The sequence below is a fragment of the Sceloporus undulatus genome, chromosome 1 (genome assembly GCF_019175285.1).
Source record: "Sceloporus undulatus isolate JIND9_A2432 ecotype Alabama chromosome 1, SceUnd_v1.1, whole genome shotgun sequence".
Lineage (NCBI taxonomy): Eukaryota > Metazoa > Chordata > Lepidosauria > Squamata > Phrynosomatidae > Sceloporus > Sceloporus undulatus.
The window spans coordinates 228959745-229084633 of NC_056522.1; the positions used below are offsets into that span (position 1 = coordinate 228959745).

The window sequence follows — 124889 nt, forward strand, 5'->3', positions numbered from 1 at the left end:
TTTTCAAACATCCCTTCCTCCAGCAATGTTTCTCACATTGGCTCTCAGCCTCATATGGCACAGTGAGCCACCCAGTTCACATGCAAGTCTCAGCAACAACAAAAAAATTGAGTTACAATCGTCTACATTGGCATTATAATACTGTGACTTACTAACTAGATATCATCCTATGCCTGCCCCACCCACGTATTTCCACTTTTTATAATCTGATAGATGTCCATGAGTGAGTTCAGAGCCTCACCCAAAAGTTGCACTTCTAGGCTGGAGAATATAACTATGTAGATTCAATCCACTGATCCTCAAAATTGTAAAATTTGCATTGATCATATGCACTTTTATCACATCCAGGACACTGTTAAAAACTGTCCAAAGGGGCAGTAGAACTCTCCTAACCTACCTCTGTTGATGTGTGTGTGTGTGTGTGTGTGTGTGTGTGTAGTATGCAGTGTTCTTTCTGGACTAATAGGCATGTTCTTTTTATGAAGAACACCTTACACATGTACAGTTCTGTATACAGTCAGCCCTTCTTATACACAGATATTTTATACATGGATTGAAGCATCCACAGTTTGAAAATGTTTTTAAAAAGGTATAAATTTCACATATCAAACCTTGATTTTCCATTTTTTTAAATAAGGGACACCATTTTGCTATGTAATTATATTTAATGGGACTTGAGCATACACGGAATTTGTTATACATGGGGGATGTTGGAACCAAACACCAGCGTATAACAAGGGTCTACTGTACATATGTCAACATAGAATTTAATTGAACAGACTGAATTGAGAAGAACAGTGAGTGGGTCCTATTACTTCTACTGCTCCAGAATATACACTGTAGTATCTAAACATGGTTACCATATATTATTAATAGTAGGGATGTGCTTTATACTGTTTTCTTCTTGAAGTAAGGAATGAGTAATTTTAATGTATACCTTTACAGCACTATAGAAATAAACAACAATAACAATAATAATAATATTGCCACTGTTTGTTTGTTTGTTTGTTTGTACGTAGAGAGATCGTGCAGCACCTTTGAGACTAACTGAAAGATAGAATTGGCAGTATGAGCTTTTGTAGACTTCAGTCTACTTCCTCAGATATTTTTGGTGACGTCCACTTCACCAAAGTGGGACAGACATATATAAGCCATTGGTATGTGAGGATTCAGTTCAAATTACAGATCCTTTGCACATGGAAATGAAGTTGCACATGGAAATGAAGACATAGGAAACTGGAAATGAACTGGCAGATCCAGTTTTGCAATGGGAGTAGACTGTGGTGAGGGGAATAGACCCCCATGAGGATGGGATCAGGTAGTGTTGAAGTGTGTGTAGTGTGTCAGGGAACCATTGTCTTTGTTCAATCCTTTCCTGAGGGACTGTAGTTTGTGGATGAATTCCAGTTCTGCTGTTTCTCTTTCTAATCTACATTTGTAGGTCTTTTGTTCAATGACCACTATTCTGAGATCTGAGATAGAATGCCCAGGGACACTGAAATGTTCTGCCACTGTTTTTTGTGTATTCCCATTCCTTGTTTGATTGTGTGTGTGTTTGTTTGTTTGTTTGTTTGTTTGGGGGATCTAAGGTGGTAATTTCTCTCTTTTATTCTGAGTTTATCCTGAATGGGGATGGGGAATTTTACTACTTTTCTTGCATCTTTGTGGAGACTAAGAGACTGTATTTCAACCTGGTTTCCCCTCACAGAAAAGCACGATCCTTTTGTCCCTCCAAGGACAGGGCAATGGCACTTGGAACAGAAGGGTCTTTCTTCTGCCTCCGGACTAGGTATAGTGGAGCTATGCCTTCCTCTTCTCACCCTCTGAGGCCAGGATGATAGGAGTTGGAATGGAGGGAGTGTTGGCATGTGGGGGACCCGAAGTACATGCATGTGGACTGGCTGCCAGGAACCAATGCCACAGGAACATCTGGAAGTGGTGCAGGGTGAAAAATTCCTCCTTCTCCCACAGAATTTCACTCATGACAGTTGAGTTCTCTTAAACAGGCTTTAATCTTGGTTGCAATATTTACAAGTAATTTACAGCAATGGATTACACAAACGGACATAATGCTCCACCACCATCCAATATTCATCAAGTTTTTTGTACAGTGGCAGATCCTCCCTTATATGCACACTTTCTGCCTGTGATTTTAGTCAAACCCCAACTTGTATGTCACACAGAACTTTATTGGACAGGCCCTGAAACGGGCCTGTCACATTCTAAAAGGGGACAGGATGAGGACAGGAGGCGGCATATAATACATCTTACAGCACAGGGAGAATGCTGCTGCTGCCACTGAACATTCCCATTGCTTTCCGAATGTGTTCTCCAGGAGGTGGTTTTCAGGAATGCTTCTCAAGCATTCCTGAAAATCACCCCCTCTGGGACACATTTGGAATGCAATGGGAATGTCTGGTGGCGGCGGCAGCAGCAGCTTTATCCCTGTGCAGTAAGATGTGTTCTATGCCGCCTCCCGTCCCTATCCCGTCCCTTTTTAGAATGCGACAGGCCCATTCCAGGGCCTGTCTGATAAAGTCCACAGTTTCCTGTCACATGTGTACCATGTCTTTGCAGTATTGAAGCTTCATGACACTGCTTCCTGCTGAGATGTCATCATCTTCCTGTAACTCAGCACCTCTCAATTTTGCACACTCATAATGGCAACTTTTGAACTCCAGTTACCTTTCACTTTTGTTCTTAATTGCATCATTTGAGACATTTTCTGCTCTGGGTGCAAATTTACCCTGACAGGGAGGGCCCTTCATTTTTCCCTGGGTTGTCTCAGGTTGTGGAGTGAGTGTCTGTTATAAAAACTGAATGCAACACTTAATCAAAGAACAACATGAAAGAGACTTCAGAAAATGGAACATGAGCTCTGCTCTTCCAACTTTTGTTAAAATATCAGTGCTATCTGTTTCCCTGCCCAAACTTTGTTTTTTGAAGGGGTCTGAACAGCAAGGACATGAGCCACACATGTAAAGTTTGTAAAGTGGAAAAAATTATCAGCGTGTAAGTATAATTTCCATTGAAACAGTAGAAAATCTAACATGGGCTCATTCTGCTACTCCACCTTTTTCCATAGTATGATCAGTATCTTTCAGTTTCTTTTTGTTCTCTTTGTCTCAACTCCTTCCTTTCCCTCTTGACTGAATTGTACTTATAGCTGGAGGAGGCAGTAAGCCATGCAAAAAGAGTTAATAGGGCTGCATTTGCACTGCAGTACTAATGCAGTTTGATACCACTATAACCATCCTGGCTCTATCCTATGGAATTCCAGGATTTGTAGCTTGTTGTGACATTGGAGCTCTCTGATAGAAAAAAAACCCTAAATATCTCATAAAACTACAAATTGCTTATATTTCAAATTTTATTGTATGATTTTATGTAAAAAATAAAGTAAACAACAACCTCTACAAATCCCAGAATTTCGTAGCACTGAGCCATGGCAGTTAAAGGGTTGTCAAACTGCATTATCAGATTCCAAGCCCCTTTACCAGGATTCCCTTCATGCTCATTTCTATAATCAGCCAACTCCAAAAAGAGTTCCATCCCCTTTTCCCACCTTTGCCAGCCTCACCTCTTCAATATAGCAAGGATTCATCTCTATCATATCACAAGGGTCTTAGGTTTTAGCCTTGAAATCTTAGGGTATTTGATATTCCTGACCAAGCAACCTTATATGAAATTGACAAATAACTTCACCTGTGTGAGTCTGTGTGGCATGATTACAGCACTTTGAAATTAGATTAAATGTCATGGCTCTAACCTATGGGAACCTGGGATTTATAGCTTGCCAGTGGATATACAATTCTCTAGTCTTCTCCCTTGAACTCCAGCATTAGATTTCTCTGCAAGAGAATTCTACATACTACATGAAACTAAAAATGCCATGATTCCATAGAAATGGAACAACGGCAGGTAAAGTGGTATCAAAATGCTGTAAGTGCATAGTGTGTTTACACCCCATGGTGTGGAAACTATGGCCTGTTACAGACTGCCAAAATAAAGCTGCTTCGGGTCTCTTTGGAGATATGCTATTTCAATGACACATGGGTCCTAAGAGTCCGGAGGTCGCGCCAAAGCCACACTCCATTCCTAAGCATTGGAGTGCAGCTTTGGCGCAGCTTCCGGATTCTTAGGGTGCATGCATCATTTAAACAGCATACCTCCAAAGAGACCCAAAGCAGCTTTATTTTGGCAGTCTGTAAGAGGCCTATGTGACAGTTTTACCACACAATCTGAAGACTAAAACCGAGACTATAATATGTGAGAAAACTCTCCCAGCACAGTAGCTTCTTCTGTCCTACTGTGTCTTCCTAACACCCTCCTTCCTGTTTGCACAGAATACGCACAGGGATTGTAGAACAGGGGATATCTTCAGGACTTATTCTAGACAAAATTTGCACATAATTCTTTTGCACAGGAAAAAAAAACATTTTCTTCACAGTAAGTACCATTTTCTGCATAAAAACTATTATTTTCTACACAAAAATGTGGCAACAATACCACACAAGAGTTTTGAGCAAAGTAAATCATGATCTGTGAATTGTCAGTGGGGCTTTGCCCCAGGCTGTAAAAACAAACAAACAAACAAACAAACAAACAACTTGTCTCAGGTGCATGCAGTGTGTAAAAAGGGAAAATGCTGACTCAGAGGAAGCTGAAGAAATTTCAGCATGGAGTTGTGTCATAACAGTTCAAAACGGCATAATCACTGTAGACACATGACAGGAAGATGATGAAAAACTAGCAGGGGATTGGATCAGAATCCTAGCCTGTGCTTGTGTATATAAGAAAACAGAGAGATCAGTCTTTGTCAAAAACAAATCTATCCGGATATTTTTCTATCCCATTCTACTATTTTAGCAAAGTGTTAAAAGGTGTTCCCAACTTTTCCAGCATGTTTTTCATTCTCCTTTTCAAGATGCACATTGTGTCCTGTCTCAGCCCAATAATTTGTTCTTAATATTATAACCTAACATCCTTTCCCTCTTTAGCTGTTTGGTAACTTATACATTGCTAAGAGGCAGTGTACTGTTTAGTGAGTTAGACTGGGATGTGAGAAATTTGGGTTCAAGTCCCCACTGAACCATAATACTTACTGTTTAATCTTGGAAAAGTCTCTTTCTCTCAGCTTTGTGAGCATTAAAGGATGGGTATGAAGATAAGGAAGATGAGGGATGAGTCTATTAGAGGAAAAGTGGGATAATGCTACTTTTTAAAAAGGACAACAGAGAACTTTATTTTTTTAAAAGTGGCCTGTAAGAGGCTGTGGTGTGTTTGAAAAAGTGTGCACCTGTCTATGGGACTTCAGTGTTATGTTCAAATGATGAGAGGGGGCACACCACAATGGAACTCACTCTATTTCCTAGCCATGGGATCTTATATATGCCTTGTAACAAAAGGAAGCTACCAAAAGTGAAGGCTCCTTTTTATCTTCTTCCTGCACATACATTAATACCCCCAAATGAAACATTTTTTTCCTTATTTTCCAGGCTTACCAAATTACCTAAAGATGTGATGCTTATTACAAATGTAATTCTCTCTCTCTCTCTCTCTCTTTTGCATTGAAGGCAATTTCAGATGTGCTTAAATGTCCACACAAATGCCTAATCTTCTTTCTAAAATTGTACATGTGATAAATCCAGCATTGTGTGGTGCCATTAAGTATTAGAAGTCTGTTAAGATGAATTACTGAAGGAAATTACACTGTAACAATTTACTGGAAACAGACTCAAAATCATGACTCAGTGATAAATTGCTTCATTCCATAGTCTTAGATCAATTATTTAACAAAACATTTTTTACTTTTGACTTGAGGCCAAGTAGTGGCAGAATTTGACACAATCCAGCTTAGAGTAATACCCAAGCTGTAATGAATCGGAGAGTATACAACAAAAACCAGAACACTTTTTAAATGGGGTTACAAATCAGTTGTTATTACTGTAAACCTTTGTTGTTAAGAGGAAGACATGGGCTATATAACAAATTCAGGAAGGCCAACTGATGTAAGTACCATGCTTATATTGCAGACATTTTGTTTTCCAAAACATCTAGTCAATTTATTCTGTACAGGTCCTTTGGAAACAAAGTAGCATGGAAAGTATGTGCGAGTACATTTTATACAGTGATAGGTATTCTCACACAAGGCTGAAATGGACATTATTTCCTTCCCCAGGGAAGCAGGCCGTGCATTCATTCCCTATTCCCAACCTGTCCTTCCCTAATTCTTACTTTGTGCTGTATACTGCCATTTCAGGCTTGTGTGATGGTCCCAGAAAGTCTTAGGGCTCATTTTCACTTACATTTAAACCAGTTTGTGATTTGCCTTTGCTCAATTGGTTTCAAAAGGTTTATAGTTCCCAATATGAAAGTGGATCTTTTCATTACTCCCTTATAATCACTTCTTCTTTTTTGGCATAACTGTCATTCCCACTAGTTTGTGCCACTTCAAAATGCATGTCATCGGTGACAGAAGGACGGGGGGAAGGGGAAAGAGAGGGCTGGGAGAACCAGACATCCCACCCAAAATGGAGTACCATTCCCAAATCAAAGCCCAAAGCACTGCTTGGAATATCAATGCATGCCTCTTGGTCATGCTCAAAATTGAGGACCTTACAGAGGAATAGATGGATAGATAGATAGATAGATAGATAGATAGATAGATAGATAGAGGATGTCCCCAAATCAAAAAACCCAAATCACTCATAGGAATGTTGATGCAGAGCTTCTTTAAGTTATGCTCAGAATGGAAGACATTCAGGGGAGGACTTAACACATTGGAGGGGAGGGGACTGGTGGTGCCCTCCCAGCCTTGCAGGACTTGGAGGGCATGAGGGTTTGAGGTGATGCCCTAATGGGACCTGCAGTCTAACAATAATTAGAGGAGTGCACGTTCCCCAAACTCAGCCTAATTTACTGGGTTCTATATCATCTGGCCTAGAATAGGCCAAAATTAATATTATTCTACAAAAGAAATGTAATATTGTAATTCTGACACCCCACCGGTGGCATTACCTTTCCATAATGTTGGGATTGTGTGTTCATGTGAGGCAAGAGGCTATGCTGATGACAGTAAGATCTTCCATATCAGACAGGATTTTGCTGAGGAGCAGCCAGACTAAATTTCCAAGCAGCTACTGAGCAGTAGCAGTAGTGGCAGGCAACACTGGCAGAAGACCATGACAGTGGAATCACAGCTAACACTTGCTAGTACTGCACAGAAGGATGGATGCTAAACCCTTTTTGAATATCTTTTACCAGGAAAACCCTATGATAAGACAATCCAAAATGAAACAAGAAATAGCACTAGAAGATGACATTCCCAAGTTGGATGGCATTCAAAGAGCTACTGGGGTTTAGCAAAGAACAACTACAGTGGGCCCTCCCCTTACGTGTGGGATCCGTTCTGGACCCCCCTGCATAAGGGAAAATCCATGTATGCTTGTGCCCCATAGGAAACAATGGGGCACGTGCATGCGGCAGTGCAGTGGTGCATGTGCCACAGGTGCGGGCACACTGTACAAGTAGCTCTGTGGCTAGTGTCACTATTGACTCAACCTGAAAGAACTTTCAGCTGTTGATGTGCCCAGAGTTGTAAAGAAAGTCCAAAAATGCACAACACATATTATAGGAATATATAATGGCATAATCTTGAATCAAGAAAATCTAGATATAGTAAAACATGAAATGGAACATATAACGACTACAATACTTGGAGTGAGTGAGCTAAAGTGAACAGGGAATTACACAGTCTTTTAAGCAGGAAATGATAATCTAAAAAGAAATGGGGTGGCATTAATAGTGAGGAGAGATGTAGCAAAAGCAATCAAAGGATATAATACAAAGTATGTCTGAATATGTCTGAATAACATCAGACTTTAAGGAAAACCTATTAGTATAACCATATTTCAAGTTAATGCTCTATGTACAGAGGCAGAAGAAGAAACTGAAAGATTATATGCTAGAGTCCAGGAAAAAATTGATAACCAAAACAGGACTTGTGGTTAACCATAAGCAAATGAAATGAAAGATTGTAGGAAAATTTGTCCTCGGAACAGTTTGCTCATTGTAAACACATTCTTCAAGCAATCAAAGAGGCAAGTGTACATATGGAGATCACCTGATGGCCAACATAGTATCCAACTAGACTACAAAATCAGAAACATAATATGGAGAAGCTTCATTGTCTCTGTAAAAACACAAGCAGGAGCAGATTGTGGCACAGACCTTGCAATATCAAAAATTAGAGTAAAGCTAAAGAAGAACACTAAACCAAACATTGTGCCAAAGTATGACCTGAATTACACCCCCATAGAATTTAATGTTTAAAAAATAGATTAGCACTGTTAAGTCTAATTAATAGGAAAGCAGACAAACTCTGAACTAATTAATAGGAAGCTGGAAGAACTAATTAACAGGAAACCAGAAAAACTCTGGTCAGGGACATCGCCATAAATTAAAGTCAACTTGATGGCATTTATCAACCAGAATTATGGCAGGGAGCATGATATATGGAAAGAAAATGTGAAAAATATTTATTGGGAGAATTTTAAAAAATGTGAAAAGAGCTGGCCAGAATTTAAGACATATTGATGGGTCACATTTACTTGTTCATCTGGATAATCCAAATAAAGATGAGCATATTGCATGCATATCTCATTTGATGTAGTGGAAAAAATATACCATTGAAATCAGTGATATTCCACCCAATGGGATTTAGACACAAGAAGAGTTAGCATGGCATAATGGCTTGAGTGTTGGACTGTGACTCTGAAGACCAGAGTTTGATTCCCCACTTGGCCATGTAAACCCACTGGGTGACCTTGGGCATGTCACACTCTCTCAGCCTTAGAGAATGACAATGGCATACCTCCTCTGAAGAAACTTGACAAGAAAACCCATGATAGGGTCATCTTAGGGTCACCATTAAGTTGGAAAGGACTTGAAGGCACACAACAACAACAACAAAATTATCATTGGATTCCACCATTAAGCCATTGTTCCTTGGGCTATGCCAGAATAGAAAAATCCCATTGTTTTCATTGAAATTGGTTGTCTTATGTAAGAAATTTAAAACTCAAGGCAAAAGATATGTATTCATGAAAACAGCAGCATTTCCTGTGTATAGTTTTAGCTAAGTGTATCCCATTGTATTCAGCAAAGCTTATTTCTGAGTAAATATACTTGGTTCTGGGTTCTGTATTTTTAGAAGGCATTGTATAATTTGGATAAATGTGTAGGCTGAATATGTAGAACAGCTGAAAATCAATATTAATGAAGCATAAGCCTATGTTTTATTGTGTCTTAGTAAAAAAATGATTTAATGAAAACATAAAAATTAATCTCATTTATAATGCTGTATGATGCAATAAGATTAGTTATTTAGCTACTTATGTTTACTTTGTTATATGAATATGGTTTTGTTTCAAATAATATTTACAAAATCTATTTTAAAAATGCACGATTTTTATTTTTGTGTTATTGTTGCTGTAACAATCTACCTATACAGGGCTGGATTAAGATGCATGAGGCCCTGGGGCAGTTTAAAAGGCAGGGTCCTCTTCCTACATATGTGTGAGCTATTGTAGGAATGGTGGCTGAGGAACTGCAAAATTGGCTAAATAATAAATAGCACAAAACCTGAAAGTACAATGGATAGTCACACAATCATCTTTCTCTTCCTCTCTGCATATTCTCTGTGCCTATGGCTATGTTATAACACTCAGACTAGGGGCCCACTCACACTACAGAATTATAGTGCTGTTATATTATTTTAGCTATCATGATCCCATCCTATGAAATCCTGGGGTTTGTAGTTTTGTCAGAGGCACTAAAGCTCTCTGATGTTTTAAAATGCACTTCCCTCAACTCCAAATCACAGGATTGCGTGGAGTGTTATCATTCAAGTTAAAGTGGAATAAGAGCACTATAATTCTGTAGTGTGAATGAACAACACCAATGGTTCTCACTGAACCACTGAACTACACAATTGTAGTGGTATGATTCTGTTTTAACTACCATGGTAGCATTGTATGATATCCTGGAATCTGCAATTTAGGGAGGAGTATTTAAAATTCTGTTTTAACATCACATCTTATTTTTCTTCTTTTGATTAATAATCTAGGAAAGTGATGCAAGCAGTGAAATGTCAAGCAAATGAGTAGACGATGACAAACTTTTAAAGACAGCCAAGTCTGAAGCCAGTTGCTAAAAATGACAAAGTGCACTACACAGAACCTCGGGAGAATAGAATGTGTGTGGGCTGTGTATACAGGGCAGATGGCATGATGTTGATAAATGTATAATGATATAAATAAAGGGGGGAAACCAACTGCGGCACAAGTTGCCACATAAGAAACAGACCTTGGAATTATCCCTCCCTCCCACTGGCACTGTAAAAAACAGGCTTTCATAAAATGCATTGTTCCCTTGGATATACCATTTCTTTCTCCATATCCCTTCTCCATATTTTCATGCATTCATTTCTGTACTAGAAGCTCTTCTTCATGCCTCACTTAACATCTGAAGTGGTGGGAAAAGAAGTCAAGCCCTTTTCAGTGGCTGTGCTCAAGCTCTTGAACTTCCTGCCCAAGGACTGGAAACAGTATTCATGGTTTTTCATTTTTCCTGACACTTGGAAAACTCAGTTTTTACTTGGTATTTACAAATCTCAAAATCTGTTGGGAAATTATTCTGCAAACTAACGCTTGTAAATTTTTTGTGGGAAAATCATATTTTCCCCCTGCCATAAACATATTTTTCATGCTAAAAAACCAGATTCACACAAATTTTCGTGCCAAATTAGTGCTTTTGGGGCAAAACCTAGCAATATTAAACAAAATGGATTTCTTGTGAGTGCTATTGATGTAAAAATTATGGGAGGTTTATTTTTCTCCTGTGGAAGGACATTAACCAAAACAACACTATAGAAACCTGCATGTTTTCAGTGAAAAATGAGGATTTCACTCCCCCAACCAAAAAAAATCCCAATCCATTATTTTCTACAATTTTCTTGCAAGCCTACACACACACACACACACACACACACACACACACACACACAGACAATTTCCAGAAAACCATTTGGATTTTTCGCACCATATTTGCAAAATGTTGCATTTTGAACAAAAATTTGTCTATCTGGAAAGCTGACAGGTGGGGTTGTCCTGAGACATCGGTCAGGATATGGCATTGACCAATGTGACTGTTTATCAGTGAACCCTATTGCCCAGTCATGACTGGGCCTTGAGATGACAAAAGGGGGTAACTGGATATTTTCATGTTTGCATCTCTGCCCCTTGTCACCCAGGGATGCTGATCAGGAGTTGTCCCTGCAATGGCAACTCCTCCATGATCCTAGCACCCCAACTCCCCATCAGACTCCCGATACCAGTGCTTTGCAGCACAGGTTGCCATGCCCACCAGATCCACAACCCACGCTACCACCCCAGGAAGTTGTGACAGCAACCCCATGACCCTCTTGTGGGTGGGTGGGGAGATCCAAGCCTGAATGGCATTCTCATCCCAGCCATGGGCTGATGGGAAAGGGGGTAGGAAGTCCCTGCCCCTTTCAACCAACCCACCAATGCTGGAAGTCCCATCTTTTCCAGTGGCCAAACCAATCCGAGGACACATCCAGCTCCTAGTGCATGCTGGGAGTTGTAGTTTCAACCAAGCTGGAGCCACAGCAACCTCCAAGCACTCCCTCCGCCCCAGAAGCAAATTGGCTGGCCCAGTGTATCAGGCAGCCACACAAAAAAACTCTCCAGTTGGCCTTGTATTTTTTTGGTGCAAAATTGCACAAAATAATGAAATTTGCAACAAAATGGGTATCTGGAAGGAGTGGGTGTTTTTGTTAAAGAAAGCAAAGTTTATGATTTTCATCCAGAAAACAAAACAAAAAAAACTACACATGTGTTTCTCTTCAGAATTTCTTCCTGAATCAGTCAGTGATGTGAGAATATACTGGGTGAGAATAGTGGGTAAAGTTTGTTTCCTTTTGTAGCAGGAAGAGAACTGCATAAATGATTCATTCTCACATGCAAGAATGGAATATTGAAATGTCTACATCCAATCTACATCATTGTTCTCAACAAGTCCACCTGCACTGAACTTTAGAGCAGCAAGAATGGCAATCCTGTGACCCTCCAAAATTGATTGCAACTCCCAGCATCAATCACCATTGGCTATGCAGGCTAGGTCTGCTGGGAGCTGAAGTCCAAAATATGTGGAGGAGCAAATGATTTCCTGCTCTAGAATGGCCAGTTTATGATATTAGCGTTCATGTCTCATTCATTACAGATATGTAAATGAAGTCTACTTCATTTTCACTCAATGTTCAAATTAAATTAAACAAATTGAAGGTTGCTGAAGCAAATTGGATGATGCTGAAATAGCCAACACAAATGACTTGATGTGGAATCTCTCCAAGGATGCATATTTAAGTAATAGCTTAGGGAAACAACCATTTGAATTTGATTTGTGAATTTGCAAAGGTATATTTGATTCAGCATAAATAAATTCTTATAATTATCTGCTGAAGATAATCATATGACTTGGAAAACATGGTCAGTCTGATAGGTTATCATAGAGTTCCTTGAGAATTTTTATTTTTATGAATCCTGGTTGAACAGATCCTCACCTTGTAGACTAAATTGTACATTTAAGATATACATTTAAAATATAATTACTCACAGCTTCCCTAATGTTCTAACATGGATCTTGGCTTAAACAGTGTATCAAAGTATATTTTAAAATGTGAATCTTGAAAGAAAATATATACTAGAATATGTAGTCTGAGTGGAAATATATTTAAAAGCAGACATTCTGGGGAAATGGGAATTGGGAATTTGTGAATTTTGCAAGAGTATGTGTTGCACATTGGTCAAAATGTGTTCTGAAATATATGTGTAAATTCAGATTAAAGTGTGGACTTTAAAAATATTAATAATAGATTAATGTGGAGACAGAGGAGATGAATAGTTGAATATATGTGAAAAAGACATAAAGTAGAAACAGATTCATTCAAGCATTCCTAATTTGCACTCAAGATGGGGCAAACCTTTTTGGCTCAGCTTATCCTGTGAGGAGTCCATGGGAAGCTGGCTAAGGCAAAGAAGCCCACAAAAGTTTGATTTGAATTTGGGAAGGAGGTGCTTTTATGTCTCGCATAATATCTGTGTATGTGTGTCTATGTGGCCAAGCCACTATCGCCTCATCTGCACTTCAGAAATAATCTGGTTTGAGACCACTTTAACTGCCCTGGCTATATGCTATGGAATTCTGGATTATTTCTGCAGTGTGGATGCAGCCTATGAGCCAGCAACCTGGCACTGTATATCTTCTTATCAAAATGTAGATGTTTCCAGTGTTCTTACAAAGTGTTATTGATGCCATTAAAATCTCTAAATGCTCAGGATCCCAATATCTGAAGGAACACATCCCCAATATATATCTGCCTAATAATTGAGGAGTTGGAGGGGCCATCTCCAGTGTTCAGAACAGACTGTAGAAGAATATGTGAAAGGACCACCCTAGTTATGGAATAGCCACCTCTTAGGGCTCATCTACATTTACCAGAATAGTCGGTGCTGTCCCTGGAGTATTCTGACCCCGAATTCCCCTAAATCCCACTCTCCAAGTGCTGTGGGTTTTCAATGAACAGCGGATGGCTGCCTTCCCATGTGGTTCTTGCACGCTGACTGGTGCCACCACTGTCGGTGCAAGTTGCTTTGAGGTCAGGTGCCCAGCCTAGTTCTGGCCTCAGAGAAACTTCCACCTGCATTGCAATGTGACAGGGAGACTTGTGGGGACTGTGTGGGAAGGGAGCTGGCTGTCAGTTTGCTTTAGCTTTTCTGGAAAACCTGGAGCAAAAGGTAAGCCATTTTAAAGCATAAAACTCCAAATTGGGGTCTAGTCATTGTGAAAAACATCCCAGACCCAGTTCAGGGGTTTGGGCTGCATAATATAACCAGCATGCAGTGAGCCTGCAGGAAATTTGGGGTTTATAAGTAATGCAGACAAGCCCTTGGAGGCCTGATTGGCACCAGTGTAGATTATGGTACCAAATAAAAACCTAAGTGATTCACTCCAAATTTATTTATGGTTTTAAATTCTTTAAATGTATTTTAACTGGTTTATACTGTATTGTGTTTTTAAACTTGTATTTACTGCTATTAGTTTTTGTGATGAGAAGCGGAGTGGGTGGGGGAATGACCCTAAAACAAAACATGAGAGAAAAAATTGGAGAGCAAAATGAGTGTATATTCTTCACCATTTTTTTCTCTTTGAAATAACAGGTATGATAACCAAATAGCCAGGTGAGAATTTTTTTTGTAAGCCAAATGACACAGATTAAGTGAAAAGTATGAATAACAATCAAGGAACTCTTTTTGTGTGTGTATGTGTGTGTTGGGAAGGCTTGGTTTAACTGATATGGTGAACAATTGGTGTGGCTGAGGAGTGGGAGACATGCATTGTTCTTGTTCATGTCAGACTTTTGCAGAAGATAAATGTGTGGTTTAATGCACCAGTATTGTCAATCTGTTACTCTTCACAGACACTAAATTCACATTTTTAAAGTAAAGGCAAGAAAAGCAAATAACTTCTAAGGTTTGCTGTAATATATCATTTATGATTTACTGGGTATAAGCACTGGTAGCATAAACATTTAAAATCATCAGTAGAGCTATAAAATGAAGGAAGAAAAATCTTTTGAGATAAATCTGTGTCTATTGCTCAGGCAGCTACTATTTGTGATAAGATTACCAAACAAAGAGGAGGCTGCAATGTGTTTTCAAAAAGACCCAAAACACTAGCTTCTTTATTATCATAAACCATGTCTGGTAGACTCTTGCATTATCTTATTTAAACCCATGCTGATCATATATAATCACTGAATATTGGTGTAAACACACACACACACACACACACAATTAATAGACCTAACAGGAATTTCTTCACAACTGGCTGCAAATCTTCAGGCCATATTTTCTGGAGCTGACCATCCATTAAACACTGTATATTTTGATATCTGATGATACACATATTTACATTCTTCTCTCTGTGTGTATAATATGTGTCTCTATAACGTATGCACACACCTGACTATTGTTCTTTAAATACCTATGTTTGATCATCTTCAGTTTTCTTGGGATCATCAAGTGTTTGGTACCTGCTTGGAAATATTGACTTCTTGATTATTGCTGTATGAAAACTGATAGCCAAATGTGAGATATAGTGGAAGAAATGTTAATGTGGTACATAAATCTGAGTGGTGTCTCTGTCTCTGGGTAGACTCTGGCCAATGAACAGTGGGTACTAGGGACTTGATCCTAAATAAGGTTCTGTAAGGTACTTCATTTCCTTCTGGCACACCAGCCTCTTATTCCCTTAGCAATATCTTAGGAACTTGCCTTCCCTTCAAACCGACATATTCATGTACAACACCTTGCAATGATAATAAAGTATATGGGTAATGATATAGTGCATTACCTGTCTCGACTCAGTGCCTCTGCTCCAGATGCCAATAATACTGGAACTACTAATTAAATCCTGAGACTAGAAATAAAAAACAATCCAGCACAAAGGTCAGGCAGCTAATCAGGGAGAAGAGCGTGGCCAAGACAGCAATTGAATCAATGCAAGACTCGTAAAAAAAAAAGGTAATCTAGTCTTTGTGCAATATCATATGTATCAGATAGCATACATTAAAAAAAGAAAAGAAATGTATAAGGCACAGAGTAGAGGGCAGAAATGCCAAGGTAAGAGGGCAGAGGATTGACACAGACCTTCAGGTTGGCACAGCCCATCAGCTGGGAAACTTCTAAACTCTGAACAAATGCGCAGAACTCCAGTAGAGCACTGGCTACTCCCAGCAGCTTGCAATTTGACATTTCCTCTAGTGAGTCCCATTCAGTCTTCTCTCTTGTCCAGTGGTGTAGTAACACTCTATTTGTGCTTTCACACAACTAATAATGGAAAGAAAAATCCCTGTCTTAAAGCTAAATGGCCCATCCTCAGCAGGAAGGTGTGACATGTTTACGTCCTTTTATGAGAAGTATTTCATTTGGATGTTTAAAAACTAGCAATATATTTCTTTCTTTCTTATGGCTATTACATCTCCTGGTTTTAAATAATGGTTGTAGAGTTTTTAGTGGTGTCTCCATCAAGTGAGAAAGAAATAGCTTTAATAATCACATCATGTTTTGACTGATAATTGAATAGTATCACGTTTGCATTTAGTTATTCTGAATCATTTTGCTTGTTTATCTATGGATTTGCAATTGAGGATGATTTTAACACCATTCAGCACTTGCAAATATGATTGATTTCAGAATTCTCAGTCGAATTCTCCTACTGATACCAGTGTCTTAAAGTGCCTACTTTCAGTTGGATTGAGTTCTGCTATCTACACCAGTTAATTTAACCAGACTGACTTTTTGTGCTCTTCTTCATTCTGGAAATAATTAAACATTTTTCAAAATTATATCTCATCCTTAATCATCTTTAAAATTTAGAGTATTCTATATTTCTTGGCTGTGAGAAGAATTCAAAGTGCCAGTGTTATCATGGTGGGTACGTGGATTGAGTGAGTACTTCCAACATTCAGGGTAAGCGGTGGCAGTTGTGTGACTAACTAGCTGTACATAGACAACTTGATCCACATTTCCTTTGCTATGTGCTCATCTCATCTGTAATAGTTTTGCAATAACAAAGTAAATATATAAACACCAGAGCCTTGTGGCATCATAGAGACTCGTGGTTTTATGTGGCATAAACATTTAATGGAGTAGGCTGGAGTGCATAAAAACTTAGGCCAAATAAGATGTATTTTTAAAGTACAACAAGAGGCACATCTCACTGTTTTCTTGGTATGTGTGACACACTGGGTGGAGAGCTGAATATTGGCATGCTGATGGCATGAACTCTATACCAGTGTTCTCCTTTCATGCAATACGGCAGATCCAGGACTTATATTCAAAAGGAAAGTTTATTTAAAGCAAAGAAAAACCTAGCATACAGGCCCTGCAGCTTTGTGTCAATCTAAAGGTTACAATATAAGCATACACTTTTATAGTGTTTTTTTCATAATCTCTCCCCTTGAGTCCATCTAATTATATCATTGGCAAATTTAATCCCAAACTTTCCATGCTTAGCCTATTCTCAGGAAGTAACCCACAACCGTCTGTTTGCCTGATATTCTGCGATAGCTATGAAAGAGTATAGCCTTCTCACAACCACCAGACATAACAACCTTGAATTATTTATGTATGGTTTCATTTGCTCCCTTTTCTATTTTAACAAACCACATTAGCATTATATATTACATTTTTCACAAAATCAAAACCATACCTTATTCTAGCAGGTCACACCTCACTATCAAGGTGATTAATAGCTTAACATGTAAAACCATATCTGCGCTCTGAGTTTTATATCATCAAAAAGCTCAAAATTAACAAGAACAAAACATCATTATATCGCATCTATACATCATATTTTATATGTAACATTATTTAAATTTAAACACATTACCAATATCAAAACCTATTAGCAATGTATGCATATACATTTATACAGTTTAAATTCTGAGCCATCCAGCTTGATCTGTCCTCGCCTCCCACCCATCCCCCGCCATTCTTTTACAAGCCTCTGTCTGCCGTTGGTGTTAGAGCCTCCCACATATACCAAAGCTTCAATTGTAGCTCCCATGAAACAACCAGCACATTAGTAAGCACATTAATCCTTTCTGTATGTGCCCTGGTTTAACCAATACAATATAATCACATACTATACATCCTATCTATCACATTTATATCAATCCTATGGCAGAAGTCATCTTTCAGATTCATCTCCTGACAAATACTGAAAGTCCATACCTACAAAAACTCTAGACACACATTACAAGCTCAAAGCATAGTACCAAATATTTGCAGCTATGATAAGCCATGAAACAGCTCATGAATGTGTTATCTATGTTCTCTCTCTCTCTCTCTCTCTCTTTCTCTCACACACACACATATGTATGTATTTACTCCAGTTTGAGTAGTTAACCACTCTTAAACTCCTCAGTTCTATCACTGTCGTAGCATTTCTACTATTTTCTTCCACTATTATAGGCTGAGGAAAGAAAATGGGTTGGCAGCTGTGTACTGAGAGGGAAGTAACCAAGTTTGTTGACTAAAAGTACACGGTGCAATATTAAGAGGAGAAAAGTGGGCAGAAAATGGCAAATAAAATAAAATAAAATAAATAAAACTTTTATTTGTATACCGCCTTTCCTCCAGATCAAAGCGGTTCACATATCATAGCTATAACATATTACAATACAATGGAATACAATACATCAAAATTTCATACAGATTAAAAACCTTAAAAACAATATATCAAACAGTCATGCTATCAGTTTTGGCTAGGCATCCTGGTCTTATTGGGGTGTTATATCTCTAAATAGAGTTGGAAAGATATGCTAACTGAAAAGATGGGTTTTCAGTGCCTTTTTAAAGGCTTCCAATGTGGGACTGAGTCTGATCTCTTCCGGGAGTGCATTCCAATAGGATGGAGCTATTGCCGTGTAGGCTCTCTGGTGAGTTGATGTCAATCTCACTCTGGGGTTTTCGAGTAAATATTTCCCCATTGTTCTGAGAGTGCGGGGCAGATTATGTAGGGAGAGGCATTCCTTCAAGTAACTCGGGCCCAAGCCATATAGGGCTTTATAGGTAATGACCAACACTTTGTATTGCGCCCGGAAGCTAATTGGCAGCCAGTGGAGAGATCTTAGTACAGGTGTTATATGGTCAGATCTTGAAGTTCCCGCGACCAATCTGGCTGCAGCATTTTGAACCAATTGAAGCTTCCGAACCTGGTACAAAGGTAGCCCCATGTAGAGCGCATTACAGAGATCCAAGCGAGAGGTTACCAGTGCGTGTACTACTGTTTCAAGGTCCTTTCGGTCCAGACAGGGACGCAGTTGGCGTATCAGCCGAAGCTGGTACCAAGCACTCCTGGCCATCGCATCTACTTGAGATGATAACTGCAGGGATGAGTCCAGGAGTACTCCCAAACTGCGAACTTTATCCTTTAGGGGGAGTGTGACCCTGTCAAGGATAGGATGACAAATTTCCCTGTCTGGACTTGGGGAACCTATCACGAGTACCTCTGTTTTCTCTGGATTCAGCTTGAGTTTGTTTTACCTCATCCAGAGATATAAATAGTAATATAAATAGTAATTTATGCTAATACAGTTTCATATGTAAGAATGCAGATCTTTGCTATTTTTGTTCTTGAAAGAAACAATGAATAACTTTAGCAAATTGTGTTCAAAATAAATTAAAACAATTAATAGTGTCCAAAAACTGCATTTTTCTCTGATGTGAGAACGTTTTAGACCATGTAAAACTTTTGAACACTATTTACTATTCTGGACTTATTCTGAGCAAAATTTGCACGTGGGTTTTTTGTACCGAAAACTAATTTCTGTCCAGAAAATTATATCTCAGCAGAGAAATATTATATTTTCTCATAGAAAATGCTGTTCCCTTGGCAAAAAAATGTCTTCTGCACAAACACACACACACACAAAACCCACATGTGAATCTGGGGAAAACAAGTCCAAAGTGTGTATATGTAAAGTATATGTACACAGATCTTGTAGCACCTTTGAGACTAACTGAAAGATAGCTATTGGCAGCATGAGCTTTCTTAGCTGGTGTACAGACTACCCCTTTGGGGCAGCCTGCACCTGCCCCTTTCCCCGACGGATCAGGGCCTCAGCTGCCACAGCGGCAACCCTGAGGCCCCCATATGCCGCTTCCCTGCGGCCTGGAAAAGGGTGTCCTTGGAGCTTCAAGACCCAAGCACACCCCAAAGCAGCAGGGAAAGGAAGAAAGGGGCCACTCGGCCCCTTTCTCCTTTGTGTCGCTGGCGCACCCATGTAAAGTCTGCGCCAGCGACACAAACCCAGGAAGGAGCTCCAAAATGGAGCTCCTTCCAGCACCGTGGAAAGGGTGTCACAGGCGCCCTTCCGTGGCGCCAGGACGTCATGTCTGTGCTACTCCATTTGGAGGCCGCGCAGACATGACATCATAATGGCGGCGCCCATGTAGAATGGGAGTCGCCATTACAACGTACTAGGGTTGTGGGGCATCTGGAAAGGACACCCCGAGGCAACCCTAGTACGTGTGCAGGCTGGTGCAAAGCACCGGTCTGTACAGTGCCTTAGACTTCATTCTACTTCCTCAGATTCATTTGGATGCATATGAGTATGTATGTCAGATGCATATGTGTGTGTGTTATGCCTGTAATTTAAACAGAACTACAATATATTTTACTATTGTGGGGGGGGGGGGGGGAAATGGCTAATAATAATAATAATAATAATAATAATATTTATATTTAGCCCTTTCCTTACAGAATCAAGGCAAATTACAAAACAAAGGCATCAAAAATACATAGCACAATACATAGCATAATAATTTAAATGGCAATCCCCGGTACTTCCCTGGCAGCAGAACAACTACCAATATCAAATTACATATGTTAAAATAACATGACATGGCATAATAATCAAACATAACATAAGTAATATGACAATCCCCAACTCTCCCCCAACAACAAAATAACAAACAAATACAAATTACATGCTTAAAATAGTTATATTAACAGTAATCTCCCTCTGCCTGTTGCCATCTCTCTCCATAGTTAATATACTAATACTATATATTTTTTAAAAAGTCCAGCCTAATGTCCACTATAGGCTGATAATATTCTCTGGGCTGGTTCAGCCAGGTGGGCTCAGGTGTTTCTGTGCCAGTGGGTGATGGTCCTGGGCTTAGAGCCTACATTTCAAAGGTGCAGCTCTCCTGGCCTCTCTCATCCCAGCTGTCCCAGTGAGGGCCTATGTGTTTATTCAGGAGCTAGTGATTGATTGTCAACAGTCTGGCTCCTTCATTCCCTTCTTATGGTTCTTTACCTTTAAACCAGACATGGACTTGACATCTCTTTCAAGAGCAGATGCCTTATGATGGAAAGCTGGCCTGTACAGCCCTTCGGATCTAGAAGATGATCTCAGTCTGAGACACAAAGCAACAATATTCAATTCTAAAGTACATCAAACCAGTAGTGATCAGGAATATAGATCGTATATCTTAAGTACATCTATGATACTTTTGTTTCAGAACTCCAGAGCACCAGATTGTTTTGGTAGTATTACAAAAGTTGGAGAATGTCCAGAAGAGGATGACCAAAATGGTGAAACATCTGGAAACCATGTTCTATGAGGAGCTGCATATGCTTAGTCTGGAGAAGGTTAAGAGGAAACATGATAGCCATATTTAAATCTGAAGGGTAGTCATATAGAGGATGTAGCAAGCTTGTTTTCTGTTGCTCCAGAACTAGGACATGGAGCAATGGATTCAAACTACAGGAAAAAGAGATTCCATTTAAACATTAGGAAGAGCTGTTCAACAGTGGAATATGCTACCTCAGAGAGTGGTTCAACAGAGGCTGGATGGCCATCTGTCAGGAGTCTTTTGATCATGTGTTCTTGTATGGCAGGGCTTGGACTGGATGGTCCTTGGGGTCTCTTCCAATTCTATGATTCTATGAAAGAATTTATGGTGTAATTATAAACAGAACAATCCTATACACATTTACACAAAAATAATTCCCACTGTATTCTGTGGATCCAACACCTACACCATATACTTTGGATTTTAGCTGCACACATATTCATATAAAAGTGTTACTTACAAGGAAAGAGTTGCTTATTTTTAACCCTTTAAACCCACCAGTTCTTTAACAATGTGAAAAGTTAAAATGTGAAAAGCTTGCAAAAAAATTATGTGCCACAACATTGAAAAGCATTAACAGATACAATTAATCTGACACCCTAAAATAGCTTTCAGAGCACAGTTGTTGCTTTCAAGTCAGATATTTGAGAGATGGAGAAAATGTGTCATAAAATGCAATATCTTGTTACCACCTGAGGTTAGCGACAGGAGTGTCTATTATTTTATAACGCAAACACTTCAGCTTGTCAGGTAGAAGAGAGAGGGTTGTTTCATTTAGCTGTATCTGTAGCTGAAGACAAAAAATTGACATCTGCACCAGTGTGGTAGGCACCTGACACTGTTGCTATGCAGCATTGAGCAAATTGTTGGTTACAACTAAGGAGTTTACTGCATTGCTAAAAAAACCTGACTTACCCCTTCCACACTGAAGTCTCTTTTGAGATAAAGTTGGGTATTATCATATGCGATATGTCGCCGGTGCCATCAGCTGAGTGCAACCTGGCTAACCTCCAGCTATAAGCCGCGCTCAACAGGCTGATTTGCAAAGCTAGAAGCTTCCCCATTTTGAAAAGGGGCTGGCTGAACACAGCTTCTAACCAGAAGTTAGCCACGTTGCATTCAGCAGGCAGCATTTGTGGTATTTTGTATATGATAATACTCAACTTTATTCCAAAAGAGACTTCAACACGGCAGGAGTAAGTCACATTTTTCAGCAATGCGGTAAACGCCTAAGAATCTAGCAGCAACTAGAACAGTGGTTCCCAACCTGTGGGTCGGGACCCCTTTGGGGGGTCGAACAACCCTTTCACAGTGGTTGCCTAAGACCATTGGAAAACACATATTTGCATGTAGCAATGAAAATAATTGTATGGTTGGGGGTCACCACAACATGAGGAACTGTATTAAAGGGTCACAGCATTAGGAAGGTTGAGAACCACTGAACTAGAACCAGAAAAAACTATAATTGTGTCACCTTAAAATTTTATTTGGTATAAGCTTTCGCTCCAGCGGACTTCATCAAATGCACTGAATTTAGCCTGGCCCAACAGATAAGTATGCATTTGCTGGAGGAGAGATGCAGAATAGACAAGAAAATAGTAAAAAATGATTGATTTTCATAATAGTAATCAGTTAATATCCATTGAGAGATGAAACAGATATTCAGTACTATAAAGCTGTAAACACATGTGTTAATACAATCCTGAGGTATCTTCAGGGTGAATTGTAGTGATCTTAGGATAGAACCAGGAAAACTATCCCCCAAAATGCAGTCATGAGGATTCCTGGGCAGCTCTGGTGTCCGATCTAACTGTACTGGCTCTGCAAAAAACCCACCTTTTCCTATGTAAGCCTCGTTGTTGTGTGCCTTCAAGTCATTTCTAACTTATGATGACCCTATCACAGGGGACATGAATGTATGACTTGACCAAGTGGGTTTCGATGGCCAAATGAGAAACTGAATGTAAAGAGAAGGAGAGTAGTGGTTGGGTTGAGCGGGCGAGTGGGGCGCTTGAGGACGCAGAAGCGGTGAGGAGTGGGGAAAGGACCCAGCCAGAGAGGGGGAAGCAATTAGGGGTTACACCTGCAGAGAGGGGTGGAGCCCTGGGGAGTCTGAAAAAGAGCAAGGGAGAGGTGCTCTGGGGAAGGAGAGTGACCGGAAGACGGGGACTCAGCGAGGAGACGGAGCGAGGGAAAGAGGAGGTGCGTTCAGAGGCAAGAGGAGGATGCCAAGGTTGACGGGACTACTCTCTGGGAGGTAGAGTGCGTGTAGGCCCAGTCCTGACTACTCACCCCGCCTGCCCCTGGGAGGAGATTGGAGGTGGAGGACAGCCGTGGAACCATGAAGTAGGCTGGAGAAGAGAAGGGCTGAGAGAAGGAGAGGAGCCATGGTGGGTGTTAAGGGAAGGGCGCCAGGCAGTAGCAGCAGCCCCAAGACCCGCAGCGAGGGAAGGACAGGATAGTCCACCGTGGAATTATCATCCTCCCTGCTCACGAACCCTGTGAAGGAGGGCCCAATTAATTGGCAGCAAGCTCTGGGAGAGAGGAAGAAATCCTTGCTTGGCCAGTGAAGTAACTAGGTCAGCGGCACAGGAACTTCGGGCCTAAACCTAAGTTGTCAACTCCAGTGAAGTAACTAGGAAGTGGGCATATGCAACTGTGTGACTTGGAACAAGGAATAAACGTGCTTTGAGTTTTGTTGGTAAAGTTATATCAGCCTTGTTGTTTGTTTGTAGCGACTTTCTTGGCGCACATGGAGCCAATCCCAGGGGCGGCGACCCGGGGCGTGGCAGCCATGCCCACAATGAACCATGATCTCTACAGTTATAGTCCAATGCTCAAACCACTACACAGCTCTGGCTCTCATCTTAGATACTTGTTGTTGTGTGACTTCAAGTCATTTCTGTCTTATGGCAACCCTAAAGTGAAATTATTATGGAGTTTGCTGGAGCTGAGTGTTACCTGCCCAAGGTCACCCAGTGGGCTTCCATGGCTGAGTAAGGAGTCAAACCCTGGTCTCCAGAGTTGTAGCACAACATTCAAACCACTACACCACTCTGGCTGCCATCTTAAATTATACCTGCCTATAAATAAGATGTTGGGAAATGTCCTCTATACATGCTCACACATAGTCATAAATCAGAGCATGTGGGAGGCCTCATTTAGTGTTTAGTGGCCACCAAACATTATCTTCCCATCTGGCTTCAATGTCATAAATAATGCCTTGATTTCCTTATGCCCTCATTTTAATCTCCTAATTTTCTCCAGCTCTCACTTTCACACCCCTATACATTTTAGGATAAGGTCAGCCAGTTCCCATATTTAGGTCAAAGAATTGTTTAAAGAGAGATATAAGAACTGAGCAAAACTTGTTTTCTGTTTTCTCCAACTTTTAAAGCATAGTGTATTTAGCGGATTTAAGCCAATAAGCTTATCAGAACAAGAAAATGGTACAAGAATAACTATAAAATGAAACAGAACAAATTGATCAACATGGATGTGGCTCAATAACTTACCTGGTGCATGCTGTCAGTTGACGTATTATGCATAAGTCTCAAGGAGGTGCTGTGCAGAAGTCTTTAGGTGGATATTCTAAAGACATAGCATGCTGACTAAAAGACTTTTTCTGCTTATCCTTTCCTGTATTCTAATAACAAAAGGAACTTATTTTAAAAAGTTGTCTGTTGAAGCTCCGAATCTATGGACAGTGTCATACTGGAGAATGTTATCCTCTTAAAGAGTCCCTGGAAAGTCACAGGGATAGCATACTGAGACTCTAAACCAATCAGGATCAAAGAGTATCCATGACTTGCTCCAAATCTGTTGAAGTTTTTTATTTCAAACAAGATCGGATTTTTCATATTCAGTGTACAGCATAACCTTACATAAATATGGCATCACTGTCTCATTGCAACATGTGATTTAATAGCAACACCCTCATACCTTACCAGCTGAATGTTAAATAAATAAATAATAAATAATTTTTTTATTTATATCTCGCTTTTCTGTGACAAGACAATCATGTTCTGGACACATGGTACATGATACCATGGTATAGCACATGTTTTGTATGGGTAGGGTATAAGTTTCCATCCCTGATCCATTTACACTTATGTCAAGTAAACATAGGTGGACATAACCTTTGGTTGAATTCTTAAAGAGACCATGTCAGTCAGAACAGGCAGCACTGGGTTAAGTCTGTATAAAACATCTCTCTTTCTCTCTGGAGCTTATCCCATTGCATTTTAATTTGGCTTACTTCTATCTGATTTAAACCTTAATTTGAGTAGCATCCTAATATTATCAGACAGTTTTTGCTAACTAATTTGCTGCCCGAATACAGCCCAGGTCCATCTCTGCATTCCACCGGCCATTTTCTGAAGCCGAAAAACTGTTGGATTTGAAAAGAGCTGGGAGGAGTGGCTCTGGAAGTGAGGATGGACCCAGGGTGGATTTGGGCAGCAAATTAGGTGGCAAAAAAACATTTGATAAAATCAGGATGCCACCTGAATTAAGATTTAATCTGGATAGAGATAAACTGAATTTAAACGCCATGGAATAAGCTCCTCTGCCTCTCTCTGTAGTTACATTATCTCTGTAGTTACATTCAAACCATACAAATGCAACATGGTAAGAAAATAAGTAATGCAACTATCAATGAAAGGGTTGTACAGGTGGAAAGCATCACGAGAAATGAGTAGGATTGATTCTACAGGTTTCTATGGTGTGTTACAGACCGCCTAAAAGCGGCGGTCTGCCGCTGCCGGCGGTTGCTGTGTCTGGGAACCGCAGTGGCCAAACCACACAGTTCCCAGGTGCAGCAAAAAAGAAGCGCCAAATGGCGTTTCTTTTTGTGCCCTGGAAGTGGTGCCACAAGGCGCTAGTCGCACACTCGTGGTGTCACTTCCGCCGCACGACGTCCGGACGCTATGCATCCACAACGTCAAAATGGCAGCGCCTGTGTAGAACGGATGCCACCATTTTGTACGGACCCAGTCCGTACTAGGGTTAGGGGTGTCAGGAAGTGACGCCCCTTCCTAAACCTAGTACGTCCTGGGGACATACTATACACCCACCCGGAACGGGCCTATGACATTCAGAATTACATTCATCTTCCAGTTCATTCTCCAACCACTCCCTAAACTTAGCGTAGTCATGTGCTTTACTCTGTTTGAAGCATCTGGACCTTATTCAGACAGATGACATATCCAAGGACCTTTTTGCATTACACTCTTAAAATGGGGCTAGGTTGCTTTAACTGCTGTGTCTGCCTCCTGTTGCATTCTGAAACTTGTAGTTTAGGAAGGGGCATTTAGAATATTCAGCCAGAGAGCTCTTAAGTCTCACTGAACTGCAAACTCTAAAATGCAAGAGGAGGCAGTCAGAGCAGTTAAAGCAACCTAGCCCCATTTTAAGAATATAATGCAATAAGGTCCCAAATGTGGCTAATGAATAAATGAGCCATAGGAATGGGAGAGCAGCGGAGGCCTTGAGGTTGTTCATCTACAGATAGCATCTGGATAGCAGATTGAGTAGGCAACAAATCACCACAACACAGGCACTCCCACTGTGGTGAAATATATTGCATTTCTATTAAATTATGGCATTTCTTTTCTAAATGTGCCCCTCTACTCTCTATATATATATCAATGCAAATCTGGCTCCACTGCTGCTTTCTCTCTCTCTCTCTCTCTTTTGTAGCATTTTTCTTTTCTTTTCTTTGAATGATACAGAAGTAGACATCTTACCTACACTCTTCAGCAGGGTTCCTTGATCTTCTGAAAACTATTGAGATATGCAGGAGAAAGGGCAGGAATATCTGCTGTGTCACTGGCATTGCATTCACAGAAACATGAGTTCTATGTTACTGTGTAACTAGATTTATCTATTAGAGATTGCAGTGAGCATCTGTCACCAGGCTGGTGGATTTTTGAGTCATTAGCATCAGGGTCAAATGCTGACAGCTGTCCAGTGGCATGCAAAAGGTTAACTTGTACTTAGTAGGTCCTATGATTTAGTTTCACTTCAACTTGGTAGTTCAAGGCTGAAAAAGTAACAGCTGGGAACAAACTGAAGTAATAAACTATTGCTTGAAACCTGCCTGTACAGTTCTTACAGGTAAGAAGATGGGAGAGAGGTCATGTCAGCTCATTTCTACTTCCTTTGTTTCATTCTGCACTTTATAAGCTTTTGGAATCCAAATTCTTACATACTTGCTCTATCGGGCTGCATCTCAGCTCAGGGAACCCGTAGACATCCAAAGAGAGCTCAAACTTTGGCATATTGGATAGTCTGGGTAGAATTAGTTATTTAGATGCCCATCAGCTAAAGTACTGTGATACTTTGTTTAATTTAAACAAAAATTGCATCAGTTGCATCAGTTACCACCAGTAAAACTTGTTTCAGAGCAGTGATGTATCTCAGTTTTGGGGACCTGATGAATTCTTGGGGAAGCTTAGTACTACAGGATGTTCACAATTTGTCACACCCTTGACCAAAAAAAGAGTGTCTCAATCCATTTAAATGCCCTCAAGTCCAACACTGCAAGATGATTCACATTTTATATCTTTTGTGAAAATTTCATTTTTGCTTAGGAAATAGTGGTTGGAATCCTATTGGAATTGTTTTGTATTTATGATCCCTACATAGTGCAACATAGCACCTAGTTTAGGAGCTACATAGGGACCATGAATGTCCCCTAGTCTCCACTTTGAGGGAAACAGCCACTATGATTGAAGGCGGTCTGCTCCCCATTCAATTGGGGAGCAGCTGGCTGAGACTCCCATTCACCCCCATGTGAGCACTCTTTCCAACTGAGACATTGCAACAGAGGTCCTGCTTTTCTTTCTTGAACTGGAGATTGCTCAAGGTAGTGGGTCAGAACAGCCCCATACAGACAAGCCAAAATAAAGCTGCTTCGGGTCACTTTGGAGGTATGCTGTTTCAATTATGCATGCGTACTAAGAGTCCGGAAGCCACGCCAAAACCACAATCCAGTCCTAAGGACTAGAGCACAGCTTTGGCGCAGCTTCCAGACTTTTAGTATGTATGCATCATCGAAACAGCATACCTCTAAAATGACCTGAAGCAGCTTTATTTTGGCCTGTCACTTAGCTGCTTCCTGGTTGACAGACTGAACAGATCCTCATTGATTGCAATGGCTGCTTCCCAGTAAGTTGGAGTAGAATTCAGTACATAGCCCCATAATTATGATATTTACACATATATAAATCTCCAATAGGATTTCAGCCAGCGTTAACACTGTACCTCATTCAAAATATGTGTTGGTATTTTTGATAGTACAAATGAAAAACAATTTTCCTGCATAAATAACAGTTTCCAAAAAAGACCTAAATGTGTGTAGCAGGGAGAGAACAAATTAACAAAATCCTTGTAATCCGTGGAGGAAAAACTTAGAAAGTTCTCAGATTGAAAAAAAAATCAAAGATTTCCATCATATTTATCCACCTATGCAGACACGCTCACACATTTCATACACACAAAAATCATTCTACCAAGATTTTATTAACATTTTGAAATCTTACTGATGAATTAAGACAGGCACTCTGTTTTCATAACCGAACAGCAATTCAAATGTTTAAAGGGGGAAAAAATTCTGTCACTTTGTGAACTGGCAGTCACATAGCTCTTTTATAGACATTTGTTATGTGATTTTTGTTTAGATTTAATAGTGAGACAATTACCTCACTACTGACACTCACATTACAAATAAATTAGGAACACTGATGGATGGATGTATTCCTAATGCCCTGCATATCTCACCATTTACATGTTTAAGAAGCATCAGTTTTTGTTCTGATTAAGAGCTGGCAATCCTCTTTTTTGAAAAAAAGTGAAAGTGGATTGTCAACATCAGGTAAAATGACAAGAATTACATTGCTCTTTGTGTTTTTGTGTGTGTGTGTACGCGCGCTTGTGTGTGAACCAGAGCAACTGGTCTGCAATGGATGAAGGAGTTGGAGTGGGAATGGGCTGTTTGCTGCCCTCCCTGGCCTGGGATGAGGCAGACAATAACCAATCATGCCATGGCAGCAATGCCATGGTGATGGTTTTCTGGTCAGAGATAAAGGTTTGCCAACTACCCCCATTGCCCCACTGCACAGAAGAAATCAACCCGCCCAGCCACCACTGATTTAGTATGATGCTTTATTGGTCGCTTAGGGGCCGGATAGGAATTTCCTCCCCTTTGCACGGGTTTTTCACTTACCCCATACTGTTTCCAAAGGTATATGGAAAATTGGCTAGGGTGGTGTCTGTTCATATCGAATGTGGCTTAAAAGTTGAATTATGATTACTTACTTTTGGTATAAATATTTGGATTATATTTTGGCAAGCACCTTGGACACCGTTTGGGTGGAAGGAACGTTTCTGGAGCCACCTCTTTAGGCCTTGCACCCTGGAGGGTGGCAGAATGAAATTGTCCTTAGGTCTGGTTTGAAAGTTAAACCCCATCTTGGCTTGGAGTTCCCTGATGCATTTTTACAGTGAGGCAACAGAGGTAGTTAAAAATACCAAGTTTTAACATTTGGTCATCATTAGAGGGAGGGCTGGAGCTAAACTACAACAGAAATAAACTGGGATGGATAGTGGAGTTGTCTATAAGATGAAAACCTACATTATAGTTCAGTACATTATTGGAGGGTGGCAAACCATTATTATTATTAATTAATTATATTTCTAAGTCACTTGGAAGTGTAATTAAAACATAATCTTGCAGATATTAAGGGATGCACGTCATTAGGATTCTGTTTTAATCAGATTCTCAATGTGTTTGCATGATCCTAAATCCAATTTGTTTTTGCGTAACTTTCTTCAAAAGTTTTTGGACTTGTCATAGAGAGTAGATTGGTTTTATTTTGTTTTGTTTTTTGTTTGTTTTTTGAAAGCTTGTAAATAAAAAAAAACATAATAGAAAGCTTTTAGAAGTATTCATATGAAAAACGAAGGAAAATATTGAATTTAATTACTTGGAAAATAAGGGATGACTTTACATAGGTTCCAAAATACAAAAACTTTATCTTATGCATGAAAGAATATGGCTGAATTAGCAGATCACTCAAATGTGGTTGAGTTAGCAGAATATGAATATTCAATTTTTCTAGAGGAAAAATATGTGTGTCTGTGTTCCTGTATGCATGTTGATAATGTTCATATTACATAATCCACATTAAAAATAAATGGTATGACAGGCAGAAAAAGGACTCTGGTCACAAATCTCCTTCCTGCCAGAGATTGGTTTCACCAGGGGAGTAGCCACTTCTTGATCAATAGGGGAATCGAACCCCTTAAATCCCCCCCCCCTCAATCCAACTGGCTGCTTACCAGTAAGTAGGATTTGGGGAAATTTCACAGCCCCTATGTATCCCCTAAACTATGTTTAGGATAATAACTCAGAGTGGAGTACCCTAGCTGTAACAGACTACCATTTACAGGAATGGCCAAAGGTGAAACAAACAAAAAACTGATCTTTTCTACAGCAGAATGTCAAAATAGAACATTGTTAAAACCCATGGATATCAAAGCAGACTTCCATGTGTGCATTCTTGCCTGGATGGGCAATTATGCTAGCACAGTTCTTCACTGTTATTTAGCTGCTAATGCCATGCATATATAGACCTGTTCACTATTTGCTCATTGTAGAGATCAGGGGTTTAAGGATGAGATCAGAGGCCTAGTTTTTATCTCCAGTTTCTCTAAAACAGATGTTTGGTATGATTACAGGGTGTTATATCTATCTGTAATTGAACAAACTGCTATGTGGAAACCAGCCTCCGCCTTGCACTGTAACTGAAAATAAGTTGCAAAAGTTGGACTCTGAGCAAGCGATGGGCAGCCCTCATTAGGAATATACAAAGAAAGAATTATTTAAAGTATGCTTCATTTGACTATCAAAGGGTTACCTAGGAAAGTTTGCAGGGGTAAAAACAAGACAGCCTACCTTATCTCCTTGATCTTCAAACAGTGTCTAATTTCTAAACCCTTTTGAAGAGATGCCACTTTTAAGGGGTTAGTTATGGATAGAAACGATTTTGCATCAAGAAGAAATGATTTTTAATTCCTAAAGGCAACAGATTTCCAATGCAGGAGTTATAGCCAACAAAGGAAATATTAGTATTTACATCAAAATTGAAATGCACAATTTTTGTATTGTACAAATCACAGAACAGCTGAAAGTTATGAAAGAATTATGAGAGGTGATGGTCATCCTCCTTTTTCTTGTTGCATCTTCTAGTCAAAAGAAATGGCTCAGAAGGAGTTCAGTGACAGACTGGGCTGTGACATTATGAAGATATTAACAAAAGCATATGCTGTTTGCTTTTATATGCTGTAGATAACAAATCTGCTAATTCCACAGTGGATAGGGCAAGAACAACAAAGTAGCTGTCTGAAGATGCCTCATTAAGGAGAGGAGAAAGTCTTAAAGGGCACAGGATAACTTTCTCTTTGTGATTTTCTTCAACGATATTTACAAGGCTAGATCAGTGGTGATTAAGAGAACTCTCATTATTTTTGCACTTTCATGTTAGCCTGAATAAGAAGAAATATGAAAGTGTTGCCAGAAGTGTTTGTAATGGCTTTCTGTAGTTATTACTCAAATTAAGCAATAGATGCAATAATAAAAGTGACTAGTAATTGAAATGTTACTGCAGTCAAATAACACAATGAACCAATATGTGCATATATGAACACTTAAATTTCTTTGGACAAATGTACAAGGAAACATTCACAATTACCAAGACATGGAAAAAAACAGTACTGTAGAATCAGTTGTTCCTTTCTCCCATTCTGAACTTTCTCTGTCAACTGCATGGTTAGCTGCTCTGAGTCCCAGTTTTGGGGAAAGGGAGGGAAAGTGCATTAGAAGCTTCTTTCTCGGAATAATTTAATTTAATCTGAATTAAAACAGACAAGTTTTGATTTAAGTAGTCATGTTTCCATGGGTGAGTTGAAATGGTATATGGCAACCCCTCCACAGTAAGGAGATTAATAGTATGCCAGGGATATTAATACTATGTTTTGATGTGACAGTCTAATTTGGTGGTGCAACTACATTTGTGTGCTGCGTGGACAATGTCTGAACTTACATTATAGCCCTAGAGTGCATCTGCCTGCCTGTCAGTCTGTCATCTACTGTATCTATCTAGAGTGATCAGGGAAATCAAACTCCCACATTGCGATTCAGAATAATCTTACTTTTCTCTAAGACCTACAGTGTGCCCTCACCTTATGCAGGGGATCCTTTCTGGAATTCGCCACTCCTGCGTAAGGCAAATCTCCTGTATGATCAAACACCATTGATTTGAATGGGACGTATCCTCATAGTGCGTAGCACGGTGCATGCCACAGGTGCACACCCCATTCACCATATTAGGGCTCACTGTCCATGTGAACTTAAGTCCACATATCCTGAGCCGGCGTACAGCGCCAAGCACACTGTATTTGTTAGATTTTGTACAAAAGACCTGGAAACAACAAATGCCAGAAACACACCTTTCTCTTCCTTCATAGTTCAGGAATTCATTTGTACAATGAAATCAATCTATTGTGATTTGTAAGGTTTCTCATTTGTTTCATAGTTTATGGTCTAGTTTTCAATCCAAATTTGACTTTTTAGTATTTTAATGGAGAATGGCTCAGTTAGAGATATTTATTTGTTTTGTTACTTTCTAAAATAAAGTATTGGAAATGATCACAATCCTGTTAATCTTATGAACAAATATTTACAGCTTTTATAGTGCATGTGTATCAATCATGGCAAAATGAAAGAAAACAAATATTGTCAGTCAGATCTGACAATTATGCCTTTTGGGTGTTTCAGAAAAAAGTTTCTTTACTTAAAAAAAATCATAAGAATTTGAAATATTTTCTTTTGTGAAGCCTTTCCAGCTTATTGTGATTCCAGCTTATTGTGATACTGCAATAGGTTTCTTCACAGGTTATATACAGCTCCTTGACAGAACCAACCAAACCAAAACCAAAGTCTGGCAGCAAGATTTCTTTCAGGCTGTGGGAAGATTTGATAAGAGAAGTTCTAGATGCTGGGCTATCTTTAATGTTATGATGAACATTCAGATGATTGAGAGAGACAGAGAGAGAACCCCTTTTTCAACATAACTGATCATGCTTCCTTGACCATGGCAGGAAAGGAGTGCCTAGTCCCTCTTCCTCTGTCATCACTTTTTTCATGTGGAAAGTGATATATCTGAATGATGGGCCTCTAGTCACAGAAGTTCACGTTCTGAGCAAGAACCCAGGAAAAGCCTATATTTGAACTTTTCATCTTCAGACATGTCCATGTCTACATGAGCAATGTAACAATAGCAGATGTGGGAATAGGAACTCCCCTGCTGTTGGGTTCAAGACAGCATGATGAGCAAAGCCTGAACAGGACTATGAACAAAATACACCAATGTTACCCACAGAGTTTTTGATGTTGTTGTTCTTTGATCAGCAAAGCTTAGAGCTTAATCACACTAGCTGAGATCCCGTGTGAAAATGGGATTGAAATGAGAGTTAAATTAAATTCTAATTTAAACAGAACTCACAAATTCGGGAAGTTTATCACACTGAATTGCTGCTAAAATGAAATGACGCATTATTTTACGTTAACAGTGATGTTGTGTGATAAACTTTGGGCATCTCTGGGTTTTCTCTAATTTAATTCTTTGTAAAGCCAGCATGAAGGGATAACTCATTAAAGCTTTGGAGGTAGTGCATGTTTCTCACATCCACATGTTAGGGCTGGTATGTCTGGTCTGACAACTGGGTCACACAAGAAACACTGCATCATTTTCAAGGAATCATCTCTCCCCTTATAGCTTTATTTGTTGATGGACTTTTTTTTAAAAAATCTGAATACCACCCAAACATGAAAAAAGATTTTCAACAGTAAGGAATGTGTTGTGATGAGTGAGTGGTTCGGACTAGAAAAACAGTTATTAGTCTTCTACATTAGAGGCTACACTTCGTAACGTTACGATGATATAGCCACATTTCTCACATGATATGCAACTCTTCTAATGAATTTTGACCATGCATAGCCCAGCAATTTGCATGGTGTCTTGTTGTACAATGGGAAGCCTTGCTGTGCAACAGGGTACTGTGTGAGATGTCCTGATATGCAATGGGGTCTCCATTGTGCACCTAGACCCATGACATAATAATGCCCATTGTACAATATGACTGATTGTGCAATGGGAGTCATGACACTACCATGGCACTGCTTACACAATGGTCCTGAAAATTTTGTTATCTCTCTGCTCTCCTCCTGAGAATATGGACAATTCAACTTGACATGACTACAAATCAGTTTACAATGGTATAACTACCTAACAAGATGCCAGCCTAAGTGTTGTTTTATTTTGTTAAGCATTATTGATTATGTAATATCAGATATCTAGTAATATTATTCTAAGCAATAAGCAATGTTTCTGTCTATCTATCTTTTAGTGTGTGTGTGTGTTTGAAAGTATTCACTGCTGCTGTAGCAATAGCAATAGCAAATACATTTCTGTACTGCTTATCAGTGCACTTAAGTGCTCCCTAAGTGGTTTCCAATGTGTAAGCTGATTACCTCCAACAAGCTGGGCACTCATTTTAGCGACCTCAGAAGGATGCCAGGCTGAGTTGACCCTGAACCCCTGGCTGGTAATGAATTCAGAACCTTGTGGTTTGTGAATGAGAGGCTGCAGTACAGGCATTTAATCACAGCACCACCAGGGCTCAAATGGTAGACTTGAAGAGATTAACATGCTACTGCATTTTCAGATGAGATTTGTTCAGAGGAGGCTTATTCTCATTCACATTTTCCTTTACTGTTTTGACACAACTCTCTTTGATTGATTCCTGCTACCTTGATATGTTCAAAAAGGCTGTCAAGACGGATCTCTTCAGGCAGGCCTTCCCAGATTGAAATATCCCGGCCTCAGGATTTCAGGATTTCCCCCTCCTCAGTAATGTCTCCAAAGCCCCCTTTTCTTTAGAACTGAAGTTGCAGTGGTTTATTGGTTGGTATTTTTTGTTTAATTTATTGTTATTTTAACTAGTTATTGTGGTTTTAAATTAGATATGTTGTTTAATAACTTTTTAAGGGGGGAGGGAAATATATTGTTTTTATGCTGTATGTTATTTTAATGTTGTAAACCGACCAGATTGGTTCGCCACAGGGCAGTATATAAATAAAATATTATTATTATTATTATTATTATTATTTTACTACAACACCCAGACTCCCCCAACCAGGGGCTGGGGCCCAAAATAGATGGGCCAAATAAAGCGGCTTCCAGCTGGACGCAGCAACCGGCAGACCGCGTCTAAATTTTTATTGATGCAGCCTAAAATCGCATTGGCCTTTTTAGCTGCTGCATGTTCAACTTGTGGAATCTATTGTCTGAAATAACCTTTGTGAGCTCTGTAATGGCCATTACAAAATGGAACAGGTAGTGTGTGGGGAGAACTATTTCTTGATGTGCACAAACCCAGTACCTCTTTGATATTCAGACCATTATTTTCTGGCCGTAATGGTCCTTGATGTATATGTGTCAGTGGGCTGCCAGCAGTATCTCATTTGTTAAATATTATTAATTGTGTACTATCAGAGATCTACTGATACAGTTTTACACAATGGGTAATGTGTGTGTGTTTGAAAATATTCGGTGCTGATCTGAAGAGATTTGCATGCTGCTGCACTTTCCTATGAAATTTATTTAGTGGAGGCCTATTCTCATTCACACTTTTTCTTTTCTTTTTTGAAACAACTCTCTTGGATTAGTCTGATTCTTGTTTTTTGATTGCTGTATTCATGGCTCCACAACATCTTCTGAGAACCATAGGGGACTTTTCTCAAAATGGTAGAAACAAAATTGATTGCCTAATATAGTATAAACATAATTGCAAAAAGGCTTTTCCTTGAGTTGATTTTGTACTTATTCATTGATTGACTGCTCAGCATATTCAGTGTTCGCGTTTGCTACAGAGAACAGTGCCTGTGGGTTGGACAGCAATTTACCTGTAGGCTTCTTTGAATGCATCTTCCATGCTGACAGGTGCATTTATATCTTGATAGCCTCTTGACAGCTTGGTTTGTTGGCAATCCCAATAAATGATCCCACAGGTACTACTGTTAACACCCCATCAATTCAGTGACTCTTAAATTCAAACTCTCCTTCTTATGAACTAGCAAACACCCTCAACAGGAGTACAGCATCATTTATATCTTGCAATAGATTCTTATTTGCTTTAGATCCTAGTACATGGACTTTGAAATGATGGACTGTACCCTATGTTTTGCATACCATATTTGGATGTTCACAGGGCTTGTTTGACATTTGATACTGAAAACACTGCAATAACTATCAAGTGTGAAATTGAATGGGTCATAGTCATAGCACCACAGATATAACTTTCACAGTGCCATGATGCAGTTGGAATGATCCCCCCCCCCCCAATCAGTTCAGACATTCAGCTGGTACTCATCAGGAAACTTTCATCCATTCATGGATAAATGAAGTTGCTATGTTTAATCACTAGTCACATAATTACTGACACATTAAAGTTCTTATCAGAATTGTTAATTCTCACCCGTCTAGTAGCTATTCCCAGTATGGAGAGTATTGTGTCATACTTGCCTATTGTGTAGCTGTCAAAGATGAAGATCATGTAAAAAAGAAAATAAATGTCACTCTCATTTTAGTACCATAAATATAGCTAGATACAAAGGGATCCAAAGCCAGCCAGCTAAGCTTTAAGGCTCTTTTACCAGAAGGTTGAATTTGTTAGTTTCACTTTCCCCAGATTGAACAGTACTTTTTTTGTTTAAAAAAGGAGGAGGAGGAGAAGAAGCTCTTTTTATCTCTCTATCTCTCTCTCTATCTCTCTCTCTCTCTGTGTGTGTGTGTGTGTGTGTGTGTGTGTAGATAAAGAATTTGGTTCTTGACAAAATAAAAATTAATGATGTTCTCAAACACATCTCTGGTCCATGGGGCAAATTTGGTCTGGTACGCCAGCCCATACTTCAGGACATAAGTAAGAGATCCCTTCCCTTCCCTGAAGCCTAACCCTCAAGAAGATGAAAAAGTGCAGGAAATTGATTGATATGGAGATTTAATGCCACAGATTAATTGCTTTACTCCTCCTTCAACTTTACAAAACGCAGGGGGGGAGAGGGAAGCAAATCCAGCTGTACAATGAGCCAGTGTCCAGATCTCCAGTCAGCACTCAGATGCCTCCATGAAGAGACAGACCCACTTCACTCCTCCATTGCCTTCTCTGTGTAGCTAAAACAAACAAACAAACAAACAAACAAACAAACAGGGATGCCAGTGAAGCACCCAGCTGTGCTTTGAGGTACTGGCTGAGTCTCAAGATCAAGACACATTTAGGTCTTCAGAGTGTCTGTTAGCATTGTACCTTTCCCACTTTCCCCACATGGTGAAACTGAAGGAAGAGTAGGCTGTGCCCACTGAAGGGCCTTGCTGAAGAAAGCACTTGTTTCAGTCAGTGTTTTCACTGATTATCCAATTATGTCAGCAAATAGAATCCTGCCCTGACTACAGGGGCTGATTCACTATCATCTGGTCCACAGAAAGGCTCAGGGTTCTTTGCAAATACTTTCTTGGGGAAGCATCCAGAAAGGTCTCATACTAATTCACCTTGAAAACACTGCCATGTAGACAATTGTTCTCAATAAGGAAGACTTTTATATCATATGCAGCATGCATATTTATTATTTAATATACAGGTACTCTATCTATATTTATTTAGTGGTGGTGGGTCTCATTTTGTTAAATGTGATTTACTTTAAGGTAGGGATATAATTCTTCACATTTCTTCTCAAAGGAAGCAATGAGTAATTTCAGCAATTTTTTCCCCACTACAAAAAAAAGTTTTCAAAAATCAGGCAGTTGAAGACTATGCACAATTCAAGACTTATTATGTACACAATTTGCACATGGCTGTTTTGTACAGAAAGCAAAACAAATAGCTTCATTTATATACCACTTCATACTGAACTAATAGTGTCTTAGTGGTTTATAACTGTAAGCTAATTGCCCCCAACAATCTGGGTACTCATTTTAGCAACCTCAGAAGGATGCAAGCCTGAGTCGAGCTTGAGCCCTTTCACTGGTATTGAATTCACAACCTTATGGTTTTGAGTGAGTGGCTACAGTACATGTATTTATTCACTGCACTACCAGGGCTCCTTTTCTGTGTGGAAAATCATATTTCAATGCAGAAATATTAATTCCTGTGCAGAAAATGACATCCCCCCCCCAAAAAAACCCCCTACAATTGGGGATTTGCTCTGAATAAAATTTGGAAATGGTTGATTTGCACAAAATGTTTTCTGTGCAGGAAACTGCATTTTATGCATTGAAAATAATATTTCAACACAGAAATATTGATTCTTGCACAGAAAATGCTGTTTACTCCACAGAAAATGCTGGTTTTCTGTGCAAAATTAACCATGTTTAAATTTTGCTCAGAATCAGTCCCAAACTGTGAAGATTCTCACCAGTCCAAGATTCTTTTCATCAGGGTTTCTCAACATCTGAAAAACACGTTGTAACAATTTTTGAATATTTTTGAATATTTTTCCCATTCCTATTCCATGGTGAGTATATAGAGGATTGTGTTGTTCAACTGCCATACATATATTATTCGTAACATTTCCTTATTTAAAACATAACAAGATATTATTTAAAAATAGTACTTTTCTTTTTTCAAATTTTATTATTAATTATATATAATAACAAGAAACAACATCTTAACAAAAACAAATACAAAACAGACAACCATATAGTACAATACAAAACATACAATACACTATGATACAAAACATAAAAAATATTTAAAAGCTTACTCGTTATTATTACACATTCTTTTGATAAGAATGTTACACATTCTTTACATAATTTGATAAAGAAAGTAGAAAAATACTATTTTTCATATTTATATATTCATTTCTTCCATCATATGTATCCCCATGTTATATGAATAATGAAGATTAAACATTTGTGTTGCTATTAATAATGAAACTAACAAGAAGCATGACAAGGTTTCTATGGATACATAATGGAATTAGGTGGTCTTAGTATATTTAATGAAAAATATAATCAAATAAAATGAAAATAAAAAATAGAATAAATATGAAATTATTGTAGCACTCCAGTAGCTTCACTGACTTGCTAGATCATTGCTCAAGGGTATGAAGCCCACTCATCCAGATATTTTATATGCCGACAAGGATACATGCAAATATAAGACCAGTTCATATGGTAATGTTTTTGTTTTTAAGGAATTATCTTGCCACTGAAAAATATTGTTTGCTGAAAAGACTGCTTCTTCGGTTGCTCACACATGAAAGGAACGTTAAATGTGGAATATGTGATAATGACATTACATGAAATAGTGTGACTATTGATTTTCTAGAAACCTTTACAGATTTGTTCCAGAGGCATCCATAAACATTTCAATTACTGTAGAATTTACTTTCCGATCTTGTTACAATAGTTTGTTACACTGTGTAGCATAATTTAAATATGTTTACTCAGAGGTAATAATAATAATAATAATAATAATAATAATAATAATAATAAGGACTTAGTACCTAAGACAGCAGCTTTAATGTTCTGTAATGTCTTAAAACAGGAAAGAAATGATCTCCTTATAATGACAGTCCAGCAGTTTATGTAACTAGTAGGGAAGTGCAGACTGTTGACAAGCTTTGACTTCACCCATATGAGCCATATAATAATTACAGACTGGGTACACAATTTGTTGTCCTCCAGATGATATTCAACTGCATCTCTGATTAGCCCTCACAATTGACTATATTACCTAGTGAAGATGGAAGTTGCAAGCTTGCAGTCCAATATCTGGGCACGAGGGGCACAGTTGGTCACTCAGTCTTTATTTAACAGCTGCCATATAGCAGTCACCATTTTCCTTTACTGGTATTAGCAACTATCATTTCAGAACTATGACATGTCCTGATACTTGATCATAGTATGTCAGCAATCCTTTGCTGGTGGTGTTTTCCCTAAGAATATATACCCCAGTCTACCCCCCCCCCCAGTATTTTCCTGTATATTCTATATTGGCTCTTTAAGTGGTTAAGGTACTGTTCCATACTGTCCATGTCTTATGAGTTCATTTATATAATAGCTGAAACAGTGCACGTTGTCCCACTGCCTAAGACATGAGGACATGTGCCATTGTTGCTGTTTCCCCCTTCTCAATGGCTAACTATGAAGTGAAATCAATGGTGCACTTCATAGAGTGGTATATTTGAGTGAGGGGGGGGGCTTCAGTGGAGAGGTGTGTCTGCTGGTCGGCTGCTTCAGCATTTATCACAGAAGGAAAGTGTCAAATGTGTCTCTCTGAAATGCTTGTTTCCCTGATGCAATGACATAGATGCACTGAAAACCACACATTAAAAGCAAAACACAACCAGACAGCTTCAGGAGGAGCTAGCATTAACTGCCATATTGGGAAGAAATCAGATTCTACCTTCTGGCCAAATAAAGCTGGCTTCTTAAGGATTCTTAAACTTGTGATCCTTAGTGTATTTGCCATACATTTACAAATGCCATGTTTCCATTTGAGAACCAAAATGAACAGTGAGTAGAAATAAACAGAAGATTATATAAATAAATATCAACCCCTCTGTTTTCCCAGCTGCCAATGGTGACCTACTCTGTAGATTTCTTTGGACACAGTGGAACCCCCCACCTCAAGGCCTTCAGAAACCATGGCAACTGAAATCTCCATCTTGCACTTCCCCAGCAAGTGGTGCACAGATTACTGCCTCTGATGCTAGAGGTAACATAAAACCACCATGGTCCCATTCTCCATGAATTTATCCCTTTTTTAAGATCATCCAGCTTCATAACTATATCTTGTGACTATTGACTTCAAAATTTAATGATGTGATGTGTGACAAAGTTCTTTCTTTTCTCTGTTCTAAATCTCCCTTCATTTACTTTCAGTGCATGATCCCAGACTGGGGAATCATAAACAGGGGGAAGGGCTGTTAAATCTTTCCCATATCTGTTTTCTACATAGCATGCATAATTTTGTATACTTCTTTCATGTATCTTCCTAACTTCTCTTCAGTCTAAGCCAAGCAGCCCCGGACCTTTGGAAACATGCATTTACTGACAGTTTGGAAGAACTTTAAATATCACAGAGCAATCTTTAGTAAGAAAGAATCTCTCTTTACAAGAACCATGTTAATTATTTTTCATCAGGACATTCTCATCTATCTGTATGTTTAACAACTTTATTCTTAGTAGTCTTTTTTCACTAGTTTCCCTAGATCAGATATTTAGCTGGGCAATCCATGGTTTCTTGGATTGCCCCTAGATTTCTTTTTAAAATTTGAAATTACATTGGTCACTCACCAGTCCTCTGGTACAAGTCTGACCATACGAAAACTACTACTTGGAAGATCAGCAGTTATCTGGGAAATCTTTAAAAAGCCCTGGATAGATATCAACTAAATTGTTACTTGTTTCTCTGTAAATTATCAAAAGGGCCTCCTGCCTTTGCTGCTATCTATTATTTGCTTGACCCCCTCACTCTCCCCCTTGGAAACATTAGTTCAGACATGGATACATCCTCTGTATTTTTACCAGCATCTCTGCGGTTTCTTTATCCTCTGGTAGAAGTACTTTAATTTCATTCTGATCCTAACAAAAAAATATTTACCCTCCTAGCTAGCTTCATATTCCAAATATATTTTAAAAAATCTGTTGTTGGTAATTATCATATTCTTTCTTGTCATGTTATCACACATAATCATCACATTCTTCCTTGGCAACCTGTAATTCCCTTCTATACAAAGTGAGATGCTCTGTATCTTTAAAAGCTAATTTCAGTATATAGCTGTCTCGAAGATCCACAGGCCTTAGTTTCATTCATATCCTATCATAATATTCATTTTGAATTAGCATTTCTTGCTTATGTTTTCTTATTATGCATGTCCTTCATATGAGTGTGTGGGCACTTTAATTCATTGACACTTTAAACAGTACTACAGTATTCATCTTTTGTTTAAAACACTTTCATTCTCTGCAGGAGGGCAAGTCTCCACACATGTTCAACAATTCCTTATATATTTCCTCCAAACTTCTTAAATGTTTTGTGTGCAGTGTATTTTTTAAAAAAAGGTTCTAGGTAGAAAAATGTTTTGCATCTTACAAAGGTCACTTCTTGTTTATTCCAGTTATATTTGCATAACATGTCTCTCGCTCCCCCCCCCCCCACAAGAGTGAGCTTGGATCTATGGAGAGATTTCCATGACCATCATCAAGTTTAGCACCAATCATCTTTGGTATAAAATACTTGTTAAGAAATTATTTGGTTCTAATGAGAAATCATCATGAAGTAAGACATTTGCTATTCTAAGACTGTTACTGCAATCCCTAAAATTAACAGTCCTGTCAAAACTGATGTCAGTTATGGGGTTGTTGTGGACTATTCTTTCAAGCACAGAAGGTGTTTTGTGTCAACATGTACATGTCCAAGCAATTTTCTTCATTTACTTCCTGAAACACCTTTTCACGTTTATATATTCAACATAGTTTTGTATTGGTTTTACACGGTTTTACTCCACAAACCACAAATTATGTTCTGATACCCACAATTGGGTTTCTTAATTATCTTTTTTTAAAAAAGTCTGAAAAACCAACTCTGAATCCACAATTCATCTGTATCTGTGTTTTGCATTTTTTATATTTTTCTGTACCATAAAAGTGTAGTTGTGTTTTTAGTGTAGTTGTGGGTTTTGACAGTTCTCTTGAACCATATGGCTTCTGTATGAATCCAAACTTCTGGTGACTCTGTAAGGTTATTTGCTGCACTGTATGCTGTTTTTATGTTAGGGGCAATTGACTGCAGAAAGCATGCTAGATTCCCAAACATCCAAGTCACATAGTGCCTCTGGCATTGCCTTTGGCTGCTCCTTGGTCAATGCAGTCCACCCTTGAAACCTTGCTACCTGGTGATGTGGTAATGTATGTATAGCACTGGTTAAATCATGAATGTTGTGCACTAGCAACATGACATCATGCTGGAGAAAAACATGTTAGGCAGGATAAGGGATTTTTTTTAAATGTGAGATGTAACCAACATTTTGAAATAAAGGGAGCTGACAACCTGAACTCTGGGGCCTTTGTTCCACAGAAAATGAACTCCCCCCCCCCCAAAATACCAGACCATGGACAGATTGTGACCAAAATCGGAAGTGAGAGTGGGATCTTCAAAGAAATTAAGATTTATGGCAATTCCAGATTTGTTCTAAGAATTAGGCCACTAAACAGAACCTCACATATACCTGAAAATAATGCCACCTGAATGTTCTTTAAAAGACTTTGGTCTCTAAAAGGAGATCTTGCTTCCCAAAAAACATGCCATTAAAATGCTCCAGCAACTGAAGCCAGATCAAAAGATCACCTCTCATACCCCTGGACAATTGGTCCTGTAGTGTAGCCTCCTAAATAATTTCACTGTGCTGCATCAATGATGAAATGTTATTGGGACAGAGATTTTTGTGAGGTTTTCGGGCTATGTGGACATGTACTAGAAGAGTTTATTTCTGATGTTTCACCAGCATCTGTGGCTGGCATCTTCAGAGAATGCTGGTATAGAAGAGAGCTGGATATATATTATTGTGACAGAATTATTTTCCTGTTTGTTTTTTTTAGTTGCACTGCTTGCATTTTTCTCATTCATGGAATTCTCATCTCTACCTCTCTGCTTCTGTTTGCCTGTCTGTTTCTCTCTCACTCTCTGTGGAAGATGTAGGGACCAGGAAAACAATAATAGTCAGAATTCTGTTGGGGAGATACAAATGCCTAACTGGGAGCTCTGCCTTTGTAACTGTGTGGTATTCACACCTAGTGACCATGAAAGTCACGCAATCATCAGTTACCCGGAAGCAGCCACTGTGATTGATATGGGTCCATTCCCCTATCACTCAGGAAGCAACTAACTGATATTTACATACACACACACACACTCTCTCTCTCTCTCACACACACACACACACATCATATGTGATTTCCAATTCCTTCCTATTGCACCGAAGACTGTTTACTGTAGGTAATGAGAACATCAGTCAGTTGCTTCCCAAGTGACAGGGGATGGGAACAGAATCCTATCCATCACAGTGCTTCCCAGTAAGTGGCAAGTGGGGAAAATTAGGCTGGGAGTCACTACTTAGCTGTGCAATCATGGTGGTTACACATTTGTAACTTCCCAATAGGATTTGGCCATTTCCTGCACATTATGACGTGGTATGAAAGTCCTATTCACATATTTTGTGCATGGAAAAGGAAAGAGTGATTATTGGGCCATGAGTCAGGTTTGATGAAAATCACATGGGTATGTACAGCGGAACTGCTGCTCCCATGCCATCACAGATAGAGAGTGTTTGTGGATTTTCAGTGTGTCTAATAAATTCAGCAGGGAGATTATCACACGGAGGAGGCAAATATCCTTCTTTCATCATTAAATCATCTCATTTGTGTGATTGAGGGGAAGATTATCACACCTCGTGCTCTTCTTTGGTCTATAATCAGTAATGGATCCATCATTTGTATTAACAGGAGTTTCTATTAATGCCAAATGACACATCCATTACTGTTTACAGACGGAAGAAGAATGGGATAAGCATGTGGAGATGTGATCATCTTTCCCCCGATCATAAAAATGAGTCAATTTAATGATGGAAGAAAGACACCTGCTTTCCATGTGATAATCTCCAAGGAGACAGGAGGTAAAGTAGTTTGTCCAGTAGCCATGTATAGCTATTGGGAATCTGATGTCCCTCTTCCTTCCACTTGGTCCATTGACTTCTATTGCCAATAGCCAACTTCACTCCAGCAGCAGCAGTGCTTAAAAGAAATTGAGATCAGAATTGGTGCAGTTTTCACCACAGATTTAGGCAGCTTGGAACTTTAACATCTAACTCCCAGCCTATTATCCTGCATCACTGCCTTGCAATGCTGTTGCATAATCCCCAAAGTAATTAATTCCTGATGACTCTCCTCATTTCCAGCATGGTTAGTTAGCTTACATTAGCATGTATGCATGGACCATTTCTTTAATTCCCTCTATTTATAGTGTCTAAGATAAATTGCAAGATTGCATTCACCTGTCACTCTGAAACCACATGGCACTGCAATAATGAGTCAGCTGAATGGCTAGGATTGGTCTGTCAGTCTCAAGTGCTTAAACATATTCTATATATTCTATGTGGGTAGTGCAATCCTAGCACAAACATGCACCAACTGTAGGAGATTAGGATTAAACTCAAGCCTCTTCTTCCAGCAGAAATCTCCCTTTTCTGCCAGCTGCTCTCAGAAATCTGACAACAGAGTGATCTGTCTGCAGAATTGTTTGCATCTGGCTATAATCTACCAACAACAAAGCCAGAAAAGCAGAGGCACGATGGGTGATATATGGGAGGAGCTGAATTCAAAATCTCTTTCAGCCCAGGGATATAGCAGCAATGCTAACATAAAGTTAGTCTAGGGTGAGAATAATACTAATCAAACAGGCATGGTTCCACACCGCTATCTGACTGAGCAACAGAGGAGATTATCACACTGCTTTTTTTCTGATCTGGGCATGGGCTGAGACCAGGCTAGGACCATGTGTTATCACATAGCTCTGTGCCCAGACCATTACCATCCCCTATCTGATTGGAACTCTCCCATTACTTTGCTAAGAATGGCAAAGAAGCGTTTTTAGCTAAGTACAGGAGAAGTCCCAATCTGGCATGGGATGGTAATGATCTGGGCATGGAACTGTGTGATAACACATGGTCCCAGTCCACTCTCAGCCCTTGCCCAGATTGAGAAAGGTCAGCCAGTACACATTTTCTACAAGGCTTGCAATACAAAGCCACTCATAGATATTTATGAACAACATCCTGCTTCTCTCTTCTTATTTATCTGAAATACTTTCCTTATTCACCACTTCAAAGTAACACAGTATTTTGCACAGACATATATGTAACTGTCCCTATAATATTTTAGGGCAGAGAATCCTGCATGTCCAACCACAGATTCTATTAAGATAAAGCAGTCGAACTGTGAACAGTCCAGCATTACCACTCTTAGAAAAGAACAATTCAGTATGAGCACGTTTTGTGGCAGGTTTTGTTGGCACCCTGCAAGCCTAATCTATGCATTTCATAGATCATACAATTAATGGATTTGACACCTCATTCAGTTTTGCCTCATTGGCCAAATGATATGTACAAATGATTAATGCTGTGCTAGGATAACTGAATTAAAAGCAACCAAACAGTTCCAGGGTTTATGGGGGCTGACATTAGCTCACATGAAGAGCTTGAGTTTATATTGTTACTTATTATTCATTATCTGATGGTATTTGGGGTACTTTTAAAATTATTTTTAAATTTTACTTTAGAATATCGCAAAACTCAGTTCCTCCCCATGCAAATGACTCCTCCTCCTTGGAATAACATATGCTTTTCAAACGTAATATGATCATTTATTACATTTTTTAAATCAAAAGAGCATTGTTATGCCCATGATAATCTCACAAAATAATATATTATGGGTAATGCCATTATTGTGTTTTTTTCCCAAGTTATGCTTCTGTCTACAACTGTGCTGCCCTCATTCAGCCTTTCTGATGGTACAGGAAAAACAGCAAAATATTAGTGAAACATGTGTAGGATCCTTAAGCCATTTTTGAGGCACACTACCATAGAGCAAGAAAAAAATCTAGGAAATATTTTAAAATGATTGAAAACCATATATTTTTAATATTGAGAAACCCTAATGAGAAGAATTCTGGACTGTTGTGAATCTTTGCAGTTTGGGACATGTTCCGTACAGAATTCGTGCGTGGTTGTTTTGAGCTGGAAACAGCATTTTCTGTATGGAAAATAATGTTTCTATATAAGAAATAATATTCTATGCAGGAGAAGCTGTTTCCTGGACAGAAAAAGCTATACAGGCAGCTCTCCATATCCACAGATGTTTTATTCATGGATTCAAGAATCACGTTTTCAAAGTATTTTAAAAATATATAAATTTAAAAAAACAAGCCTTAATTGTGCCATTTTATGCAAGGAACAACATCTTACTGTGCCATTGTATTTAATGGGACTTGAGTATTCACAGATTTTTGTATCGACGGGGGTGAGGTGGGGGTAGGGGGTCCTAGAACCAATCCTCAGCGGATAGCAAGGACCACTGTAAATGGGAACTTATAAAACACAAAATACACCTATGGTTGATTAGTTTTCAAAACAGGATTTTATAGTCAGGAAACTGCATTTTCACAGCACAGAATTTCTGTGCAGAAATATTACTTTGTTACTAGAAAATGCTTTTTTTTAATGTGCAAAACAACCAAGTGTGAATTTTGCACAGAAAATGTCCTTAATTGCAAACAGGCTTCAAAAGTTGTGGTTTTCACATACTTTCTTGCAATTGGAAGGAAATTACCCATTACTTCTTTTGAGAAGAAATTTTGTGAACAATTGCACCCTCATGAGAATACAACTCATGCAATCAAGCCTTTAGGTACTTCAAAAGACACCTAATCCCACAGAACAAGAGTCATTTCTCTTCCCTAACCATAATTTAACACCAAAGCAGAATGTATTGATATTCTCGATCTGCATTTAATCACGGCAAATCATCAGTATGAGAACATTATTACATTGCCCTCAGGGTACTTAGAGATAAATTAACTCGATATTTTCATGGGTTAATTTCTAATCTTTCTAATACTATGGAGAAGAATAATGCTTGCATGTTCTCTCTCTCTCTCTCTCTCTCTCTGCTCAACGGCTGGCTTGCTGTGTTCTGGACAGAGGTGGCTGCTACCCGGGTCTGTATGAGTACTCTTCAGTAAGGTCAAAGGATGGTTTAGGTGTTGAACTCTGGAGACCAGGTTTTGAATCCTGGCTCATCCATGTAAACCCACTGGGTGATCTTGGGCAAAGTCACACACTCTCAGCCTCAGATAATGGCTATGGCAAAACCCCTCTGAAGAAACTTGGCAAGAAAACCCTATGATAGGGTTGCTTTGGGGTTGCCATTGGTCAGAGATGACCTGATGGCATAAAACAACAACAAAAGCAAGAGCAAAGTGTTTGGGACCCTGGACTACTTCCAAGAACAGCTTCCCCTCCCTTTCTGCACCTGTGCAAGGAACCCTGTTGACTTTGCATTGAATGGATCAGGGTTGGTGGTGCTTCTGGAGTTGGAGGAGCCCAGTATGGGAGTAAAACTAGTCTTTGTCAAGTCTGATGGTATAAACAGCTCTGGGCATATACAGTTAAGCACCACACAGTTACTGCATCTTTGGGCTGCATTATTGATTTGAATGATCTGTAAAAGAAAATGCCCATGTATCCTGTCTCTTTCACTAAAATGAATAAGAATCATTTTATTTGTTAATCATGGATCTTAATGCTACCAACAAAGTTCACTATGTAGAATAAGCCTGCCTATCTCACCATGTCCCAGCAAACCATATGGAGCCATTCAGCACTGCATGGAAGATAGCGCATTACATTCAGAGCATTTCCTGTTTTGGTTACCTTTCTGGAATAGCCCAGATCAGTGGATTGTCAACCCTCAGGCTCACATGTTGCATCAGTGTGAAGATGTTCCATGCATGAGATGAGCTTGTCTAGCATTTTTCCTCAAATCTGTTGACATGAATGTTCAGGGTTTTTTTTAAATACACCCTCTAATGCCTCTTTTATTGACTCATATAAAATGTTGTTTTAATAAACCCAACAGGAAGGAATTAGGAATACACTTGGGGCAAATGTAATATATCATTCCATAAATTATACTCTTCTTGAATCCTCAGAGTTTTCCCAGGAAATATTTGTCTGACGTTCCTGCTTGCACCAGCTAGAAAATTAAAATTCGCAGACTGAAATGTATTCAACAGCAGATGTTCTAATAATTATTGTTGAACCAAAAGTGCTAAATAGTTCCCCATTTCCTTGGGCAAATATTTCATATCATTATGCCAATTTACAACATGTTCTAATGAGTCTGAGATGCAACACCCAAAGCATCTCATTTATTATTGTTTTAGTACTAGATAATTCTTATGAGGCACAATCTGAGACAGAATCAGTCCGATCTGGGACAGATATGGAAGGACAAACTAAGGTGAGAGGAAAGGGGCTGAAATGAAGAAATCCCAGAAAAGACTAAAAGCTGGTAAGCATGGAGCGAGTGGGCACAGAATATAAGGAAAGGGAAAGGAAGGAAAAGACAGCTAAGAAGGAAAAAGCTATGGGAGAGAAAAGGGCTGAGGATTTCGAAAAGATGCTTTGGGCTTTGGGCTGTCATGTACAACCATAAAGTAGAAGGTGAAACAATAGAAGTGGCTGCAACAGTATCCAGATTCATCAAGCAAATGGCAAGATGTGTAGTGAGAGTCCTGGATGTTCAAATTCCAAGAAGGTGCTGCTCATAGCTTTGGATGGGGAATGGAAGGGATTTTGTTGGGATGGTTTCTTGAGATGACTGTTCTAACTGTTTTGTAGGGTGGGTCAAATGTGGGGGTGGGAGGAGTAAAGCAGAAACTTTGAGTGATTAGCCCTAAAAAGCCTACTTATGTCTCCCTGGATGACATCTTGGTAATGTCAACCAGGGAGACATAAGGCAAAAGTTGTGCTGTAATGTGCAATGGCTGTATCTAGCTGATGGTGGTGTTGTGTTTGTTAAACCACTGTGCCTGCGGTAGTGCATTAAAGAAGACAGAGTAGCAAGTGAAAGTGCATTGCTTCTCACTTGTCTTTTTGCACTGTGCATTGCAATTACACAATGGGTTGGTAGTCATGTGCACTGACCATTGATCCACATACATTTCACTATACTAGTCATCAGTACAAAGGTTGTATAGTGGAACTCTGTTGGTAGATATTTAAGCTGCACTGAAGCAATGTAGCATCTTGGCCAATTTGAGTCACCATTCTGGGGGTACAATTACAATTGCCATTACTTTCTTCTTTCTTTTATCTCTTCATCTCAAATAGCTACATGGCAGGAGGACACAGCATGACACTCTCTGTGCAGAGCATTCCTACAGCTAACAAATCTCTCCAATGTAATTGGCTGAGAATTTCATTCAGTAGATATCCCTTGAAATAAATGTACTTAAAGAAGGTTTATATTGACAGACTGTTTTGGGAGTTGAAGCTGTGATTTTGTCTTTCATGTTATACACAGGCAGACCCATGAAAAATATATAGTGTGTTTATTTCCCCTCACCTTACTTTGTTACAGATCATTCTCTTCACTTCCCACCATAAGTATATTCTTTTAGTTTTAAAAAAACCCTCTATTTTACTGCTTATTTTTATATTACCTGCTGGCCACATGACCACAGAGTTGTCTTTGACAACGCTGGTTCCCTTGGCTTAGTAAAGGAGATGAGCACCTCTCCCTACAGTTGGACACAACCTTTACCTTACCATTCATACTCCTACTGACTCATAGAAGATCCACACTAACCCTCTCCTCAGTGTCTAACCCATTTTGCGAGCTACTGATGTAAGCAGTAAAGAGGCTTTGGTCAATTTCCAGAAGGATTCCTATGGTAATAAAATAAGACTCTGTTGTTTCATAATCAGGAGAAGCACCAGGGCAGGGGGAGGAATTGAACGGGCGGGGAACAAAGTAGGTTTCTTAGATGAGAACGCTGTGTTCCACACCAATCCCAAACTACAATTTCATTTTTTTTTTAAAAAATTAAATGATAGGTTGCAAAAGGAATTGATGAAGATGTATTCAGCTGATAGGCTGTTCTGCTCATCACTGGCATACACAGATGATAATACATAACTGCATTTGTATATGTGAAGTGTACCTTTCTAACATGTAATGATAGATGTTCAAATTTTTAAGGGGTAGGGAGGAAATATGGAGGTGAGCTCTTTGTTTGTATGGGCTTACCCCTACCTCTAGAGCCACCACTGTTGATTAGGTTATATAGAACAAGGAGAAGTCAGGGTTAACTTTTCCTGTCTGAAATAATCCATCCTCCCTTTTGAATTTAGGTCAGAAGGACAAGGGGGAAATGTGAGTGCATAAAGGGTAAGTTGCAAGTGAACATAGTTTGTAATACTGGGCAACAAAATAATTAATTTGTTGAGAGATCAGCCTTAACATTTCATTTCTTGGCTATGCACCACATGAGCCAACATAAGATTACATTAAGCTTGTGATCACAAAACACAAACATTTAAACAGTAATTGTGCAGATATGTGTTAGTAATCATACTCATGTATTTTATTTCAACAGTCATTTGTGTATCTACAGGTTGATTCTCCCTTATATGAAGTGCTTGGAACCAGAAGTATTTTGAAGTTTAGATTTTTTCAGATTTTGGAATATTTGCCTTATACATAATGAGATATTTTGGAAATGCTACCCAAGTTAAACACAACATTCATTTATATTTCATATACACCTTATACATATAGCCTGAAGGTAATTTTATACACAATATACATTTTTAATAAATCTTAATTTTTGTACACAATATTTTTAATAATGTTGTGTATGAAACAAAGTTTGTGTACATGAAACCATCAGAAAGTAAAGGTGTCACTATCCCATGGATACAGTATCTCATCTCATGGATTTTGGAGCATTTTGGACATTGGGTTCGAGATAAGGGAAACTCAACCTGTATGTTGTTTTCTTCCTTTTCTTCCATAAGGGTTCCCATTTTGTTCCTCCTGAAATACCATGTTCAGTGCACATACTCATTTGTTGTCTCCCTCCCTTCCCCCCATATGTTAAGAGTCAATGTAACTGTGGTTTTTAGATACTAGTCTTGCTGACATCCACATTGCCCATTGCTGTCTTGAATCTCCCAGAGAGATACCTGTTTTTATTTCTAAACCCATAGTTCCTGGACCTCTTCACACTACATAATTGCAGTACTATGATTCCAGTTCAACTGCCATGGCTCCATCCTATGGAACCTTGGGAATTGCAGTTTAAGGAGGGGCATTTAGATTTCTCACCTGGCCAGGAACTGGGCTGGATTAGAGGACCCTATCAAGGCATTTTTGACTTATGGTGACCCTAAGAAAAACCTATCATGAGGTTTTCTTGGCAAAAATTGTTCAGAGGAGGTTTTTCATTGCTTTCCCCTGAAACTGAGAGAGTGGGACGTGCTGAAGCTCACCCAGTGTGTTTCACTGATGGACAGGGAATAGAACCCTGGTCTCCAGAGTTGTAGTTCAACACAGAAAGCACAGAAATGATGTGCTTCTGTCAAATGGTTCTGATTTCTCTGTGGTTCTACCAGAGTAACAGTAGCTTGTCCTCTATCAGGAATACAGCTAAAGTAGAAGGCCCCTGGACTAAGCAGCAGACTAAATTCATGAATCATCTGTTTTCCTAAACAGGCTTATTTGCAAATAAAGAACTTATTTTGAATAAGGATAATAAGCATAAGCAGTTGCTTGATGTCTTTTTAGGTGGAGTCTGTAAAATGTTTTTGTTCAGTTTAACTTCCTTCTTAGAAGAAGACAAACTATTTTTGTTCTTATTCTGTTATTCTAAATGCCTTTGAAGCATTTAGCTGTATCCTTTTGACTTCATTTAAAATTCTAATTATCTCATTACTACCAGATTTATTTTAATAAACTGGATATATGAAATAGATTTGGCATATATTATGGGAATCAAAAGTCCTGGTTTAAGGGCAATTAGCAACAAGAGAAGTTTAAATCAAAATACTTTCCCCAAATCTGAAAACATTAGATTTTGGTCCAATGACAATTAAGTAATTTCCTGTGGGTTTTTTTTTTTTTAAGAACAATGATGCAGCATTAATTTGCTTCATTTAATGGAGATAGACTCACTACTGACCTATTTGCTCTTGGCATAAGTGGCAGGCACTTTGCTGAACTGGAAAAAAAATATTGGCTGATATCCTGTTAGGATGGCATAAGCCCAGCCAATTTGGTATTCACGTTTATGATCATGCCACCATTGCCACAAGAACAAATACACCCTCCCCCAAATCCATCTTAAAATCCAGGTAGCTATACTGAGTGAAGGAGTTCTATAGTGCTGGGGGCAAGGCACTGAAGGATGATGCATCCAGTTTCCTCCCTCCAGTGAGCCACAGTGAAACTGCTTATTGTACAGCAGCCTGTTGGCAAAAGGGGACTGGATGTATCCTTCATCTAGTTTGTCTGTCTGGATCTTAAAATGGACTTGTTGGGCGTGAGAGGTCAGATCAGGAAAGAGAACATAGTCGTTGCATCATGGTTACACTTCCAGTGCAGGATCACAGTCTATATGTTTCAGGGAATTTCAAAGCCCAGTAGAATGTAAAGGGATGGACCCAATGCAGCTTAATTCATTCATGACCTGAAAGTCCTAATGACTGAAATGGATCTATCTATGACAGAGACTGGATTAACCTAAAGCCTGCAACCCTATACCTTCCTGCCCAGGAGCAAATCCTATTGGATTTAACTTTGAATGGACATGAAGAAGCATGCACTTTCTTTGCTACCCTACCATAGTCAATTTGAAAGGTAAGCAGGGTCAATCCTAGTTGGTATCTGAGTACTAGCTACTACTGAGTACTAACCACCAGGTAATACCAGAGATTTCCAGAAAGAACTAGTAAAGAAAGCAGCCTGAAATACTGGAAAGCCATTGCCAGTCAGAGTTGAGAATGTTGGGATAGATGTACCAAGGTTTTGGCATTGTACAAAAGATCTTTCTATGTACCTGTGTACTGTAAATCAGTGATGTGGAAACCTGATTTCTCCAGTTAATGTTTCTGTATACTGAATATGATTCAGAAACTTCAGTATCAAAAAATACTGGATCTAGGGAATCCTTTTCACTAAATTTTGTCTGCTGGGTACTAGCATAGAAATTAAGGCTGTGGTCCTAGTAGTACATACTTGGATGTAGGTCCCATTAACCTAGAGGTGCGAATCTTCAGGCTTCTGAATGCTATTAGATTGCAACTCCCAAGATCTAGAGTGCTGTATGATTCCTATCCCTTCATTAGACTCACTTTTACATAAAATCTGTAATAGCATTAAATGGTAATTCTGCAAAAACTTCAAAGTGAAACTAATGAAATGTCATGTCATTCCCTGCATATTCAGAATTCTGAAATAGTCAAAGGAGAACCAAATCTTTATATTTCTAGTACTTTGGTGATTTACCATAAATTTGGGAGGGAGGAAAAAGTACAAAAAATAATAATTTATATTATTATGAATCAAAATATTTTCTAACCAGTCTTCAGTGTTATGTATACTTTTTCACTTGAGACAGATAAATATTGCTTGCTTTACAATCACAAAAAGGTTTTACAAGATACAAGTGTATAATATGGGTCATATTGCAAGATTAATAAAACAACAGGAACAAGCTATTTATCAACATATGTGAAACCCTTGGCATTCTCTTATGGCTTTTCTTGAATAATATAGCCTGTCACAATTGGACTCTGCTTACAGTCTTGAAAACAAAAGCTATGATAAGATAGTTTTAACTATTTATTTATTTATTTTAAAAGGAAACAACTAGCATTTATTAATGTATTCAAGGCAAACATATTCTCATTTTCAGGTTTTTGGTATAATTTATATTTTGGTATGTACGTCTTAGTTGTCATTCTTTATGGTGCCACTAGACTCTGCTTTTTTTTGTTATGACAGGCTAACAGGGCTGGAAATTTATGTAATTTATGTATCTCTGAAGGGTATATCATTCATTTGTTCAACTCAGGTTCCTAAAAGAAAAATAATAATGTAAGAATAATTCTCTTGCTGTCTGTCCTGACTCTTCACATTTAAAAAAAAAAAAAGGATAAGGGAAAATATTTATGAGACTGACAAAAGACAGTGTGATCTAGATCAGTGCTTCCCAAGCTATTGAATGTAGAGGATTCCTCTCCACTTCCAGTATATCAGGGACTGGGTACAATATTTGTGCCCATTGTCTGCAAATCTTTCCTTCTTTCCTGGAAACTCACCAGGGACTGAAAGCTGATGGCTCACAGACTTGAACCAGGCCAGGGACCATCAATTTGTTGATTTGGTCCTGATTTAGACGTTTGGGATGAGGTGATGTTAGCTTATTGCTGTTGTGTGCATCCAAGTCATTTCTGCTTTATGGTGAACCTAACCCTAACTTATCACAGGTTTTTCTGGAGCTGGAGTGTGTAACTCACCCAAGGTCACCCAATGGTTTCCAAGACTGAGCAGGGAATCAAAGCCCTTGCCTCCAAAGTTATAGTCCAGTGCTCAAACCGCTACGTGATTCTCCCTCCTGATATTGGCTTAGTCTGTTTAAAATGAACATCTTTAAAAGAAAATCTCTGATTACAGTTTGGTTCTCATCCTACATCTGTATTTGTATATGTGTGTATACGTAATTTTGCAGATATTTATCTGATACTCATTTGGTAGATTTAGCAAAGGGATTTGCTTAAGATTTTGCCAATTCAGCACCAAATTTGCTGTTAGACAACTCTGGAAGATGTTGGAGTTTTTTCCATTGGCTTTGCTCCCATGATAGATGCGGATCTTATCGCATTTCCCCATCACTGGGGAGTATGCAGCCCATTTGCAACCCAGGCTTCTCCGGGCTCCTCCTGTATATTTTCAAGAATGTGCTTTTCCCATTCTTGAAAAGATGCAGCAGAAGCCTGGGTTGCAAACAGGCTGTGTGCTCCCTGGCAATGGAAAAATGTTTTAACATCTGCTTTCTTAAAGTTACATCCTGCATCTATTGCGTAAACAAAGCCAATGTGATAAACTCAGTTGAAATTGAAAGGGGAGTCACTCCAAAGTGAATTGTCAGTGGAGGGACACAGAGACACAAACAATATGTATCTCAAAATTGATAAATTTTTCCTCAAGTTCTTCTTGAAAGGAACATGCTATAGTGGCAAGACAGGAAGAAGATGAACGGATAGATCTGGGACTGATAGCTTTAGCTTTCAATCAGATTTTACTGTGACTCATATGTTGGAAGCTCCAGCAGCCAGAAGATAATAAGAGGACCTCCAAACAGATACAGATTAGCTGACAAATGATAAAATACTCCCCTATCCCTCAGTCTTAATAGAAGACAGGGGAACATTCCTGTTTCATAGCCTTCAAGAACCTTGTAGGTTTTGAAGATAGTTTGGAACTTATTCTATGCAAATTTTGCACATGATTGTTTTGCACAGAAAACAGGTTTTGTGAAGTCGAAGACATTCATGGCTGGCATCCATAGTTTTCTGTGGGGTTTTCAGGCTATGAGGCCATGTTCTGTGGCCAGCATCTTCAAAGGTTGGTGGCATAGAAATGTGTGAAGTAAATACACCTGTGGGACCCTTGTTTGGGAGAAGTGGTTTACATGTTAATGGTGGAGTTAGTTTGTGTGTTGTATTGTGTTGAATGGCACAGCCTGGAGGTGTGTTGTGGGGGGATATACAAGGGGGATTTGTGACTATTTAATTGGTAATCCATTGTCTGTGGGGAAACCCCTTGAGCCTGGGTGGTGTTAATTTGCTTGTCTTGAGTCTTGATTTTGTGGGGGTTTTTCCAGGACTGGTAGCCAAACTTCATTTAATTTCAGCATTTCTTCTTTCCTGTTGAAGTTGTCCAGGTGTTTGTGGATTTCAACAACCTCCCTATGCATTCTGACCTAGTAGTTGCTGGCATGGTCCAGAATTTTGGTGTTTTCAAATAGCATTCTGTGTCCTGGTTGATTTATAATGCATTCTGCTACTGTTGATTTTTCTGGGTGGCCCAGTCTGCAGTGTCTCTCATGTTCCTTGAAAACTGATTTTATTTTGCACAGATAAAAAAAAAATCCACAGTGAAAAAGCTGTTTCCTGTATAGAAAATGCTGTTTTCTATGCAAATAAAAAATGTGCAAATTTTGCATTGAAAAAGCCTCCAATTACAGCATTTCCCCCCCACAGGAAACAGTTTCTTTGGACAGAAGATAATACATACACAGCACTGATTTGGTGCAGGATTCAACCATCCTTAGTATGAAGTCCAATGTTTTCATTCTCTGCCCAAATGGAAAGTTGTACAAAGTGATATGTTGTCATGTCACATAGAACAATGTCTTGAGGTACAAGAACTAAACTGTTTGCTTTAGATAAAGAAGAATAGGTTGTTATGTATGAACAGCCTCTGTTCACTGTGTATCTAGCGCACTGTTTGCAAAACTCACTAAAACCTAGAAAAAGAAGGTGATCTCTTCATGTTGCAAAAGAGAATGTCATCAGCCATAACAACACACACACTTCTACACATCTTAGAACAAAGTAATGACAGTGGAAGAAATTATATTGGAAAGGAAAAATTTGCACTAAAAGATAAATATTTATGCAAGTTTCCCCCTGGCTAAATGTCACAGCCTTACTAGTGATTCTACATTCTCTTCAGTTCCTAACATTTCCACATGCAGTTATTTTTGTAGCTACTAAAATTCTGTGTCATAAATGGACCAATGTCGTATAGTATTTTGACTTTTATTCCTTTTCTGATTCCACTTGTAAGTTTCCATGACTTACAATATACAGTATGACAGGAGTGTGTGCACAACTTACATTATATCCTATATCTGATGTATGCCTAAAGGATGGGAAAATATTAACAAATGTGCACTCATTATGTAGCCTGCATAACTCTATCCACAATATTTTCTTCAGCACCATAAAACAAAACAAAACAAAAACTGAGAGTACTGTTTGCCAGCACCCACAATGCCCTCTCTGGAAAAGTACAGAAAGCAACTGTAAATTCAGTTTAATTTATTCAATAGAAAGGGGCTACAAATCAGGCTTCTTAAAGTTACTGAGATATCTATTATCAGGTGGCTAGTCAATATGAAAAATGCACTACAAACAGTCCAATTACTCATGTTAATATAGCAAAATAGATAATAATTGTTAGCATTTAATCAAGTTGCAATCTATACTGTCTTATATGAGATAATATTTGCTTTTAACATAATACAGGGGACCTAAATCTATAGTTAAGTACTGTATCAAATACTTTCAGTATCTAAAAGCAACTCATTCTTTTCTTGCCTTCTTCAGAAAATAATGTGGGGGGGGATCCCCAACATTCTATGTGTTACTTCTGTATTTATCATAATTTAAATAAAACAAAGGAAAACCATGGTTTTAGGTATCTAACACACATAGCCATTTAAATAACTGCAAGCCTGTAACACTTTTATAAGTACCTCAGGGTGGAAAGAGACTGGGATATGTAGTTTCCAAGGCACCAAGTGAACAGATGCTCTGGGAAACTATGTCCAAGAATTTCTTGGTGGGCTGTGCATCCTCCTAATTTCTTTTAACATTGCACTTGGGGGACAAATAATGCAATACTACCAAGCATTACAAGCTAGAAAAATACATACCTGTATTCCAAACTTCCCTATCATTTCTCTTTACTGGACCACTGAGTAAGACTTAAAAACTCTTGAAGAGAGTGGCTGGCAGAAAAAAGTTGCCATCAACAAGTATACTGTAGTTGGATTCATGTGTTTCCTTTTGATATAATAAAGTGACCAGTTGGTGAATTCAATGCTCCTCTTAAAGATAAGGCACTCTTTTTTTTAAAAAAAATCCTAATATGTGATGAAAACTCTGGGATTGCCCAACCAACTGATAGGCAGCAGGTTTGGGATAAGGGTTATTGTTGTTTCCATTGCATATTCAGGGTAAATTTTTAGATCAATATTTTCATAGTAGTAATGATAATCCCTAATTCAACTGTGCATGATGAACAAAAGTTCCTTGTCTGGTTTGACAGAAGCTAATGGGGGCAGGAAGCATCTTATATTCAGAGTGAGATTCTGAACAAAGGTTACGCATGGCAGACAGGCAGCCTTTAAGACAGTTACTTCCACCACATTATTTTCATTCATCATTGGTTTCTTAAAATTACTGTGACCTAGGTGAAAAGATCACTTTGAGGGCTGATGTAATGCAAATGTTAATATTTCCCATTGCATCTTTTCCATTGATGAGTGCCCCGTGTTTAGAATAAATCTGAGATTCAGTCAAGCATTATATTTGCTCACAAAGCCTTGAAGTAATCAAATTTAAAATAAAACTAGGTTGTTTCAGAGAATGCATTCTTTTTCATGCCTTCTATAGAACCTTTAGTTTTCCATGGTGATGTTTAGCATGGAGAATGTGTATAATGGGCCACTATATTCAGCTAAAGAAAATTCTTTACCAAATAGCAGTGGCAGATGGAGCTGGATACGGGGCAGGGGGTTTGAGACACCAAATCCAATGTTAAGAGGGTCCATACACTTGGATTTTTTTTATAATCTCACTGTCCTGCTATCCATTTGATACTTTGGAAAAAAATCAGAGGAAACTAGATGTATGCAGGCTTGTTTTCCAGCTGATAAACGTTAACAGGGTTTGTACCTGTACTGTTACGTCTTGATAGAAATTCCAGAATTCCTCTATTTCTCATGCCCCAACTCAGGAGTAGAATTATAGTTGATTTAATATTTATAACAGATCACCAGTGATTAGGAAAAATATTTTACTCTGCTTTCTACTTCAGAAAAAAGAGGCACACAGTCCTACTTAAATCCTTTCCCATTATTTGACAGGCATTTCTATAGTTTGTGTGTGTGTGTGTGTGTGTGTGTGTACCTTCAAGTCACTTGTTAACTTATGGCAACCCCATTAATTTGACTGGGTTTTCTTAGACAAGGAATACTTAGATATGGTTTTCCCACTTCCTCTGAAATATAGCCTACAACTTCCAAGATCAGGCACAACGTGGTGCCTTTAGGGTATTTAGGCCCTCTATTTCTATAGTACCATTGAATTAAGAGCATTATATTCATTTAGTTGGAAATGAATGTGTTGAACCCTCTATACAAGTAAAAAATATGCAGTGCAGCAGGGTAAAAGTTCCTCTTGAGAGATGCATAAACACATCCTGGGAAGAAAGTCCACCATAGCCTGAGTTAGTATCTTCCATTTAGTGTTAGATCTTAGATCCACCTTTACATAATTATTGCAGTTCAGTATTCAACTGGATAACTATAAAACAGTGTTCACAATTTAAAGCAATTGCAGAAAATGAAACAGTACCATGTTGTGCTCTGTCAAACAGCATCAGTATTCATATGGATGTATGAAACTTTCTAGAGACAAGTCTCATTATTCTTCCCTGTGTAGATAATTCCTAATTAGTTCCAGTAATGATCATTACATTGTGGTGGAATGGATAGGCAGTTTTGTCCTCTAATATGCACATCAAAAGCACATAAGCAATTACTTTCATGCCAGTTCTTGAACAAACAATGGCCCGGTACAGACGGGTCCTGAATGATGTCCTCGTCACGTGCTAGGGTTGCCTCGGGGCAGAGCGCCCACACGCCTCGTAACCCTAGCACGTGACTAGGGCCTCATTGTTGCGCAGTGCCATATAGACGGTGTGTGCAGCAATGACATCACTGCTGCACTGCATCTGTATGGAGCAGTGCAGGAGCGGCATGTTCACGCCGCCGGAGGCTGCTTGTGGTGGTGCAAAAAGGAGCCACTTTTTAGTGCTTTTTGCTGCACAGCAGCGCCACACAATTGGGTTGTTACGGCACTGCTGCGTAGCAACAAAAGGCAACCCCAGCCTGCCCTTTTGGGCCCATCTGTACCAGGCCAATATCTTTTTAAAGAGACAGAACTGGGGTGGTGATGGAATGAATCAGTCACACAATCAGACAATGACTGACATCCTGTTAGTGAGCTACGAATGATATTTGGGTTCTTATGAAGATTGGAGTTTTCTACCTCCCTCAAGCAAGAAGTAAAACTCACGTAAATCCATATTTTACAAATTGCCCATCTTCAGCATGACCATATAGTGGGCACTCTTCAGTAGTGGATGTCTGAGAAGCATCTGACTATGATACCAGATGCACAACAGTGACATCACAGGACCTCTAGAGAACTGCAGGAGGTCTTAGAAGATGGCTTTACCATCATGCATCTGATGATAGAGGCATAGCCAGATGTTTCACAGATGCTCCTGTTCTCCTACAGCTTCTGTATGGTCATATTGGGGGCAGGCAGCATGCAAGACATGGTGTCTCCACAATGCAAGATCTTGGGCATAATTTGGAAAACTCAACTCACATTCTTTGAAGCATAAGCATACCTTGTCATGTGATAACTGGGCATAATGACTCTGTGCAGCTGCTATATGATTAAGCAAGAAGCAAAATTCCCTGCTAGAATTTTTTTTAGTTGTTTTTTTAAAAAAAAAAACAAGTTTAAGAGAATTTGCATTTGTCATAGTTTTGTACTTTGAAAAGTGTTCCACAGCTTTATCTGTCTATGGAATGACTTCTCCGTAGAAGGAATTCTTTCTCATGTTGTGTTCTTTTGCAGGCCTCATCCTTTGTGACACAGTGACTTACACTAAATAGTTACAACCCTCACAAAGTGTATGGAATTCTCAAAAAAGACGAGAGTTAACTCTCCTGATAGGCGATTTGATCTTTGCATCATAAGACTTCAGATACATCCTGTGACAGAAATCTTGAGGGAGTAGAGGAGGGACGGTATCAATAATTTGTGTAACATGATTTTCCTACATTGACAGTACCTCACTAAGCCCCAGGGATTTTCCTTTTCTGTTCCTTTCTTCTGTAGACTAAATCATCATTACTGGACTACATGATTTATTACTTTTGGATGCTTGAATAGATAGGCTTGAAGAGTACTCTTAATTAGGTACATTAGGTATAGTGTGCATAAACAGAGTCATGGATTAATGGCACATTTATTTAATTTCCTCTCATCTTGATTGGACAATGATCTGTGAAAGGTGCTCATAAGTTCAGGTGCCATCCTGGATTACTCTCTGTTGGAAATCTTAGTACCTGTTCTGCTATTGCCAACCTTACCCCACTCAGTGTCAGCAGCTGGTTTGATGTCCACAAAGGGGAAAACGAAATATGCCAAACTTTCATGGCCATTACTTAGGACAAACTGACATGAATATCATCTCATTACATAAATTCCTGCAGGCAGAGGGGGTGGACAGAACTGTCATTTCCACATATCTTAGCAGAAGGGGACTGTGGAGAACTCCAGCTGCTCCTTTTGACTCATATTATGCTATATGCTAATTCAAATATGATATGCTTCTATTAATTTGAATATTATTGTGAAGGTTATGGCTGAGTTGCTCAACCATCATAATAGTTGGGATTCATAATGGAAAAAACCTCAACAGGTATGTTTGTTGTAAACGGACTAACAGTTATGCAATGGTGAATCATGATGTTGCACAATGCTCATATGTGCAGGAGGGAAGTGGGGACATAGATATGTGTCTAAGACCGTTGTTCAAATTGTGTCAGAAGTACGGTCATTGCACGAGAGTCCCAATATACAACATGTCCCAATGCTCAATAGCACATATTGTGCATTGGGACACAATGTGCAGTAGATGTCACTGCTGAGCAAGGCAACATCTTGTCAAGGCCCCACTTTACCTTGTCACAGTTCACTAGCATGATTATGTATTATGTCAGCAATATAATTCCAACATCATTACATTACAAATTGTAGCCTCTGATGGAGGTTCTCAGCCAAATCTCTTGAACAGACCACACCAGTGCTTCTGGACACAGAGTGACTGCAGAATTTGGAAAAGATATACTTATACTACAGCTCCCAAACTTCTGTAAGTTGTTGTTGTTGTTAAAGTTTATTTATAAAGCACCATAAATTTGCATAGCACTTTACAGGCACAATTGAAACAATGGCATACAATCTAAAAGTCATAAATATAAATTATACAAAATTAAAGCAAATTACAGTAAAAATACAAACTATAAAAACAACTAATACATATAATCAAATAAACAATTATAAAACAATATTAAGATACAGTTCCAAATGTTTTAGAAAACAAGAAAATCTTTAATTTGGATTTAAAACTAGCAAGAGAAGAGATAGTCCACAGATGTTCAGGGAGGCAGTTCCAGGAGTATGATGCAGCAAGTGAAAAAGGGCAAAGCTGGGCCAAGAAAGAAGAAACTCTTGGCTTGTTAAGAAGCCCTGAGCTCCTGGACCGCAAATCTCGAACATAATTGGTGAGATAAAATAAGAACTGACACTAGGTTGTGTAAAGCTTTAAACGTTAAGAGAAGAAGCTTGTACCAAACCCTAAAGGAATGGGTAGCCAGTGAAGAGATGCCAGTTGTGGGGTGACATGATCAAAGTGATGAACTAAAAAGATAATCTTAGCAGCAGAACTTTGAATGGAAATCAGAGGACTAAGTGGAAAAATGACAAAAGAAGATTGCAGTAGTCAAGGTGGGAGATAATTAGGGCAAGAACTAAGGTCGTAGCAGAGGAAGCCAATAGAAAACATCTAATTTCAGCAGTATTATAAAGAAAAAAATTAGCATGACCCGGATACAGCCTGAATCCAAAGTGCGAAGGACAAAGAAGAATAAAAAATAAAGCCAAGGCTATGTTCTTCCTTCACAGGATGAATGCGAACATTATTGACCGTGATGGAAATGTATATTGTAAAGTAGATTTTTGAGGATAGATGAGTAGTTCTGTCTTAGCCATGTTCCGTTTTAGATGCTGATGAAGCATCCGTGATGAGATAGCTGAGAGACATGATGTTACACTTGTTCAATATCTGAAGAAAGTTCTAGAGTAGAAATATACAACTGCATATCATTGGCATAAAGATGATATTGAAAACCATATGAACTGATAAGATTACTAAGAGATAAGGTGTATAATGAAAATAATGGGGCCAAAACAGAGCCCTGATAACTCCAACCAATAAAGGAAAAGGAGAAGATACCTGACCTCCAGCTACCACAGCAAATGACCAATTTGAAAGATATGATCTGAACCAACTAAGGTCTAAATCAGTAAATCCTAGATTCTGAAGCACATCTAGCAAAAGACCATGATTGGCTATAATTTTTGTGAGTGCAGAGGGTGAAATCCAGATTGAAAAGGATCTATGATGGGATTATTAGAGAGAAACTCAACACAGTGTACATAAACAGCACATTCCAAGACTTTCAAATAGAAATGCAACAATGAGACAGGACGATAGTTAGAGAGAGAAGATGGATTGAGTCAGGACTTCTTGAAAATTGGAGAGACAGTAGCATGTTTAAACTCTGAAGGAAATAAACCAGTAGAAAGAGAGAGATCAATAATATGAAAAAGAGAAGGGAGTATAGCAGGGGTGACATATTAGGCAGCGAGGAACTGGATCGAGAGAACAGGGTGAAGCATTTGAGGACATCAAGAACTTCATCTAACAGGCCAGGAGAAAAAGTAGGAGAAAAAGTAGGGGTCAGCAACTTCAAGATTGGAGCAGATGGTTTCAATTTTAGTATTAAAGAAGATTGCAAAATCATTACCAAAAATGATGGAGGGAGAGGTGGAGGAGAGGGCTTTAACAAAGACTTAAAGGTCATAAAGAAATGCTGTGGATGTCATGAGTTAACATCAATCAATGGGATATAATATTTCTGTTTAGCCAACAAGGTAGCACAAGAAAAAGAATAATGAATAAATTTATAGTGGAGTTTTACATCAATATGAAAAACTGAACAAAGGAAGATGGCACCAGTAGCATTCCTGGGATTCTAACAATAGGCATAAAAATTCCCACTTTCTCTAGGATATGAGTAGAAATCTGGAGAAAGAAGGGTTATTATTAACGTACAAAGTAAACCCTTTTTATACTGTTTCTAATGCTCTTTAGGAGGGTTTATTGGGTCATGCTGGATGAAACAATGCCTTTTGATCTAACATAAGATTACAATTATATTCTCTCCATCAGAGAAATAGCCATCCACCACATTGCCAGGATTTCAGAAGTTTATTTTGCTTTAAAAATGGCAAAATGAATAATGAGTAATAATGAAATAATGACAGAACTCACAAATTGTGTTAAAAAAAATGCTGCTAAGCAGTTTGGATCATTTACTATCTGTTATCTGCCCACGTCCATAGGTCTCATTCATTTTTTCTTCCTTGTCAGCTTGTCAGAGGGCTTTTCAGAACTTGGAAAAGGTTTTTTGTCATTGCTTGCTGTTGTTTTGTTTTTTTTGTTTGTTTGTTTTGGAAAGTAAAATGTGGCCATGCTGACTGAGAGATTTTTAGGGCTGCAATCCAAAAAAGTTTACCAAAGTTTTGATTCTTTGCAATCGAGAAAAAAGAAACTTTTCAGACTGCTCTCCTATCTCCTCTCTAATCCTCCTTGCAACCAAGCCTCTTCCCTTTACAGTATTTTCTTCCTTCCTTCATTCTGTCTCCCATGCTTTTTATGATTCTTCTCCCCACAAACCTCTCTCATTTCCTCTTCCTCACTAAGTTCAAAGATAACAGAACATAAGACTTTCTTAGTAATACATGGTTAAAACCTTTCAGGCAGGGGACTACCATTCATCATGGCAGAAAAACCTGGAAAAATTGCCACAAGCACTACCATGACCCTCTTAATTCAGTAGAAGGAAAATGAAATATGTAAAGAGGCAGGGAATACTATCAGTGGAGGTTGGTGGTTGCAGTGTAAGTGGTATAGGGAATCTGCTCTGGTTTTAGACTGAACATTAAAAGAACTGTCAAAAGAGCCCTACCTATTTAGCAGGTATAATTGGATTTTTTTAAAGTTTAGACTAAAGCCCAGAGAGGATTCACCATCCCATGGATACCACCATTGGTGCCACTGGCGGTAATGCCTCCCACTCCATCATCATTTTCCAAGTGTGGAGAGAAAGTGGTTGAAGATGAGAGTTTCATGCATATGAGGAGGCTCTTTATGTGACCCATAAGATCAGATGACACTCTCTTCATCAAACTGTTGTTCTCCATATGCAGAATGATGGAGTCTTTCTTGGTGTATATTTAATCTATGTGGAATAATAATAATAATAATAATAATAATAATAATAATAATAATAATAATAATAATAGGATTTATTTATATACCGCCCAATCACTGGGAATCCGGGCAACTTACAACAGGGGATAATATATGGTTCCCCGCCCTCAGGCTTACAATCTAAAAAGACATGACACAAAAGGAGAAGGGAATGGTGAGGGGGGGGAGGGGATCAGGTCTAGCAGTTCTTCTGTCCCTCTGAGGCCTGGACCAAGGCAGATGGACTGGAGGGAGGGCTCTTTTTCTTAATCGAGGCTGGGTCTGATGGTGTTGGGCCTGTCCTGTCACTCCATCCCAGGGCAGAAGATGACAGTTGGAAGGAGGGAGGGGAGAGCTCTTCCTCTTCAGGCCCTTCATCTAAATAGGGCTTTAGTGATATGGGCATTCCCCTTCTTCTACCTCCACCCACCTTTGGTAAGTGGCACATGTTTCCATAAAGAGACAGGGAATGATTGCATACAACAGACATTTTGAATTCTTCCTAGGACCACAAATAATTAGGAAAGATGACATACATAGTGAGCTAAGTAAGTCTTTAATAGAAGACAGTAGACTTAACATTTTTTAAACAAGTGCTTAGTTTAAAATTCATTTTCTTTTTAAAGGATGTTTTGAGTATATTGACTACAGCTGCATCCACACTGCAGAAATAATCGTTTGACATTATTTTAACTGTCATGGCTCAATGCTATGGAATCCTAGAAACTGTAGTTTTTGTGAGTTATTTAGCCTTCTCTGTCAGAGCGCTCTGAAGCCCCCCCCCAACTACAGTTCCTAGACTTCCATACCATTGAGCCATGGAAGTTAAAGTGGTATCAAACTGCATTAATTCTACAGTGTGGATGCAGCCTAACTGTTGCTGCACCTCCTCAAAGGGTTATTTGAATAAAATATCCTTAGTGAAGGCAGATATTTTCACTGCTGTCTATGCTAATACCATGATGTATTTATTTATATTTTGTCATCCTAAAAAGGGTTGGCTCTTTTCATTGTTATCAGCTGCACTTTGGGAATAAATATAAGGTTATCTCCAATATAAGATGAATTCAGATACTAAGAGGCAAAAGCTCAGCAGACAAGAACTTAAATCAAGTGCATAAAAACCAACTGCAGTAAGAGTAGGAGTAAATCCTCATTCATGGATAACCATAGGCTGTCCCTGTTAGCAGATATTACAAATATGTATCTGAACAACAATAAAGCTTAAGGGCCAATGCAGGTCCGTTCAAATCTTTAATCACTGCTCCTTAGGAAATGATAGCTTCAGTTCAGTTATATATATTGAGGTGTGTGGATTAAAAGAATATAAACATATGAATTTTTATCATTTGAAATTATTTATAATGCAATTTTATGCATATCTCCTTAGAAATAAGTCCTTTGAATTAAATAAGACTTCCTGACAAAAAGCATACATAGGTTTGTAGACTTCCAGGGCAATTGTATATGTGTCTACTCAAACATTTGTTGTTGTTGTTGTTATTGTGTGTCTTCAAGTCATTTCTGACTTATGATGACCCAGGATGAATTGATCACAGGATTTTCTTGGCATGTTTCTTCAGAAGGGGATGCCTTTGCCATCCTCTGAGGCTGAAAGAGTGTGCCTTGCCCAAGGTCACCCATTGGGTTTCCAAGGCCAAGCCAGGATTCAACCCCTCGTCTCCAGAATCATAATCCAATGCTGAAACCACCACACCACTCTGGCTTCTACTCAGGCATAAGTCCTGTTTAATTCAATAGTTTTTAACTCCCTTTTAACAGGTTACTTTGCAAAGGATTCTGTCTTAGCAATTCATTGTAGATGGTGGAATGAGTCCAGATATAAACATGCCTGTACTAGACCTATTGAAACGAAAGGCCAGGATCAATATAATGTCAAACTACTTGTGGAATGGATGGAATGTGAGTGGTTCTAATTATCACTTCGATGTGGAGGCTTATCCAAGAGCACATCAAAAACCAGCTCTAACCTATGTGCTTCTTGAATGACGGACTTTGGTGAATCCTTGGAGCCAAGGCAATATGGTAGGAGTAATTTGAAAAATTGCCTGTGGCCAGAGGATTGGCTAACTCCTTTTCCTGTTATGACCTTTTCCTTCTTTTCTTTTCCTTCCTTGGATGCTATCATGAGCTGTCTCTTCCTTCTCACCCTACATAGCTCAGGGGCTGTGCAGACTGCCCCTAAAGGGGCGGCCTGCAGCTACCTCCATAGTCACGAGATTGGGGCCACGGCAACTACACAATATAGCCCTGATCCGGCCTTTTTGTGGCTCCTTTTTGCCCCCTGGAAAGTGTGCCATAGCCACTGGCATCATTGCTTTATGCACTCCTTTGGTGCTGTATCATCTAAATGCAGCACTAGAGGAGCCCGGTGATGACATGTGCCGTGTGGTGCAGTGTCACGCCACCATGGAGGCAGAATCGAGGCATGCGTCATGTGGATGGCACGCCCTGACTCTTAATGGTCAGTCTGCACAGGATTTCAGTCTGGATCCAGTCCGGTAATATTATTCTATGAATCACATTGGTTCACTTCTGAGAGTAGATTTTTAAAAGTCAAAATAACATAATAAAAAGAGTTTGAGAAATTGATCAAAAGGTGTGTTAAAACAATACTGACCTCCCTTATAAATTATTGCAAATAAAAAATGGGATCCTGTGTGTATATTAGATACTATGTAGGACCACAACTATATAATAGATTTTGTTCTGACCCTGTTTTATTTACCCATAAACCCACAGGGATTTACAGGGCTCCATTTCCCTGTTGATCAAGAAGCAGCTGCCTGATGTTTCCACCCCTTCATAGAATCATAGAGTTGGAAGAGACTGCAAGGGCCATCCAGTCCAACCCCTGCCATGCAGGAACTCTCAATCATAGCATCCCTGACAGATGGCCATCCAGCCTCCATCAACCTTTAGCACAGCAGGCAGAAAAATTCCAACTTCCCCTCATTCTGGAGACTGCATGTGGCAGGAGGTGGAAACATCAAGCAGCTACTTCTTAATTGAACAGTGAATTGACCCTCATTGATTCCCGTAGCTTCTTTCTGGTAAATATGGTTTGGGGGACTTTCACTGTCCCTGCATAGTCCCTAGGGATTGAACTAAATTAGTGGCTATGCCACTTTGATCGTCGCGAAAAAGCAGGATAGAAATAAAATTTTATTATTATTTATTATAGGGATCGTGACTATGTAGCAGTTACTAAAATGGAACTGTAGGTTACATATTTGTAACTTCCTGACAGGATTCTAGACATAGGTGCTCTATAGACGGGCCCTATCGTGTGCCGTCGTTATGCGCAAGGGGCAGTGCTACCTAACACACCTTGCCCTTTGCACATAACAAGGGCGTAAAAATGGCGGTACCCTATACACATGGGCGCCACTATTTTGATGTGGCAGACGCCTACTGTCCGCACGTCTCGGCACCTTCATGATGCTGCAAGTGCACCATTGGCGCCTTGCGACATCATAATGGCACCGCAGAAAGAAGCCGCTTTTTGTGGCTTCTTTTTGTTGTGTGAGGGAGCCGTGCAGTTTTTCCACTGTGGCTCCCTCGCACAACAAATGAGGGTGGCAAGAGACCACCCTTTTGGGTGGTCTGTATCCTGCCAGAGATAGTAAGAGGGAGAGATTACTACAGTGGATCCTTGTTATATGCTGGGGTTTGGTTCCAAGATCGCCCATGGATAACAAAATCCATGGTTCCTCAAGTCCCATTAAATATAACGACATAGCATAATGGTGTCCCTTATAAAAATGGAAAATGAAGGTGTGATATTTGAAATTTATACTTTTTTTTAACATTTTCAAACCATGTATGCTTGAATCAGTGTATAAAAATCAGTGTATAAGAAGGGCCGACTGTATACTCATTGTTCATGGAAAGGGGACACTGGTGGCGTTATATGTAATGGGGAGAAAACAACAACCTTAAAGTAGAAAATGATACATTGAGACTTGTCCAGATTGTGGTAATGAAATGGGAAAAAATATATATCACTCATTTCATATATATGTAACCTCTATTCCCCATTACAAACTAGGGGTGAAAACAGATTAGTATTCTAAGTGTAATGGGAGAGGTATGAACATACATATGCTTTATTTTGAAGCATTCATTTTCACAACAAAAAGTATAGATTGGGTTACCCTGCTTGCAGTATGCTTAGAATCGCTGGCTTCATCATTGTTGCTGTGTGCCTTCAAGTTGCTCTTGACCTATGACAACCTTAAAGTGAAACTTTCATGGTGTTTGCTTGGCAAGATTTATCTAGAGATGATTTGCCATTGTCTTTCTCTGAGGCTGAGAGTGTGTGATTTGGCCAAGGTCACCCAGGAGATTCCAGGTAGGGATTTGAACTCTGCCCACCTCCAGACCAACAGTCAAACTGCTGCACAACATAGGGTCTCTTAATACTACCATACCTAAACTCCAAGGAAGACCCTGCCATGTAAGGGGACAAAATGACCTACTTCACAGTGGCACAATGAGGACTAATATCTAGGTAAGATCAGGAACTGTTGTTTAAATGGTGGACATGACTTTTCAAAGTATTATTTTTACACTCAAAGCATGAAGACATCTAGATTCTGCTTGAGTTAACAAAATTTTGTGGGACAACTGCTAATTCCAGTCCAAGTATTTGTCTAATTCTAGTTCTTACGTTTCCTTTTGCTACAGTTTCCTACTATCTGGCATCTTATTTGTTTATTTGTTAAATGTCGTTAATATTAATGAGTCACACTGATGAATCAATATACCCTGTAATGAAATTATCCTGATACTGTGTGCTCTCTCTGTGTGTATGTAGGTATGCACACACATGCATGCATGTGTATGTCCTTTCCTTTCTTTGGAATTAGACTGCATTGCTGAGGATAAACAAGAGAAGCAAAACTCACTATATGTGGGGAAGACACTGCATCCATGTCTTCACTTCCACATCCTCAGCACAGGAAATAAAGTTTATGATGACTGAGGAAAATCTATCCAGAAAATAATTATCTAGGGAACATGCAGTTTTATTCACAGTATTACAATAGCATTAATAAACAAGAAATAACAAAAAGAGAATCATGGTTACTCTGTGTTCTGAAACTTAAAATTGTCCAAGTGTAATTTAAGATAAGCTTTGTTAGAGTTATTTTGGACTGAACTTCCAGAATTCCCAGGGAGCATTCTGGGACTCAAATCTTACTTGCATGTTCTTATCCAAGATTGTGGTGCTGTAGTAATAACCCTTATTATACCTCAAACCCAAGAAAGAATCAGGACATGTAAAGGTTACTCTATGGACTACAACTCCCAGAATGCTGTCTGGGGATTCTGGGAGTTCTAATCCAAAAAAGGATATCTTACAAGGCTTTACATTTTTAGATTTTCCATGGGTGGCTTTAAGCCCCAGAATAATATGTCAAAAGAAGATATAACAAACATTCTCAGGATGAAATTATGGCAAAAACGGATTTCAAATTAATTCAGACTGTGTGAATGGGAGGAGGGTGGCTATTAATTATATCCTTAATCCTCAACAGGAAAAGGTAACTACTGTTCCTGCAGTAAAAACTGATCAGAGAAAGCCAACAAAATGAGGAATAATAGGAGGCAGACAACTTTGTTAGTGTACTGACTGCATTCTGATCTGGTTCACATCTTGGCATGCCAGGGGAATCTGTGCTGTGGCCTCTGTCAAGCAGAAATGTATTGTGGTCTATGATGCACCATCACAATAAGAGGAAGGGAGCATTGTGCCAAGTACCTCTGCTCATAAAAGTTAAATGTGAATGAGAGGACGAGTGGCTTGTAACTACACTGACTGTATTACTGATATGGTTCATTTCACATCCCTGGCACAAGCTGTCAAGCAGAAATGTACTTCAGTCTATGATGCACAGTCAAGTTAAGAGGCAGTGAGTATTGTGCAAATACCCCTATTAATAAAACTTAAGTTTTTAGGACTGCAGAGACCAAGGAATGACAAACACAATTTGTTACAGAATCAGTTCCCCTGTTCAATGAGAATCCAAGCAAAACTAACCATGTACTGCAGCTGCATACAGCATAGATATGCCTGAGACAACCTCTGGGAAAGAAAAGCCTTTGGAAAGAGTCCTCATCATACCGTTTGCATCATCTGCTAACAGTTGTTTGGATTTCTAGAAAGAAGAGGATCTTGTTCATTAAGTGGAAAAGCAAGCCCTTTGTACTTCTCCAAAGGACAATCTAAATGGTAAAGCAGTTAAAGAAACACTACTATCTGTCCAACTATAGATTCTAGTCAATGTTATTTTAATTTATTTTTCTCTTGAAATGTACATATGTTGCCTCAGGATCTCGTGGTACCTAATAGAAAGCCTCCTTTCATATGTCCAACCCATGACTTACGATTTTCTATGCAAACCTGAGGCACTACACAATTTAATAAAACACACCCATGTCTAGTGTTTTCATGTTGTTATATTACAAAGTAAATATAGTTACTGGATATTGAGTGACAGGGTAGATTAGTTTGTTGAATGAATCTGTATATTGGTTGACATAGACTGGTAGACATAGAAGAAAAGGCACAAGAAGTTCAAAGGCAGGGAACAGAGAAACTAGCCAATAGATTTTGTGATAGTCAAGAAAAGGAAATGCAAGCCTCCTTATTCAATTATCATATAATATTTTCAGAACCTCTTCACATTGAAGCAAAAGGAAGCTTAAGGACATAATGATTCCTTCCACCACTCTATTCATGAATAATCTCTATAGGATTCACAAATATCTTTAGTACAATAGCCAAAGTAACTGCAGCTGCAATCCTCTAATTACCACCAGATACCATTTGTACAGCTCAGTCTGACACCTAGGTGAGGCGAAGGTTAATGAAATTCTTATTTGCACATGCAGAAAGTCAAAATATGAAATGCATTATACAGGGTATGCCTTCTGTTTTGGAAAAAACAGAGTTTCATTGAGGAAGATTTAGAGCTCTCTACAGCAGACAGTGCCTTACTTTTCCCCAGGATAAGCAGATTTCTATTCCAGGCATGTGCAATGTCAACCTAATGTTTTGTATATTGAGTAGCTTTCTAATATTTCAGCCATGCTTATAGCCACACAGATGAGAAGCTGCATTAGAATGAAATGAGACAATTGTGATGTTCAAAGCATACACAGATGTGTAATAATGTACGCACATGAGACATTACATAAGTGTAGCAGGTAAAATATGTTTTGCTTTGGCAGTGCTGGTGGCTTGCTTGTAAAACTGTGCCATCCTGTGCTTTGAACTAAGAATTCACGTGCATATAAGAAGAGTTCTTCTTGATCAGTATGAAAGTCAATGAGTCTAACATCATGCTTCCAACAGTCACCACCCAGGTATTGTAGGAATCCTTCAAGCAGGGCAGGGAAACAATATGTTTCTTTATATCCTGAATAATATGGTGTTCAGAACAGAGCTTGAGATGGTAACTGGTTCCCTCCCCCAAAGGTTTCCAGAAGTCTCCAGCCAGCAAAACCATGATGGCTACAAGATTCTGAAAGTTGTTGTTTAAATAGGTAACTTTTCTAAGCTATTAGAACAATCACTGGATCTTGAAAGTGTTGCTATCATGGCTAATAATCAGTAACCTACCATCAAATGTGGCAAAGTTTGGGGTCCCAGGCATCCATACTGCCGAAATAATCTAGTCTGATGCCGCTTTAACTGCCATCACCCAGTACTATGCAATTCTGGGGACTGTAGTTTTGTGAGATATTTAATCTTCTCTGTCAGAGAGCTCTGGTTCCACAACAAATTAAAGTTCCAAAAATTCCATAGCACTGAGCCATGGCAGTTAAAGTTGTGTCAATCTGCATTATTTTGGCAGTGTGGATGCAGCCATTGTTTATAACATTCCCTTAAACTGAGCTCTCATCTATTCTCTATACCAGGGGTAGGCAACCCTTTTGAGCCAGGGGCCGAGTAGCTGTCCCTCAGACAACTGGGGGGCTGAAGCAAAAAAAAAAAAAAAATTAAATAATTTTCAAAAAATTAAATAAATAAATAAACCGGGGCAAATGTAGGACAAAATTTTCAAATGGAGGGCACTTTTTAAATAAAAAATGGAGGACACATGAAAAAATTTGCTGATTTTTAAAAAAATGTTAAGATAAATGCATGTTTCTGAGGCTTCTATAGATAATCGCCCCCCAAAGGCCCCGGCGGCAATCGGTGGCAGGACCGGGCTGGGGCCAGTCCCAAGGCCTCGCCGGGCCGCATCCGGCCCGCGGGCCGCAGGTTGCCTACCCCTGCTCTATACAGTCTTCCCACACCTAGGATTTTGTAGCATATAGAGGAGGGGGCTTTCCCCTTACAACAGTTTTTGCCTCTTCTGATTTGTATAGGTGCATGTGATTTGTGTGTGTGTGCACTCTGCATATCTTACAAATCCACTGCACCTGTTACTATCCCCATTTTTTGCTCAGTTTTATGTATAATCTTGTCAACAGTCACTAGGTAAATTTGCTTTTAACAGCCCTTTGATCAATGAATTTGTTTAATCTTTAAAAAAGAGTAATGCTTCCCCCAGCAGTAAACTGTCTCCCCTTTGGAAAATGATATAGCATCACTTAAATTTGTTTTTCAGTATGTCAATATTGACATATTACATGGATAGAAAGTAAAAGGCATTGTAGTTGGAATTAAGTTGGAAGGTTGCCAACAAATTTGCTACTTTGTTTTTTAACAAAAGCAATTGATTTAAGCTGGAATTTCAGCATAAACAATTCTCCAGAATCAAGGTATTAATTAATGAAGTGAGAGACAGTGCTGAAGAGCCAATACATTTTACATTTCCCAGCTAGTTCTTTATCGAAAGCCTGCTTCTTTTGGCTTTTTGCAAAAATGTTTCTTGCTTTTTGTTTTAGTGTTTCCCGGGCTTGGGAAACTATAAAATCCAGGTAAAAAGTATCAAGCTATTTGTGAAAGAAGAATTCAAGCAGGTTTAATTGTTTAAAGAGGGTGTTGTGGGAACTGATTCTTGTAATTCCTAGCCCATTTCTTCTTCAACTACTACTACTAAATGCATATTTATAAAACCAGGAATTTTTTGCATCTATAAAATCTGAAAAATACACAATCTTGTTTAATTAAGTTTTCAGTGTTGGGCTAAACAAGCTTCTTTAACCTTTAACCTTCAATTCTTCAAGGACTATAACTGTGTTTTTTAATTTAACAAAGCAACTGGTATTATATATAATACTAAGAATGGAAGGGGGAATAAGGTCAGTAAGAATATTTTTTGTTGTATTAGAAAATGTTTTCTTATTTAGCGATATCTAAATAGGTTGAATTCTTCAGTGTTCAATAAATTAATAAATTAATTTAGAGAGAGAGAGAGAGGAGAAACAATTGGTATATCAGAGGAAAAAATTGTATGTTTAGTACTATATTTTAAGAGCTGTACATATATTATATAATATCAATCAATTACTAGATAGTATTAATTTATAATGAGATCTTATACTGGTTGTTTTTTTATTATTTGTCAATGAGGTTTTGATCAACTAATTTTCTTTTCTAAAGTTTAAAGGAACAATTGGAATTACTGAAAATTTGTTAAATTTAAATAGAGACAATAGCAATGGCAGCAAGCTCCAGAACTAAAACACAATGTCAGACTTCAACAACAACAATGACTTTAAGAAGAGAGTCAGCAGATACTCTAACAAAACAAATGAACATTAATTTGACAATATTACAAGAATTAAGAGAGTTTAAGAAAGCAATTAAGAAAGAAATCTCAGATGAAATACAAGGAGATTTAAAAAAATATGAAAGAATTAAAACTAGGCATACAAAGAGAATTGTATAATTTGGCAAAAAAAATTGACAAAATTTCAGAAGAGATGTTGGATATGTGAAAGGAACTGGATGAAATAAAAATTAGAAAAAAGGACCTGGTAGGATGTTCATTTTTAAAATAGATATTCTTCCCAGAAAAGTGATTTGCAATTTTGTCCACTTCTCTAAATCTTTTAAACTTTCCTTCCATATTTGATTGTAATTATTTTCACAAAGGTTGGCATTCCTTTTCATTAAGCGTATCCCTAAATATTTTACTTTTAAAATAATATAATAATAATAAATAAAAATTTTGTTTGTACCTCACTTTTTGCAATAAAACAATCACAGTGGCTTACAACATGAAAAACATTTTACATAAAATAATTTGTATTACAAAATCCCCCCTTAAAAAAATTACTGTAAACAAGTTACAGTTAAAATTACATTAAAATAAACCATTAATATCAAATGAATGATAGGTAGAATAGTAGAATAATACATACTATGTGGGAGTAATTGTTATATAGCTGAGTACTTTATTCTGGAAAGGCCTGCTGGAAGAGATCCGGTTTGACAGCTTTTTTGAAACTGTCTAAGTTGGTAAATCTTGTCTGGCAGTCCATTCCACAGGCTGGGAACAGTTGCTGAAAAGGAGGTTGAAGTTAGTCTGGTCTTTAAAGGCTTCAATAAATTCCACTTAGAGGACCTGAATGTGCGGGGCAGATTATATGGAAATAGGCGATCCCTTCAATAGGTTGGACCCAGGCCATGTAGGGCTTTAAAGGTGATAACCAACACTTTGTACTGCACCCAGAAACCAGTAGGCAGCCAATGGAGTGATTTCAGAATCAGTGTTATGTGGTCACTCCTGATTGTTCCAGTGACCAACCTGGCTGCCATATTCTGTTCCAGTTGGAGTTTCTAGACTATACCTTTTCCGGATTAGGCACAAGGGTAGCTCCATGTAGAGCGCATTGCAAAAATTGAGTTGTGAAGTTACTAGTGCATGTACTACAGTTTTGAGGTCCCGGTTCCAGAAAAGGGCACAGCTGGCGTATCATCGGAAGCTGATAGGCATTCTTGACCATTGCATTTACCTGACATGTCATCTGGAGCAACAGATCAAGAAGCACCCCCATACTGCGAACACAGTCCTTTGAGGAGAGTTTGACCCCCTCTAGGACTGGAAGTTGCAACCCAATACCCAGTTTAGGAGCCTCTACTATAAGTACCTTCATTTTGTCTGGATTCAGCTTGAGTTTGTTTTCCCTCATCCAGTCCATTACTGCCTCAAGACACTGACTGAGGGAAGAAATGCCATCTGTCATCGATGCTGATGACCGAGACATGGAGAAATATATTTGACAACACCCCACCCCATCTTAAATTTAGATTTTTCTCTTAATTTTTCTTCTTCTCTGGAGATATTTTTTGTTAGACTCACAGTTTTTTCTTGGTACACTATAAATCCAGCAAATTTACCAAATTCACACAAACTGTGAAGTAGTTTATCTATACTGTATTTTCTGGCGTATAAGACTACTTTTTAACCCAGGAAAATCTTCTCAAAAGTTGGGGGTTGTCTTATATGCTGGGTGTCGTCTTATAGGGCAGGTGCTGAAACTTCTGAGCCAGACTGGAGAATCTGCGGTTGCTGCATATGGTGAGGAGAGCTCAAAATTGCCGCAGCCGCATCCCCTCCATATGTGGTGAACATATGAAAGCAGGAAGGGAGGCGCTGTACAAGTACGGTAGAATAAAATCTTGGAGACAGGGAGGGCTGGGCAGGCAGGTAGAGCTGACCAGTTCAAGCAGGCTTTGCATACAACAAGCTTTCCTGCTAAGTACCTGCATGTCATAAGCATTTGGATTAAAATTACCATATTGAAATCAAATCTGATTTTTACATTTTTATTTGGTGTGCATTGTAAGAGGGGTAGTCTTATACGGCGAGTATATCCCAAACTCTATATTTTAACTGGAAAAGTTGGGGGTCATCCTATACACCCAGTCGTCTTATATGCCGGAAAATACGGTACTTTTAGAAGATCTTCCCAAAAAAACCCACACCAAAGCATCCACAAATGCTTTTATTTTTATAGCTGAATCCCTTTATTCTAATTCTTCGTATATTTTGTTCTTCTCTTATCCTGATGTTTAATATCTCCAAAATAATGATAAACAATAAAGGAGACATCAGGCAACCTTGTCTCCTATCTTTTTCAATTTTAATAGAATCCACCTTTTCTTTGTTTATTATTATTTGTGTCTTCTGTTCTTTATATATTGTATTGATCCATTTTCCAAAAGTTTCTTCCATTTTCATTCTATCAAATACCTCATTCACAAACAAAGAAATATTCTTTATAAAACTGAGGCAGACATTCACAAAAAATTGTGAGATTTGTGTTTTATGAGCGTAAAGTGAACCCTTCTCATCCATGAGGATTTGGTTCTCTCTCTCCACCCCCCCCCCCCCAACATGGGAAAAACACATGCTAAATCCCCATATTATTCAATGGGAAGTGATGTGCCACCATTGAATAATATGTGGTGTTCTGAGCTGTGGATGCTCCAGTCTGTGGATTGCTTAGCCCACCAATCTGGTGGGCCCCACTGTGGTAAGGTCTGTTGAAATTGTAGTGAAAAAGAGGAATCACTGCAAACCTGATTAAATCATAAAACAGATATATTTGATTTTAAATTTATTTATTTGCTGTAAAATGTGCTTAAATTGTCAACTAGTCAGGAGGTTCATTTTCAAGTACCACAGAAACTGTGGATGAACCTGAGACTCTCTTGTTTTGGTCTAACTCATAGGATTGTAATGAAGATAAAGTAGGAAAGAGGAAAGCTTACTGGAAGAAAGGGGTGACATAGATCTGACTTACTGTTTAACAAATAGAAAGGGCGGAACAGTTTGGAAGGGCGTTGTTTTGTTTTCATCTTGGTGGCCCACTGCCTGACATCACATAGAGGCTCCTCATCTAAACTATTGACCTTTGCTGTGATCCATATGTGAATATGGAAGGTAGAGAAAGGGAAATGTAAGTAGGTGAGATTATAAGAGAAGAAGAAAAGAAGAGAGGTGTTTATGGTTTTGTTTTTAATAGACTGAATTAGAGACAAGTTTTTCAAAAATTAATGGAGCTGCTTCCTTCTATCTAACAGAGAGAAGGTGAATAAAATCATGAATAAGATCTTTCATTTTCATTTTGGTATGGCTTTTTGTGTAATACTGTAATGTGAATGTAAAAACTAATTCTAACCTGATGTGTAGTGGTTTCAGCACTGGACCACAGCTTTGGAGATCAGGGTTTGACTCCCCACTCAGTCATGGAAACCCACTGGGTGATGTTGGGCAAATCACACACTCTTAGCCCTAGAAAACCCTATGATAGTTTTGCCTTAGGATCACTAGAAATGACTTCAAGGCAAACAACAACAATGGTTAAAAACATACCCCTTCAGTAATAAAATAATTGATTTTTTCACCTATTAATGATTAACTCAACATGCTATCTTCTAACACATACTAACTTTCCTATCATTCAGTCATTATTGGTATAAAACAAAGAAAGACCATATAAACAAACCTCCATTAAAAACAAACAAACAAAACCTCTACATGGAAAACACTATGTAGATCCCCTAAAGTGTACAGATTTTGTGTAATCAAAGAGACAACTTCCAAATAATAGCATTACAGAGACAACCACTGGCTAATGATCAGAGGATCAAATAAAATCTTTATGCCTGTTGTTCTCTTTGTGTGCTCACTTTTCTTATGGTTTACCATTTGTAAATTGCTTGTTTAGAAGTCTGTTGTTTTATACACACACACATACACACACACAAATCACCAACAGAAAATGTGAAGTAAAACTCCAGGTGTCAGCTATCATTAAAACCTGGCCTTGTTTCTCAAAATCATGTTGTTCAGCCTGCGGGTATGAAGATGAAAGATCTGTTTATTAGCCACTTTACAAAATTCATGTTTTATAACTCTACAATATGTTTCAAAGAAATTTGGAATGTGGTGGTGGAAAGGACTGGGCAGACATTCTTTAACTTGCCATTAAACCAGAATTTTTCCTCTCGCTACATAAAAGAAAAGTGACAGTCATTTGAAAGTGGCAAAAAGCTTGGCTCTAACCTTCCACAGGTGCCTTATGTTTTGAAAGTGGCACAGTGAATATCTATCCATCCATCACTTTATTGGACCTAAGGTGGCTTACAAAATGCAGAAAATTATAATAAAAGCACATATAGTTAAAAACACTGAGATTACAACAGTATTAAACTAACAACAAAATTAAAATACTACTTTAAAACAAAAATTACAAACAGTACAGTGCCATAAAAACCCTTGTGATGTTAACAAATGATTCCCAAAGCCTTGTTGAAATAGAGAGCCCTTAACCTGTCACTGAAAAGACAACAAGAAAGATGTCACCCTAACTTCCCTAGGGATGGAGTTCCAAAGTATGAGAGCAGCCACAGAGAAGGCTATCTCCTGCATTCCCACACAATGTCCCTGTGAAGGTGTTGGGATAGAAAAAGTGCTCCTTCTGCAGATCTTAGAGCTTGGGAAGACTCAGATGGGAAGATATGGTCCTTAAAATAGACTAGACCTGAACTATATAGGCTTAATAGGTCATAATGATGCCTTGCTCTGGAAATGAGACTACATGAAGATGCAGAGTTATTGTGATGGTACAACAAAGTCCTATTTAGGATTTGTTAACAAAAAATGAATAGAGAGGTTTCAGCTATGTCTCTTCACCCATCTTCACTCACTCTCTATCTTTGTAAGGCGAAGGACCTTTGTTAGGCAGAGGACACTGGATTTCTCAGGAAGCCATTATGCTTTTGCATCAGGAAAATTCTAGGTCATGTTGAGGTAAAAAATGTCAATCCAGTCCAAATTTAAGAAGAAAAAAATGTTTTACCTTTGTTGGAGTTCAAAACCTCGAATAGGAAGGTCTCAGTCCACTGGCTCACTCTTTTACATATACATAGTGAAGATTAGGCAAAATATGTTTTTAAAAAACATTTATTAGAATAAAAATTTAATTGTTTAAAAAATTAAAATGTTTTTTTAAAATTTTAAATTTTGAAATTAATGCTGAGGGCTCTCCTTTTTCCTCCCACTGATCATATCCCCACTCCCACCATTTCTTAAAGCTTTTTAAAAGGAAGCAGGTTAATGCAGCAGCCTGTTTCTGTCCAAAGACAGATGTCTGAGGAGCAACGATGTTATCCCTCCTTAGAGTTTCACCTGGTGTAGTCTGCACCCTCCCCCTGCACCCCCTAGTGATGCCACTGCAGCTGAATATGGTAACAGCACATTTCCATATTCACACTGGCAACACGAAGAAGGAGGATGTGGAGGAGTGAACCTGGAGCACATATTGCTCCTCTCTTTGTTCAGTAAAAAGAACACCTAAATAGGGCTACCAAAAAAGGATGGTTTCTCCCAACAGACCTTGTCACGTTGGTCATCAGCCTTTTTGCCTAAAATATTGATTGTGTTCCTATGTTGTCCATTTTCATTGGCTAGCACAGGGACTGGTTTCATCTCAGTATGAAACAAAACATCACAGTTGAGTACAGTCAGTTCAAGGGCTCCTTTAGACTACAGTCAGCCTTTCGTATCCCTTGATTCTGCATGTGCTGATTCAGCTAATTTAAATTTTTAAAAAAATCTGCCAAAGGCAACTATGGTTTGCATTTTATATAAGGGACATCATTTTACTATGACATTGTATATAATGAGACTTGAGCATCTGTGGACTTTGGTATCCATGGGGGTGGGGGTGGTCCTGGTGGGTGCCAAGTGTAATAGGCTAAGAAGAGAATTTAAGAAGAACCATCATGGATCTGACCAATGGCCTATTCAGTTCAGCATTCTAATTATAATTGATGAAAGAGCAATGTCCAAGCAGATGCCTACTAGAAGAAAATAGGTACTAGTGTACCATATATTTGATGGTCTGTAATGCTTTGGGAGGGAAGGTCCATCAAATTCTGGACTACTTGCAAACCCAAAATATTTTGGTTTGTGAATAATGAAATAATAAATAACCAGAAACTGAAAAAATAATCCTTAAAAAAGTAGATGAGAGTCATGATAAAATAGTACTACTATTCCTTTTGACTAGAACTAATGAAAAACATTTAAAGCTAACATAACACTTGCATTATCCTGCATTGGAAAACCAGTTTCTCCCTTTCTTTCCCACCATTAAAAATATATATATTGAAAATAAAGCTTACCTGAACTGTACTTGCCCGGCTATGAAATAATACTGAAACAGACCAAGGTCAATCAAGAGTCATTTTTAGAATGTTTAAGGTTAAGAGAAGAAGGGAAACACACATAGAGGGGTGTATTTTTATTGGGTTTTTTTTTTCTATTTTGTGGTTGTTTCCATTTAACATTATAAAACTTACCACAAAGAAAATATAAACCAGTGGTTTAAGTTCAACATATTTTTGAAATGAAATATTCCTTTTTTTCAAATATTGCTTTTGGATTATAGTTATTGATTTTTTTGTTATTTTTTTTTAAATGGGGAAGAGGATCGGTTCTAGAAGTCAAAACAGGCTTTTTATTGTTTTACAATTTCTTATAGGGCTTTATTGCTCCTTTTAATAACCTTTGAGGAGATTTGAGGTGTAGATAACAGGTGTTTCATTTAAATCTATTCTGATCTCCCTGAATTTTATATGCTTTCATTTAGTTTTAGTTTTAGTTTTAGCTTTAGCTTTATTATTTATTTTCCCTAATAGTTTCTAATTTTTAAAAACTTCTCATGGTCACCATTTTAGTTAAAAATTTAGAAAAAGATTTGTGGTAGTTGATAGAGGTGATTTTTCCCACTTGATAATAAGGATGGACATTGGGACAGAAAAATTTATGATTCGTGAATTTTGGTTAAAAGTTTTTGATTGATTGAATTTGATTTATATGCTGTCTTTCCTCATAAAAACTCAGAGCAGTTATGCATAATTAAAATCACAAAGTATATGAAACCTAAAAATTAGAAGTCTCAAAATTACAGTGTCTTTATTACAAATATAAGTTAAAATACCATGAAAGAAATATAAACACCAGTCATCAAATTGATCTCTTGCACATTGAAGCTTGTATAACATGTATATTTTTAATTGGTACCTGTAACATAAAAGTGTGGAGACATTGGGATTTCTTGATGGAAAAGAGGTACTTGGTGCCACAACCAAGAAAGCCCTATTATCATGGTCTGATCTATCCCAGGTAGATTGGTACTGATCAAGTTAGGGGCTATACAGATTGCCCCTAAGGGGTGGCATGCAGCCGCCCCTGTCCTGGCCTGATCAGGGCTTCAACAACCTCATGCTGTGGCCCTGATCCAGCACAAAAAAGAGCTGCAAAAAGCAGTTCCTTTTTGCACCCTCCAAGGGGCACCAAAGTTGCGGCAGTACAGCTTTATGACGTCCCTTCAGCACTGCATCATGAGGATGCAGTGCTGGAGGTGCATCATAATGTTGTGTGCCATGAGGACTGGTGCGTGCCAAAATGGCACCATGGGGGCAGAGTTAGGGCATCCAGCATCAGGGCGCTGTGCCCTGACTCCACCCACAGGCTGGTGCTTTCTGCCAGTCTGTATAGGGACTCATTCTTTAAATACTTGAGTCCTGAGAGGTTACAAATTTGTATGTTAATGTTAAGAGCCAGCCTGGCATTGTGGTTTGAGTGTTGGACTATAACTCTGGAGACTAGAGTTCAAATCCAGGCTTGGTCAGGAAAATCTACTGGGTAACCTTGAACAAATCACATTCTCTCTGCCTCTAAGGATGGCAAGGGCAAACCTGCTCTGAAGAAACTTGCCGAGAAAACCCTGTGGTAGGTTTGCCTTAGGGTTGCCATAAATCAGAAAATGCTTGAAGACACACAACAACAACAACAACAACAACAACAACAACAACCAACAACATGTTAACACTCTGAATTGGGCCCAGCCAATAGCCAATAGAAAAATTCTGGAATTTTATGTTCTGTTCTTGTGACCTCAGAAAATACCTGAATCACAACCCACTATACCAGCTGAAGCCTCTGGACTTTCATAATACAGTGGTTCCTCCACATTTGATGGGATTAGGGGTGAAAGACCCCCGTGAATGTGGAGAAACTTCAAATAAAAAAACCCACTATTCTTTTTACCTAAGAAAACCCCTCTCTAGGAATCTCCTGGTCCTCCAGTGCAACTCTATGGTCAACATCTGCCAGAAGGTGATCACAGAATCATGCTGGAGGACCTACAAATGCCTAGAAAAGTTATTTATCTAAGAACAGATAGAGGTCTCCAGCACAACTCTAGGGTCAACTTCTGGCAGAGAGAGAACATGTTAATCTAAATTGCAAATAATAAAATCTGCAAAAAATCAAAGCCACAGATGTGGAGGATCAGCTGTATTTTCTGAGAAAATCCTGTTTCCTGCATAGAAAATGGTACTTTCTGCAGAAAAATGCCATGCAGAAATTTTGTGCTGAATAGGTCCCATCCTCCAAATAGTCTTCTAAAACATGGCAATTTTCCAAGACTTTCTTGCAATGGGAAGACCATTACTAAAGTTACTTGCTGAGAATGAAATTAAGAGAGAATTACATCCCTAACCAGGAGCACCAGGCACCATCTGAAAAAGCCCCAAGAGCATTTAGAAATCCTTTAGATTTTCAAGTGGTATTTTCAACTTTTTTCAGGTTATATTCATCTCAGAATAAACAATTAAACTGTATATGGTATTTGAAGGAATCCAGGCTAGTTGAGAGGGGGACGCTGCAGAAAAATGGAAGATGCTATGCATTTCCCATTCTTGCTCCAGATAATCAAGGGATTTGTCAAATTAAATAGGAATTTAGGAAGACAATTACATCTTTACATCATTAGATGTATTGGTATCATTAGGAAATATAGAAAAGTCAGTTCATGAAAACATTCTTCCTCTGATTATTTTGGAAGCAGGACTTTGTGGCATTCTGCATGCAAAGTAAATATGTGAAGTCAAAGCCTTTCATGACCAGCATACATATTTTGTGGGTTTTTCAGCCTATGCAGACATGTTCCAGAACAGCTTTTTCCCCCCTGATCTTTCGCCAGCAGCTGTGGCTGGCACCTTCAGAGAATGCTGGCAGAGAGTGGGGTATAAATAATGTTGGTTGAGGAGAAGTGATTTGCATGTTAATCTGTGCATTGTTCTGTTGCTGAATGGCAAGGCCTCAAGGTGTCTATTTACTTAATGATCCATTGTCTGCCTAGGAAATCCCCCTGACCCTGGGTGGTTTTCATTTGCATTTGCTGGGTCTTGATTTTGGCATTTTTTGGGACTGATAGCCAAACTTTGGCCCCATACAGACTGCCAAAATAAAGCTGCTTCGGGTCACTTTGGAGATATGCTGTTTAAATGATGCATGTGTCCTAAGAATCTGGAAGCCGTGCTCGAGTCCTTAGGACTGAATCGTGGCTTTGGTGCGGCTTCTGGACTCTTAGGATGCATGCATCATTTAAACAGCATACCTCCAAAGTGACCTGAAGCAGCTTTATTTTGGCCTGTCTGTATGGGGCCTATGTTTACTTTAAGGATTTCTTCTTTCCTCTGTCCAGGTGTTTATGAATTTCAATGGCTTCCCTGTGCATTCTGATCTGATAGTTGGTGGGATGGTCCAGAATTTCAATATATTCAAACTGCATTTTATGCCCAGGATGATGTTCTGCTATTGCTGATTTTTCTGGCTGACCCAGTCTGCAGTGTCTGTCATCTTCCTTGGTTCGTGTTTGGACATTGTTTTTGGTGGTCCCTATGTAGATTTGCCTACAGCAGCACCGTATGCAGTAAATATAGTTATGTAGCTGTGAAAATCTAGAACTTTTTCTACTTATCTTACTCTGCTGTAGTTATTCTTGGAAAAGCTAACACCTACCCCCTGCTTTATGAAAGACATATGCAAAGAAGGAATGTAGCTGCAGGATTCTTTATGTAACTCTAACCCATTCCATTGTTTCAGAATTTTTAATGGTTCTTCAAATTCTCTGCCATATGAAGATGCCTCAGCAGAATATTCACTGAATCACAGCTATGTTTCTCATAAAGAATATTTTCATAGAAGACCATTTATCAGTGTCCCCTGAGATATTGTTCACCATTTTAGCATAAATATCTGTTGAACATGTGAAATATTTATTCTAACTGATGACCACGGTCAAGTATCAGGATATAAGATCAATATTAACAAAACTAAATTACTTCATTCTTATTAATATTCCATTAAAGAATATCCTGACATCACAAGGAAATGAAAACGTATCAGATACATTCAATTATATCTTGTAATAAAACCTTTCACCTAAGTTTGGCTGTGTCTCTGGCTCACTTTTACCACGGATCAATGAACCTTCATATGAAATGTTCCTCCCAGTCGTGTCCTAGACAATTCCCATTGTTTTATTATTATGACTGAACCATTCATAAATCTAAAGTCGTTAATGATCTCAACATTAGAAACAGCCATTCCAGAGGCATATATGATATTAACCTCTTTTGAACTTCTGTGAGTTGTTTTAGCCCATGGTTTGTCAGCTTTGTTGTCTTTTTTCAAAATAGCATCAATTTGTACAATGTACTGCAGTGCTCATCCTGATACAAAAGTATTCTGTATTCCCAGCATTCTCAGCTATCCATTTTTTTCTAGCATTTAGAAGCATACTTATACATACTCTAAATTCCTTGCTTCTTTCTACCACCTCAATTTTTGTGATACAAGCCTCTAATAAAAGCTTCATGATCTGTATAAGGGCTACAAGTCACTGTATATGAAATAGACTTTGTACTTATGGCATTCAGTTTGAGATACTCTTATGTTGTTTTATTATTTCTTTGTCCTGCAGTAAGTAGAACACTTCTTAATAGTGCCTGAAAATTCTGTTTGGTATGAGAGATGGATGATACAAAAAGTATTTCTTGTCATTTCAAGATCAGTTTCTGACACATGTTTATAAATAAAGGATTTTTTTTAATATTAAAGGGCACTATACATACAGATGATGAGAAGTTTCAGGTGTTTCAGTCAGATACCCTGTATGCAAAAATTTGCAGCACACACATCCAAATATATTGGAAATGTACAAAACTACAGAACACAATGGAGGGGAACTTTTTGTATTGTCATTGTTGCATGCAACAATGAAGTAATTCATGATTTCTACCCCTTGTTTATTTATACACATGTAACAACCAAACTTTAGGATTCACAGCATTAAGTCTCCAATAGATTCTTGCTTCCCCATAAGATATCTAGAGAAGTCTGCAGTCTCAATAAGATTTCTTGTAGCTGTCATAGCTAACCCTTGATCGTTTCCAGACTCATTTCCAGGACAGACAGCCTAGAAATAAATAATATTGAAGGTGCTTCTATTGTTCTATTCCAGATTCAGAAAGCACATTTCTTTACAGATGGAGAGAGTCATTGCTGCCTACTAGCTATGAGATCTTGCTTTATTAGACCTCCTACTGAAACACAGTTAGAATGTTCTTGACTGTGGCCATCACCTCTGTTGCCAATCTGCTGAGAGGATCTACATAGGTAGCTATACTTTCTGTGGTCTTAAATTACAAAGATAGAAGGGATCCTGAATCTTTTTTTGCGATCAGAAGCATAGTGCAATAACCATCACCTGCAAGACCATTCAGATTAATCCTCAATTCATCACATTTTGCGGTGTCATTTCTTTTGCTACTGTGGAATGAATTTTAATGATTGTTGAAAATATAAAGCATTGTATTTTTTTTCTTGCATCATGACCAAGATTTCACCAAAATATCTCAGTGTTATTAGATAGCTTCTAGTGTCCAAAACACACAGCAGAAATAATCCAGTTTGAGACTGCTTTAACTGTCCTGGCTAGAGAATCCTGACAATTGTAGTTTATTGTGGTACAAGAGCTCTCTGACAGAGAAAACTAAAACTACAGTTCGCAGAATTCTCTAGCATTGAGCCAGGGCAGTTAAAGCAGCCTCAAACTGGATTATTTCTGCAGTGTGTTTTCGACCATAGAATGTTGAGCTGGAAGGTACCAACAAAGTCCATTTAGTACAACTGCCTCCCATGCAGGTATGCACAACTGAAACATTACTAAAACATGCCTATTCTAGCCTCTGGAGATGAGATTATCTTCAACTAACAAACTCAAGTGTATACTTTTCCGTAATATTCAGGAAAAACATTTCAAAGCTCAGCATGGTTGGACAGTTGGGGTTTATCTCCATTAAGGTTGTACACCAGATTCACTCCATCCCAGCGATCTGTCCCCATGACATACAGCCACATCCACAGCAAAGCCATTGTTTTAAGATGTTAATTAGGCTTGAGACAACCTACTGTTTATTCCAGAGTTTCCAGGAAACTACAGAATACCTCCACTTCTCTTGGCTGCCTGAGCAGCCTGATTTGGCCTGATACAATTATTCAGATAGCAGGGATTATTAGACGAGGGACATCTCATCCCTGTCCCATCATATTCCTGTCATGTTCCCAACCTTCCCGCACGATCACGGAGAGGACTTTCAGACAGGATTCTCACTTATCCCATCTGGGAAGTGCAAATGATGGTGATCGCATGAAAGGCTTTCAGACAAAGTTGTGCAGATCCCATCATTATCCCACCATTAACCTGTCATTAGTGACATTGGCCAGCATTTTGCATTAATGGAAGTTTGTGTTAATGCAACACCGCTTTAATGACAAGTTAATGGTGGGATTGGCACTACGATTTGAAAGCCTTTTGCACCATCACAGTCACAGATGGGTTAAGGATGGGATAAGAATGGGGGAGCTGGAGAAATAAACTTTTGGTATTAGATTTGGGCAGCATGTCTTCAGTAAACAATGCAATAAAACCTGAGCTGGGAAAGCATGGGATTCTATACTAGCCTATCTTACTTTACAACAGGCAAAGTAAGGAGCAAATGCCTCCAGAATCTCTTATTGAGCATATATGTGAACATCAAAGTAGAAAACTGGAAAACAGGCAAACCTGCCTTACTAGTGCTAAAACTGCATAGATCTATAACTGAAATCACAGAAAAGTGGAGGCTGGTAAAAGAAAGGGGGGAAAACACATCTGTTTATACTTTGAAATAATCTTCATATTGCCTCTAGAAGTTTTAGTATGTTTTTAATTACTTATACAAGGCTTACCTGACCCGCTTATTTCACTTCATGCGAAAATATTGTTAGCTTTGAATAAATAAACTGTTGAAACATGATGGATTGGTCTTCTTTTTATAGTGTAGGAAGCTATATTTGTCCTTTCCTTATTATGTATGCCTCTGGTGCCCAATTTTCTGTTTTTAAAAAAATACCTAGGAACATTTCTACTTTGTTAATTAAGGTATACTTGTAGATTAATATCTTTCACTTTCAGTTTTAAGATAACTACCAAGTTCAAATTGGGCTACTGTGCTTTATTTAAACGAGGATTATCCAGGATCAAACTGTGACTTTCTTCTTTAAAAAATATCATAGTTTTTCTTAATAATATGAATAAACCACAACATCCAAATTCAGATATCGACAGGTGTGGTGGCCGGCTGTTTTAATTCTGACACAGAAGACTTCATTCTCTACTAATGTACTATTTTCCCCATTGATAAGCAGCTCTTACCATTTTTAACCATCTTTAAATATCTGAAGAGTTGTCATAATAACGATGGAATGAATGTGTTTTTTTACAGTTCCAAATGACAGGACCCAAACAAATGGATTCAAGTTATAAGAAACAGGATTCCAGTGAACTATTAGGAAGGATGTTCCAGATGATTGGTATTGGAAGGTAGTTGCCTCTTTGTCACTGGAGCTTTTTAAAGAAAGCTTCAATGATCACCTTTCAGGAGGGGTGACTTGCTGTGGATTCCTGCACCAGCAGTGGGCTGACTAAATAGCCTGTGGGATGCTTCCAGTTCTATGATTCCAGTTCTATGATCCTGTAATATACTTTATGAAAATTAAAAAACAAACAAACCAGAGGGCTAGATAGGACAAGCATAGATTCAAGGCATGCTGTAGCTTGTTCTTTTGTCAGGAAACTCAACTTAGCGGTCTACTTTTTGCTGCTTGTGTTCTTACTGGCTTCCTTTACTTTCCTTTCAGCGCATATAGTGGAAGCTAGTCAGGCAGCCAAAAAGCAAAACCAAGTAATAGTTGGATGTCAAACCAAATAGTTTTCAAAAGTTTTTTAAGTATTTGCTGACATACTTTAGTTACAGTAGCTGCTTCTTTCCCATGAGGTGCCTAAAGCTCATCACACTTTTTTCTTGTTCAGAGATTATTACTGGAGACAATCCTTGGCTTAGGATAAGATTTATTATTTTTGCTACCATTTAGATGACATTTTTGTATTTCTATTACTGATCCTAGGTATTGCTAATTTCTATAACAATTTAGTAGATTGTTTACTCTTCATATAAAATTGTCATTTCAGAAGATTGTATAATCTTAGTGTATATTTTAATATAATTGTATAATTGTTGATATGGTGTTTAGTAATGGTTAGTGAATCAGTACCTTTATAAGGATCACTAAATTGTCACAAAAGAAGCATGGGATTTCATAGTCTTTGGTATTTTTCATCATGGTCAGTGTTGTAAATATTATAGGGAAGGGTAAAAAAATCAAGCCAAATGTTGTAGCCATTGGATTTGATGCTAGATTGAAGTACCAAGATAGACTAAAAGAAGCAAACTGCACCCAATAGACTCATTTGTGCCAGAAGATGGTATTTGGGGAGTAGTTTATTTATTTAAGTTATGCCTCATGCAGCTCATGGTGCACAAAATTGCCACCATTGCCTTAGTTGAAGCACACTGTTTTCTGTGTCTGTTTGGAGAAGAAACAACAAACAATATGGCAGCCCCCATAACATTAAAGCTGGAGATGACATGATAACTTTATTATGGCCATAAACTAACTTATGCAATTAGAAAATAAAAAATTGAAAATGTATACGTACAAATTACATGTTTAGTTAAAATTTCAGTCCAAGAGCAAAGAATGACAAAAACACAAGACTTTTCAATAAAACCTTAGTGGGGTTGGCTTCTTGGGAAATTACTAAGAGTTGGACCAGCTGGCTCCTATTAGCAGAAGCTAGAACACAGTTTTTTGCCACCTTAGGAGTAATTTCATTAATAGAATCTGAAAGAAGCAGGGTGCAATAAAAAGTATCATGTTCTCCCGAAAAGAGAACTGAAGATTAAAATTAGGTAGATTATTATTATTATTATTTTAAAAAGCAACCCACATCAATTGAAACCCAATTGTAACTGTTATCTATTGGTTGGAAGGAAATGGAAATAGTGAAGTCCCTCATCTCTTTTCCTCTGGTGGTAGTTTTTCCTTTGTATTGGCCTTTGACTATAGTGCATCAAAAATAAATAAAAATTATACAAATAAACAGAGGAAAAGGAAGAGCATGAGGGAATTTATCTCATATTCATTTCTATCTCAGCTTCTATTGTATCAAACAGAGCAAAAAATAGTTTCTCCTTGTATACCTGGTTCTATGTAGGATATATCAAGTCTTTGATATTCCTCTCTGAGAGTGTAATTAAGAGGGTGTTTTCTTTATCATGGAAGCCACAGTATGAAAGAGCATGACAGGTCAGCAGCTGGAAGTGTAACAGGGATTTTATCTGAAATTGGATCCCTTTTGACTACTACTAACAGGCTTCTTTCTGATGTCTTAAGTGGAATCTTGGAAGCCTTATATCTTTTTGCTGCTTCTGGTAAATTATCAAAGAGTTATATGGCAATCAAAGCACATATTTTACTGACCCTCAAGTGGAAAAGCCAAGATCTAAAAGAAAGTTATTGGGGGTTTCTTCCCTCTAAAAGGAAAAACATGGCAGTGGATTTTCACTGATGAAAATAAATGTACATATCCCAAAAAGAAAACTGTTTCATAACCAGCAAATGACTATACTGTCATGGTTCTGATGTCAATTAAATTCTTCAAAGCCAGGACATGAAGACGCACATACACAGGGGTGTGTATGAGAAACATCAACTAAGTGGACTAAGAAGCAGTCCTAAACATTACCTTTCCCGTCTCACAGTGGCTGGAATTCACTCTCTGTTACAGATAACTAACCTAGAGTTAGGTTAGGCATGCCTTTCCAATGTCATAAAGCTCTGAAGTGAGTCTGAAAAATGGTTCTTGCAAAGTTCCTGGAATATGTTGCTACATTTTTGGCCATTTCTCAGTTGAGGACCTTGCTAATCTAAATTAAATCACATTTTCCCTTTGATATACTCATAGATACTGGAACTTTCCCTTATACTCACAGATTACATGGAAGTTAATATATGTCCGTTTTAATTTTTCTTTTTAATCAGATGTGCACTCAGATATTACTACTTACAAGTGTTGAAAAACTGACTAGGGGCAACTCAGGATGAAAACAGGCCACAGCAGAGGTTGCTAAACTAACGCTTTAATCCTTGAGGACATGAACTTTTATTTTATCATGCTGGCCAGACAGGGTTACTGATCGCTCCCAGTCCTGGAAACCATGTGATATCCAGTTGGGAATCTGCTACATACAGAAGCAGTGGAAAGGAATTGTGAACTGCTTGAGACAGGTTATAAACATTCATTCATTGGCTTTAAAATCAACACATTTTTTCCTATAAAATATGAACAGACCTGAACCTGAGTTTTTGGAATATTTAAATCTCCCCTAATAAATCTGGAAGCCTGAGAAGCAGCAGAAAAATGGAATAAATTTTTTGGCATCAGTGATCAACCCCTTTCCTGGAGCTTACTAAATCAGTGGTACTCAACCCTTTTACCCTTGGGATCCCCTCTTTACATCTACATGCAAATGTCACCTCCCCCCCCCACACACACACACACTCAATACAGTAAATGTATAGGGAAAATATTTAGTTCTTTTCATTTGCACATTCATGTGTATTCATATTTTAACATTTTAAAAGAAATAACATGGTTCAAATCTAAACAGTTTTATTTAAATAAATTCAGTATTTAACTCAATACATATGTAAATATTATACATTAAAAAATTGGGAGGAAGAGGAGGGGGGATTAAACTCTCCAAGTTTCATGCCCCCCTTTAGCAACTTTTGCCTCCCCACTGGTCCCACCCCAGAGTTTGAAAACCACTGCACTAATATCACATTTCAGTACAAATGCACAGTAGATAAAAATAAGTATTATTTTAGTTTTTTGTATAATGTCACAATGTCAAGATATGCTTAAGAAGAAAGCAGACAAAAAGAAGTGTCGAGCAGCACAACTATTACATTTCTGAGAACAAGATATGATATTCAGCATTTCATAGGTTCAGAACAAACTACGGCATGATTAAGTGAAACCTTTCATGTTACATTGATTTTCTACACTTGACCACCCCAGATCTCTATCATCCTACATGGACTCTTATAAGGAGTTTTACTTGAGGCTGGTTTGGCACAGTGTTTGGAAACTTTCATTGTTTCAAGATTATTTTGACTGATTCTACAGAACAAGAATCTACTTAATATGTCTGCATTGCTACCTACTATCTATAATTCAAAATGGTGGTTATAACTTATAAAGCCCTACCTAACTAGATTCCAGGCTCTCTGAAGCACTATATACTCCCAAACCCACATGTTCAGACCTTGAGGTCTTCAGGAGTGGTCCTGAAGTGGCCACCATCAGGTTCATATTTGGTGTGAATACAGACATGGCTGTCTTAGGACGTCAACACACGAGGATGCTAAACTGGAATTACAATAAGATAGTACAGTATTTATCACACAACACCATGTGTCTCCTGTTGTTTGTGATTGGTAGAGTGCACCTTTTCATTGATGGGGAACACTAGTCAGTGGCTCCTGATATTTCTGCTTTTCCACTACTGTGTCTGGTGTAACAGGTCTCTTCCACCACAGTGCTGATAGTCTGGCAACCATGTGCCATGAGTGGCTGTAATTTTCCTCCTCTTCCCCTCCCTCCGCCTCTCCCCATTGCTATTCCCAAGCAGGCTAAGTTTGCTTTCACTTTGTTTTTGTTTCGTTTTCTATTTCTTTTCTGTTAACTTTATATTATTGTTTTGTTTTGTTGCTTGCCTTCATTTCAGACATATTGTGAGTCTAAGACAACCCTATCATGAGGTTTTTTTGGCAAGATTGGTTCAGCATGGGGTTGCCTTTGCTCACTGAGGGTTTGCCATGTGAGGATTTAAATTCTGGTCTGCAGAGTCCAATGCTTAAACAGCTGCACCAGTCTGGCTCTCTTCTAACTAACTAAATAATCTATCCCTAGTCTGGTTATCCCATGAGGCATCCCATTATTTTGCCAAAGTTCAAGAAGAACCAAAAGCACTTTAATCCTGCCATTAGCCAGGCAAAGACTTGAGAATGAATTGTTTTTTTCTGCTAAGTGATCCAACCTCACCCACAGCAGGGGGTGGGATGTCCAACCAGATCCCTGTGCCTTCCATGTTGCCAGGCATGGCACACAAAAGACTGCAGGCAATGCATTATTGAGCAAATGATAAGGGAGAGAGGAGGAAGGCAGTTCCTGAAGCCATTAAAAGAAAGCAAATTATTTCATCAGCAAACTAGATTGGCTATTTTAGGGGAGGAGCTCAAGAAATTGACTTTCAAAAGACATGCATGCACTGGGGAGGTCATACATGGAGAGAAAGGCAGGGTTAGCCAGGCAATGTAAAAGAGGGAGCAAAGGATTGCCAAAGCAGCATAACAGCACAATTGCAGAGAAGCATAATAGTGATTGTTTCCAAACGAGTAAATACTGGTTTGCTTCAAAAATGTGATTACTGCAAGACAACAGACTGGTGTGATAAAGTCTTTTCTATCTGCCCTGAAGGTATAAAACTCTCTACCAAGGAAGCCTAGATTGCTCTTCTCCTTTTCATTCAGACACATTTCGGTCATTAGGCTTGATTGCTGGAAAGAGGATTTTTATGAAGGGTGTGTGCTGCCTTTTAGATTGTGGTTTATGTTGCATAATTTCTCACATACTTAACTATGTAGTAGAGGTGTCAATGAACCCTTCTAGTGAATTGTGAATATGTGTATCAAGGCACTGGCAAGAGCCCACATTAGGCTCTATGAATGTGCATCACCAGCCCCTAGTTGGTGCCCCAATCCATATCAGATTTTTTCAGTGTGCACCAGTAGTCTTTATCCATTTTCTGGGTAGGGACTGGACATTCCTGATGCACATTGACACCTGTTTCACATCAAGGTGATGCGCAACAATCACTTCACTGGTTATCCTATGTAGTTATGTCATTCTTGGTGAATGAAGATGTTACAAAACTACTCAGTTCTATTTCTTCCGCAAGTAAGTCCTCTCCTCTCCCATACTGAATTCTAGCCATTATTTTTTTTAAAAATGCTTTAATTGTTGTTAACCTGTTCTACAATTCAAAATTCAAAATTGTTGTTAACCTGTTCTACAATTCAAAATGGCATTTTCTTTTTAAAAATGTACTGTCCCCTGTATTGTTCCTACCTAGTGCAAGAAATCTTTACATATCATGTTAAGGAATTTGAGTTCCATATTGAAAAGGGAGAAAACTGGGAAAGTATTTAATCCACTAACGCAATGAAGAGAGAAATATTTTGGAATGGGAGACTTCATCAACACTGCTCTATCCACTGTTTAGCTTGGCACAGTGATGTCCCCAGAGCTATTATTTTGCATGGTAAAACCTCTGAACACAATAGTGAGCATACCAATTTGATGCTTTAGTTGCAGCAGAATAAGAATATTTTCTCTATCACAGATGAAACACAAATTTTAAACCTCACAGGTGATGAGGTGATGGAATTGCTTGACAGAGGCCAGCAAAGATGAGGGAAATTGTGGGAAGAACATTAAACACCTACCGCCTCCCTCACTGTTTCTACCTTTTTCTTTTTTCTGAAGCAAGCTTGCCATTTTTTTAAATGTAGTGCTATGATTGTCTAATTATTAGTTAGTTTGCATATATAGCATTATTTGAATCCAAGCCTTTCTTCTTTTTTATAAATGAGGTCTGAATGAGATTGAATGAATTATACTGAGTACACAAAGAAGGAAATATTGAGGAATTACAGTTGTCAGTCCACTATGGGACTACTGTGATAAAAAATATTTGGATTCCTGAATTATAATTAGATTGCATTATGGATTCTGCATGAAAATAACAGGGATTCTCAAAGGGAAAAAAATGGAAATCAAATTTCCATATCAATACACACCGTTATATTCTAAAATCAAGGCATATTCTTTCATTTTATTTTCATTCTTTAGGAAAGCAGCCTTTGCAAGGTGTATGTTTAGCAGAGATTAGAACATAAGGGCCTACTGATTTTGCCACACGTTTTCATTCTGGGGGATTGCAGGGACAGTTCAGTCTGCAACTATAATTATAATTTCCTTGTTATTGATTACACAGAAATCTATAAATGCAGCTACATTAATCTGAAGTTTGGAGGATTTCAAAATCCTCTCCTGACATAGTGATAGCATTTATACATTAGAATTTTCCGGGTGTTTAGACTTAATTGCAGCTGGAATAAGAAAGAATTAACCGCTACAACTGTGACTCTCACTAGCTCATCCACACAGAACAATAGACCAGGAAACAAGTGCTTAACATGGAATCTGGTCATTTAGGTACAATTGTTAGAATGTGTCAGGAACATAGCTCCTGCTAGTGTATATTCTGTATATGCTTTTAAATACTGGATGATGGGGTATGCTACACTATTGGTGGTGCTAGCTGGAAAGATTGTTTATCTTCCTTGGAGCTGGGTATGTGATCATAATTTGTGGTTTACTGGTTTGGCAGGTCTCTAATTTTTTTTTATTTTTTTATTTTTTTGCAAATTGGTAATTTAGCTGATTTATTGTCTTTTAATTTCTGTGAAGGCTTCTCCTCCCTCCCTCGCTCCCTCCTCCTTCCTTTTTTTATGAGACATTCCTACAGACATCAGTAGGTGGTGATAATAAGGATGTTGGGCCCTGCTTTGCCAAAAAAAAAGGAAACCTCCAGCAGCAGCAGCAGCAGCAGCAGCAGCAGGAGGAGGAGGAGGAGGAGGAGGAGGAGGAGGAGGAGGAGGAGGAGGAGGAGGAGACGATGAGATTTCTACTTTCTGAATAAGCTTTCTTTCATATAGATGCATAAATTCTTGGCCTCATTACATCTGTAGGGGAAAAAATCATTATACTTTTATACATCTGGTTGCAAACTTCAGTATGCACTCTTTATCTCTGTGTGTAAGATACTCTTGGGGAAGAATGACTATAATAGATGTTTCGTATCCTCAGTGCAATCATTTCTAATCTACACATGAGGAACAGATATTAAACTCCAGCTAAGAGACCAGCATATGAATAGGTAATTGTTTTCTCAGTAACTAAAGAGAGAGCACAGCTGTCCAGTGTTTTGGCAACCGCATGTTCATTACTTCATAGAAGGCCCAGGATGATAAGTGACCTTCCTTCCAGGCAAATGGTACTGTAATGTTTTATGCAAGTTGAATCTTACTTTCTAACTGTTCCACAGTGATATTTTTATACATAAAAAATGGTTGAATGTACTAATCCCCAAACTCCAGAATGGAGTACATACATATATACATTTTCAGACCACTGAGCTGCATGAAGGTTCTAGGTTACGTCATATACAATCACTTACATTTTGTAGTCTGGCTGGGGAATTGCTAAATGGTTTGGGGGTTGTACTTATTTTTGCCAATTTGAGGCACAGATACTAATATATAGAGATCATTGGTGGATCTCCATTTACAGCAATAATGCTTGCTGCTTTCAAATTATGTTAATCCCATTATAACTGTAATGTCGTCCAACACATTAACACCTCATTATATACAAATCATGTTGGCAACAATGACACTTGATCTTATTATGATGAAAAAGTGCTATGAATCTATTTATGTTTGTTAATGATCACAGTTCACCTTTTCTCCTTCCTATGAAAGCATTAATGTACCATAATGAGAGCAAAGGATCTTATATATTAAACCTTCTTAGAGTGTGTTTCCATTTACAACATCATAGCTAGTCATGGTGCTAAACAGTATTTTTGCAAAGTTCACTTTTCACTTGAAAAGCCAGCCGTTGAAGGAAGCAAAAGAGTCCTCAAAATCCCTTAACTTTGTAGCATTCCTTGTTTGCTATATTACAAAGTTTTGTTTTCCCAGGGTACTGTCACTCAAACACTACTTTTAGGGCCACTGCTTTCTTTTCTTTTCTTTCTTTTTTAATCACATGACAATCAATCAAACGGTGACAATCAAACAATCATGATCAAATTGATCAAGGAAATATCTATATATACAGCATCATTCATTTAAATATATGGTGCTGTGTAGTCCATCTGTTTTGTCTACATCATCATATCAAAGTCTTCCTCTTTGATTTATAGATCTGATACTCTTTTTCAGTAGGCAGTATACCAAAGCTTACAACTTTTCTTTGTTTTATATAACCCTTAGCTATATTTTAAATCTCTGCAGATCCTCTCATCTTTAGCAGCTGGCACATCCTTCTACTTATAAGCAGAAGTCTCTATCCCCTGGGGATGTATGATTCTATCCCTAAAGAATGTATGAATTTGTCATCCCATTTTCACATCAGTTTTTGATTATTTTATAATGTCTGCACAAGAATGTGCATACATCTATATGTTCATTTCTCCTAGTATACTTCTTTCCATGCATTTGCCTAATACAATAAATGTGCGTAGGCTGTTTTCACAAATGTACACATTTTTGCGATGTCTTCCTTAACACATGTATTCATGCTTGCACCTTTTGATTGGAGAATTAGATTAATAGCTCAGGATGTTCAAATTAAGTATATTCACATTAAAATGCAAGCTGAGTGCATTTCTTTGACTTTCTCGTCTTAACACATCAACTCAATCCTTTTACCAGCTTGCCCCTTTTCTTCTGGTCAAAGGAATCTATAGCATATATTATTTTTACTGTGTGCCTTCAAGTTATTTCCAATTTTTGGCAACCCTGAGGCAAACCTATCAGGGAGTCCTTTAGGCAAACTTTGTTCAGAAGATATTTGTTATTGCCTTCCCCTGAAGCTGAGAGAGTGAGACTTTCCCAAAATCAACCAGCGGGTTTCATGGCTGAGCTGGGAATTGAGCCCCAGTTTCCAGAGTCCAACACTCAAACAACTATGCCATGCTGACTCTCTATAGGATATAAAATAAGACAGAAATTGAAATTGATATTTAGAATCCAGATGGTTAGTTACAAGCACAGTAAACCCACTGAATCAATTGCTGTATGAAGAGTCAACATAGGACTTTATCACACAGAGGGGGGGGGTGTCAGGATTTAAGACAGAATTGAAAAGGTATTTTCCCGGCAAAATTGTGAGATCGTGATTTTCAGACACATTGCGATTACAGAGGACTTATCTCAGGAAGAAACAGGAATGCTCAAGCAACAAACCATTCATGGGGGAAATGTCTTTTTAATAGTGTCTTTTCATGGCTTTCACCCAGTGTGATAAAGTCCATAGTGAGGCAAATACTGTAAATACTATTCATTTGATTGAAAGGAATAGCAATAGGATTTAGGTTGTAACAGAAATTTCAGGAAACTTAAAGATCTAGGCCTGGCATAGCAATGATTGACAAGAGGACCTACTAAATTCAAGTTCCAAAAAGCTGAGATCCCGAACAAGACAAAATGGCTCTTTTTATATTATTGAAGACAAAGAAGCTTCTTCAATACACCTGATTGGCTAATTACAATTTAAACATACAGAATTCTTACAATCAGAACAGAAATACATGCATACATTAAAACTGCATCATCACTCCTTACCCCCTTCTTTAGGAATTTAGTAGCTTTCCTTCTAACCTTGCTTCTGAACATCAACAATATATCCTTATCTTCAATTGTGTATATTATGTCTAATTCTGTTGGTGCCAGCTTCTTACGGGTCATGATGCTCTTTTTACTCCTTTGCTCTAATTTTTTCTAAACTCCAAGCCTCTATTTTAAAAACCTATTTTTCTTTAACCAAAGTGACTCCATGTTTCTATGGCTTTTTATTTCAACAAGGAATTTCCACCACAAGGTCAAACAATAAGTCTATTTGGACTCAAAGTGTATTGATCGGGTATACTCAATACACTAACACATTGATCATTTTCAGATTCATTTAGGCCTCTCAAAGTAACAGAAATTGAAAATTTAAACAGTTCAAATTATAATTTGAATAAGAACAATAATAATTAGTGAAGCAACAGGATGAAGGGTTGATTTATCTTATATTGACAATTTATTAGCAACCTGTGAAAGAATAGAGAGGACAAATGTAACTGACAACTGCCAAAATTATATAAGGGAAATATAAGAGGTAATCTTTAATAAGGACTACCAGATTCTAGAGTATCAAAACCATAACTGAGACAGTTCTATGTGAAGTCGAAGGCTTTCACTGCTGGCATCCATAGTTATTTGTGGGTTTTTCAGGCTATGTGGCTGTATTCTGGAAGAGCATGGCTTAGGAATGGAGCATGGCTTTGGCATGGCTTCCAGCCTCTTAGGATGCATGCACCATTTAATCAGCATACCTCCAAAATGATCCGAAGCAGCTTTATTTTGGCCTGTCTGTTTTGGCCTTACCTTAAAAGATGGGTCAAAGAAGGTCCATTCAGCTTCCTAGTGGGGCAGGAGGGGAATGAAGTTCTCACCCTCCTACCATCAGTAACTGAGGCTGTGACAAGGACTTACAACAGGAATCCTGCTGTCACAGCTTGTTTCAGCATAACTTGTTGGTGGGGGTAAGGGTACAAACATCATCCTATTTGCATTCCAATCAGAAAGTGAATGGACCTCCTTTGTCCAATCTGTCTGAAAGCTCTTAAATTGAGCTGGAGTGCCACGATAACATAGTTTTACTAAGTACACAACAGTTACAGATCTTTAACTCTAGATTATGAATCTGTAATTGCAACATTGAATGCCAGACATTTTTGTCAAATAGTATCAATTAGGATTATTATTTTTTAAAAAATAATAATACAGTTGCAATGTTCTAATATTCAACACATTATCTAACTCTTAACAGATAGAGTGAAGTTGTTAGTATAGTTTGGTAGGATATTTAACTAATAATAATAACAACTTTTATTTACTGTATATCCTGTCTAGTCTGTCTAGGACTAACATGTGATCTTGCTTTTTATATATTTTTGGTCCAATCTTGCATTAGGAATGAGACAGAAAACCTTTCTGCTGCTGTTGTCCAAATGAAGCAAGGGGCAATACATGCCATGGGCACTAGTAAAATCAAGGCAATATCTTGTGTATTGTCAGTGAGGAGTGGCATATTCAGTGGCTGCATCCATGATAAATTCAACTCACTATTTAACTGTATTGTGTTTGTGGCCATAGAATAGACACTGATGGATTGAGTTTATTCAGGATAGTATCACAGGACTGCAGTTACAGATTCATAAACTAGGATTATGGATGCATAACTGTTCTGTATTCAATAACAATGCATATTCATGATTGTGATAGTATTGACAATCAGAAACAGGATTTTTGCCATCATTCCTTGTCACAGCCTTGATCGCTGGCCAGAGGGGATGGAAACTTTCTTGCTGTGCCCCTATTGGCAGCAGAACAGGCCTCCATCTCTCAGTGTGGATCCTGACTATTGATAAGGAGGATCATGCCATGAGATGTTACTCAGTTATTCCTTCATAAATAAGCAGGGCGTATAGAATATGGCCGATTGTTTTAAAGCAGCACTTTGAACTAGAAACACACTGGAAGGCATCATAAATGATGAAGTATTGCCTATACTGGCTTAATGTGACAAGGTTGTCCAGTCTTGCAATTCTATTCCTGCATGTTTCAAAACTGCTTCCTGAGCAGTCCCGAGCAGTCTCAAATATCCACTTTTTGGGCAAGGTGTTGGTACATGTGGTGGCCTCCCAGCTCCAGGGGTTCTTGGATGAAACTGATTATCTAGATCCATTTCAATCTGACTTCAGACCTGGCTATGGGACAGAGACAGCTTTTGTTGCCTTTGTGGATGCAACCACCAGGGAGCTGGACAGGGGGAGTGTATCCCTGTTGGTCCTGCTGGATCTCTCAGCAGTTTTCGATGCCATCAACCATGATATCCTTCTGGGCTGCCTTTCTGGGATGGGACTTGGGGGCATTGTTATGCAGTGGTTCCAGTCTTTGGGCTTTGTGTCTGGCTTAATGCAACATGTTGTCATTTTATAAATCAGTCTGGATTAGTAGAAGAAAATGTGGAAAAGATACATGAAGTGGTCAGAGATATAAGAGCTGGCTATGAAAAACCTGGAGAATTCTGGTCATGGCTAGATAACTTGCTGCCAAATGGCCAATGGATTCGAAATCTGCTCATGTCTCTGACCTTGATGGTTTTGGTTGGAATACTGGGATGTTTGTGTGTTCTGTGCCTTTTGAAATTTGTAAGACAGAAATTAGAGACTGTAATTGAGACAAAGGCAGTTAATCAAGTTTGTGCTGTATTCAATTTGCAAACCCAAAACAGAATGTTGGAACAACAATATTATAACTGAATGATGATGTTATGCAATAAGATATTGATAAATATCATAAAGGGGGGAATGAGGTAGAAGATTTTTAAAATTTCATATTTAGTATGCATATAAAGGTAGTTTGTAGAAATAAAGGTACATACATTGGCCCAGCAATGCAGGCAAAAGAATAAGATTTCAGACATGAGAGCTCAAGATGACCTAGGGCTCTGACCTCAGGGATCTGGAGTTTGTTGTTAGTTGAAGTTAGCAGGGAGACATGAATCCTGGAGAAGAGATATTTCCACAAGGACTATAAGGGGGGCAAGGACAGATAAGGCTAATGGGCTAATGGAATGTGGCTAAGATGTACCTTTAATGTATTCATGTATCTGTACTCTGATTGTACGAAAATCCTATATGTTTAACTTTTGCCATGTCCAATGGGATATGCCAGCTAGAGTTCTTTGTTTTAACCCTATATAAAGGAGCCATTTTCTTTGTTCTGGGCTCTGGGATCTTTGTTGGAATGTGAATTCCTCCCAGAGTGACAGCTGTCTAAAATAAACAATCTGTGTTTTTCAAATTCATCTTTGGTCCCCTCCTTTCTGGTTCTGTCAGACCGAGGTCTGCTGTGAGTCTAGTGGGAGAACTTGCAGTATTTTATCAGTTTTCCACAACACTTGAAGGGGTGAACTAAGAAGGTGATGTTGGGAGGCTCCAGTTGAACTCCTTGGCCACTGGCCTATGGGGTTCCTCAGGGTTCTGCTCTGTGCCCAATGTTTTTCAACATCTAGATAAAACCACTAGTTTTGGAGTGCAGTGTCACCAATATGCTGATGACACCCAACTCTATCTCTTCTTTCTAACTGACTCCAAGGAAGCTGTCTTTGTACTGAATCAGTGTCTACTGTCAGTAATGGACTGGATGAGGGGAAACAAACTGAAGCTTAATCCAGACAAGACAGAGGTGCTCCTGGTCAGTCATAAGGCAGATCAGGGAATAGGGATTCAGCTTGAACTGGATAGAGTTATATTCCTCCTGAAATCTCAGGCTTACAGCTTGGGTGTGCTCCTGGACTCCACTCTGAGCCTAAATGCCCAGTTTTCAGCAGTGGCCAGGAGTGCATTTTCATAGATAAAACTTGTTTGCTAGCTGCGCTCCTCCCTTGAGATGCTGGATCTGGCTATGGTGACACATGCCTTGGTTACATCCCATTGGGATTACTGTAACATGGTCTATGTGGGGCTGCCCTTTGAAACTGTTCAAAAACTGCTGTGGGTACAAAATACGGCAGCCAGGCTGTTGACTGGGGCTGGCTACAGAGATCATGTCACTCCCTGTTGAAACAGCTACACTGGCTATCGGTCCGTTTTTGGACAAAACTGAAGTTGCTGATTTTGACCTTTAAAGCCCTAAACAGCTTGGGTTGAGACTATCTGAAGGACCATATCTCTCTATACAACCCAGCCTGCTAAGATCAGCAGGAGAGGGCTTTGTGTTAGTCCACCCACCAACCTTCGCAAGTGTGGTTGGTGAGGACTTGGGAGAGAGCCTTCTGTGTGGCTGCTGCCAGACTGTGGAACTCCCTGCCACAGAAGCTCAGGTTGGCCCCTTCCCTGCTCTCTTTCCGCCAGCAGCTCAAGATATTTTTATTCAGGTAGGCATTTGGTGGGTAGATTTTATTGGATTAATGTGGTGTGCTGTTTTAATGTTTATAATCTTTACTGTTTTAAACAATGCTGTTTTTATTTCTGTTTTAATGTTAGCAGTATATAATTTATTTTTTAACTTTTGTAACCAACGTTTTAACTTTGTCTTTATAATATATTGTAACCCCCCTTGGATCCCATTGTGGGAGAATGGTGGGATATAAATCCTGCAAATAAACAAATAATAAATAAATAACTAAATAACTAAAATAGGAGATGCATGTGCAATGCATTCCAGACCACAAAAGATTACCAAAGCATGGTGAATTATGGCACAGCCATCTCTTTCTAGGTTGAATCAGAGTTGGCATATCAGGTAGCTAAGAGTTAACCAAACGAGATATTTCACAGTGATTTTCAGTCATTCCTGTGAAAAGAAATTGGTTGTTCCTTGCTTTTAAAACATCTACAACTCCACATTATTAAAGCAAAGTACAGACATTTGCTGCTTAAAATGATTCTGAAGATAAGCAAGTGAATAACTGTATTAACAAATTTTCTACCTTGTAACTTCTTCATTATGTCATTATTAAAACTTCCCCTACATTGTCATGCTAATTATTCTGCTGTATTACATTATTCTGAATTCATCATGCTTCTGTTACCTTGATGATAATCATTGTAGATTAAAGCAGCTTGTCTGATACCAACCTTCTCCATATAATGTGTACAAATAAGCAAGAAGCAAAACAAAAACATCAAAAAAAACAACACCCTAATGTTAGAACTTCATTATATCATTGATAAAACATTTAAACATCTACACTGATTCTCATTCCTCTTCCTTTAATACATTTCAAGTGTCAGGATGATCAGGACCAATTTGAGAAATGACATTTCAAATATGGCCTCAGAGAACACCATACATATTTTCTTCATTCAGTGATTTAAAATAAAGTATTCTCAACTTAAAAGTCAAATGAAGATGGCTGCAAGTAATATTTTTGCATCTATAAAATAAAATAGTGGGGAATCATAATAATCCTACTGCTTACCTCATGGCCTGTAATAAAGATTCCACAGTGTGAAATTTAAGTGACTGATCTACTGGTGATGAATTAGGAAGCTGAACTAGTGCATTCTACCATAGGTGCTTGGAAACATTCACTAACTTTTTAGAAGAATTCATTAGGCTCTCTAAGGAAAGGAAGTAGATAGGTCAAAGAGGAAGGAACTGGCAAAACCACCTCTAACTATTCCTTGCCTAAGGAAACCCTATGAAATTCAGGGGTCACTATAAGATGACAGGCAACTTGAAGGCACACATACATATAAATGAGATATCAACATATGTTTTGGCCTCTTTTGTCTTCAGATCCAGAATGCTTACCAGAAGGACATCATGTTCTACACAATGTGTATTGCAGTGTCAGTTTATTCTCTGGAATTGCAGGAAATAGTCATTCAGGATATGATCTGTGACCATTCACTTCCACAAGGCTGGTACTGCTTCATGATTGACAACAAGCCTGCACAAATGCCAACAAAGTGTATAGAAGTACAAGAACAACAAGTCATAGATGTGCTTGAACATTATTCTGCCAGCATGCCTGAAACATGTTTTTATGCCATTTTATTATTTTTCTGACTAGATTAAGAATGTTTCTTGGGATCTGTGCCTCACTAAGGGTTTGACGGAATATTCCCCCCCCCCCCCATATTGGTTTGAGTAATCATCCAAAATAATTTGCTACATGATTTGTTTCTTTGGTATATTTGGCTTTACTTTATTGGCAGCCCTATTGTCTAGACCTTTTGCTATAAGTTCTTTATATACTAGGTGGCAGATGTTCTGAATGTTTGAATTACCTCCTGGCACCTTTGGAGGTGCATGCAAGAAAAAGATTGCAATGAAAGGTTGGCACACTGTGAAGTTATCCAGGAGTATTTTTTTTTTCAGGAAATGCATAAATAATATATCAGCTGTTCCTGGGGAAGTGAGTGATTCAAAATATATTAGGCATTCCCTTGACTGAAAATCTTCAGTCCTTCTGATCAATGACTTGAAGGTTACAACACCTTTGAGGTTTTGTTTCTTTCATGGAGAACTTCATAATTCAAAAGAAAAAAAATCATTTCTTAAATGGATAACTTCCTAATCAAAAGCAGCAGCTTACCCAAAAGGTGCTTTCGTTTAACTTGAGTTGAAGTGAGGAGGAAAAAAGCAATGGATGTCACCTTGGGCTCATTGGAGGATAGGCAAGATATAAATGCAATTTAATTTTTTTGATGTACTAAATCCAGATTTTGTTCAAAGAAACTTCTATTGCATATGTATTCTGTCTTTTAATTTTTAATCCTTTCTAATGTTAAATGCAACCACCCGACTCAGCCCAGTTGCCAGGAGGGGGGAGCTGTCAGGCCACAGGGACTCTCTCGCCCTGGCTGTGGCCTCAAATGGGTCCCAGCATGCCCTGGGCACAATTCCCAGGGCTGGGATTGGTTGCCCGGGCCTACTGGGGGTGGACTTTCCAGCAGCCATACGGAACTACAAGTTCCAGTGGCCTTTGCTGCCAGAAGTCCTGCCCCTTTGGCCACGGGGCAGCCTCTCTGATTGGCTGAAAGGCCTGGGAGGGGCAGGACTGTGGCTAGGTATGGGCCCTGATTGGCTGCTGGTCCTATTTAGGACCATATGGCTGGGGTGGCCGGAGCCATTCTACTTGGCCTTTCCATCCCTCCCTCCCTCTAGTTGAGTCATAGGTTCTTGGGCACTGTCACAACTTTGGGGGTTGGTAGCATTGGCCCTGGATCTGGTGAGCATGGTTTCCTGTACTGCAGAACACAGGATCAGGAGCCCCAAGGGGACCTAGGGATGCTGGGAGTGCTGAGGTGTTGCCATTTCAGTGGCAACTCCTGAATAGCATCCCCCGGGAACAAAGGGGTGAAGATGTAAGCAGGCAATCAGTCGGCTACCCCTTCTGTCATCCTTGCTATTTGATGTTCTTTTTTGTTGCCTGTTTTATTGAACCATTTCCTGTATTGCTATGTATTTTATATGTATTATCTTATTATTTCTTAGATTGTATGCCAGAGGCAGGTTTACTCTTTTATATTTATTGTTTTTATGTACTGTGCTGTGCAAATCTACAGTGCTATATAAATAAATAAATAAATAATCCTGAAGCCCACCCATGACCGGGCATTGGGTTCATCAAACAACAGATCAAGGTTAGATCCAGGACCATGCATTTGGGTCAACCCTACTTGTCAGCTGTATTCAATAAATTTATGGCCTTTTCCTGCTAATTGGGTGTCCTGGTATTATTTCCTGTGACATCTTACTTTCCCCGGCAATTTACAGATTTGGTTCTCTAGCAAATATATTCTGGAATCTTTGGATCTTCAAGAGAACATAATCTTTATGTAGGATCTCCATTTTCAAACGACTGCCCAGTCTTTCTACATTTGATCTCAGATGGTTAGCTGTTATGAGGCAGCAAATATTCAGCACTTCTTAAGGAGATATGTTAAAGGCACCAGATCCAGTCTGGTTTTGGAAACTAAGCAAGATCAGCCTTGGTTAGTACTTGGGTGGGAGACCACCAAGGAATACCAAGTGCTGTTGGATCTATTTCAGATGAAGGAACTGGTAATACCAACTCTGAGGCTACTTTGCCTAAGGAAACTCTAGGGGTCAGCTTAAGTTTGTGGGTCATCATAATTCAACAGGTGACTTGAAGATAAGAAGATAATTAGCACTGTCAGATGTGACTGGCAGTTATTCAACTGTGCTGTGTGTTAGTAAGGCACAGTATATCCCGTGAATTTCAAAGTGGTTCTGAACAAATTTGGGGCATTGAAATTCAGCACTTTCAATAGCTTTTAAGCTAAAGCTTCAATGTATTCACCATTCATTGCCAAGGAAGCCACTAACCATAACTGTGTGTTCATGGTACTAATGTACCGTATCAAAATACAAGGCCTCTTAGCAATGTTTATTGTTTTGCAAATAATCTTTGGATCATTCAGAAATGGTAATAAAAATTATTCAAAGCAACTGTTAGGAAAGCTGGAGTATAAAAGAATATGTGATTGACAGGTTCATTGAAGTATTTATTTACAAAGGTCACACTGATCAGCCCCTCTGCTATGAGCTGATTTCAGATATATCTCCACAGCAAAGGCAGTTTTACTATTAGGAAGAATGTAGTGATTTTGAAGGCTTTAATGGCCGGCATCCATAGTTTTTTGTGGGTTTTTCAGGCTATATGGCCATGTTCTAGAACAAGGCCACATAGCCCAAAAAAACCCACAAAAACAATGTAGTGATTATTCCAGGCATACATGGGGTATATGCAAATTCTTGCAGAGTTTCATATATATAATTGGTTATTGCATTTTTACTGTCAGTAATTAGAAGAGAGGTGCTTGTGGTTTTTTTTCTTCTTCGTATGCAAAAATAATTTGCCTGGCTTTGGGTGCCATGCCACTTTGATTTGAACAGAAAGATGGAATCATTTTCTAGAAGGCATAGTCTGCTTCTGCATTCTTTTTTGTAGAAGTTCCTAGACTGAAAATTCTCCTTTAGAGGATCCTCAGTGGTGGTGTGCCCTTCTTTTGTGAGTGAGACAGGAGGTATCTGAATGACTTCTCACAAATTTCCCTTTACCCTTAATATCTCATTCTACCACTCATTCTACTTATGTAAGCCTTTGAAGAAACATTTGCAAAGGATTTGGGGAGCTGGCTGGGCAAGGAGAGACAAGAAAGTCAACTTGCCCCATAGAATTTTTTCCCATTGTAAGCAAACTCCTTAGAACACAAGCCATTTGAAAATGGTGTTCTCAGTATAGTCCGTGTTTGTATAAATTTTCAAACTGGTCTGGTTTTCCTCCTCCTTCTGGCCTATGTGAACAACCAGAACCTTCAAGTCCCATAATGGATACATGTGCAATCACAGATATAGTTTATCAGCTGTTTTTCCTGTGATTGAAATGTTTAGGGGAAGTTTTGTCACAGTCACATCCATTGTTTGTAACTAGTGATTTGCAGACTCACTGACTGAGGCTTCTCTGTGGCCCTCTCTTGTTGGATATAGAGCATTGTACATGATAATAGGTAGTATATGCCTAATCTGGGCAATTGACATATCACTCATGTGTATCACGAGGGAATGCATGCAAGCCTGCTCCCCTCATTATCTATCCTGTATCCATTTACACATTTGCCTGTAGAAAGACTGTTACTTATTCATTTTGCGGAATAGCAATAGCATATACATTTCTATACTGCTTATCCGTGAACTCAGCACTCTCTAAGTGGTTTACAGACTGTAAAATAATTAGCATCTAAAGTAAATCTAATCTAAGTGGCAGGATGGGGTTGGACTGGATGGCTTCTGGTATATTCACAAAAGCATACAAAGCACTGCATGAACCAGTATATCATTTCAAGTTCCACTATGAAATGCCTTTCTTTTTAAAATGTGTGCTTTCCCCCCCCCAGATCCTAATAGGAATAAACAGGGAACTTATATAACAAAAATATCATAACATATACAGAGTCTGTATTACATGGGTTCTATGGAATTTAAGAAATGAGCTATTTATACTGAAGAAAATGATGAATTCAGAGATGCAAAATGAAATAACCTTACACTTTAACCAGATTAGGGTGCCTTTCCCAGGCACCAGGTAGTATAGGATATAAAGCACTTATTTAATTAATAAATGAAATAAAAGGGAATTGTGTCACTAAAGCCTAATTCTGCTTGGTTGCATCTCTAGTCATCTGATTTATTGAGTCAAGTTTCTGCAAACCAAATGCTCCAAATAATTTCTTCTTTTAGAATACTTTGTACCATTTTTGGATTAGATGTCCTGTATTTCAAAGTAACAACTATACATTAGATTTACTTTAGATGCTAATTGCTACTTAAGTCAAATAAGAATAATCCCATTAGAGCTGAACCATCTCATTTAAATTATATTAATCAATCTACTCCAGATGTGAAATCTACTGTGATTTTCCAAGCTTTGCAACCTAATCTCTCACAAACATTTACTAACAAAACTATTGACCCAACAGAGAAAATGACTAAATGAAATGTACTGAAGTATGCATTCATTGATTAGTTGAATAATATCATGTGCTCAGGGTATGTGACATCAAGGCTCAGTTCACTGAAAAATTGATTGCTTTTCGATAAAATTAAACAGAACATTTAATTTCCCAGAGATAACCCTTTCAAAAATTAATATCTAAGTTTTTCATGAAGCAGCTTGTAACATGTCAAGCACTAAACAGTCATACCAGTATCCAATAGCCAAAAAATTGCTTAAGAAGCTGCTTTGTCATTTAAACATCAAGATGTATTGCTCTCCTAAGCTCCTACTTATTTTTAATACCATAATTTCTATGCAAACCCCAAATGATAAGTCCAATGACTTAAAATTTCAGTTGTGTAGAACCTGGGAATGTTCAGTCTTTGGAATCACTTGAATAGCTAAATCCTATATAAGTAGAATAAGACATCCCAAGATGGAACAGTAATACTAGTATGTTTTCCACCTACTTGGAATGGGCATCCCGTCCACATTTTTTAAATGTGATTCTGAGTCAAATAATTTGACAGATTAGTGGATGTTTAGCGAAGAATGAACAATATTTAATGCATACCTATCTCACAGTGGGACTGCAAGGATTAATTTAAAAAATGTCAGTAAAGCATGTTTTAAATGAAAAGTGACAAAATTTAGTAGGCCATGAGCATTCAAATTTCCACAGAAATCTTTGAAGTGAACCCTTAATATGGTGCTTAGTAGTTGCCAGGTGCAGATCTACTTCTAATTGCTTTAACATCAGAAAACCACTTTCTCTAAAACATTTTCCATTGTCTTAAATTAGACTATTTTGCAGAAGGGTATTAGACTATTGCAGTGGTACCAATGTCTCAAATCCCTTATTAAAGAACAAAGAAAATATACATGATTTTTGGGGGGCAGGGCGAAAGCTTTCATTATAAAATATAAGCAGCAATATGTACAATAGTTATTCTCCTGAAGACTTTGGACTTTTTCTAAATGTGCACACACTTTCAAAGAGTCTTTCTTTTCACCCAAATGGTCAGTCTCTCAGCATTTCACAGGAGAGGAGCCGAATGCAGCCAAAGCTGAGTGATTTCAATATTTAAACATCCTCTCGAAGCATCCTCTTGAAAGATCAGTGGGATCACATTTTTGATGTCCAGCTGGATATTTGTTACCTCTTTCTGAGCTTCAGTCAGGTATGCACGTACCATAAAGCTAGAGAACAATCTAGCCAACTTTAAAGAATTAAATAATTAAAATGGGAATATGTGTTAGTGTTTCTACTGAGAGTGTTCCACTTTGGTTGTATTGTTCCCCTATGTATGTGAATTGACATTCTATCCATTTGTATAATTGTGTTTTCTGTAGCAATGTCATTACTCATAAGAAACCTGTTACAAATGGGTGTTTACATGTCCAACCTATGATTACTGGTATTTAGTGCTATCACCAAGTGCATTCATAGAACCACTTTTGCAGGACAACTGACTCCGATAACCAGAATCCTGTATCAGCTATGTAGTTAAATTATCTAAGTAACTTTTCCTGGCCTAATAACCTTCTCCCAGAAAAAAAATACCTTGCAGAAACATCATTTTTCCATGCACTTACACAGTGGCAGAATGGGTCTTCTTTTCCTCATGTGGCTGAGGGCCGATAAAATAGGTTTGGGAGGAAGTTTCAACTGTGGTAATAGTGTCATAATCATCACTAAGTAGAGATCATGAATATGAAACAATTACTTAGATTCACACATTTTTTGGTGTTTCATAGTCACTATTGCTACTTACTCATGATTTTTAAAGGATTGCTACTAATGTGACTCCCCCTCCAACCTTCTCTACCAGGTGTCAGCTGCCTATGAAGAAGGAGGTCCATTCTGCTGGTAATCAGAGAATGGGTGAGTAACATTTCTATCAAGTCTGGTGAAATCAGGGGAGAAGAGATTACGTAGTTAACAATATTTAACTAAGTAGCTGATACAGGATTCCAGCTCAGGATTCCAGTCCAAGTTTCTTATGATAAACATCTACTATATTGGTGTGTGACAATTATGTTTTGAGAATATTTTTGCAGTATTCATATTTATATGACTGATATTCTTGAATTGATTTCCATGTTTCATTTTTATGAATCTTGTATATTTTTTCTCCTGAAACTTCAAATTTAATTTGATCACATTTAATACTGACAATCTGGTATATCTAACTAGCAATTAATTCCTCTTGAATAAGGAAACTGAGTTCTGTGAGACTGCAGATAACATGTGATAATATGTGCAGATAATAAATGCAGATAATATTTTAGTCTGTTTGTCTGTCTGTCCATGTGTCGTGTAAAGTTTGCTTTATATTTTTATATTTATTTTCTCTTTACACATGGCTTATATCTTCTGCATGAATTATGAGTTGAAATCTTAATGTAATATTCCTTCATATTATGTTCTAAATCAAATGGGTAGTCCCAAATACAGCAAACCCACTGAGGCAATTGCTAAATGGTAAATCAACACTCATAGAAATCCCATTAAGTTACTAGGTCTATTCTACTTTGAACTAGTAATTCAATTTAAGCTCAGGTTATACAGCCCATGGCGCTTGGGCTCACCAGGTATCCCAACATACATGGACCTCTACCTATATATTTTTGGCAGAAAAAGTGAGGGTTTTTTGACTGAAACAACAAAAGTTACACTGATTTAGGCCAGACCAGACCATTTCTGGCAGTTTCTGGCTGACAACTATCCCCAAACAGCTTTAAACTATCTCTAATTTGTGTCATAAAGTGATGCAATGTCACTTCTGACCTGTAGAAAAGGAGGCCACCCACGGATTTAAGCCTTTGAGTAGAATTCTATCACTTAGGGGTGGAATGGGCAGGCAAAAATGAGTGGTTTCCAACCACTTTGAATGTTGGGCATTTAGATGATGCACACCTCCAAAGTGGGCAGAAACCAGACTGAAGCCATGCTCCAGAGCTATAACCCATAGCATACAGAACCTGGGATAGTTCAGCTTAGTGAGGAAGATGTGCATCTTTGCACATTCATTCACCCTGACATGAGTGCAGGACTGCTGCAAAGCAAAGAAATGAATGTGTGCCAACTCCAATGGATGTAATTACAACATACACAAACTGGACAGTCCAACAGGGGGAATGGGGTGAAGGGGGTATGGGAGGGCTATATGATTGTGTTTTGCTAGTGTACCACTCACACACCAATGCACCAATGCCTTGAACAGGGGAGCATCACACATGCAATTCTGTGGCCAATCAAAAGTGTTGCCATCTAATAGGATGGCATCTCGACAGATGTGGGAGGTACCTGGGGTATGCAAGCAATGTTTTTGTGCAATGGCACACATGTATGGTGGAGAAGCAACAAAAAAAATTACCCAGCAGCATGGCTTGATGCCGCACTGTGAGGTCAGGCCATGTGCATTCAGCCTGCCTTGAGAGTGGGCCATCCTGGCAGTGGGGTTTCAACCCACTTTGGGGAAAAGCAGGATCAAGCCACTTTTTCCTGTCCATCTGATCAAGCCCTTCATCTGTGGAACTCTGGGCAAAGCAAAAAAGAAAGAAGACAGAAAGGGTGATATCAATAGCACAGTGAAATAAAGACTCTTGGGCAGAGTTCTAGAGTCCTGCACCCACAAGACACCAAAAATGACAATATCATCAAATGGCAACACCATTTCTCTTTCCTTAAAAATAAAAGCTTTCACAATATGTACACTATGAGCAGAGCCTCAGTAGCAGCTGGGAGCTTCATTGGCTCAGAGTACCAGTGAAGACAGTAAGCCTGGCAAATATTTCTCTGTAGAACTGTGGCTTGCTTCATTTCATGGCCAAAATCACTTCCTGGTCTAAAAGTATCTGAATTTTATGTACTCAGTAACATTCCAGATGATTGTTTTCCTCTGGAATAACAATAAGAAGAAGGAAGGCTAGTTCAATGGGTGTATATTATGGTACATTTTCTGTAGTAGCACCCCAACTATATGCAGAAATATTTGGAATCTGCATTAAGCAGAATGCAGCAGGGCCAATGCAATATGAACACTGGATGGTATTGTTAGGTAATAAGGGTAAAATATGTTTATTGTTTCAGGGAATTCATCTTAGAATAATAAAAGAGACAGAAAAGAAATGCTAAAAGCTGGCTGTTACAAGTGGGTGCACACTAGTATCCATTATTGGGATTGGAACCTCATGGATTCTTCTTTTTCAACATTTAAATCTAACATTTAGCTCCTTTGCAAAAGAAGTCAACCTAATTTCATCCCTTTTGAAGTTAAGTTAGTACAGTACGACTGTGTTGTTTAACAAAACCCAGGATAGGTGTTCTGGTTAGTAAACTGTTGTTAAGGAGATTTTTTAGTCTGTTTTTAAATATTTAAAATTTGTATATGTATTGTATTATTTTAAATTATTTCATTTGTGATCCATAGCTTGGGGCCCAAATGAACTGTGCAATGATAGATATATGCAACAAATAATCAAATAAACAAACATGGCAGCCTCTGAAAGCTTTCCCCTTTCAGACAACACAATAATAATAAACTAAATACAGATCACCCAATGCAAAGTATTAATTTTTCTTTCCCAGCATTTTATTCTCACTGCTCAGACAGCCTTTCACTTTTTCTGGTGACTTCTTAGCCTTAGGGCTGCCAGGCAAAATTCAGCTGACAAAACTACAATGAAGCAAGCATAACTTATACTGTGACCTCCAGTCTCACCCTGCTGTCATACCCAAGATCCATTTTCATGCTACAAAAGAGCTGCCGCTGCTGCTTAAGAAATCCAGTGGAGTTGCAAGAAAGAAAAATGACTTCTTTAAAAATAAATAATTTTTCAAACCTGACACTCAAATTCAATAGTCTCACTGAAGCAGGACACTATGTCACATGACACCCCCAAAAAACTGGTGTGGAACTGTGCACAATTTGGAAGTTAGTTACAGAGGGCAACTGTTAGCTCTAAAACATTTGACAGCCATTAAAAAAATCCTGAGCAAGCTAAGTTTTCTTGGATTTATTTTCAGGAGTATATTTTGATGCTATAAGATTTTTAAGCACACAATTTTGTATGGCTAATTCATTTGATTTCTTCTTTGTTTATTTGTTAGCCAATATTCTCAAGCCCTTTCTGACAGCAAAACCAGTGGTATGTTTATGTGCCCTCCCTTTTTCAAGTTTATTATTCACAAATATTGAACACCTGAAAAGTCAGGGCTACTTTTACTCACACATGGAAGCATGTTGCACAAATAGAAAAGTGCCATTCATGCAATCAACAGAGAAGTCACAGACTGGAATGCTGTTGAACTGGTACATTACCATGAAAGTAGCTCTGAATGCACAAATCTACTTTCTCACAGTTTGTATAAATAAATCCTCTTGTGTAACTAGCTGTTTGGTAAGCAGACATGCAGCTGCCTCTCATGCTTTTGATTTTAGTAAATTGGAAATTAAGCAACCACTGCGCAAAAGGTGACCTCAGTTGCACAATGGAGCAATCCTGCAAAGCTATGCTCGTGTATATTAATGCTACCATAACTACTTGACTATAAGTCGACCTCATGTATAAGTAATGGACAAATTTTGGGGCCAAAATTATGGATTTTGACATGACCCATGGATAGGTCGAGTGTAAAATGTGGATGCTTCTTCAGTGTGTGCTTGCGAGCAGCAAGAGGGAAGCATCAGTTAATACAAGGCTTCAGCGTTTCAGCCTTCACTCCAAGACAGCAAAGCACGCAGGACTTTAAACAAACAGCAATCAATCAATCAGTTACTAAAGACTCTATCTGCTTGGCTCAGGACAGAAAGAAATTGCATGGGGAAATCTGAAAGAGCTGCTATCACATTACCATATTGGCCCATAAATAAGTTGACCTATGATTTTAGGGTCAATTTTGGGGCATAAATGTTTAGACTTATAGACAAGTATATGTGATATGGTGAAAATAGACTATGATCACATTATTGTATGACTTTTTGTTGCTTCTGACTTATGGTGACCCTGTGGCAAACTTGTCATGGGGTTTTCTTGGGAAGATTTGTTTAGAGGGAGTTTGCTTTGGACTTCCCCTTAGGCTGAGAGAGAATGTGACTCACCCAAGGTCATCCAGTGGGTTTTATGGCTGCATGGGGATTCAAACCTGGACTCTTGAGTCCTAGTCTTACACTCATACCACTACACCACATGGTTTTTTAATGACTAGTTTTGTCATATTTCCATGTGGCCTTTATTTTGACCTTACTATCAGGAGTTCACGTTTACCATTATCGTTCTGGGTTCCCAGTTTTCATATAAAAGAAGAGGAATAAAACCCCCTTTGTTATCACTGAAGAACCAGAAATACAAGGCAAAAATACCCAAAACTATTCTGCCTAATTTTTTTAAGGGGGAGATGAACCTGCCAAAAGAGGAAAGAAAAAAAGGTCCAGTGTTTGAAGCTTAAATCTCTCATTAATAAGGTTGCTAGTACCATGGCATCATGCAGCACAAGTACCTGCTTTTCCTTGCATCTGTCACGTCCATCCACTATAGTTGTGGTGGGTGCAAGGGGAATCAGACCTAGGCATAAATGAATATAGAGCTCCGATTGATATTTAGAGATTTGGAATGTGTAAAACTGTACATCTACTACCTGGAAAATGTCATGATTCATTTTGAAATTAGGTTTTGGTCCACTATCCTGAATTATTTGTTACACAATTGTTTAAAGATAGTAATCCAGGCTTTAATGCAGCTACGATTGGAAAGTAGTATATCCACTGGGGGGGGGGGGAGCTGGAAAACCAGCACTTTCTACTCTTTTTCATTCAGGTTTTTGTTTGAGAGAAAGAGAGGCATGCACACACAGAGAAAGATGGATTGATTTGTGGCCCATGGCCTGCACTTTATGCTCCTCTGCCCTAGACAGGAGAGAGCATGTTGCCTTTGATGCTCTCAAGGAGAAAATGTGTCACATCTATTGATCCAGATGTAAGCATATCTATGACAGACTCAGCTATAAACTTCAACTGTGTTATTTAAAAACACACACACACACAATTGTAAGAAAGGTATAAAGCAATCACAATAGCAAGAAATATATACAGCAATCAATATTTCTTTCATTGCTACAGTTTTGAAGACATAAATATTATTCAGCTAACCTGGGCCATAAATTCTGTTTTGAGGTGTGGTGTTGAAATATGTTAGGTGAAAAGAATTATAAATGTAGCAAATTAATGCCAAGCCTCTATTGATAAGCTGCCAGAGTGTCTGAGTGTTTGGGTGTTCATTATGATATTTTTCTTATTTATTAAAAGTATTTATTATTATTTTTTAGTACTGGAGTTCCCAAAGCAATGTATGGAGCAGTAAAGTATAGAATACATAAAAAAAATATTGTAATCATTTTAAAAGCCAGTTTTAATTTTTAAATAAACCCAAACCCAAATGATATAGAAACTGAGCAATGCCAGCGTGGCTTCTCCTGTGAAAGAGTCAAGGTGCTGCTACACACAAAGCCCTGTATACCCCTGGGTAGCTGGGCACTTATTGCCCAAAAGAGAGAACAGTGGAAAGCAATTGGGATGGAATGGCCCATACTAATTGACAGGCATAGATGCAATATTAGAAATTATGTTTATAGTATAAACAGAATTACAGTACATGTCACCTGTGTGAGCAAGAGCTTATGTGCTTGCTGACTCTACTATTCAGCTGCTAACTGTTGATTGGCAACTCTTAAGATCTTTTGGCATAGCCACTTGCCCTCCATCTGCACTGCAGAAATAATCCAGTTTGACACCACTTTAATTGCCATAGTTCAATGCTATGGAATTCTGGGAATTATAGTTTGTTATGGCACCAAGGCTCTTTGACAGAGAAGGCTAAGGGTCTCACAAAACTACAATCCCCAGAATCCCATAGCACTGAGCCATGGCAGTTAAAGTGGTGTCAAACTGGATTATTTCTGCATTGCAGGTGCAGCCCTGGTCACCTAATGATCAAGGTTCCGGACCTTTCATATGTGAGCTCCTTATTAAACAGAAAACTAGACAGGATAATTTCCAATCTGTGAACATTGTTTGAAAACAGTGCAGATTTACCCACAGCAGGAAGAAAATTGCTAAATCGACTCATTGCTTCCTCCAAGAACTAAAGTAGTGCAGAATTACACCTCTAGCACTGAATTAGTTCAGCCAGCTTCTCTATCTAGGATGGCGATGGGGTCTTGTCCTTTTTGTTAGACAGCATAATGTCTCAAGCCAGTCCTGCCTTTTGATTGCTGCAAGTACCTGCCCTCATTGATTTGAATTTGAGAATGGTGTAGCAGGCTTTGTCCTTGCAGGCTCCCACCTTACTGCTGAAGAGAATGACATTTAACATTCACAAAAGTATTCAGAGGAAATACAGTCAACTAATTGAAAGTGTATATATTTTTCTACAGATGAACAAATATGGGACACAAGCTCCGATTTGACTGTCATTTGAATCTGATTCCTTCCCACATCCTGGTGAGAAAAAGTCAGTAACAGCCTGTGCAACCTGGCAGTTCTTTTTTGGAAGTACCAAAGACTGTTCCAAACATCCGTCTCAGTCAGACACTGTGGAGAGTTCTTGCAACCAACCCAAGGATGTATTTGTGCAGAATATGGGTTTTATGAGGTTGCTTTTTATGAATATGACTGTAGGTCTTCTCTGGCTAAATGTCCAAAAGTCCTGTTATTGGAGTATATGTCCCCGTGATCTTGCAAGTCAAACATTGCTCCCAGTAAGAGGCAGACCATTTAGTTAATAAATCGGCAGATGTCCAAGGTATTTCAAAGGAATAGCTGTTATTACTTTGGCAACATTTATCTGCACTGTGATACCAAGGTATATTTATCATGTGTACCACCATACATAACTTTTGCTGACATATTAGACTTACATGTTTGGCTTAAACTGCACAACTGACTAGTATGAATTTTTTTAGCTGCTGTTGTTGTTAATGTTGTAGGGTGGTGTCGATGAGTAGAACTGATTTATTGTAGGTACAGACTATAATTTTGTATACCCTTATCTGGGAATATGTCCCACTGATGTCTTTGTGGCTTACATCTGAACACACATGCATAGCTTTGCACTGCTGAAAGAGAAATGGGGAGGATTTGAAGGTGTGAGAGATGAGGCAGAGGAGAATAGGTTTTGGCTGACTCATTTCAAATTTTTCCATCAGAAATCACAGTGACCCTACTGGAAGAGTTCTAGACTGCAGTCTGTACTTAGGAATCAAAAGGAATAGCAGAGAGTGATTCCTCATTCAGTCTGTTACACCTCCTGAACTCAGAGTGTTCAAGTGCATATAGATTGCTAGAAATGATTCTCCTTTTGCAGCCTCATAGAGACACAGTGCATTATTCCTCTGCTACCTATATTTTACAGTACAAATTAGCTCTCAGGGATTCAGCAAAAAAGAAAATTATGGCTACCACCTTTTCAAAATCATGTGTTTTTTTTCTACTTTTTTGACTGCTACTACATAGAGCTGCCTTTTCCTTCTGACAAACCATCTCTGCCATCCCATTAATTCTTAGTGTGGATGGACAAACAATTCACATATTACTCTTGGAACTGTAGTCAGTCCTATACTTTTTCAAATGATACCTTCCTTATTTCCCCCTTCTGTTTCTTATGCTTGGAGCTTCCCCACAAAACATCTGTGTGAAGATTTCTGCCTTTACTTGTTCAAAATATCAGGGGGGTTTTGTTGAGGCTTTTGGCAAAACCCCTTAGTTCCTATGCACTGTTGTAACTAAAGTAACCATCTGCCACTGAAACAATTGCATATTCTTTTCCTGATAATCTCTGCCTACACTTCTTTCCCCCTTTTCTGTTGTTTCTTTGGACCTAATGCTGTTATTTATTAGATTATAGATTGATAGCTCCTCAGTGTAATAATGTTTCTTATTGTGCTTTGTAAAGCAGCATTACATCAGTCCCTCAGTCCCTCAGTTATCATCTCCTTGATTTCAATGGAAGATGTATACTTATGCTCTATGTATTTATTATAATATTTATAAACATTTCAGACACATCTGGACTCTCAAAGTGGCATAGACTTCAAACATTAAAATAGCTTGCATTAAACAACAGGACTAAAAAGCAATGTTCCCATGTAAACCAAGGAAGTCATGAGCGATAATATGAAATGCCATGAAGTGAAACAACCAAATTTCCTGTTTAGATCTAATAGGTAATTAGCAAGGCAATCAAGAACTCTTTCAGGTTGGTCCAATGAAGCTTACTTGTTGTGTCTGTGTGTGTGTGTGTGTGTGTGTGTGTGTGTGTGTGTGTGTGTGTAGATGGGGCTTTGGGGCAATTTCTCCTCTAGGGGGCATCCAAGGAAAAGACTGAAAAGACTGAAAAAGATGTTAACTGCCCTTGAGTCGATCTTGACTCATGGCTACCCTATGGATGAGACATCTCCAAGACCCTCTGTCCTCCACTGCTCTGCTTACCATATATACTCGACTATAAGTCAACCTCATGTATAAGTCGATGGCAGGTTTTGGGGCCAAAATTATGGATTTTGATATGACCCTTGGATAAGTTGAGGGTGAAATTTAAGGACATGCAACAAAGGATCTAAATGATGAAGCAAAGGAAAACAATGCCAAAGAACCCACAAAAATCTGGCAGGCATAACGGTTTTGGTTCACACTAAATGCTGGATGGAAGAGAGAACAGAGGGAGGTCAGTGCTTTTAGGATAGATTGCACCCTTGTCTTTCACCGGGGGATGGTTCCCTTTTTAATAAGAGTTATAGTATTTACATTGACCCGTGGATAAGTCAACCTAGGTTTTTGGGGGCAATTTTTTGACTAAAATTTTTAGACTTATACATGAGTATATACAGTAATTTCTGCAAACTCATGCCCGTGACCTTCTTAATAGAGTCCATCCACCTGGCATGTGGCCTTCCTCTCTTCTTACTTCCATCCACTTTTCCTAGCATTAATGTTTTTTTCTAATGAATCCTTCCTTCTCACGATGTGTCCAAAATATGACAGCCTCAGTTTGGTCGTCTTGGTTTCCAGGGAAGTTTCTGGCTTGATTTGTTCTAGAACCCATTTCTTTGTCCTTCTGGCTGTCCATTGGGATCCTCAGCACTCTTCTCCAGCACTATATCTCAAATGAATGACTTTTCTTCTTATCATCTTTCTTAACTGTCCAGATCTCACATCAATATGTGGTAATAGGGAATACAATGGCCAATGGCATTTGATATGCAAATGGACTTTTAATTTCCTAGACTTTGCCCACTTGCTTCATGGCCAGAGGAAGAGGGGCCAGCCTGCTATAGATCCTCTCACCATACCATCTTAACTAAGGACAGAAACAACAAAATGCAGGCATCTTACTAACATCTCAATTTTTTCTCTTGTTTGGTATGTAACATCTTGCCTGATGAAGCCAATGGAGTTTCAAAACCTTGCAACAAGTATATTGTGCATTTTAGTTGGCCAATCAAGGTATCACTGTTTGAATTTCCTAAATGGCCTACACAGCTACCCCTGCCTGTTTTCCAAAAAGACAGATGAGTTTCTCACATGAGGAAAGGAAATTCAGATGGATAGTAAAGCCTTTCTACATTTCTTATTGAATGATGTCATAGTTCTTCAGTGCTCCTTCCACAGGAGATGGTAATAAAAGCAAGGGTTTTTTTTCTAGCTGGAAAAATGAGTTTGACAAAAGACACTTTATGACCATTTCCAGCAGGAAGAGAAATGAAAAACTACTACATCACGTGGTAAGGCACATAGAAAGTCTGGTTGAACTGCTTTGTTCCAGGAAAAACTGAAAGTGAGTTGCCATGATACACTTTGCATCTTTATTTGAAAAGAAAGATCAGAGAATGGTCAGTCATCATCCAGGATGGTAGAATCCAATTATGGTTACAACTGTGTCTTCTAGAGCAGTGGTCCCCAAACTTTTACAGCATTGTCTGAGGACTGCTTTAGTGGTCATGTGGCCAGCATGACTGCATTGAACGCTGTTACCTTCCCACTGGGAAGTGGTATCTATCTGTCTGCTTGCACTTCCATGCTTTCAAACTGCTAGGTAGATAGAATCTGGGACTAGTGACAGGAACTCACCCATCATGCAGGATTCGGGCCTCAACCTGCCAACCATCCAATCTTCCGATCATCTGAACTGGTGTCTTAACCACGAAGCCACCACATATGTCCTGGATGTTTATACAGTGGTACCCCGGGATACGAAATACCCAGGTTACGAAATTTCCGGGATACGAAAAAATCCCATAGGAAATAACTGTTCCGGGTTACGAATGTTTTTTCGGGTTACGAAAAAAAAATTTGGTGCTTTTCGGCGCTTTTTCGCACGAAACACGGCTTTTCCCCATTAGCGCCTATGGGTTTTTGGCTTGCGAAGGCTTTTCGGGTTACGAAAGCGGCCGCGGAACGAATTAATTTCGTAACCCGAGGGAGCACTGTATAGGGAATCTGATATTTGACTATTTTTCCTCACAAGTGAGAATGAGTATTTTCTACAGATTTCTCTCCATTGTGAAGAAAATTAATATTCTTGTGCAGTTCTTACCAAAATATTATTACATCCTGATTTGTTTCAGAAAATTATTGCACAGAAATATGGGGGGGGGGAGAGAGATTGAGGGCTTCTGCACAGAAAAACCCAGCTCATGTGTTCTTTTGTGTAGGAGTCCTGTTTTTATGCAAAACCTCACAATTCTCTCTCTCTCTCTCTTGCGCGCACACACACACACACACACCCATGTGTATTTCTGTACAGAATAATTTCCTGAAACACTTTGGTATCTGCAAATATCAGGCAAGAACTGCACAGAATTCTTGCCACTACATTATTCTTCCCAACCATGTTTCGCAAGTAACTGAAACCCATTTTTTGGCCAGGAAACAAAAATGAGTGAATGGCAGACTCTTATATGGCAGTTCCAACAAATGTGTGGCCTAGGGTTATGCACTTGTAACTGTTTCACATTCATGATTCCTAGTTTAGAGGCTATGTAGAGACATGAAAGTCCCCCAATTTAGGGTTGCCATTTCACGGATTCTGGCAGGACATTCACGGTTTTTGGCCTTCAGGTAAGTCCCGTCCCGCCTTTGCATTATGTCCCAGGGACAGCTGGATTCCTGGTTCTTCCCTCTCTGTCTCGGCCTCCCCTTCCCAACAGGGACAGGAGCATCCCTTTGTGTTGGAGAGGCTGCAGCCAGGCTTTCAGCTCTTCCATCCCCGTTGGCCAGGCAGAGGAAGAGGAGCTTTTCATTCAGCCGAGCTGAGACGAGAGAGAGAGCTGTGGAAGAGGCAGGCAGAGAGACAGTGGTTTCTACAAGGCCCGGTAGGCCTCTCTGAGGGGGAGGATGGGGAAAAGAAGGGTTTCCGAAGGGCTTTGCAAGGTTTGTTCAGGGTGGGGTTGTCATTGCATTCATCTGAAGCTGAGAGAGACTGACTTTCCCAAAGTTTTGTTAGGTTTGTTCAGGGAGGGGTTGCCATTGCCATCCTCTGAGGCTGAGAGAAAGTGACTTGCCTGAGGGTCAGTGTTGCCAACAAGCCTCGAAGATAATTCCCGGAAATGTTTGTCCAAAACCCGCTGAATCCCCCCAGATCACACGGAATATTCAGTCACAATTCCCAGAAAATTCCCATAATGTTAAAATGTTTTGCAAATAAACATAAAGATAATTGAATAAAAATAATTGTAACTTATTTCAACCCTCAAAAATCACCATTGAACCAAACATAGAATGTTTCAGTCCTTTTAAGATATTTATTTTGACATGAAGGGGGTTCAGGAAGCTTTGTGCCAAATAGAAACGTGTTCGGATGCAACCGCACTGCAGAAATAAATCCAGTTTGACACCCTTTTAATTGCCATGGCTCAGTGCTAGGGAATCCTGGGAATTCTAGTTTTCGGAGACATTTAACCTTCTCTCTCAGCAAACTCTGGTGTGAAAACAAACTACAATTCCCAGGAGTTCATAACACTGGGCCATGGCAGTAAAAACGGTATGAAACTGGATTGTCTCTGGAGTCTGGAGTGAAGATGCAGCCTGAGTTGGGTCCAAAACACACTGCAGAAATAATCCAGTTTGAGACTGCTTTAACTGCCCTGGCTCAGTGCTCGGGAACCCTGGGAAGTGTAGTTTTGTGAGACATTGAGCCTTCTTTATCAAAAAGAGCTCTGGTGCCACAACAAACTACAATTCCCAGGATTCCCTAGCACTGAGCCAGGAGAGTTAAAGCAGTAACAAACTGGATTATTTCTGCAATATGGATTGGACATTTGTTATTAAAAATGCTCAAGGTCCAATCCATACTGCAG

General features: G+C 38.6%; 2 long non-coding RNA genes across 2 annotated transcripts; one reads left to right on the forward strand and one right to left on the reverse strand.

Annotated features, from left to right (window-relative positions):
* Nucleotides 1-20744: 20744 nt before the first annotated feature.
* LOC121919690 lies at nt 20745-27115 on the reverse strand. Its single transcript, XR_006101556.1, has 3 exons — nt 27041-27115; nt 24809-24939; nt 20745-21603 (listed from the first exon to the last, which is right to left on the reverse strand). It is a non-coding gene; the product is annotated as an uncharacterized LOC121919690 (long non-coding RNA).
* A 247-nt stretch (nt 27116-27362) lies between these two features.
* On the forward strand, nt 27363-119403 carry LOC121919648. Its single transcript, XR_006101544.1, has 3 exons — nt 27363-27410; nt 112366-112418; nt 118971-119403. It is a non-coding gene; the product is annotated as an uncharacterized LOC121919648 (long non-coding RNA).
* The last annotated feature ends 5486 nt before the right edge of the window (nt 119404-124889 follow it).